The following is a 112,622-nucleotide window of genomic DNA, read 5'->3' as shown; positions in this document are numbered from 1 at the left end:
CCCTTCAGAAACTCCCTATCCCATCCCCTCTCCCCCTGCCTCTATGAGAATGCTCCCCCACATACAAGTATAATGATCCCCAAACTGGCCAGTTATTTACTGGTTTCATAGAGTTTGCCTTTGTGTTATTGTTGTTGTTAAGTGTAGCCAGTAGCAGTGAAAGCACATTGTGAGAACTGATGACATAGTTTAGTTGCTAGAGCAGTTGAAGTTGGGCATGGTAGCACATGCTTGCCATCACGGCATTCTGGAGGGAGAAGAAGCAGGATAATGACTGAAGGACAGTCTGGGATACTAGGCAAGACCTTCAAAAATAAGAGAGAGGGGAGGGGGAGCAAGAAAGAAGCACAGCCTCGACATATATATCCCAATCAGTCCTTCAAAATGAAGACTCTCATAAGAACATGGAAAACGGTAAACACAAATGAAAATGTCCCAAGAAACTTGTTATCTTATATGCTTAAAAGAAAAGATGCTCATGTGGTTTATCTTCTCTTTCCAAGTTGCTCTGCATACTGAATGGTCCTGAACATGGCAGGTCTGTTTATGCACACACGTTTGTCTGAGGGTAGGACTTCTCATATCATTCACAGACATCAGGACAGATGAGGTTAAACAAAAATGAGGAATGCAACCTCCAGAATTCAGGTCTTACAAGTGTCTATTTCACAGAACATGACCAAGGGTCAGTGGCTGCTTCCTTTCTACCTCATCCTCCTGCTGGATGCTGGAAAGTACAGCACTTCCTGTCTAGGCATCAAGTCTTATGTGAGAGAAGAGAATGTGTGGGAAGAATATGAAAAGAGACCCTATGCCACTTCATACTGCTACACTGAATGTGGAATATCCCCTTAGTGTCTTATTTGTCTGAACACTTGGTCTCTAAATAATGGGGCTCTTCTGGAAGGTTGTGGGGTCTTCATAAGATGGGGTTCATATGGAAGAAGTGAAGGGTGGAGGGACTGATTGCCCTTGAGGTTTACAGCTCAACTCTGCTTCCTGTCTAACTTGTGAGTTAAGGTTTTAGAACTGCTAACTGATTAGTGTGTACTATGGAGTGGGGCATGTACATGCATGTGTAGGTCAGAGGATAACTTTGTGCAGTTAGCTCTCTTCTCCCATCCTTCCATAGGTTCTGGGAATAGAACTCAGTCCATCAAGGTTCAGCAACAAATGCTTTCTCCACTGATCAATGTCACTGGGCCTGTGGGTGGTTTGTTAACTCTAGTTATCTAGCTTCTATTTGCTCCTTACACAAGACTTATCGCTGCTATTATTTCTACTAGTATCATTGTTTGGGTCATTTCCAGTTATTCTACTACTTTCAGAAAGACCACATTCAGGTAGAAAAAAAGAAAGGCCCAGGCTTTAAGATAAAAAGTGAAAATTTGGGTCATTTCCAGTTATTCTACTACTTTCAGAAAGACCACATTCAGGTAGAAAAAAAAAGAAAGGTCCAGGCTTTAAGATAAAAAGTGAAAATACACTACTGGATGGGAGATTCTGCCTGGGTACATGTCAAAGAATTTTTAATGGGACCAAATGTTTTCCTAACAGTTTCTCAGGTTGAAAATCACATACAATGGAAACTATGTATGAAAGAGTGTTGGCTTGGTGATGTGCGTTAGTCAATATGACAGAAGGAAAAGGTCTTCCTGTTCAATAATTACAAAGCATTTGAATTTGCAGATTCTTCTGAACGTGTGCAAAACTACAAGTGGAAACAAGTCTACATATAGGACTTAGAGGGACATCAACAGGCATGAAGAGAGAAAGCCAGAATGGCTGAGAGGACGAATGTTGATGTCCAAGTCAGAAGGGAGAGGGAGGATAATATCCTACCCATGAAGCAACAGGGCAATGGCCGTGGATTGCTGAGTTAGCAGTTGTGTTAGGATCAGTGCCAAGTCCCAAATAGAAAACAAAGTAGGTGGTAATGGAGAAAGCCCAGTACAGAGTTTTTAGCTGTGTTTAATGTAACTTGCAATAAATGTACATATTGTTTCATAAGGCATATCACTTTAAAATGGTTTTTATTCCTATGATTATGATGGAATAATTGGAGTTTTCAGGGAGTAAAGACTGTCCAGTATTTGGCTTTATAATTTTGTCACCAGATTTTTATTATTAATGTAAAAAAAAAGGTTGGTTTTGCTTTTAGGGGTGTTTGTTTGTTTGTTTGTTTGTTTTAGAAATATCAGTAGATAGACACTGGCAGTGTTGTGAGGAACAGAGATATGCAGAGTTGCTCTCGATGTCCGGCACCATGCTGTTGGGAAGTAGGCATTTTATTTTTGTGTGATAATTGGGGCTCAGTTTTTACTTTTATTTTACAGACAACTGTTATAACAATATTGTTTTCCTTGGCATTCATTGCTCAGCATAGATGATGTGTACACTATCTCTGTGCACATAATCCTATTTAATTTTTTTGCATAAAATAAATGCTTTTACATGTCTTAAAAAAAAGAAGCCAGTGCAAAACTTGATAACAACTTTGGAGAAATACATGAATAATGAATATATTTTCCCAAGAGGAAAAGGTTTCTTGATTTTATTGTACAAGTCTATGCCAATATCCTGAGCCTCTTGGACATATTTTAATTCATTTCTCTGAGTGTGAGACCAAAGACTCACTTGACATCCAAATTCCGTCTGCCAGGCTCCACATATGCCACTTTACATCATCTAGACAATCACCCCTGAGTAAGAACGTTTACAGGGCAGAATGGCTGTAGAGTTATAGGTGAGGATGCATTGCGTTGCTCTTTGTGTCATTTAGTCTCTGTACTCTCCCTGCCTTATTCCTTACACCCATGGCATATTTTCTATGATAGCCCCCCCCCCAGGTGATAGTGTTACACATAGGTCCATAAAGTTGGACCATTGGAGATCATTCGCTGATAGCACTAGATTAAGTGCTTTCTAGAGCTGAAGAGTTACATATTGAAAAGGTAGGGAAGCTGGGGAGATAGCAAAGACCTTGCTAGCAAGCGTTAGGACTTGAGTTAGATTCTCTAGAAGCTGTATAAAAAAAGATGCTGAGCATGGTAGCATGTGCTTTTATCCCCAGGGCTGGGGAGGCAGAAGCTTGTAGATCTCTGGAACTCATTGGCTGCCCAGGTTACTCTATTTTGCAGTTTCTAGAACAGTGAGAGATTTCAAAACAGAAATAAAACCAGTGGATGATTCCCCTGTAGCAACAGCTGAGGTTGTCCTTTGACCTCCACTTTGCCCAGTTTCAGAAAAGCAACTGAGCAGCAAGCCTGATGGCATAGGCTGGCCACCTTAGCATTCAGGAGAGTGAGGAAGGAGGATCATGAGTTCAAGGATAGTGTGGGCTACACAGAGAGACCTCGTGTGTCAACCCTTCTTCCTCATAAAAGCAACAAGGTTTGGCCACTCTAAAAGTGGTTTCAACAAACTAGAATAGACCAAACAAGCACACAAACAGGGGGAAAAAGAGTCAAAGAGAGAGTACAAGAAACACACAGAGATGTAATGATACACATTCATGCAAACACAGGAATTTTACTAAAATATAAAATAAAAACCATAATGTATAAGCAAAATATCTCTAAGGTAAAAAAAAAGAGCAAATGAAGCATTATGAGTCAACAGATCAAAACAAAAAACATAAGCAACCTTCAAGAATATCATTGAGTTGATTTTTGTGTTGCCCATCTACTGCTAGGCATGGGGCCCGCCTTTACGTGTAATTTGTATAACCAGTACAACTCCATTAAAGCAAACAAAGTTCAATTGGAGTCACCTTCTGGGTAGGGATGGGGGTTTGTGTCCATGTTCTTCTCAGTGCTAGTGCCCACTCTGGCTAAGACAAGTGCATACTGGGTATGCTTTCACAAAGGTTATGAGTTCACATGGACATCAGCTCTGTTGTATCTAAAAGGCCTTGTCTCCTTGGGGGGGGGGTCTTCCATCCCCAGCGGCTCTTACAATCTTTCCCCCTACTTTTCCAAAGTTCCCTGAACCCTGAGGGGAAGAATTTGATGGAGACATTCCATTTAGACTGAGGGCTCCAAGGTCTCTCGCTTTCAGCCCATTGTCCAGTTGTGGGTGTCTGTCTGTATTCTCACCTACTACGGGAAGAAGCTTCTCTGATGATGGCTGAGCAAGACACTGTAAGTACAGCAGAAGGCCATTAAGAGTCATTTTATTGCCATGTTCCTTTCACCGAATAGTAGTATTTGCCTTTCTTATAGATCTATGACCTATCTAGTCTCAGGTTATTGACCAACTGAGAATTCTTAGGCATGTTTGTTGTTGTTGTTGTTTGTTTGTTTGTTTGTTGTTTTGTTTTTTGGAGTGGACCACCTTAAATACGTCAGATAGTTAGTTACTCCCACGACTTTGTTTTGCCACTATTTACCAGCATATCGTTCAAGCAGATCGCTATTGTAGAGCCAAGGTTTTTAGCTAGGTTGGTGGTTTCCTTTCTCCACTGGTAGCACGGAGTGCCTTCTTCAACCATGAACTAGTCAGTAAGGTTCTATGTGGGCACCAGTACAACTTTTCAGTGTTCATTGAGTAATGTAGGTGTTGTTTTCAGCAATAGGGCCTAACCATCAGTTTGTGGAGAGCCACCAATGACCTTGGCAATAGCTTGGGTTATTTGTGGGTTTCCATGGGGGCATCTCCAGCCAACAACTCAATTAGATGTAAGCCATTTCTGGCACTAGAGGTTTTATTTGGTGGTAGAAGATGCCTAGTTAGAGCTTTGTCTCCCATTTCATGGTGATTTCATTTATATTGCTTTTATTTATATGCGTTTTTATATATTTAAGAAGTTTCTATGCTAGTAGATTTCTATATGACCCTTCTAATGGACCTTAGTTTTAGCTGTCTCTCCCCATATTTCCTCTTATCCACTTCTTTCTTCCCTCTCTCAATTTAACTCCCAGACTACAATCATTCTTTGAGAGCTCTCTCTCCCTTCATATATAACATACCAATTCATTATATAATATCCCTCTTTCCAGTCTTCTAGTTTCATACAGACTCCTTTGCTCTATGTATTATAAATATTTGGAAAGCAGATCCAATGAGTTATTATCTCAGCATCACTCTCAGTACCTGACACCAACTATTATCCTTACAACTTCTGGTCAAAATTACCTCTTGTTCTAACTCTAACCTAATTAGAAGGTTCTCCTCCCCTTATGAATTAATCAAAGGTTCTTGTCCTGCAGTCATTTTGAAATTCTTAATATGATTTTAAAAATACTTTTTCTAAGAAAATTGAGGCAAAAATAGAATAAGCCATCTATATGGAGGTGCCTTAGAGTTTATTGTACACATTAAAACCCCAAACCAATTACTACTGAATTTTATTTTATAATTGAATATGACTATTTGGGAGAATATGAGGGTCACATAGTCTCTACCTTAAGGATGAATGTCTCTTATGCAATTTTTCTCCAAGCATCTCTCCAGCTCATTTAACCCTTACTAATCTCTTCCCTGATGTTCACTTAAGAGTGTTTCTGTTTTCTCTTTCTAATTTCACCACATGACTAAACTATGATAGTGTTTTGAGATGTTCACTTTGCCCTTTCTGGTATCTATTCAATCTCTCTTTCTGTATTCCATTTAAACTTCATTCATTGAATCATTTTCTCATTGTTTTTTGGTCACAACCTCCAAGAAATTGGCTAAGATTCATAAATATTGTTCCATCTTTAGAAAGACTCCTACCCTACATAATTTTAATGTACTTTGTTTAATCTTAGTATGTTTATTTTAACAGCATCTAACTGTATAAACACCCATGTTTCCTGGAGTATTATAAAAGGAATAAAGTTAATTCTATGATTATAGGATTCAATTCTGTTCTTTGTTGAGTTTTATAGCTTAAAAATACAATTCTTATAGGACCTTTCCTGTGTTCCTAACAGTCTCAAAGAAGGTTTATCAAATTATTTCAGATAGATTTTTATTCATCTACTACTTTCCAAAGAGGAAAATTCAAAGGCAACTAAAATTGACTTCAAATTCCTCTACCATTATCAAACACAGTTGCATGAAAAACTTCCCAGGAGTCTAAAACTTAGTGGCACCTGGGTTCCACCACAGACTAACTCACTCTGGAGGGTAGCCTGGGATCTGCTTTTGAAGATCTTTGGAAAATGCTAGCACCCAGCCAGAATAGAGAAGCGCTGTGTCTATGGTCGTAAGTACAAAGAAAGAATGGTGATAAGCAAAGTATGTTAAGGGTCAGCACTTTGGTTGGTCTCCAACCCTACATCCTCAGAGGCGGGTGAGAGTCCTTTCTTTGGCCCAGCTCTGGATTTCTGCTTGTCCAAATATGAGATAAAAGATCAGACCAAACATGTTGACAGCAGCAGACAGGAAAAACACATTCCTCCATCCTGATTCAGAATCCTGAACACAAAAACATACAATGAATTATTAATATTATAAATTTCTTTCCTACCAATTATACAAGTCCTTTGCTTTGCATATTGCATTGCTAATCACACACAAATTAAGGGGCAAATACAGAACACACTTAGTATCCTGTTGGCCAAGAGGGTCATGAAACTGTTGGGAACCAAATGACTCTATAAAGCACACTGGGTCTTATGTTGTAGTAGCTACTTTCGCAAATGAAAACAAATTAAGCAATACTGATGCTTCTCCAGAAATCTGGATTTCAACAGTTATAAATATGAAACTTTATAATTATGCCAAAATGCATAGTGAAGGTCTGTCCTTCTTGCTTTGTTTAGTTTTTTAGGTATTGACTTCAATCAGTACAGCTCCTTACATGGACTTTTCAACATATATTGAACTACATTTGACCTGTTTGATAAACTCTCCTGTCAGGCCAATTCACTGTTGCCATTATCATCATAGAGAATTCTTATACATTTACTCATAAATTAGCCCATAATCTAGGTCATCTAGCTGTACTAAAAACAAAACAAAACTCTGCTTCTCAGGCTGACACTACAGTTCTTCCATCCTAGCCTGAGTCTTCCATTACTGCCTTCCCTCTTGCTCACTAGACCACATTTAGATGCTGAGAGCAAACCTCTCAGCTATGCTCCCTAAAGTCATACAGCTGCTCTCCTCTCTCCTCCGTCTACAGATTGATGTCCTTATTAATAAGGACCCTCAGATATTAGTTTTTCCCTTCACTGATGTACAAACTGTCTACTATTAATTTGATTGGACTCTTCATGACGCCCTCTTCCTTCTCCCATCCTTATCACTTACTAATTCTTGACATCATTCATTCACTCTCGTCACAATAAAGGCCTCTCTCTTGTCTGTTTGGTGGTGAGCCTCGTCTTAAATTCCTGAGCTATCTCTCCACCCGCTCTCGCTCCTTTTACCCCCAGAAGTCATGGAAACACTGTTCTTTGTACCCAAACAGCTCGTTTTCACAAAATGAATACTGATTCCCTTTGACAAACTCAGCTTTTCACTTTTCTTTCCCCGGGAAGCATGACATGCCACAGTGTGATTTTCATGAACTGAATGTTCAAATCCATGCTTGCTTCCCCTGGACACTTGCACAACCTTTGAGAGCACGGTATATATTTTCAATACCTAAGACAATACCTGCCACTTGCAGATGTTCAATAACATGCCCAACCTGACTGATAAGGAATCCGGTGGTAGTGGATGAGATGATCCCTGCAGTAAGACCAAATCCCCTTGAGATGCCCATGAGGAAACTTGCATATCTGTGAAGAAGATGATTTTATGTAGAAAACCATCCATAGCAGAAGTTCAACTTTCATGAAACACATTTTTAATGGCAAGGACATTTGGCCTAGTAGTTTCTGTTACCTAAAGACATCCAAAGAAATATTTATTTACCAACTTTGAAATCATCCATCTACTGAATCAATAGCTAGAAAAACCAGAGAAGTAGTTTCTGTGGGAACTTTTTTCACAACAGTGTTCAGTGCAGAGGGCAGTTTGCTTAACAGACAAGTATCAGTTTCCAACTCTGAAGCCAAACTGTATGCCTTTAGATCCTGGCTCTGCCCTTGTGTGACCACAGCCAGGTCTCATATGCCAGTGTGCTTCAGTCTCCTTTCCCTAAATCAGGGGGTCATAATAGGATCTACTTAATGTATTTGTGATGATGACAAATATTGATTTCTGAGAATGTGTTAGCATAGGTCTGGCTCGTGGTGAGTAGTCTATGTGTGGTGGCTGGCATAATAAACACCCTGGAAATTTCCAAAACAGATGTCTGTGGCCTTTTCCCAAAACACACAGTTTAATCTCTTACCAGGGAACTTGAAAAACTTTCTCTATCCAGACATGAGACACGTGGCCATGGCTGTGAACCAACATTTCTAGTTATCTGTCACTTCACCTTGGTTTAGTACATACCAGCAACAGACAGGCTTTGCACATTGGCATTGACACTGAGAACTACCATCACGTGAGTGGTCTGATAAAGGCAACAGACAGGTAAAGCCCTTACCTGGGGGCAACGTCTAGGGTGTTGATGATGAACCCTGAGTCACACAAATTGCTGGTCCCAGGAATGAGTATCAGCAAAACAATGGTTGCTATGTAACTGGAAGTCACAAAAGGCAGGGCCACAGCGCAAAGGGATGGAAGGAGGAGCCCTGGAGAATGGGGACATGTCAAGAGGCTTCTCAAAGCACACGCAGGAAGGAGAGTGGTTACCTGAATCCACACACCTATCCTTACCCAGGGATGAAAAGAGTTTTCGAACTGTGATTAAGCTGAGAAGATTCCTGGAGAGAAGGAAATCTGCCATCTGACCTCCTAAAATTGTACAGCTTGAGGCAGCAATGAAAGGCAGGGAGGACAGAACCCCACTCTGAAAGAAGGAAATGTACACAGAACATCACAGAGCAGTGTGGGGAACCAGCGTTTATCACACAGATGGAACATAGCCTAACCTCTGAGATTCCCAGTTATTTCAGGGAAACTAGCACCCTTGCCACGCGGAAGGGCACTGTCTTAGGCCAGAGAACCAACGCCCGAGAAAAGGGATGGAAGTTTCTGGGGGAAACTTCTGGACCAGTAGGTGTGGCAGAAGAACATGGCGATTAAGAACCCAGATGCACAGCAGTAGTCGCAGTAGTCACGTAACCCACAGCAAGTTATCTCACCTCTGAATGTCCCAGTTCCACTGTTGTGAAATGGGAGTCATGGCACTGCCTCTGTCACCACCATGGTGAAGGGGAAATAATTCTATACACTGGAATATAGTGGGCAGTGCAGGACTACAGCCATTATTGTCACAGCCACAGTAGAGGAGTGTACTCACGTCTCTGATGTTAACGTGCAGCACTGTGCTGATGTACGTCGGTAGGTATGTTATGATTATGGTGCAAAGCCAGAAATGACTGAAAAAACCCATGAAAATGGCCCACAGTGGCAGGCATCTGACCATCGCCTTTATGGGGACAGACCTTCTGGGAGAACTCGACTGAAAGAAATCATCAAATCGACATTGGCATTATGATAGGTTACCCTAGAAACAGAAAGTGCTCTGCAGACGTCTGCATGGTCCATGGGTGGAAGGAGAGAGTGCGGAGTACCTGCTGAGCCACTGAGGATGTGATGTGTTCCTTTTCCCTCACACTTATGCATGGGTGATGCATGGGGTCATCATAAATCACCGTGAACCACAGGACACAGCAGACACAGCCAATGCTACCTGGGAAGGAGGGATGCAGTTATACTTCAGGTTGATTCATAGAGTGGAAGAATAATGTTTTGTTTGAAATACCACAGCCTTTCTACCACACATACCAACTTGGGAGTATTCTATCATATAGAACTAAGTTTCTCTTCTCTTTTCTATGCTATAAATCTCCTTCTATTGAACCTTTTTAGATGCCAGTTCACAAACAAACAAACAAAACAAACAAACAAACAAACAAACCCTTGCTTTTTGTCAATGTCAGAATCTTGGAGATAATGTGAACATGAAAATAAATCAGTGAAGCCAAGGCTTAAGAATCCAGAGTTTATTTATAGCCATATATGGTCTTGTTATAGCCATATATATCTTTTTGGCACACAGGCTATTGTCTTGTTTTGGTTCGTGTGGTTGAAACTGAAGAAAAAGTAGTTATGCATACACGAAACCACTTGCCACAACATCAGTCACCGTGGCACAGAAATATTTCTAATATGTTTGCAAGAGGTGTCTATTTGTATTCAAACTACAGCTCTCTTGTGGAGTCAAAGCAGGAACAGTTTTCCCATGCCAGGTTAACATGTGTGAAACAAAATGACTGGGATTCCGTGTTAGTGCGAGAGTTAGTGCCTCTCTCTGCCTCAGGAATGCTGGGGTTTAAAGGCCTGCACAACTGGCATCATTTCAAAAATACTCTATGTTAAAAGATTCTGAGAACTAGTTGTTCTTTAAACCCTTTCCATACAATCTGGTTAATCTGTTGTTTTATTGGGAGCTAAATTTCAGGTACTGTGATCACCATAGCAATCTGGAAAACATTATATAATGGATCCTTTGATCTAAGCATTTCACAGTTTAGTGAAACAAGAAACATCACATGTCTTGAACAGGAAGTGCTGATAAAAGACCATAGAGGGGAGAATGGCTGGACCTGATGAATAGGCTGCAGAATGCTCATTGAAGGAAGGAAGATTTGAGTTAAGCTTTCCATGACTCCCTTGGTAGAAAACAGGCTAAAGGCATATTGGATAAATGTAATAATTATTACAAAATGTGTAGACACAGAAGGTGCTCTCAATCAGCTTTGAAGTCTTAACTGCTCAGCAGCAGGAGACCCAGCACTTGAGGAACGGTGGTGGAGTTACTGGGAGGTATGTGTGGCAGACAGGAAAGGCGTTGTAACTGATTTCTCAAAAGCTTCTCAGAAAGCTGCGGAGAGTGATCTCATCTACCCTGTGCTTGTAGACTGGCCAAACCTCTGGAAGGTGGGAGACCAAGATTCATGAACTATACTAAGGAAGCCACCAATCTTCAACATTCTCCATAATTTTCCAATTAACGAAGAACCCGGGGAAAGCCTGAGTGATGTCTACCTTAAACAAAATCCTGAGAAGTAGAAGTGTTATTTAAGAGACAGTGGCTCACCAAAGATGTAGAAGATAAAAGGCCAGCCCAGTGCCTGTGAGATTAATCCTCCCACACAGAGGATGATGAAGGACCCAAACGCTGCCCCTAAAGGGAAGACAAGGGGGAATCCTTATGGAGACAGCAGTGGCTAAAATGTGAACATTGTCCCTATGCCGGTTTGGTATTATTGGGTGATGAGAGGATTTATTCCTGTTCACTAGACTCTCCCAACATCGTGAGAAATTACGAGCACTGTACTAAACAGCAGTCTACTTCAGTAGCTCTGTAACAGCAACGTGGTCAACTCTAACTTCTCAGCTTATCATAGAAACTCTCTACTAGTACAGCTCACCATGGTGGAGTGTGAAGCTGGGTGCAGAAACAAAGACTTACCTGAATTAGAGAGGTACAGTTCCTGTGTTCAAGATTTTGCTCTAATTGGTGAGAGAACAATGAGCAAAATTTACTATCACAAATGTATTCCAACTGGATTACAATTGGACCTTGGGGTCTATAATGACAAAAGCAACAGCCAGGCACAAGGGCATGTCTCTGCAATCCCAGCACTCAGGAGTCTCAGGAAAGAGGATTGACATGAATTTGAGGCCAGTATGGACTACATCAATAGAACCAGGCCAGCTATGACTAGTAAAACCTTGCCTCAAATAAGCAACAACCAAATAAACAAAGCTGAACAAAAATTACAGCTATGCATTTTACAGATTCACAGTTGAAAATGCTTTTTACATAGCAATATTATACATATTTAGTGTACACAAACACTTGCACATACTACCATATATACAAAGCTCAGAAAGGTTTCACAAGTTCACAGTCACCTGCCCAATGTGGAAGGAGTCTAGTCTAGTCACTAGACTCGTCTATCCTATCCTATTCTCTATTCTATTCTATTCTATTCTATTCTCTCCTACCCTACCCTGTCCTCTCTGTTCTTCATGTTTTAAATACTAGATTTTGCTCCCACTGAATTAGTATCACAACACAGTTCTATTCTTCCTTTTGAGAAGTGATATTAGAATGTAAAAGCAACAATAAAATTATAATGTACAATGGGAACAGATAAAATCAAATTAACTGCAACTGGAAGACTAGACAATTGTATAAAGATACCATAAAAATCTGTGGTTTTAACAAAACCAGGGGTATAGAATATTTTAAAGACATAAACCTGTGAGCTGAGAGCCATGGGGAAGTGATGACAGCTTCCACAGGGAAGTGGACAACTCATGCTACCAGATCCTCGCCTGCAGAGGGAGCTGAGTGGTCAGCATGTTGTAACAAAATGTCTGACCATCTATCAGTATAATAAGGAAGTGAGTCTTTATTCTATATTTGTAAGGGGGCACATGGAACTGCCTCAGCAGTACAAAAAAATAAATTAGCATCGATGGAAAGAGTAAATCCAGCCAGAGAAGAAAGACTAGCAGGGAGCACTAGGGGATAGAGGAAGCCATGACAGTGGTGGCAGAGAAGCAAGCAGGAGGGTTTCTATGAGGGAACAGACTGCATTGTGTGGCTTCTGCTGGACCTGTCAGTGAGCTGTTGATAGAACCTCAGATCTGTCCTTTACATATGTGTTCTCAGGTCTACAAGTTGCTGTACAATCATCCCCGAGGGGGCCTTGGTGAGACTGCACATTATGAGGGTCCTTCTTGCATTATGACCAAGAATGTGTGCTCTGAGAACAAAGAGGCTAGGCTTAAATCTTGGTTCTACTACTTACTGTTTGTGTTTGGACCATTTTCTTAATCTCTACACACACTAACTCCCTTCTCTGTGAGATGAAAGCACGACAATAGCCTGCACCTAAGAGAGTTATGGGTGTTACTTAGCTCAGAAGAGCAGAATGATGTAGATATTTCACCTTCCAGTCGATTTTGCTCTTGGCCTTTCTGAGTCCTTATTTTGTGCTCCAATATTTTCTTGAGATGTGAGTGCAACATGGTTTTCATTTACGCATTTCTTTTCTTTCTTGAAACAAGAGTTTCAAGAAAATATAATTTTCTATAATATGAGCTGAGTTCAAACTCGAAATCCTTCTGCCTCTGCCTCCTCAGTATTAGGATGACAGACAATAGCCACTATGACTAATTCCATTTCTACCTGTCATAAAGCTCAGTATTTTTTTTTTCCCATCAGGCCTCAGCCTTTGACTGATGTAGGTCACAGTGCTTTCCTCCTAAGCCTGAGGCTCTACATCACAGATGTATGTTTCTCCTTTGTTAAGCAATTGTCACATCTTGCTCTATTTTTTTCTTGAATATTGAAATCACCTGCGTCACAGAAGAACAGAGCAAAGCACCACCCACTGACGCACTTACACGTCCTCACCTGAACCCGCAATGCTGGTGAGCTTGCTCCGTTCAAGTGGCGGAGCCCACTTTGCCCAAATTGTGAACTGACCAGTCCAGGCCATTCCCTGCAATGAAAGTGGTTGAGACCTTTGTTGTTTTGCAGATGTCGCGAATCTGTACCCGACTCGGTCTGAGAATAGTAGCGAGATACCTGTGCCATCCCCTGGACTGTGCGAATGACAATGACCAAAATCACCCCAAAGTCAGCAGCCAGTGGAGTAAACAGCGTGAGCAGGGATGAGATGAGCAACCCAGCGCCAAGGATCTGCTTTGCTCCAAATATCCCCGCTAAATATCCACTTGGTATTAACGTCAGTATGATTCCATAGCTGATGGAGCTAAAGATAATGCCCTGGGTCTCTGTGCTCCACTGATAGACAGCAGCCTGGAAAAGACAGAAAGGGTTAGGGTTCTTAGTTAGTAGGGGCACCCTCTTTGCTAAAACGTCCTGATTTGAAAACGACTTTACAACTAAAGTTGTTCTGAATTCAAGAAAATCTATTATAATTCTATTATAAATACTTAGTTTGATTTAGGGTTTTTTCCCCTCAGATTTTTATCTAACTTATTTTTATTTGTTTGTTTGTTTTTACAAATAACCAACTCTATCCCTAATTTGTTTCCCTTAACGGGAGGGAAAATTCTAAATGTAAGAGATAGAGAAAAGAGATAAAGATATGTGATTATGGAGTTCGAGAGATGTCTTGGCTCTTAAGGGTACCTGCTGCTCTTGAAGAGGACTCAGGTTTGGTTCCCAGAACCCACGTGGTGGCTCACAACTGTCTGTAACTTTAGCTTCGGTGCATCTGATGTCCTTTTGGCTTCTGAGAACATATGTGACACATATTTGGAAGGTATACATACATACATGCTGGCAATCATTCACACATAGAAACATTAATATATCTTTTTTGAAAAGATAAATGGCCACATAGATGAGAGTCTGAGAACAGCAGCAAGCCTCGGCCGGATGGCTTCCATGCTAAAGAGCTTCTTTGAAAACCGGAGTGCCACCGACTCTCATTGAGTAAAATGAACACAACTTTTCTTATTTCTTATCAAAATTAACCCCCTATTGAAAAATGAAAATCACATTTAGTTGTTATGTATGGTCTGCCTGGAAGGATCAAGTTACTAAGATATACATTATGAATGAATAACTCAGTACGTTAATAATCTCTAGAGATCTAGATCTGATCACCAAAGGATGTACCACGAGAAATACTTTATTAACTTAAAATAACTTTAGCCTCCAGGCATTGGTGGAGCATGCCGTTAAGCCCAGCACTAGGGAGGCAGAGGCAGGCAAATATCCATGAACTCAAGGCCAGCCTGATCTACATAACAAATGCTAGGACAGCACAGCCAGGGCTATCTGAGGGTCCCTGTCTCAAAATATAAACAAAGAAAAAAGATTATTATAACTCAGAGTATACGATTCATGTTAGAATTAACATTTGAGGGTAGACATAAATAGAACAGAAAACTTGAGGAAGAAAAAAACAGTTTAGGAACATCCTAGATTTTGAGGCATCTTTTGAAAAAATGTCTGGGATTTGTGTGAAGAAAGCAAGTAAGACATTCCCATTGGATAAAAAGCACATTTAGACTTGCGGCATCTGGTATATGAACTGCTCCCACACTGACAGTGACAGTTCTGACTCTGAGCAGAGAAGTTCCTCATCCACTGTGGATGGCAGTCTGTGGAGGAAGACCAGGCTCTGGTGGGATGCAGCAAGTCCAGACAAAAGTCGACTTGAAGGTGCCTTGAGTTCCCAAGCACGGGAGTATGATAGCACAGTCCTAACTCGTGGCTTATAGGGACGTCATTAGGACTGCATAGTAAATGACTGGTTAAAGGATGCCTACAAAAGTAGGGTATCTTTATGGTTCTTATACAACTATGCAATGAACCTGTGATAGAGATACTATTTAACTCATTGATTAGTGAGGGAACTGGTAAACATGGTAGCTTATGAAAAAAAAAAAAGAGAATGAAAAGAACCACTCATAGTTAAGCTAGACAGAAATGGGGGGTAGAATTTAAATAGATGACGAACTGCCTAACTCAGCCACAGTCGGGGAGCTGCTGACTAGACGAGAGGAGACAGATTCTTCACAGGACTTTCTAGTCATCCTATAGAGTTTGCCGAGCTATAAATAGCTTTAGAAATTATGAGAGCTGCAGGGACTCAAATAGAATGGGGCAACCCAGAAGGGTTCCCTAGACAGTAACTAGTTTTTTTCTGAGAAACTCAAGTAGTCTATTAGTCCTATTTTTAAATTTTTCTTTCATTTTTCTTACAACTTCTCTATAATGTTACTTCAATGAAAGATTATTATTATGACAGACTCAAGCAATGGCTTGAAAATCATTTCAGTCCTTTTCAGTTTACGATTGAATTCTATAATCTGCAGAGTCAAGACTGAAGCCTCCCTCTCCTGTTCTTGTCTGTTATTTTCTGTCAGCACAGAGCCCTCTCTCTACCTCACTCACCCGGGTACTAAAGTCCTTGATTCCTCTGCTCTGGTTGCTGAGGAGATCCATCACAGGCCCCTCCGTGGACGCATTAGCTGGGTCCTGATGCTGTGTGCTGTTCACCATGGCAATGATGGCAATGCTCAGGCTCACACGCTGCGTTATCATGGTGAAGTTGGAGAAGTGCATGATGAGAGCCAGCGCGTAGCGTAATGAGCAGAAACCTGACCCTAGGCAGGACACAGGGTTACAGAATGAACACCTGAAAGGAAACTGCTGCTTTCCATTTCTGCCCCAGTTAAATATGAAAGAACTCTAGATGACACCAATCAATACTACTATCTTGGTTTTTGGAGGAAACTCTTGTCCTTTTCTTTTTCCTTTCTTTTTTATACTGGAGATTGAATCCAGATTTTGCATGGGCTTTACCAGGCAAGCAGCCTACCACTGAGCTTGGTCTCAGCCCCTTTTAACATGCTTTTAAGACTGGTCTTGTTAAGTTGCCCCAATTGGCTTTGAATTTACTTTGTAGCCCAGGAACTTGCCATCTCTCCTGCCTCAGCCTTCCATGACAACAAAACTATAAACCAGTTGTCATCAGGCTGAGGTAATCCCAATGCCTACCTTTTACCAACATATTTCCTCTAAACAGTGTTGCTATATTATTTTTCTGGGTATAATAAGCATGATGAATTTGGAATCTTGCAAATATTCTTTAAAACTGTGGGGTCAGGTGCCAAGGAAAGGGAAAACCTTAATGCAAGGATTTTGTGCTACAATTCTCTAAAATAAGACACTGGAAAGATAATGGCAGAGCTGGCCGTGAATGGCACCCCATGAATGGCACCCCTCTGCATTGCACGGAAGCAGTCCATCTCATCTAGTACATTCATTTCTCACAGAGCTTGTGAGATTTGACATGACAGCTGCCTTTCAGAGACAACACTTCCAAGTCTGAAGATTCTCCTTCAAACTGTCACAGAAATAATATTCTTCTCCCTTTCTGTTCTGAACATGCCTGTTTTCTTCTCCTCCTTTTTATTTTGTGGCTCAAACTAGTCTGGAACTCCTAGGATCAATTGATGCTCCTACTTCTGCCTCTTGACCATCTGGGACTGCAGGTGTTCGCCACCAGGCCCAGCTGACAGCTGATACCTCACAATGCTATGAGTGCTTCATTGACTTCCCCCACCCCTGTGTATTACTAGACCCTTCCTCCATGGTTTTTCAGCTTTTCAAACAAATATGGAAAAAAAATTTTGCTAAACTTATAGGTAAAATGATACAAAATAGTATTCAACGGAGTTGCAATACACATGCATGTGTCTATGCATTCATTGTATTAGTATAATGTATGTATAATGTATGATAGTCTATATCTATTCCCAATGAAATAAAGCAATGGGTTAGTATTAGAAGGATTTCCATGTGACTGACGGGTTAGGCCTTTTTCTCCTGCATATTTGGAAGACTATGACTTGTGAGACATAAACTGGATCTGTGAAGAAAAATAAAAATAAATGGAAGAAATCTCCAAGTAGCCTCACAGGTAGAACTAGCTGCCTGCAAATGAATTATTTTGATATCAATTTAAGTTGCCAAGCTCAGAGGAAGTGGCTAGACATTTGGCAAATGTGTCCCACAGGGATCTGTAAAACAGCTAAGCTGGCTGTTTGCTTTTAAATCACTTGTTCAAAACCCATTGCATTCCTTGGCTATAGTATTTATTGATCATTTGGTTCAATTTCTGCAAGATTAATCCATGGTGTCTCCTAACAATAAAAAGCAAGTGACATCTTGGGATTGAGGTTGGGTCTGATGTTATACTAACAGCATCCAGGAGTACAATATAAAGGCAGGAAGAGGACAGCTGTCATGAATGAAGTATCTAGGGCCAAGCCCTGAGTTTTTTCTAACTACCTGCAAACAAGGACAGCATCTTACCTTTCCTGGTGGTAGGCTTCTCATCCATTTTGTTTCTCTGGTGAGTGATGTGCACTTTGTGGCAGGTTTTCCCTCTGCCCCAAATCACGTTCACCACGACAGGCTTTGACCTATGAGAAGAATATCATGTAAGAATGACAAACAGCGCCGGGCGTGGTGGTGCATGCCTTTAATCTCAGCACTCGGGAGGCAGAGGCAAGCGAATTTCTGAGTTCGAGACCAGCCTGGTGTACAAAGTGAGTTCCAGGACAGCCCGGGCTACACAGAGGAACCTTGTCTCAAAAAACCAAAAACAAAAACAAAAAAAGAATGACATACAGCTTTCTCCTGCCCGTGCTGCCTCTAGAGATCAGAAAGCATTTGCTGTTGGCTTGTTTGTTCTTCTTCATGACGTCCACATTCTGGGTCTTATACATTCTGACTATGCTTTCAGTGGACTGAGTTTTTAGGAGGAACTCTAAACTTTAGAGCAAATTCCCTAACCATCCAGTAGTGCTATGAAACTGAACGAATGACTGAGCAAAGGCTTTATCAAATCACAGAGAACCATTCAATGCTAGGAAGTACCATTATTTAGAGCAGACCAAAAAGTAGAACAGTCAAGCTCACGAGCTGAAGAAGATCATTCTAGAGCAGCCTCTGGGCAAGCACAGTGTTTGGTGGCATCTTCTTTGAAGATGCTACATGACCTTCACGCACGGTGATGCTCAGTGGTAATGGTCAACTTGATAGAATCTAGAATCACCTGGGAGGTAGGCCTATGGGTTCCCTAGTGTGAGACTAAGTTGATTATGTTAGTTAACTGAGCTGAGAATCAGCCAATCATCATTCCCTAGCAGGGGACCCTGAACTTCATAAGAGTGGGAAAAGTGTTGAGCATGCATTAGTCACTTCTGACTGAGGACAGATGGAATATGAGCAGCTGATTCAAACTCCTGAAGCCTTGACCTCTCGTTAGAATATTTTTTTTTTTACTACTCATAGAATGAGCATTTTATTGAGCTGACAATATCTTTAAAACACTTATAAAATTATACTGAATGGAGGTTTCTGCTGTAATCGTAAATTAATTTAGCGACTTTAAAAAGCAAATACAATTTATGGCTCCAAATGTGGACATGTGTAATTCAGTGTTTGCATCTCTTTGGGAGGGATATATACATTTGCTTCCTTTAGGGAAGAACACACCTTCTAAGAATCTTACAAATTATATCCATTTGAGACTGTATCTTCAACAACTGTTAAAAACACCTGTATCATATTTATATTTCATAATCGGGATCTTATACTCTCTGAAATCAGATTTAAAGAGATATTCTCACCCTCTTAAATGACCTTAGGACAGAAGGCCATCATGGAAGATATATATCTATTGTAATGCGTGCATATGTGAAGGTGCTTGTGGAAGCCAGAGGTCAGACTCACATATCATTTTTCAAGAGTTGTCCATCTTGTTTGTTGAATTAGTGTGTGTCACCAAGACCTGGGTTTTGCAGATTCGGCTGGGCTGCCTGGTCAGGAAGTCTCAGGGGTCCCTGTGCCTACTTCCCTACCACTAGGAAAACAAACACATGCCACCAAACTTTTGTTTTGTTTGTAGGTGCTGAGTTTTGAACCTATGTCTCTTGCTTGTGTAGCAAACACTTTACCAATTGAGCTATCTTCCCAGTCCAAATATATCCTTAAAGATAGCTAAGACATAGGAGCCAAATTAGTTAATAAATAACTATTAGACATCTAAGTTTTGAGATATTCTTGGGTGTTTATATATACAATAGCTAGCTTCATTTTGAAATATTCTAAGTTTTAATCATTTATTCCCCCAGGAAATTTAATGATAAACGTATAAGTTGGACTTTGATTTGAATATTAAAGAAAAGATGTGTCCCAATCACTTTGCCTCTGAGTTACATTCCACCACCACTGGGCAGAGAGCGGTGTAGGGGTGTGAAAGTGTGTGTGAGGGGGCAGGGGAGTCACACAGCTTCTACTGTGTTCAAGTATTTGAATTCTGTCTTAAATAGCCTTCCATTGTTTTGTTGTTGATGGCTTCTCCTTTTCCTAAGTATAAAAATTGGCCATTCCAAACTTTAGTCTTTCCATAATGAGATAATGAAAACCATGTTTCAAAACAGCCACCAGGGCTCATGAAATCACAAGCCATTAGAGTCACTGAAGACAGTACACTCATTGTAACTGTAAACCATCAAGACCATGGAAAATTTCAAAGACCTTCCCATTCAGGGAAGCAGACCTAGAAACACAGCTCAGGTATAGCCTCACACAGTACAGATTAAGTCGAACTTAATTTATATTTAAAAAAGGGTTGGGACAATATAGATTGTATTGGAGAAAAAGGGAACACAGACATTATGCTTAGGCATAAGGCACACGGAATAGGTTTTATTTGAGGGGAATGGTGATACAGACAGAGTTGCATAAGGGGCTTCATTCTATTCTTAGTCTAGAACTCATTACTTTATGCAATAATGTTTCTAATACTCTTTGATTTCCCCTAACAACCTGCTTATCTTGCATAATTTTGCCAGCCCAGCCTCCTGATTTAAACAAAGCAAATGTTGCATATTGTTCAAATATCAGGAGCCAGAAGTTCAGAGTCTCAATTTCCACTCTGTACAAACCATAGCAAGTTTCATAAACTCTTAGCGCCTTAATTGTTTCAGAGGAAAAGAGAGGACAATATTACTTCATGGGACTGTTTGCATGAGGAGAAGTCCGAGGTGCGCTCCTCCAAGGAGTTCTACATTGTCAAATGTCACTGCCATTAACAGCAGCAGTGACAGCCACCATGCCCCCACTCACTCCATGTTAGAACTTCTCAGATTCATGAGCAAATGCAGGCACAGAGCAAATAAAAATATTTTAATAAAATGTTCTGTTTTAAACTTCTATTTTAAAGTGTGTTCTGCCTTGGACGAGAAAGCGCTCATCTCGCCACAGACTGAAAAGAACATGAGGGTAAAAATATCCCTTGAGTGCTAGGCAACTCATTACCTCTCTACTTTTCTGAGGAACTGAGAGGTCCCTCAACCAATGTATTTATAAGTTAAATCACAGTCTAAAAAAATGTTTAAAGACCCCAAGGGGAAAATTCTTGACAGAGTTATGCCAAAAAGCCAATTGCACAGGTGTAGCTTTCTGCAATTCCGCTAGGACAAGAGAGAAACCCATCCTCACTAAATCCTGTCCTCTATGGCTACCAGTCATTACAGGCACCTACCATGGTCTCCTCTTAACTGTACAAAGGCAGAAAGCCTTCCAGAAATAGTCAGTTGTCTTGATTTTCATCTTAATCTGGCTTCTGCCAGTCTCCTCATCTTGAGAGGCAAGATCGAGTATATTGAAACTGGAAAAGACTCATTAAGCCCATTCACGAAGCTCAACCTTGTCTGTTCTGGTTCAGTGTTTCATCCAAAGCCAGTTGTACACATCTACATACCACAGCCAATACTCACCGATAGTGTGATACTCCTCCGGCTAGTGACCACGATCCACAGTGGCCCTTGACACCAGTGGCCTCGCAAACCTTAGAGTCTTGATTGGATTGTTATTTTGTAAGAAAGCCTCTTCTCCAGAGCCAGACACCATTCCCAATGGAGGTCCTCACACAGCAGTTGGTGTGTTTTTGAGTTCTCTTAACATTACTTCCTCCCTTGAAGGCATCTCTGATAGCTTCATAATTAACATCCTATTTACAAGAAGAAAAACACTTACCATCACCATTAAAGTAGTATTTAAAGCTCTAGACTAGAAAGCTACCTTGAAAAAAGGTGTTCCTGTATCTTCCTCTCTTTGCAGAGAAACGTAATGAGTCACGTGGGAACAAACACCGCCAGGTTTGACCCTGTGCTCTTGGGACAGAGAATCTGCATTTGGCGTGGCTGCTTAATTTTTAACTTCACTTTCAAGTTCTCACCGACCTAGTGAGTATCTCAACGGTGTCACTATGTTTTTCTGCTTTGAACTATGCACACAGACATTCAGTCAACAAGCCACTTCGCTGAAAGTGGAAAGAGGTGTGGAATGCAAGCAGCAGTGGGGCTCCTTAGCCTGAATCTCTGAAGTCATCCCCACCTTTGCTCCTAGAGCTTTCTTCGTCTGCAGACAAAGCACCCCGCCTGCTAGAACTGGCTTCTACATGAAGAAACAGGGTTGAAATGGGCGCAATGCCCAGAGATTGATGGGACGAATGAAATGACGTCTATCTGCTAACATCTATATGCCTGAACGAGATGGTCCTGCAGAGGGATCCAGTCAATCAGCTAGACTGCCTTCCGTCCTCTGGTGTCCACAGTGAACAGATGTGAACTGTGACTGAGAATTCCCCTGTTCCCGACCTCCATTTTCTCTGGGTCCTCCTGATGTGGTTTTGCTTGACTCCTGACTCTTGGGTTTGTTTTGTGGCTTTTAGGTTTTGGAATGTGGCTGGTGATAGATCTTTCTAGTTAGTCTCTTGGCCTTCTTAAAACAAGGTGAAGACCTGCCTTCTCTGCGTTTCAGCACCAGCTGAGCCTCTGACCCCAGTCCTATCATCATGGTCCCCCAAAGAGCCTATACTGCCCAGCTCCTTAGCCAGTCTTACTGGTCCCTACTCATTTTCTTTTTATTATTATTATTTAAAAAATCCAAACTATATTAGTTTTCTTATTTTTATTTATGTGTCTGTTTGTGTGATTGTATGGCATGCATGTGGGTACCTAAGGAGCCCCCCAAACCCTGGAACTGGAGTTACAGGTACCTGTGACTCCTCTCTTGAGAAGGTTCAGGAAACTAACCTCAGTACTCCAGAACAGAATGCCCTTTAAACCACTGAGCCATCTATTGTGTGACATTTTCTGGGGGAGACATGAACAAAAAGCTGTTCACTCAGATTGGGAACACGTGATTGGCCAAAGTAAGGATACCATCAAAATACAACATGGAAAACCCCTGAGTTTTATTTCGGTTACCTACAAGGAGTAGAGGTTAGGGGTTGCTTATAAGAGCTGCAACTCCAAAAGCCAAGCCCAGGATGGGTGACAGCGCAGAGAATTCAGAAACCTGGAGAGTACTACACAGATACCTAAGCTTCCCTGAGCCTCTTTTAGGCTGCTTAGCTTGTCTCTATATATTTATACTTAGACTGGATGGGGCCTAATGTGTCTGATAAATTTCAGGGATTTCCTGAAACCTTTGAATTGTTTAAGAAGGCTCCCTGCAGTATGTAATGTTTTACCTCTCTTGGAACATCTTGTGTCTTAAGGAACTTCCCTCAAGATGAATGTTCATCTGGCAGGACATTGCCATGCAACACCATCTCTCTAGCTCCCATAATTAGTGCTATATTAAATCAGTAACAAGCTTGGAATGTTTAAAGCAATATATGCTTATTCTTACAGTTCTAGAAGACACCAGACCAAAATGCGTTACACTGGATCAAAGTCAAAGTGTCTGATGAATTGAGTTCCCTCCAGAGGCATTCTGTGGTAGTTCACAGAAGCCTGAATAGAAGAAGACAGTAAGCTCTAAGTAAACAATAGCTTATAGAGTGAATGAATTCCTGAGTTACACACACAATGAAAAAAGTCAAAGTTTTTGGAGCTAGCTCAAACTCCTTACCATGCTGTGGTTTTTATATAACACTTTACTGATAAGCAAACTCAGTACAGGGCACACTTAGACTGTTTATATTTTGGGAGGCTTAGGTGGGACAATTATGAGTTCATTGAGCTACATAATAAATACCTAGAGATATATTTCAGTAGTAGACTGCTTTTCTAGTTTGCAGGATACCTCCAGTTTAGTCCCCAGTACTAGAAAAAAAGTTGAATATCTTACATCTGTAACATTCATAAACATCAAGAATAATAGAAAAATAGGTGAAGTCTTAAAAATGTAGGTTTTTCTAGATTGTTAACAACTGTCCCTAATTAACAGCAATACTTTTTAACTCTTTTTAATTTGGTATTTTTCCACACATGATGCTTCTTTTCTGAGAATGTCAATTTGTTTGATTTAATGCCTGGCCCACGATCTACAGAGCTCAAAGTCCACTGAGTGAGGCTGTACACAGACACACACCTAGGATGAAGGGTAATGAACTCAGGCCACACAATCTTGCACAAGGCAGTAGGAAAGAGCAAACAACACCCCCTGCCAACTCTGAAGTGTCAGAGGAAGGCTTCTCGGAGGAGGAGGAGCTGTGGCTGGTTTCATAGGCTGCATGGGAAAAAGACCATCCATGTTTCCCCATCATTGAGGATTACAGCAAAACCATCAGGGGAATTTGGTAAGCTGACTCCAAACACGATAATTCCTTTCAAGAAATCGATTGCTTTTTCCCAGTAGTAGAAATAGAATTTCCGGAATAAAAATAGAAAAACATCGTAACATTTCCTGCAACAAAAACAATAGAATTTTCAAGACTTACTTGAACAAGAACAGTATGAGTCAAGAGGAAAATACAGCAACAGATTATTAAAGGACACAAGACTGTCTACATAGAACTGTGATGGTTTGAATGATCAGTGCCCACTGTGTGATCAGAAATTTGAATGTTTGGTCTCCAGTTTGGTGGTGCTGTTTGAGGAGGTGTAGGAAGTGTAGCCTTATTGGAGAAAGTGTGTCAGCGGGGGCCTTGTCAAAGCCTTGAGTCATTCCTAGTGAGCTCTCTGTTGGGAGCTTGAGTTTGAGATGGGGGGGTCTCAGCTCTTAGTATCCAACTCCAGCTAGGTATATCTGCAACCTACTGCCATGCTGTCTCCATCATTACAGACTCTAAATCCTCAGGGGCTGTAAGAACAACAAAAAAAACCTATTCTATATTTGCTTTGGTTGTGTGTTTTATCACACTATAGAAAAGTAACCGAGACAGGAATCAAATACTGTATTCTTAGATAGAAAAACTTAATATTATAAAATATTAACTCTCTCTAGATGAGTAAAACACCAAATAGACAATTCAGTGGCTACGGAGTAAAAGAAAGAAAAACAGAAGGGCATAATAGAGCTGGGATAGCCTAATGTCCTCAAAGGAGATGGAACGAGTGGCACATGTCAGAGAGACACTGTGAGGGACTCGCCACAACGGAGGAGGAAGGAGCCATGCCTATCACGTGGACGACGTGCTTTTAAAAAGAGTGTAATACTCTGGTTTCTCTTCAGATCGTATAAATCTTTCGCCTTTTACTAAAGATGGTGTGGTGGATTTTGTTTTGTTTTGTTTGTTTGTTTAAGTCTTGTTGGCTATGTAGCTCTTGTTTTCAAAGTGGTGATCCTCTTGCCTCAGTATCTGGAGGGCTAGAATTACAAGCATGAGCCACTATGCCCAGCTAATACAATGTAGTTATAAATAAGTAAATAGAAAAGTAGAGTGTGCATGTAAAGGGTTTATTTTTTTCTAAACGCTTTCCTCCCTGAATACTGACTCTCTCTCTCTCTCTCTCTCTCTCTCTCTCTCTCTGTACATGGTTACATGGGCATATTAACTGACCACTTTTGTAACTAGTAATTTTTTTTCTTCAGTTAGAACACTAAGCAATAAAGTTGAGTATAGGGGCTGGGGAGACAGCTTAGTAGTTAGCAAGCTGCCTTAGGGCCATGGAGGCACAACTGGAAGAACACACTCAGGATAGAATCAGAGACAGAAGGGAAAGGTGAATTGAGGGTCAGAGGGCTCTGTGCACCACTGATGGGTGTGTCCACAGCGGAGAAGTGGAGCAGTTGAAAAGATAACAGCCAAATATTATGTGGAACTAAGCACACTTCTTAAATCACGAGTGAATCATGTGTCCCGGGTGGGAGACATAGGCGACTCTGGTTTCTCTTCTGTCCCATTTCACTTTGCTGTGCTGTCCCTTCATTCCTCTTTCCCTTGTCTGGACAAAGAGCTTTTTCCTTGTGTTATTTCTCTATGACAGCTTTTAGCTGTCTCTCATTATCATGGCATTCTGGTCAGAGAGCTGTTTTTTCCTTAGTGGACCTCACCTTGGGTTGTCTTTCTCTGGATATTGACATTTGGAAATTAGAAGGTTAAGAGCAGTGCTGGAGACATGAGTCTAGGGGAAGCTGAAGGAGGGTGTGCCTGAATGATCAGATACGTCACTTGTGGCTTTTCCCATGATGTGCAGGCCACGTCACAGGGATGGAAGCTCCATCCAAAGTTCTCGTGGCCTAAACTTTTAGAAACAGTCAATGCTTTCTTGCTAAAAGAATCCCACTGGAATATCTTTGTGATTGGAGATGGTTGTTTTGGTGATTTCTTAAAACCTCAGAAATTGTGGTCTATAGTTATGTCAATTCATTCCCCTCCTCTGACAGTTGGTAAACAAGTAACAAAAACTTTTCCTCACTCACAGAAAGAAATGCCGTATGAGGAGCCTCTGTAACGGCTTCTTTGCTTTGCTCTCATCCTTACTTGTGTGCAGTTGTCCTTGTTCAGATGCAAGGGTCCGGCTTAATTCTGGGACTCTCATGGCTAGTTCTCAGTCCTGCTTCGGCTTCAGTTTGAGATGTGCTCAACTGTGTCTGTAAGTCATTGTTACAGAATTAATAAGCCTTCCCACTGAGAAATCAATCACTCCAGTCACAGATTAATAAAGGAAAAAGGCTCTTTAATAATGCATGCATTGAAAAAAACAACAACAACAACAACAATAATGCATGCAACTGTTTCTGGCTAATGCAGAAAAAGGAACCAAGCTCAAACTGAAAATGTTACAGCTTATATAGACCTTGGGCTTAGACACTCCACATACGCTGTCATCCTTAAATCTCCCTGTGGTTTTGGTCCCAGGTTATACTTTGTACAATTTAAAAAGATACAGGAGACCACAAGCCTGGTACTTGGACAGAAATGAGATTTACACAACAAAGATATTGCCAGAGTAATTTCTTAACTACATCAGCCTTGCTCTTCTCTGCATAGCTGTCGCCCAGGTCCACCTTGCCCACTTGGCAGAATTATGCTTCTCCTGATAAAGCATAATTCATAAAGAACTTAGCAGTAGACCAGGACTTAATGGTTCTGTGAACTTGAGGTGTCCACTAGAGGCACTTCTTGGATATGGGGGTGGGTCTAGTGACTGCTTGTAAGTTAGGCTTTTCTCCTTTTGTTAAAGGGAATAGAACCTAAGTGCAGGCCAATCTTGATTAGCAGAAATATTTTCTCAGCAACCCTAGACTTCAGTTATGACACAAAATATTCTTTCCTGTAGTTTCTAACAGGCCTGGTTAGTATACTGCTTGTCCCAGTCACCGTGGAGGCAGTGTCCACTAGCTAAAATCTACTTTATGCGACTTAATATATTCTAAGAGAATTTATTGGTAAGTCTTTCATAGCATCAATTCTACATCAAGTTTCTACTGCATCATTCATTACGTTTGGAGCTATGTAACTACAACTCCAGTTTAAAATTCTGTGTTGCAAGTGGCTGAGGAAAATAGACAACATCCTTCATCATCAGGGAAATGCACATCAAAGAACTTCTCCTCTTATACCAGGCATAATGGCCAAGATCAGTAAAGCAAATGACAGTTTGAGCTGACAGGGATGTGCCTGAAGGGGAACTGACTGCCGGTGGGAGTGCAGACTTGTGCAGGCCTTAGAGAAGAAGGCTTACTTACTAGTTTAGTATGGGTTCTGAGTTTGTATTTTAATAGTATGTGTGTGTGTGTGTGTGTGTGTGTGTGTGATGTTGTGTGTATTGTGCTCTTTCTTTTTTTAAATTCTGGCTTGTTTATTTATTTTTATTTGCTTGTTTATTTTTGAAAGAGGAAAAAAGCATGGGAGGAAATGTTGGAGGGGAATTATTATCAGAATATACTATAAAAATTTTCAATTAATTTTTTTTAAATCCACCAGTAACAAAAGAGAGTCAAAATGGCGTTATAGCCTAGAAATGTTGTAACTGTAGATCAGAACCCAGTCTCTGGAGTTCACTGGGTCTGATGGCTGGGCCAGTGAGCATACTAAAGATGAGTTATCCAACTCTCCAAAAAATAAATAAATAAAATAAAATAAAATAAAAACCTGTGTAGGTAAGTGAACATTCAGCATCCTCTTGTTTCACCTCTTAACAATTTGGCTCCAAGGTCACACACACACACACACACACACACACACGTCCTTTCACAAGTTTCTCTCTTCTCCCTTTCAAAATTTACTTCAAATTCCTGTAGAGAGGTGAAATTTACATTTGAACAACCCTACTTAATTGTTAAAAAATCCTCAGACTATTAAGTGTCCATGGTACTTGAAAAAAAAGTCTTATATTTGTTTATGACATCAGCACAATGGCATGTGTCTCCATTCAGTGAGTACACACTTGTATTCAGCAACTACTGAAAGAACATTATAAAGGTTTTGCTCCTGAATAATCTACAAACAAATAGCTCTTGTGATCTGGAATACTCTTCTCTCCCCCCCCTCCCCGTGTGTGTGTGTGTGTGTGTGTGTGTGTGTGTGTGTGTCTACAGGTATAGGTGCACTGGCAATAGCCAAGCCTCTTCTGGGAATGGTGCCTGAGTGTAATGCCGATGGTTCTCCTTATGGCAAGGACCTGTGAGGGTATTTGTGCAGAATCTTGTGGCCTTTCCTGAGGGAATGCTTGATTCATTTTTGCCTCCAATTTGTATTCTTGGCCTTGTTATTGGAACTCTTTATTTTCACTCCATCTGTGACAGATGTTTCCCCAGAATCAGAAAAAGAAAGCTTGGGCTATGATTTATTCTTATTTTTCTCCGAGGATCATGAGAGAGTAGATAGATCATGACTCCTCTGTTTGTTAATGATGGTAATGCGGTTGAGTCAACACAAGGCCTGTCTGGGTACATCAGCTAACGTCCGGATGTTTTCTTCCAGTGGGAACTTAGCTCCGACAATAATCTGCCCACTGACCTGTTCCAAACCACAGCTATATGATTATGAAAAGGTTGGAAAGGTCTTGCTGGATTGTTGGTTCCAAGACCTAAGATGAAGAACTGACTCACGTTACTAATTTGCTGACAGCTCTTGGCATTAAAAGAGATCCCCTGATTAGGATTTGGGGAGATGCTAGATGCAAATAATTAAATCAGAATGTCCTGGGTATGCCGTCTGTCATTTCTACACTGTAACCGCAACTGCTACCAACCACGGTCACTCGGTTATGTAGCAGTGTGCTGGGTTAGACGTTAACTACTTGCTGAAGCTGTTTCCTCTTTCTTGAGACAGTCCTTGGGTCAGCAGGAAACCACAGAGATTGAGGGGGAAAGGAAGGGACAAAACTGCAGTCTTCACATTAGTGTTAAATGTAGGCAGTCCTTAGAAGAGACTGAACCTGAGAAAATGAGGAAATGCATATAAATCTTTTCAGTTGTGAAAAAACAGATGTATAAATAAATAAAGGTGGCCTGAGCTGTCTCAGTGCCAGAGAGTGTGAGCTGCACTTCCTAGTCCAAGTCGTCTTTCACCTACTATACACATCTTCCTTCCAGTTTTGAACCCTGTAGTGCAGGCCTTTACAAATGAGCAAAAGCAGGAAGGCCAGAGATCAACCTCAGGTGGTGTTCTTCAGGAACTCATCCATCTTGGTTTTCTTTTCTTTTCTTTTATTTTATTTTATTAAGATTTACCTACTTATTTAGTGTATAATTAATTGTGTGCCATTATGAGTGTATGTGTGCCACATGTGTGCAGGAGGTCAGGAGAGAGCATTGGATCCCCTAAAACTGGAGTTGCTGACAGTTGTGAGCTCCCACATAGCTGCAAGAGCACTGTGGTGGCTAATCTTGGGCCTCCAGTTGATTGCATCTGAAATCAATTAAAAACCCAAGCAGCTGGCCACACCTGGGAAGGATTTTCTTGACTGCATAATTTGGGGTGGGAAGACAGACCCTAAACCTTGGATAAACTTTCTGGTTGCTTGCTCTGGTGTGAGACGCACTCCCCACAGCCTTAAAATTTGTGCTCCCTCCTGTTGTAGACCTAATCTTCTGCCTCTGCCATGTTGCCCAGAGAAACCCAAAAACGCCTCCATCTGTCCTGTCCCACTCTGGGAGCAGGAACACTTGTTTGTTTTCTTGCTTGACTCCTTCTCACAGTAAGGGTTGGTCCCTAAGTAGAGGTGAGGAGGGACTGGGCCTCTTATTTAGGCGCCTCTGCTACCTCAGAGGAATGCACATGGGGAGGAGGAAATAGTTCCCCAGGTGAGCATTTCCTCCACTCTCACCTACTCTAAGCAACCCAAGGGAAGGAAAGAAGATCCCCTGGGCTAATTCCAAAGGAAAAGAGAAAGTTTCACTGCTTTCTCTTTTATGATTTATGTCACTTTTAAAAATCAATGATCCGTATAATTGGAAACCTCAAAGCCCACCATTCTCTTAAAAAAAAAATCATGAAGTAAAAAAGCTGCCCATGGGATGGGCACAGAGATCACTGTCAAGCAATGCAGCCTGGACAGAAACGATTTTCCCTTCTGTCCTACACTGACTGAGAAGACCCTTTGCCTAGATTAAAGAGACAGGCATCCTAGTACCCTGTCAATCAACCTGGAATATGCCTCTCTTGCCTATGAAGAAACAGGGGATACCTAATTCTTATGAGTCTGGTTTCAGAGAAAGAGGTACACAATGTCTTGGACCTGGAAGATATATTCTTCAGTCTCCTATTGTCAGAGGTGAGTCAGCCTGACTCGAGGCTTTAAAAACTGCTGATTGCAGCTCCGGCCCCAGAACTTCCAGATGTTTCAGCTCCGGCCCCAGAACTTCCAGATGTTTCAAAAACCTTTTCATCTGTTTGCCTGTGAAACAAAAGACACACGGGGTTTCAGTCCAAAGTGTGGGGCACTGAAAATACCCTAGGACACACCTGTCTAAACAATTGGTTCCTAAGAGCTGTGGCAGATATTGCTAGTTTAATGAACGAAAGAAAGTTAAATCTGGGTCAAGATATACTCACACAACCCCATGACACAGTTGAGGCCCTCCACTAAAGAACATGAGAATTCTGAATGTCTAATGACTATGTGAACCCATACCAGGCTCCTGGCTCATCCTTGAGTCTGATTTGAGAAACCTGCCACCATCAATTAAGCTACCCTCTTGCTTAATGACATAGGTGCTTGTCCATGACTGTCACTAGATGAAAGATGAAAAAAATCAGGTACATGAGAGCTGCAATAGCTGCAATATTATTTGGGCACAAGCCAGGTACCTCAGCCTTGAGACTAGAACCAAGTGATCTGACCCAGACTCTGAGATGGGGAAAAGGAAAGTCCACCGCCGTAGACATGGACAGTCAATTGGTGTGCTTTTACTACAGCGTATGCCATGGTATTATCTATAGAGAAAGAGGAATTCTCATTCTTGGGGAAAAGGACATTTAAAAAATCTTGGTTCTCCTAGAGACTATTTGACTTCCTCTTCAAATTGCTGTTCTCCATTGCTGAACTGCTAACCTGGCCTGTTGATACTCTGATGATGTGTCTGATCTAGGGTTGTAGCGTTGCCTGAGACTCCATGGTAAAGAAACCCTACAGGTTGATGGAGGAAACAACTAACAGGACTCTGGTAACTGACCTTCACCAGGATACTCATCTGGGGTCCACAAAACTTTCTGAGTGGCTCAGACCAAGGTATGTTATACTTAGACTAGACAGCCTAATGTGAGATATCTCAGCCAGATGCCATGTTGTGCTCAAATGAACTCAAAATAGGGAGTCCTTTCCCAGGAAGGAGGCCAAATGAGGAACCAACATCCTAGCAAACCCCAGGAACACTGACCTGCCCTGCTAGAAGAGGATAAAAGTACTTGCTAGTTTTTATAGTAGCTTTCCCCACCCAGACTAAACCTGCTCAAACAGTAGCTTAAAAATCTCTTCCAGGACCTGGTCCCCTGATTTGGCCTCCTAACAAGCAATCAGGTTTGAAAATGGCCTGGCTTTCATAGTCAAAAATCTCTCAATTAAAAGCTAAAGCTTTAGACATAAATAAAAAACGTCATTGTACATACAGATTTCAGAACCAGGTCAAAAGAACAAACAGGAAAAAACCAAAAAACTGCCAGCAAAGGATGATTGATATGTAGGGAGGCCTCCCATTTCTTTTTCTTTCTTTTTTATCTTGAATTTTATGTATTTATTTTTTATTTTGCTTCAGCCTATTGCACCCCATATAGGGAAGGCTTTACCCTCCTATAAGATTATGTTTGGAAGACTTCTCTCATGCTGCCCAGACTCAGAGGCCAGCAGTTGGTAGGACATTCTAACTATTCCTTTCCCAAGTCACTCCAGTGACTGGGCACTCCAGTCCTCCATAAAGTCTATGAGTTGGATTCTCTGAGACACGTAGTGACCTCCGATTCTACCACCAGTTTCCCCTTGTCCAATGGTACTGTCTGTGTAAAGCAGGTAGCCAATGGGGCACTGAAACCAAGTTAAAAATGGTTCTACATGTGGATTCTCTCCATACCTGTGGCTGTGGGTATAGCTGGCTTTGTACCACAGATTCACTACACCCAGGTCCAAAAAAAAAAAAAAAAAAAAAAAAAAAAAAAAAAAAAAAAAAAAATGGATGTTGCCAAAAGGATTGTCTCTGGACACTCCCTGATCTTCTACCCCATCCAAGACTTGTGTTCACTATGGATAGAGGCTTATGGTCCAATGTCAATGGCCCTCAGGCAGGAACCCAGGAAATGATTAGCATGACTACAGACCAGTAGCCCATACTCTCCTTGACTGTTCCTCACTGATGCCCACTTTAAATATCTGGTTGGATTGGAGAAAGGAAAGGTATGGGAATTTAACTTTCGAGATAGAAGTACAGAGTGCACAATTCTAAGCATGCCCTGTAGCTGGGTTCCCTGGTTGCCAGAAATCAGGGAGTTTTCATTCTAACAACTGAGGTTATGAAACTGAGGCTTCCTGAAAAATTCCTTTAAAAGAAAATTCTGGCCTTTGAAAAACGGGAATAACCTGGGGCATCAAACTCTAGGCCACAGAAAGGGACCCTGGGGATAAGATTAATCAATCCTAGCAAAAAATATGCCAAGATTGCTGTTTCTACTTAGACATCCAACCCCCATACTACATAGGGATAGGAGAAACCAAACTGCCAGCCCATTGACTGACAAAACTCACTATGACCGAAGGCAGCACAAATTAGTGTTAAAGGACTACAAGGGGATGGCGCTTGTCTAATATCCAACACTTTTAACCTAGGCAACTTCTCCTTGTTCTACTGCCTGCTATCTTATGGGTTAATTCATGTAGATAACGAGCCCCTGGGACTGCTTGGTGGGCACGTGCTAATGGTTTGACTAAATATGCCTCTTCTGATGCTTCCTAAACTAAGTACACAGATTGATCAAGACCTAGATTAAAAGATTTAGATGTACTTCTTATGAGATAAAATACCTGTTTTTTTAAAACCCGTTGTTTCTATGCTAATTGATCAAAAGTAATTTAAAAATTCCTGCTATGGTTAAAAAATAGCACAAAGAGAAAAAAAAAAAAAGAAAAAGACAAAGACATAAATCAGGTAAGTGACACTAGCTTTTGTCCTCTTAGTCACCCTGGCTAACTACTATGCCCTCAGCACTGACTTAGCCCTTAATTCTCATTCTTATTGAATTAACAGTGGGTCCCTGCACCTTAAACTATATGTATGTATCAGGCCAGTAAAATTAATGGTCCTTAGGACCAACGACACCTCTTTAGGGCAGAATGAGTCCACAATTTGACTTATTCACTAAGACCAGTGGTGAATGTAACAGAGCCCCCAGGCCTTAGCACATCTGACTCCATAATAAAAGTACCATTCAGGTTATAAAACTCAACACATAGACAGCACCAACTGCCAAAAGGAACACAAAGGCCTAATCCATCAATGTCCATAGTTGTAGGAAAAAACCCTTTAAATGTACTAACCTTGCTTTTTGGCCTCTGCAGTTCCACTTCTGGCTAACTGTTCTTGTCAACTGAAGTATGTCAACCCAGGACATGTTTTTTGTGCTTACAAGCCCACCTTGGAGAAGGCTCAGGTCTATACTGGAATCCCAAACATCTAATGTAGTTGCTGGCTGGCTAATAAAGGACTTTCTGTTGGCTCACCCCATGTCTGAGCAGTCTTCTCTTATGAAGACCTCCATAAAACTAAGAGTCCTGGTAAGGAAAGAGCAGCACATGGCCTGTGAAGCCCCATTGACTTCTGCCACCAATACACCTTGGAGATGAAGCAGAGTGTCTGCTGGGGACTAAATATGGTGTTAGGAAGACAGTGGGAGAAGAGCCGGATCTGAAGAACTACCTGGATTGGAGTAAGGGACCATTCATTCTTTTTTGGTTTCATTATTCCCTCTTCTGGACTTAAGGAAGCTCACCATCCACAGATGAGCACAGAAGTATGTGGGTGTGTTTTCTTTTTCTCTTTGGTGGTTTGAATGATAATGGTCCTTATAGGCTCATATGTTTGAATGCTTGGTGAAACTATTTTAGAAGGATTAGGAGGTGTGGTATTATTGGAGGAGGTGTGTCACCGGGGGTGGGCTTTGAGGTTTTAAAAGCCCAAGCTCTTCCAGTTGGCTCTCTTTCTGCTACTTGGTTATTGTCTCAATATGCAAGCTCACAGCTACTGCTCCAGGCTGAAGCGAAATAAAAAATAAATACATAATACTACCTGTCTGTTAAAATGTTCCCAGGATACCAAATATGGATTCCAACCCTCTAGGACCATGAGCCCCAAATTAAACACCTTTTTTTATGAGTTGCCTTGGTCATGGATTTAATTAACTTCATGCTGCTACAGCTTCCCAGGCCTATGTGTTTGACCAAAGCCGAGCAGAAGAGCACAGAGACCAAACACACACACACACACACACACACACACACACACACACACACACAAAACCCAACATTCAACACACATCTTGAAATCACAGTTTCCCTGACTTTAGATGTCTTATCACTAAAATACTAAAATTTTAGGGATGTGGTTGCTTGAGAATTAGAATGAAAGAGAAAAAGAAAAAGAGAAAAAAATTACAGCCATCTCTCTCTGTCTCTCTGTGTGTTTCTGCCTCTGTCTTTCTACACACACACACATACCCCAAGCCTATCTGTATTTCTCTGCCTACTTGGAGATAGAGGGCTGTCTGGCTCCCAACTCTCACCCTAAACAGCCACAGTCCTTAAGAAATGAACTATGGGTAGAATGCCACTAAGGACCCAAAATAGTTATAGAAGAAATCTGAATGATAGTTCAAAACAGTTAAGAGCTGACCTGCCAAGGAGTCTTGATGGGGTGATAAAACCTGACTCTAATGAGGTTGATGACTTGCTAAAGCAAATGAAATTCATAGGAATTAAATAAGAAGCAAGGCTCCCATGAGGTGACATTTAAACCCACCAAGGGAGCCAGGGATATATTATAACTTAGTTGGTAGAATGTCTGCTGAGCATGTATGAGCCTCCCTACTTGACCACCAGAATCACAAACATTGGATGTAGTGATGCCCCCTGTATTTCCAGCACGCAAGAGGTGGATGCAAACAATCAAAAGTTCAAGGTTATTATCTGCTACATAGTGAGTGTCAACTTGGACAACCTGAGATACTGTCTCTAAAAACTAAAATCGATCAACCAGTCAATAAAGTCATAATTATGCATGGTAGTTCATACCTATAATCTCAACACTCAGCACTTGAGATGCTGAGGCAGGAGGATTTCCATAAGTTTGCAGCCAGCCTGGGCTACATAGTGAACTCCAAGATAGCTTATCTAATCAGATCTTATCTAAGTTGGGGGGCTTTGGAGGGGGGGAGAAAGAATTTTGTTGTTCTGAATGAAAATTAATATTATTGCCAAGTGTGTTGTTGCATGCCTTTAATCCCAGCACTCGGGGTGGAGTCAGGTCCATGGAGCTCTATGAGTTCACACAGCCAGCTTGGTCTACAAAGCTAGTTCCAGGCCAGAGTGAGACCCTATCTCGAAGAAAACCAAAAAGCAACAACAAAGAAAAACACCAAAAACATCGCTGGCTTAAATTGTTTAAAATCTTTTGTAAGAACAAGATGACTTTTACCTTTATTTGATCTTGGACCAAGAAGTATTTACATTTTATTAAAGCCAAAGCTGTGTTATCACAGCCACCAAAAATACAAGACTGCCACCTACTGGTCAGCATGTTAGCTAACAGCATGGTGAACCACACAAAGCTTGCTTTCTCTTATGTGCCTCTGGTGTAGATTATGAAAACTATGAAAGAAAGATGGAATAAAAATGGAGAAACATGGTTATTGAATTCTCTAGGAAACTGAAAAATAGATTCTAAAAATTCATCCAAAGTGTATTTTTAATTGTACAAGAAAATGGTATAAAATTCTTTTTCAATCTCCATGCCTCTTTTCCAAAATAGGAATAAAGCATGGATATCAACAACCACTATGTATGTACATACATACGTATGTATGTATGTATGTATGTATGTACATATGTACGTATGTATGTATGATGTATGTATGTATGTGTACACACACACACACACACACACACACAACACACACGTATGATTTCTTTATTAGTATGGCTTATAGGCTGTGGCCCAGCTAGTCAACTATGATTGCCAACCAAAAGAAAGTCCAAAAATCCAGAATTGTTCAATACACGAAGCTGAATATCTCAGTTGTTCTTCAGTATACATTGAAATCTAGAAGAAGTAGGCTCAACTGCCAGGGAAAGAATGGACATGCCAGAGAGACCTGAGACAAGCAGGGAGAGAGAGAGAGAGAGAGAGAGAGAGAGAGAGAGAGAGAGAGAGAGAACTTTCCCTACCATGTCCTTTATATAGGCTTCCAGCAGATGTGGCCCAAAGTGGATCTTCTTCTGGAGAGATGGCTCAGTGGTTAAAAGCAATGGCTGCTCTTCCAGAGGTCCCGAGTTCAATTCCTAGCACCCACATGGTGGCTCACAAACATTTGTAATGGGATCTGATGCCCTCTTCTGGTGTGTCTGAAGACAGTGACAGTGTATTCAAATATATAAAAATAAATAAATCTTTTTTAAAAGTTTGCAAAAGAGATAAAAGTGGTCTTTCAACTTTTAATGATTTAATTTAGAAAAACATCCCTCACAGCTGTGCCCACTATAAACAGAAAACAATAATTACCTTCAAACACAGGGATCGTGCAATATGTTTTGAGTCATTCAATATTCAACACATTTGAAAGGGTTATTAATTCAATGCATATTTATTGAAAGTTCACTAAAAGAATTGGGATAGCAGTGAAGATAAAGTTTCTGCCTTGTGATATTTATGGGTTTTCTATGAGGCTACTTAAGGCATAGGGACTTACTTCTTTCATTGATTATTTATGGCAGGCAGGAACAAAGGAGAATATTGATAAACCTGGAAAAAGGGCCTCAGAGTATCCTGGAAGGAAGCCTTAGGGAAGGTGAAGATATGAGAGCCAGTAGTTACACTGTAAAACGATACAGCTCCAGCCTCATAGTCTAGGAAAACTCCCAGAATCTGGGGCTTTTCAATCAGATGAAGGGGAGGAGTAGGGGTAGAAGTAAGAGCTTCAAGGCCGTCCTCTTCAGACATCTTGATGGTCCAGAATCCAGACTCAGGCTCCTTCTTCATGTTAAAGCCCCTGTGCACATTCTCTACACAGACTCCCAAATCCCAACTGGTTGCATTCTCAACAGAGACTTCAAAGTAATATCTCCCCGAAGTAAAGCCCTCACAGCCCAGGACACAGGGTAAACCATAAAACCTCTTGGCTGAAGATCTTGCCTGAAGATCCCTGGGGCATCTTTTGTAAGTCACTAATCTTCCACCTTTAGTCAGAGCTAGGTCAAGGTGGGCTGTGCTGGGGTCCAGGATCACGCTGACTGTAAAAACAACCATAACCAGTCTTTTAAGAGTTACAAACGTAATACTTTACAAAGACAAAACTCTGATCAAATATGACTTAAGCATGTAAGTCTGTGCAAACCATATATAAAGTACCTATAAAAAGAAAATCACCATGCCTATTGTAAGCCATGAGGAGAGTTGAGTTAATGTTTGTCTGAGATATGGTACATATATGTCTAACAAACAGTGGCAATAATACCATCAATTCCCTTATCTCTATCACTGGCATCATGGTTCATTCAGACACGCCAAGGATTAGAACTCTTTAGAATTACTCTGGTTCCTGTTCTGCCCCAAATCATTCTGATTCAGAACTTTTATGACTGCTGACATTGATCATGGAGCATAAAGGAGTCCTTCCCCTCTTTGTTTATAATTACATTCTACCCAAACACTATCTCAAAAAAAAATCTCCACAAATAAACAGAAAGCACAAACAAAAACTATCACTAATGGAAAAGAGAAACAAAACAATTTCTCCAATATTGACTAGAGGTTTTTGAATTTAGTAATCATGGGCCAGAAGCTATAGGATATACCAGGCACTGAGTAACAGACAGAGCATGAAGCTTATTCACTGGGATAATAATGTCCCTTCATTATTGAGAAAAGTCCCTAAAATTATTTCCAGTATACTACATGCTGCTCAACTACTGTGGTACTTTGAGCGAGAATGGCCCCCATATACTCAGATATTTGAACGGTTTGCCCCCAGTTGGTGAGACTCTTTGGGAAGGATTAGGAGGAGTGGCCTTGTTGGAGCAGTTATGCCACTTGGGACAGAAGCCCTCTTTGAGCTGTTCAGGGTTGCCCAAGAGATTCCCAAAACTCACAGCTCATTGCTATTGTCCTCTGTTATCCCTAGATATGGAAGATAAGTCCCTATTGCTGAAGGCACCATTACTTCAGACACAGGGCTCAGAGTCACCTGGTCTGGAACTGACCTGACTGCCATCTCTCTAAGAACTAGACTACCCAGCTATGAAACCAGTGAACCAAAACACCAACCAATAAGGTGTGATAACCATATGTGTGTAGTAGTGGCACACATACCTTTGGGGGTAACCAACAGTGTTCTAATTGGACTTAAGACCTATTCAACACCAGGGAAACTATTCCTGGTACTGGAAATCTAGTCAACTAGTCAATGCCAATGACATCATGAGTCTTGGGGAAGGACACACATCCACCGCCTTACTAAACTGGCATAAACCATAACCACAGTCTAAGCATTTGCACTGATGCCAACAGACAACTGTAAAAAAGTAATAAGTGAATAAGTGTTGCAGCTGGAGACGAGCCTGGTTCCCGCTTAAGGTTCTTCCAGCTGTAGCAGGTAGGGACCCCTGCATTCACATCCCTACCTTGGTGACGTCGTAATATCGTCTTCACATCGAAGTACAGCTCAGACACATTACATTTAGTGTGAACCTTCAGGGGATCAGCCTTCAGTGGGTTTCGCTTCATGGCCTCACACCTAGGAGAAGCAGAAGGCGGGGCTTTTCTCAATGTCACGCTCCAGTCGGCTCTACATACAGACCCTGAATCCTTCTTTTGGGTGTACATGCAGGACTTACCTGCTCAAAGTGTTTTTCACGTCCTATGGGGAAAAAACAAAAACCAAAAAGGTGATTGTGTTTACATCAGTCATTCATGGACTTTTCCATGTCCAGCCACTCTCTGAATATACTCCTCTCAGAAGAAGTAAGAATCAAGTACCCTTCCATGTAATGGACATTGAGGAATGTTTTCCTCCCTGGTCTGCCATAAAGGGGGAGCCTGTAGTTCATGATTGAAGCCTGTGGATCTGTGAACCCTACAATGTGGGCTGCTTAAGATAAAAACCAAGAACTGCTTCCAGTGATTAAACTTCCTCTACAGAGAATCCTTGGTAGAGATAACTTGTAACACAAATCCCTAGTGGTAAATCTGCCCATAGCTCCTTAGACTGAGCTAAGCAGGTACCACAGAGAAGTGCAGCATATAAGCCGCATTCTCAACCTTAAGCTGTAACCAGCAGCACTAGCCGAGGAGGAAGTCAGAGCTCCAGTTATTTATCCTGATGGGATGGATATATCAGACACGCAGCTGTAAGTTAGTTCTGGATTGGGGACCCTATAAACAAACCACTGAGTAGTCATTATTCTCTTACATCTTTATGCTGTCACCATCTGTCACTTGAAAGCATATTTGAATAAGTCTGACAGATACCTCAGCGAATGAGCTAATGCGAGCATGATAGCAGGGATCAACCCGATTTTTCTAATTCCATGTTCACCCAGAGTAAGTTACTTCTTCTAATTAACTTCAAGAGTCCTGTAGCCTAGTGGAGATCATCCTGATGCTACTCGAACATGACCCCAAATTCCCCAGACCAATATTACTGCCATTCTGAGTGGAGACAGGCCTTGTCAATCTCCATGCTTCTGTACCAGCCCCCTTCTGCTATCAGAATCACCTGCCTTCTCTCCCTGCTTCAGCACACAGCCTCACCTGTAGCAATTTCTGGGCTGAGCCCTGACATTTTGCCTCCAGTTCCTGAATTTGGCATTGAGCTCTCTCAAACGTCTGCTGTAGATTGGCCTCGCTGCCTTCCAGCTGCACCAGCATCTCCTTTTCCTCATTTTCCAACCTCCAAAGATAAAACTTCTCTTCTTCCTGTAGAAAACTCTGGAGATTCTTGAAGTTTGACTTGATTGTTTGCCGACGATCCTCTACAGCATCCTGGAGTCAACAACAACAACAAAATGCTCAAAGCATGGGAACACGCCTGTCTTTGAATTTACAAACAAATAGATAAACAAAAGACAAGGAGGAAGCTTGATGACATCCTGCTAATTGAAATAAGCTCAAAACTTGGGAACTGATACGCCTATTTACACAAAGCACTAGCAGGGTAAATTTTGGAGACACGGAAATCCCAGTGATTACCAGGCTCTGGGAGACAGAAGGAATGGACAATTAATTCCTGCTTCAGTTTGAAGAGTATGAAAGTGTCCTGAAGGTGAATATGATGATGGTTACATAACAGCAACAATGTCACTAGTCCTCACCTGTAGTCAGTTGTGGTTGCCAATGGCTAAAAACAAGTTTTATGCTCTATGTATAATATCTCCCCCCACCCGTACCCCGCAACGCAGGATCAGCTACACTGATGTAAGCTCACAATGAGTCACCCAAGCAGGATGAGTGCCTTAAGTTCTTACCTGGCACTTAGAGGTGTGGGGAGAGAGTGTCCCTAACTTCTTATTTAATTTAACTACCAATTAATTTTCTTCTGGTTCAACTAAGATATGGGAGAACGGTGGGATAGGAACCTGGGAAACTTGAATTATAGAAGGAGAGCATTGTTCAAATACTTTATCCGTTATAAAAGGAAACAATTTCTTTTTTAAATGTTCTGGAAGTTGAAGTTAAACATCCATATGCCAAGGAGGCAGAAGGAAGAATGGCCCTAGCTGTGCAAGCTGACTGTGTCGTAATTGGCCCCAAACCCAGGATGGCTGGCTAAGGTGCTTATTTAATATATCAAGGTAGACTTGGCTGCAAAGATCTCCCAGGATCCCTTGGTCCCTACCAGTTACAGGGTATGGCTGGTATACCCATCCCTATGCTAGACTTCTCCAGCCCAGGGGTTAGGCTGCCCTCTGTACAATCAAGCCATTTTGGTTGCCTGATTATTTTTTTGTCTTCCCTTTACTTTCCCGATTCTCCCCTTTCCCATCTTCTCACATGGCCTGGCTCAGGGTCATGGTCACGCTGGACTCTCGCAGGTGTCTTTGGCTATGTTCTTCCTCATATCTACAATAAACCTCCTTTACCATGCCTAGGAGCAAAGTCGTGCTTGATAAACTTTCTCCAAGGTTGGTTTCTCACCTGGTGAGGCTAAGAGCTGGATTCAGACAAACACAACAAGGTCAGAATGTTGGTGTCTGAAGGTTGGAACATGACCCATGACTGAAGCTGTGTTATAACAATTCTGTGGGCTTGTGAGAAAACTCCAAGAAAACTGGACTCTGGTGAACTCAGCCCTGAAAAGTACACGGTTATTCTCGGACTGTACATTCATGCCCCTCCTGGGTGTAAACAGGAGTGGTTTACACCAGATTATCCATTATCTTACTGTTGTTTTTCAGATAATGTTTCCAGGTACATAGTCCTTGTGATTGTATACAGCTTGAATGCAAGTGAACTCTGCTCATAAGAGCATGGTTAACCCTCAGAATATAAACTGTCTGATGCTCTAAATAAAGTCCACCTCATTTCTAAGCTCCATTCTCCCACGTTCCACTACCTCTAGAGCGATGACACCAGAGTACCAGACTACTGCATTCAATATGTGAAGCAAAATGTGTCACAGAATAAATAAGTAGCATGCAGTATTAAAGATGAAAGTCTTAGGACTGGAAAGATGGCACAATGGTTAAGAGTAACAACTGCTCTTAAAGAGGACCTATCAGGTGAGCTCCAGATCTGATGCCCTCTTCTGGCATCCCTGGATACCTGGACTCACTTCCCAAACCCATATACATACATAATTAATTTTTTGGATAATTTTTTTAAAGGAAGAATGAAAGTCTGCGCCTCAAAGCAAAGATGGAAGTTTTCATGCATCCTAGTATGTAAAATAAGCATGAGACAAAAGGATGGGTGTACATTACACCCAAGTATAATGGTAGCAAGTTGACTTCATAAAGATGAGTCCAAGTCCAAAGAACCTGAGAAGCCAAATTTAGCTTTTGATGAAACATCAGAAATCCCAGCCAGTTACTATTGGCAGATGGAAGACCTTGGTGTCAAAGCTTCGCAGATGTAAACATCTAGGATATGAAAGCAGTGCTCTCTTCTTTAGGGTTTCTATGTATTGGCAGGAGACAGCCATCCCTGTATTTGTCCCGGTCTTCCTCTATGCCTAGACTCACTACAGAAAATCACTCGACACCAATGAACTCAGACTCTTACCTTCCAGGCATTTATTTGGTGTGTTATGAAATGTATCTGAACTTCGTGATTCTCTTGGAGTTCACGCAATTTTGTCATGGTGTTCTGGAGTTTTTCCTGAAGGAAAAATTTGAGTGAGTAAAATAAATTCTTATCAACCTTGATTTCATTTCCATTTCATATCAAACAGGGTCTGATATGGCCCAAGGTGATCTTGAACTCACTAAGTAGCCAAAGATGACCTTGAACTCCCTGCTTTTATCTTCGGAGTTACAAGAAACAGACATACACTACTGTCCCCTGTTTTGTGCAGTACTGACAAACATTGAACCTAGGGCAAGTTAAGCAAGCACACAACCAACTGAGCTACATCCCTTACCCTTAATTTGATTCTCCATTAGGCACTTAATATGAATCTCAGCACTCCGAAATGTGGTAAAATCACAATGAATAACTATTGAGCTCTTCATACATCTCTCTGAGTGCATGCTGAGGGTTTTGTATGTGGTGAGTTACTAATTGCCTTAGCAATCCTGGGCAGTTGGTAGGATGCTTAATATCTTTGCTGTGCTATAGAAAATGAGGCTTAGGAAGGGGTCAAATAACTCACCTCAGGAGGCATAATTGGGAGTCTCAAGAGTAAAACTGGACTCCTGTGTCATTTGCCAAACCATGTCACTTGGGGAAGGTTGTTATAGACTGCTACAGCCATTTGCAGGGAGAGTTTATAAATAGTGTGCTGAACCAATCGTAGCCAATACTGAGATGTTTGACATATCTGGAACTCTGTATGTGTCTTAGTTAGGGTTGCTATTGCTGTGAAGTGACACCATGACCAAGGCAACTCTTATAAAGGGCAACATTAATTGGGGCTGGTTTACAGGTTCAGAGGTTCAGTTCATTGTCATCAAAGTAGGAGAATGACAGTATCCAGGCAAGCATGGTGATGGAGGAAATGAGAGTTCTACATCTTGTTTCCAAGGTACACAGAAGACTGGCTTCCAGGCAGCTAGATCGAGGGTCTTAAAGCCCACACCCACAAAGACACACTCCCTCCATCAAGGCCACACTTCCTCCAACAAGGCCACACTTCCTGATAGTGCCATTTCCTGGACCACACATATTCACATCATCACAGTACTTATTACGGTAAGGTACAAAGAAAAGGCCAGGATACTAATTGAAGTTATCAGAGCTTGGAAAGAAGAGGGGTCTTGAGGATGACATCAAGAAACCAACTTAAAGGAATTCGTGTCCTTGTCAAACTACTCCCCCAAACCCCCACCCCCGAATAATCCTTAACATGGTTTCTTGTATTTTCACTTAGAACAGTTTGAGGCTACCAGAAATTGCTTGTAATGATAAAAGGTTAAAAAATTGACTTCTGTCCTCTGTAACTCCAGAGTTATGTGTATGCATTAGTGTCCAAGAGATCCTCCAAAAGATCCTGTGACTGATTGAGAAAAACAACATATTGCCATTGCTATGTGTCACATGCTGTCCTAAACTTTACATGCTATAATATCCATAAAGCAAACACAGCTCCCAGCTTATGTTCTGAGGACTCAGATGCTATCATGTCTGTGTACTGATAGGGATAACAAGATGGGAAAACTTGAAGCAAATTAGCACAGTTATCCATCTGCTGAGCACCAGGGCTAATGTTTCGCCCAAGCAGTCTGACTCTGTGGCAGGTAGCTGTCATCCTACCTTGCTCCTTTTTTTTTTAAAGTCATTCGAATAGGAATTTCTGCATCGCAGCTGTTGGAGGGTGGATGAAGGAGAACCGAGTGTGCTGAGTGGCAGCGGTCACTGATTCATCCTTATGGAAGTCGTGAGGCCTTTATGTGAGGCCATGTCTGCTTCACCGACTAGAGCATGAGGAGCCCACTTAGTAAGTTCTCCTGCACGCCAGAAGAATAGACAAGAATCAAGACAGCAGCCAACTGTGGTGGTGCATGCCTTTGAACACAGCTCTTGGGGGCAGAGGCAGGCAGCTCTCTGTGAGTTCAAGGCTAGCATGAACTTCATAGTGAGTATCAGGACAGCCAGGGATATGTAGAGAGATCCCGTCTTAAAAATCACATCACATTAAAACAAAACAAAACAAAACAAAACAAAACAAAACAAAACAAAACCATCCAAAACCAGCAAGACTGACCATTTCTCTCACTGTGTCAGACAGAAGGCTCTGTGCTCTCAAGGGAGAGCCTATGAATCATGGCAAATCTCCCACTGCACAACTCACCATGAGCATTTGCTTTCAGATCGTTGACTCTTCTGGAATCTTGTTTGAGTCTGCCCTCTCACACTCTTTGAAACTTCCCTTGATGTTTTTATTTTACAGTACTAGATCTTCTCAGTGCTTCTGGCCCTTTACTTTTCAAATAAACTTTCTAAATGAACATAGTAGGTACTACTTGGTCTAGGATTAAGAATTGGAAGTGATGAGAAGAGTCTGGGTTCAGCTATGTTTCTCCCTTACCTTTACAGTGCTGCTTGCCTTGGCAATGATGAGGAAGTTCCTATGGCATGACTTTGCATGTGGACTCTCTCCTACAACCTTGGTAGGTGGTGTTGGTGTTGTTGTTGGTGGTGGTGATAACGGTGTGGTGTGGCATGTGTGTGTATGTGTGTGTGTGCATATGAAAAAGAGAGGTGTGCAGGAAGGAGAGATATAGTTGTATGCATGCACATGTATGGGAGAGCCAATGCCTGTGCACACACAGAGGCCAGAAGAAGACAGTGGTTTTCCTGTTCTGCTTCTCAGCCTTATTCTTTTGAGGCAGGGTCTCACACTGAACTTGGAGCTAAGCTGGTGGCCATCAAGTCCCATTGATCCTTCTGTCTTGTTCCTTCCAACACTAAGGTTTCAGATGAAGGGTAGCCATGCTTTTTATGTGGGTGCTGGGATCTGAACATGGGTCTTTATTACACAGCAATTCTCATACTTATAGAGCTCATTAGATTGGACACTTGTAGAGGCTCCCAACCATAATTTTTACCTTGTAGTTCTGGTACACATCTTTCACATGAGCCAAGGTATGACCTTTGTGCCGATCTTCCCAATAACAGCGCCAGCAGAGGAGTTGACCGTCATCTTCACAAAAGCGATTGAACTTCTCTTCATGTTCCTCACACACCATGTCTTGATCCTGCTCTTCCATCCCCTTGATCATATCAATTATGGTTTCTAGCTCCTTGTTGGGCCTGAGGTTCTCTAAGCTAAATGGACTACTACACAAAGGACAGCCCAACATCTTCCACCCTGTTTTTGGGCTGACATTGCAATAATAGCTCTGTATGCAGGATTTGCAGTAGCTGTGTCCACAGTTGATGCTCACTGGGTGAGACATCATGGCCTTGCAGATGGAGCAAGAAGTGACCTTTCTTATCTTCACCGTGCTAAAGTCTGAGCCCATGGCTTTTTCTGAGAAGTTTCCAAATGTGGCAATCAGAAGTAGAGAAATGTTTCCCACAGTGGTAGATGTACACCTCACCTAAACTTAAATACAATCAACTGACGGCTACTGGGTTTAGAGGTTTGTAGTCTCTAGAAAAGAGAAACAGATTAGAATTGAGAAGATACATAAATATCTATTGTATTTACATAATAGCCACTATCCCATGTAGCCACTTACATTCAACCTAATAAAAATTTAATCATTTAAAAGTATATTTTCTGTTTTATTGCTCACATTCCATTTTTCTAATTGCCAGATGCAGCTGGTGACTACATGATAGCCCAGATATAGAACAGTCCATTTTTGTCCAGTGTTCTCTTGGGCCAAGTGCTAAGAATGGCAGAGGTAAGATAGCTTCCTCTCAGAAGTTGAACTCAGCTAGAGAGTATGAAAATTTTCCTATTCTTATGAATCAAGTAGAAGATAGAATACCATGACTTGAAGAGAAGGCAAAGGATCAAGAATAAGCATATAAAATAAAAACACAGAAAAGGAACATACAGGAAATGTAGGCCACCAAGAAATGACCAACCCTTCTAATTACAGGAATAAATGAGGGAGGAGAATCCACAAAAGATGGCATCGATCAGATGTATCTTCAGTATGATCATAGAATAAAGCTTTCCCAAACTAAGGAAAGACATACTCATATAGATGCAAGAAACACATAGAATACCAAAAAGACAAGATCAGAAAAGAAAATCCCCACAGTGTTCAATAGTTAAAACAAAAAAGATGTATTGAAAGCTACAAAAAAGGAGGCATAATTTCTCAGTGAAAACTCTGTTCTTAGGCAAATGGATGGATCTGGAGGGTATCATCCTGAGTGAGGTAACCCAATTACAAAAGAACACACATGAAATGCACTCACTGATAAGCAGATATTAGCCCAGAAACTTAGAATACCCAAGATACAATTTGCAAAACACATGAAACTCAAGAAGAAGGAAGACCAAAGTGTGGATACTTCACTCCTTCTTAGAATGGGGAACAAAATACCCATGGAAGGAGTTACAGAGACAAAGTTCAGAGCTCAAATGGAAAGAAGGACCATCCAGAGACTGCCCCACCCGGGGATCCATCCCATATACAACCACCAAACCCAGACACTATTGCATATGCCAGAAAGATTTTGCTGACAGGACCCTGATATAGCTCTCTCTTGTGAGACTATGCCAGTACCTGGCAAATGCAGAAGTTGATGCTCACAGTCATCTATTGGATAGAACATAGGGTCCCTATTGAAGGAGCTAGAGAAAGTACTCAAGGAGCTAAAGGGGTCTGCAATTCTATAGGAGGAAAAACAATATAAACTAATCAGTACCCCCCAGAGCTGTGTCTCTAGTTGCATATGTAGCAGAGGATAGCCTAGTCGGCCATTAATGGGAGGAGAGGCCCTTGGTCTTGCGAAGATCATATGCCCCAGTACAGGGGAATGTCAGGGCCAGGAAGCAGGAGTGGGTGGGTTGGGGAGCAGGGTCGGGGGAGGGTATAGGGGTCTTTGGGGATAGCATTTGAAATGGAAATGAAGAAAATATCTAATAACAAATTTTTAAAAATAAGGTATAAAATGAACACGTTAAAAATAAAAACAAAAACAAAAACAAAAAAACCCCCCAAAACTCTGAAAGCCAGCAAAGCATGGAGCAGTGTGTTCCAAGTCCTAAAAGACCATGCCAGACAACCTAGATTAATATACACAACATACCTGCCTGCCATAGTTGAAGGGGGGAAAAGACCTTCCATGATATAAACAGCCTAAAATGTATCTAGCCAACACATTAAACCTAAAGAAAATATAGGAAGTAATATTTGGGGTTGAATAGAGGAATGAGACTGTACAAAGAAGTACAAAGTTAGAATTACTCAAACCCAAAGTAACACTAGGAACATAACATCAAAATCAGCAGAATGACTGCAATCAAGGCATATATTTTGATAACTTTAAATATTAATGTCTTCAATTCTCTAAAGAAATGATATAGGCTGGCTGAATGGATGAAGACACAAATCTCATTTGTCTTTTGTCTACAAGAAAACATCACAGTTTGAAAGATAGGCTTTGCCTTAGAGTACTCCAATCAAATGGGACCAGGAAGGAAGCAGGTGTCTTAATATCTGACAAAATAGATTGCAAACTTCATGACTATTTGGAACTTTCAGGTGGTTGGTGGAAGATTCCAATCAGACTATCAGATTTAAATCTTTCTTAAACCTCTACCCCTAAAGATCACAAGATATCTTGACAATAAAATATCAGTAGAGACACAAATAGGAGGATGGCAAATATAACTGAGGCAAACAAAATTGATCTACTGGTAGAATTTCTTGTCTGTTATTTGAGACATGGCTTACCTACATAGCCCTGACTGGCAAAACAAACAAACAAACAAACAAACAAAACCCAAACCAAACCAAAACCCTTCTATGCCTATCAATCTGATTTGGCATATGAACTAATCTGTTTATCTTTGCCTTCTGGCATTACACAAGTTTGTACCACCATGCCTGGCCAAAGATTGGTTTATTCTGGTGCCAAGAGAACTGGAAAAAAGGCTCAAAGAGGGCAGAGGGGAGTAACATTCCTTAAGACCCAGGGGATTCATGTCTCTTCTCTAGGCCGAAGCCTGCTTCCAGAAGTTCAGGTGATGTGAACTCAGGGAGTGTCATGTCAGAGCCTAGGCTATAGAGAAAGTGGGAAGGAGGCCAGACTTTAATGAGAACTGTAATTCTGATATGTCCCAGGAGGACACTGACAACCAAAGGGCTAAGAGCAGCTATGATGGCAATGATGACAGCTGCTTCTGAGACACATCGTGATTACACACACACACACACACACACACACACACACACACACACACACACACACAGAGAGAGAGAGAGAGAGAGAGAGAGAGAGAGAGAGAGAGAGAGAGAGAAATTAAAACAGAAGTTCAACTGAATTTGCCAAAAAGGTTGCCTTCCTCTTAAACGAGACACAGAGCCACAAAGAATTTCTTCTCAAGGGAGGATACTGACCCCATATAGTTGGGGCTTCTTGCAAGGGGCATCACATTCCTGGCAAATGGGCTCCCCTGACCACTTCAAAGGCTCCAGCAGCCTGGCCTGACCTAAGCTTCACTCACCTATATTCTGGATTATCTGAGATTGCTTGTGCCATTCGAGAAGCAAAAGCAGATGCCAATGTGAGAGCTGCCCCAGTCCTGAGTCTTTCCAGAGCTGTAGGGGAGAGGACTCTGTTATCTGGAGACACTTTCCACGGAGGTCCCACCCTGTGGATTGCGGTCTATGAGCAGGTGAGGGCAGGGCACAAGATAAGGCTAGAGCCTGTAACTGGGCAGTGGAAAAAGAAGGTGGGCGGAGAGTTAGAGAGTACAGAGATGAGGAGACAAGATGGTGGAAACTTGTAGGAGAGGAAGTGGAGCCAGAACCACACAGTCCTGGGAGCCATAACTATTGGGGATTTCCTAGATAGATGATTAAATAATAAGTAGGGTGCATTTGCCCCATCTCCGTGTACAGCTTGTATTTATATCAATTGAGTGTTAAGTTCTTTCGGCATTTTGTGTGTTGAGAATTTGCTTATTAAATCTGAGTGATAAATTACAAGCTGCTAGAGTTTTGATTTTGCCAGGTTATGAGGATTTGTGACAGTTAATCACAGGGGGCAGAGTACTGGGAATGACAACAGGATCCGCAGCAAGAGAACGAGTTGGGCGGCCGCCGCTTGGGGACGATGGAGACCACGGAGAGCCTGGTGGCGGGAAACCGCGTGACTAGTACGTAGCCGGAGCTAGTGTGGGTGCCTATATATATTTCACGCACCAACCCACATATTAGTCACACATGTAACAACCTTCCCTCCAGTGTGCACAGGCCCACACCTCTGGAGACAATCGTGGATCCAGTTGTGCTCTGCTGAGCACTTGCCACTTCCGGAAACCTAGAAGACTCTGCTGAGTCATCTGGGTGAGAGCACTGCAGGAGGCCAATCCATAGCCAATGAAGTCGCTCTGGTCTTTTGAAACTTTTTATCTAAAAAAAAAAAAAAAAAAAAAAGAGGGAAGGACAAACTCAAGAAACAAAGTTCAAAACTCTTGTGACACAGCCAGAAGAGTGTTCTGATGTGAGATCTATCTGCTTTTACGTCCAACGCTCTTGAGACTCCAAAGGTTTCTAAAGCTGTGTTGTGTCATTGGCATTTTGAGGTGGCTTATCCGTTCTTAACTGCTTTGGAGGTGCAAAGGGGAGGTTGTCACAGCGGATCACTGACATCAACAGCCACTGCTGTTGAGTTAGTCAGGACACTCACCCTAAGATCCTACATGCCAGTGTGCCCAGTGCTCTATGGAGAAAGGCTGGAGGTGAGGATGTCAGACTCAGCCTCTCTATTCCAAAAAATCAAGTCAAGATAGTTTCACTGAGTAAGATATCAAAAGAGAATTATCAAAAGGAGGGAAATGAATCCCTCCTTTATATAAAAACAAGGCGCCTGACTATATTTGTAGCTGCAGGTTAATAGGGCAAGTATGCAAATACCTTTCCTGCTTGCTTAAGGAGCTGGGAAAGGGGGCTGAGGGCATCGGATGGAGTATGTGTTACTTGGACTCTGGAGTCCCCAAGGCCATAATTGTGATAGTTACTCAGTGCTGGGTCCTCAGGTTGCAAAGGGTGCACAGAGTTCATCCCAACCACTGTCTCAACTCAGGCTACAAGCAAATGTTAGACATGTTTCTACCTTCCCACCTCAAATAGTAGACTCTTCACCACTGTGAAATCCTGAGACCATAACAGTGCTGAGGCACCGTGAGAAAGAAGGAGCCCCTGTGTCCTGGATTCCAAGATGACCCCTTCAGATACCCATAGCTTTTGTTGTGTATTTGTGAGACTATATTCAAGTATAGTTCATCTCAATGGGAGAGACGGAAGTTTGTGAGTGCCCAAACCAACTACCATTACCCCACCAAACACTAGTGACACAAAAGCAAATTGGAGTCTGTCTCGTGACAGATGACCCTCATATCTGTGTCTTGACTCATGAGTGGGTATGAGTAACAGAGTGTAGAAGGAGGGAGACGTTTTTTCAGATGAGACTTCAGCGATATGCTCCCAAAGATAAACCCCAGAAACACTCCTGTGTCAGTTTGACACAAGCCAGTCATTTGAAAGAAGAGAATCTTGAGAAAATGCCTCCATAAAATCTAGCTGTAGGGCATTTTCTTAGTGATTGATGGGGGAGGGAGGGCCCAGCCCATTGTGGGTGGTGCCGTCCCTGGGCTTAACAGGCTGAACAAACCAGATAAAGCAAACCAGTAAGCAGCTAGCCTTCTTGGCTTCTGTATCAGCTCCTGCCTCCAGGTTCCTGTCCTGTTTTCCTGTCCTGATGTCCTTCAATGAACTACGATGTAGTAGAAGTAGTCACCCAAATAAACGCTTTCCTCCCCAAGTTGCTTTGATCATGGTGCTTCATCATAGCAATGGTAACTTTAACTTAGACAAATACCAATGGGAGCGTCTCCAATAGGGGAAATCAAGATATTCAGCAGGGAAAGCTGTTTGTGGTCCTCGGAGCTCCAGTGCAGTAGTACAGACACTAGGAATGGAGAAGGGTCAGTAGGAGCTCTTTAACAAAAGTCCCACTTGGGACTGAGTGTGTGATCTCTGAGGAAGGGTCAGCCCCATATAGCCTTGATAAATTTGCCCTTGCCTGCTTGAAGACTCCCTTCTCCTTCTAACTGTTTAAAACTGTAACCCTCTGTTATTCTCAATCCTTCTCATTTCCCTCCCCCACCTTTTTTTTTTTTAAATCTGTGGCACTTTTTATTGACATTTTATTATGCCAGATCCACATGGGTATGATTCTTTTTATCAATAATAGCCACCCATGAATCACAAATGTCTATAACAGTTTCTAGCATATGTTAAGTGAAAGTAACTTTCAGACTAGCACTAACCACATACCTGAAAAGATGTGTGTGTGCCCTTCCCTCAGCCTTGAACTGGCTAAACAGACCTTAATTGTTTTCCTAGCCCACATAGGGTAAAGTCTTCTGCCTCGCTGTTTCCTGCAGGAGCAGACCGCCAGCTGAGCTTCCTTTGCAACACTGTCCAGCTGAAACAAAGCAACTTAATCCAGCAGAAACAAAGGATGGGTCTGTGGGTTTTTTCCTATATAAACGCAGATCTGAAAATTAAACTTTGAGCCTTGATCAGAAACCTTTGGTGGACCTGATGCTTGTGTGCTGTGGTGTGGCTAGTGTGCTCTGTGAGGTGATGTATGCTGGGTACAGCACGTTATGGGTGATGTATTAGCTGCTACTCTCATTGCCTTGACAAAATACCAGACAGAAACCACTTCAGGAGAGGACTTATTTCAGCTCATAGTTTAAGGCAGGTGTAGTCAGTCCACACTTGAGGGGAAAGTACTGTTGTGTATAGCAGGAAAAAGCTCATTTTTCTCATTTCGTTCAGTCTTGAGACTCCAGCCCAAGGAACAGTGCCACCCAAACTCAGGATGAGTCTTCCTTCCTCAGTTAAACTCCGGAGAAACACTCTCTTAGTAGTTTCCATAGTGATTCTAAAGCCAGTCAGGTTGACAATAAAGATTAATAAAGATAATAACGTGTAGATCACAGCTCAATAGGGCAAAGAGTAGCAGAAAATGCTAGAATCAATGTTGTCTCCTGGCTGCCGCACATGTGTCATGGGCACATGTGCCCATACATGTAATAATAATATATAGTTAATAATAACGTAATAATAACATTGCATATTAATAATAACACATTAAAATCAATAACTTTTAAAAATTGAAATGATATATAAGAAATATCTATTGGACAAAGTAAACCAGTAATGAAAGAAAACAAGAATAAATAACTATATATAAATAATCAACACATCAATATATACTTACCAATATAGCAATTTATCTACATGTATAAATGAATAGCAAACTGGAAGATGCAAATCTCACTTTATCAGCAACTATACTAAATGCTAATGTATTTTAAAGGTTATATGACTGAATACCTAAGATAATGTGATTTTATACTGCCCAGCAGTGACATGGATCAGGCTAGGGAAGAGAAATAGGATGAATTAGTGGATGGGAAAGGCATAGCACAAACAGCACCCCAAAAAGAGCTGAAATAGCTGTCAAAACCAGTCAAAATAAACCACAAGACAAGCATGGTCACAAGAGATTATGCATATCATTTATCATTGTGTAATAAGAAGAACATTAATTCATTAAGAAAGCATACCATTATATCCATACACATATATATGTCCCTAACAGCAGAGCCAAACATTCATGAACAAAAGTGAAAGGACCGATGTTAATAATGGGAAGTTAGACAGTAGAAGTGAGAGACTTCAATCCTCTACTTTCAATAATGGATTCAATAAGTAGATGGAAGATCAGTAATGAAATCTAAGGCACCACAGGACTCTAAGAACCAGAAGCCCTATCTATGGAACAATCCATCCCTTTTTCATCAAGGGTACCCAAACCACTCCTCAGAATAGACCATTTGGATGACCAGTGAGCAAATATCCATCGGTATAAAAATATTAATGTTATTCATTGTATATTCCCTGGCCACGGTAGAGTGGAAAATTAATAACAAGAGAGAAGAATTGAAAGTCTACAGACAGACATGGTAATTAAATTATATATTCCTGAATAGTAAATAGCCTAAATAGTAAAATCACTAAGAAAAATTAGAAAATATTTTATGATGAAAACAATATATAAAAATCTACAAGGTGCAAAGATACCAGTAATAAGAAAACGTTTACCAGTAAATAACTACAGGAACAAAGAAAAGACTCTCAGGTATGTCTAAGATGCCAACAAATAAAAAAGGAAAGATAAAAAGGAAAACTAAAATCCAAAAACAAGAAAGGAGAAAAAATGCATAAATGCATCTAAGAACAACAACTGTATTTTACACACAACAATTACACGGGTCACATCTCTCACAGGCACAAAGCAAACATGAAAGGTCTTTAATAGCTGGCCATGATGAGACACACCTTTACTCCCTCTTAGAGGCAGAGGCAGGCAGATCTCTGTTGGTTCCAGGCCAGCCTGGTCTACATAGTGAGTTCCAGGACAGCCACAGCTACATAGGGAGCCCCGTCTAGGAAAACAAAAAAGATCTTTAAGCACTAGTAATGTTAACAGTAGAAACCCACTGTAAACAAGGTTAGTATTTATGTTCTTAAATCAAGTTAAGGTGTCCATTCCAGATGATTTGACTCTCTAATTGATAGTTCTTAGCTAGTTTCTGAGTGTCCCTGCTGTTTAAGAGGCACTCCTGCCACCTGCATTAGTGCACTGTACATTCTGAGCCTATTAAAGATAAAACGTGAAAGAGAAACACTACCATTAACCCTTTCTGTGGAAGAGCTAGATCTCTGACTATGATTTCTGACTATGAACAGACGGGTGAAAATGGATTAGAGAACCCTTCTCTCTGTCCCCTGTTTCCTCAAGTGGTGTGCTGGAGCTGTGACCCTGGGCTCCTAGGAAGTTCAGGAACGAAGTGCTAGGGATTTTAATGAAATTACCGAACTTTATCATCAAATTATTAAGTTATTGAAAAGCATCTATCCTCTCCCGCTCTCTTACGCACCCCTCCCCACACCAACTAAGTAGTTGAGGATGACCTTAAACATTGATCCTTCTGCGTCCACCCCCCAAATGCTGGGATTACAGCTGCATGCCCACCACCATGCCCAGCTAAAAATAAAGCCACTCCCAAACGATCAGGAAAAGATTTGAGCCCCTGCCTTCTCATAATAAATCCATCTCACTGTCTCTCTTCTGATTTTGTTCCAAGGCTTTGTGGTCAACCTCCTATAGAGGGCAGTACCAGATGGGAGGCAGAGACCTCACAGGCCCTGGCCTGTGAGGCACCCTGAATCAATGTCTTCCCCATCAGCTGGATCAGCAGTAGGGAACCAAGTCCGATTATCCAGAGAACCTTCAACTCCAGAGCTGTCCAATGAGCTGCAAGGGAATTTAACACACACACACACACACACACACACACACACACACACACACACACACACAGCTCTCTCTCTCTCACACACACAGCTGTGTGTGTGTGTTTAGACTTGTCAACTCAATATTTAAAACAATAGGTTCTGTAAGGAAAGAATCATGAGTTTATTTCTTGTGAAAATGTTTGGAGCCAGAAATCATGCTAACCTAAAGAAAAATAAAACAAACCCAGAAACAAATAGTGTATGTTTTCTCATATATGAAAACTAGATTTAAGTTTGTTTGTGTTGGGGTGGGGGTGGGGCGGTTGATTAAACTAGAAACGGGACTGGAAAGGGAAGGAGAGGTTGTAAGAATAGATATGGGAGAATGAGAGGGCACCGAGAGCTGACCGGAAGGCAGAGGAGTCTTCTTTGGGCGCAGAAGAACCAGTGAGCAGCAACCAGGAAAGATGTATAATATCCACAAGTGTAAAGAAACCCATTGCTCTGTTAACTTAAATACTGTGTAAATAACTAAAAAAGAAGTTTGCCATATTTTGTCCTGAAAAAGAAAAAGGAAAATCGTCATGTGAGATTTCACGGTATTATTTCGGCTATTAATGAGATGTGCTCTGAACTGCAGGCGGAGACGCCTCCTGGGAGAACCGCCTGGGGTGGTAAGCTTAACTCCTCAGGACCCCGCGCTGCCACAAGGCTTGATTTCCGACGCTTCTGATTGGTCTGCTCAGACCCAGCGTCCAATCATCTGGTAGGTCACTGTGAGCCAAGCGCCTGAGGCTGGGCGGATAGGCTGTGGTTCTCTACACTGCAAGGTCGGGGTTGGAATGGATGTCTGGGAGTGAAGATGGCAATAGAATGAGACAAGACCTGTGAGCTCCCAAGATTGAGGAAAGTGGAGGATGGGCAGAGCCTAAATGTGATCCGCTCTTTCTGGCGTGGTAGACCTAACTGACCTTCCTTGTGCAAGACTTGAGTGGAATTCCTATTTTACCTCCCAAATAATGTAATGAACGCTTACACTTTTAGATATGTCTGTGTAGTAGACTTGGTTTCTTTAAAAACTTGTTATGATATGTAAACATGCTTTTATTTTTCTTGATTTTTCGAGACAAGGTTTCTCTGTATAGCCCTGGCTGTCCTGGAACTCACTCTGTAGACCAGGCTGGCCTCAGAAATCCGCCTGCCTCTGCCTCCCAAGTGCTGGGATTAAAGGCGAGCGTCACCACTGCACAGCCAGGCTTTTGTTTTAATTCCAGGTGTGCGACATGGGGCTGTCCAGATTATCCACAGCTGCAGACTTTTGACTTGTGCGTTTTCTGGCAGGGGTTTGATTCTGCCCGATGCAGATAGTTTAATTCTGGGGACTGTGAAGAGGGTATAAATGCCAGAGGCCAGCGAGTGCTCTGGAGAATAGAAGGGGTGCTTGCTCTGAAGAAGACAGCGTCATTCCGCCTGATGGTTCCTGCTCCTGCCCCTGCTCTTGCTAATGGTCGAGAGAAAAGAAACTAGAAGTTGGAGATGACCTGACTAGACAAAGATTGGACTTGACCCCCCCCCCCCCCAATTCAGCAGGAAGTAGTTTAAAGAGACCTATGGCTTCTTTCCCTCTAACCTTCTTTTTTTCCTACCTGGTGCTGCTGGAAGGAATAAGAATCTGAAGAGAGGTATAGAAAAACGCAAATAAAATAGCTAAACCAAATATGCCAACGTGAAGCGATATAAAAGGAAGAAGTCGCCCTTATGCCCAAGGCTGAGTCTCTTTGTGCCTGTTTGTATTAAGATGTTTAAAACTTGGGCTGGGAAGTGCAGGCCTTCTTGTTGCTATGGAGACTGGGGGCAGCAGGCTCATAATAAGTTCACAGACTACTCAAGCAATTTAGGGGAGCCTGTCTCAAAATGAAATACAGACACGAATACAATTTTACTGCTGCTGTCTTTGGAGTGAACAAAAGAAAAATAAATAAAACTGGGACTGTAGCTCAGCAGTGAGCTCCAAGTTCAATGTCCAATTCTGTAAAGAAAGTACCATATATTAAAGTTTTCTAAGTGTCAGAGTTCATACTACATTTTGTTGTTGTTGTTGTTTGAGACAGGGTTTCTCTGTATAGCCCTTGCTGTCCTAGAACTCACTCTCTAGACCAGGCTGGCCTCGAACTCGAACTCAGAAATCCGCCTGCCTCTGCCTCCCAGGTGCTGGGATTAAAGGTGTGCACCACCACCGCTTCATACTACATTTTCAAATGACTTTTTAAGGAAAGGCAAATTAGTATCTATCAAATGCTCTCTCCTGCCAACCTTCCTGTTTTTAACTTTGATCCCATGCCTTTCCATGGCATTGGTTGCATTTCAGCTATGTAGGTCCCATACATTTGAGTCCAAAGGCTAACGCAATACCATGTTCTTTTGTTCCACCACTGGGCTGGACACTTCTGTGTGTATAACTGCAGTATGGAGTTGGGAGTTTCTCAGTCTCTGTCACTGTGTTATTATGCTGTTTCACATTCCTCTGACCCAGAACGTTCTTTAGACAGGCAGGGTAGCTGCATAGGAGACTGAAGTGATCTTGAGAAGGAAAGGGCCCCCTTGTGATTTTTCAGACTCTCTGGTTGACATCCAGGAATTTCAACGTAATTTACTTGACCACCTGCAGAAAACTGTACTGCTTCTCTGAGAGAACAGCTTAGAAGAGATTGTTAAAGAGTAGCCGATGCTTTTCCTTGCCTAAGCCCTCCCTTTCAACCTGCAAGCTGCACAATATACCTACGCAGTCTCCTCTTCCAGGACAGAGGTCTTTGGATAAACTCAAGCATACCAGCGCGTACAACCTTCCTACCATCTAAACTTAGTCCTGGATGAGGTAGCTTCAAGCCCCTCCCCCATCACACTGATTGACATTGCTAGGGTACTTGGCGAGCTTCCTCAGCCAATGCTGTCACCTCAGTCTCTTCAAGCCTGCCTTGTCTTTTTGTTTAAAAAATAAACTCAATTTTTTTTTCCTCACCCTGCTGTACAGAGATCCTTTCTTGGGAATGCCAAGGGTCTGGGTGCCACTGAGTGCTGGAAGAAGAGTCCCCAGGCTGTACTGCCCAGGGCCACACTGACTTGCCTTCCTTACGTCTGCTAACCAGGTCCTTCACTGCTGCCGCGTTTCTCTTAGTCTTGTAACCAGACTGGGTGTCTCTAAGCTATGCAGCCAACCCTTTCCACCCTTTCAGTGATGACCTTAATTCAAACAAGTCCTGGGGACTGCCAGGTGTTCCTGTATCTGCCCCTAGAGTATTCTGAAGTTATGTCTTCCCACTCCCAGACAATCCATGACCCTTTCGAACACGTTACTTCATACTACCCTAGTAGGAATAAAGTGACATCTGTGTTAACAGTGTAAATCTTTAACAGAAACCCCTCATTTTACCACTGTCTTAGTCAGGGTTTCTATTCCTGCACAAACATCATGACCAAGAAACAAGTTGGGGAGGAAAGGGTTTATTCAGCTTACACTTCCATATTGCTGTTCATCACCAAGGAAGTCAGGACTGGAACTCACGCAGGTCAGAAAGCAGGAGCTGATGCAGAGGACATGGAGAGATGTTCTTTACTGGCTTGCTTCTCCTGGTTTGCTCAGCCTGCTCTCTTATAGAACCCAAGACTATCAGTCAAGAGGTGGCACCACCCACAAGGGGCCTTTCCCCCTTGATCACTAATTGAGAAAATGCCTTACAGTTGGATCTCATGGAGGCATTTCCTCAACTGAAGCTCCTTTCTCTGTGATAACTCCAGCTGTGTCAAGTTGACACAAAACTAGCCAGTACAACCACAGTCAAAATGATTGCAATTTGCCTCGTAACTTAGGCTTTGAGAAATTCTTCCCTACCCCTTGTTTGCTGGATGACAGCTTTATGTTACAAATCTTAGAATTTGCTTTGTTCTTCTAAGCATTTAACATACTGGATTGCAGCTTTTAGAATCCAGTGATGTAGTTTTCCTGACTCAGCTTGCAGTCTGGCCTTTCCCGTTATAGGTACTGCTTTCTTTTTTTTCTTTTTCTTTTTCTCTTTTCTTCCTTTTCTTTCCTTTCTTTTCTTTCTTTCTTTCTTTCTTTCTTTCTTTCTTTCTTTCTTTCTTTCTTTCTTTCTTTCTTCCTTCCTTCCTTCCTTCCTTCCTTTCTTTCTTTCTTTCTTTTTTTTTTTCAAATTCAGGCCCCAGAGAGTCTGTCTCTGAGCTCTCATTGTTCCTGTTTTCTTTGTTTTTATTACTGTGCCACTGCCATCTGGAGGGTTAATCTTAAGTATTCTAAAGTGAGCTTAATCATCTTTGGTTCCTCTTTTAATCTGTATACGTTTTAGAAAGTTTATTAAAAAAAAAAAAGAGTCTATCAGGCAGGGCAGTACCTCCTTTGATTCCAGCACGTGAGAGGGAACGGTAGGAAGATTGGGAGCTCAAGTCGTTCTAGGGCAGGCACATAGCAAGTTTAGTGCCACACTGGGCTCCATGAAACGCTGTCTTCAGCCAAAGCAAACCACACTGTTCTGCTGAAGCTTTGTCCTGGGCAGCAACAAATCTATTTTTGTCTCAGTGTTTGAATTTCATCCTTCTCCTCTTGTATTTAAATCTCTTGGTCTCTGGTGGGACAGAGGGGGCAAACTCCTTACAACACAGGCTGGCCTTGAATTTGTGTCCCAGCTGTTTCCAGAGTTCTTGGGGCAATATCTGGGCTCCCAAAAATCTCAACAAACTAAGCTCAGCCACCTGTACTCATTATATCCATTAATGAAATCGTGAAAAGCAGAGAAAAGAGGATTCATTCACTGCTACCACATTGGGAAGAGGAACAAATACAGGGATCTAGAAGCCTTCCAAGTCTGTCTTCATGAGTACTGACATATATATATATATATATATATATATATATATATATATATATATAGCTAAACTATACCGGTCAAGGTATGGTTCTACCATGGTTTAATCTCTGATCTGTGTGGTCCAGCAAGTTCTCAGAACCGTTTGAAGTTTCCTGGAAGGCAGTTTTTGACTCTGGTGTGCACTGTGGGCTGCAGCCTTTTCCTAGCTTGGGACTTCTAAAAGAAACTTTATTCTTTGGTATCCATCATTTCAATAGTCTGATAGACTAAGGAGATGCGCAGTCTCCCCTTAGAGCATCTCCACTCCTGTCTAGCATTTACACACAGTTACTTCAATCTACAGAGTGCTAGATTACAGGTATTTTCTACTTATCAGGCTTAATTTCTTTGACAATGATCTATCTTGCTGATTTCAAAAGAAGTAGGTTTTGTTTTGTCTTAATATTTCAGCTCTTCCAGATAAGTGATTTGTCTTATTACTGGTTTGTACCTTAAACTTGATCCATTCCTTCCTCCTTTTCCTGCTTTCTGCATCAGCTTAAATTGAATCATTAGCTACTTAACCCTCTTGTCTCAGTGACAAGTGTCTATTGCTGTGAAGACACCACAACAAAGGCAGCTTGTAGAAGAAAGTGTTTATTGGGGGCTTACAGTTTTAAAGGGTTCTTAGAAACCATGAGCATCCGTGACAGGAAGCATTCCAGCAGGGCATGCATGACACTGCAACAATAGTCGACACCTGTATCCTTAGGGGCAAGTAGGAGGTCGGGGCCGGGGAGGAGTGGGGAATCACATTCACTAGGAAAGGTGAACGTTCAAAACCTCAGAGGCTGTCCCCAGTGATACACCTCCAATAAGGCCATACACTCTAATTTTTCTCAAATAGTTCCATCAATTGGGGACCAAGTGTTCAAGTTTGTAAACCTATGTGGACCATTTCCATCCAAACCATCAAACCTTCCACATCTCCAGAATAATCTATTGGCTTTCTCACAGGTATCATTTCTGATTTAATAGGTTAATATATATATATATATATATATATATATATATATATAAGCTTTTGCTGTAATTTAATATTTATATATAAATATATATATAATTGCACACACACACACACACATACACCTGTATATATACACCTGTATATATATACACCTGCTTATAGAAAGCAAGTTTTATACTTATTTTGTAACTATTTTCTGATGTAGGAAAGCATAGACTTCCTGATTGGGCCTAAGAACATTGGACAGAAGTTTTTAAGAGAAACACATGGGAAACATCTGGGCCTCTACCCTCTGAGGGTTCCATAACTCAGTCTATGAAATAAGCTGACATCAGGCATATTAAAGGGAACAGTTACTTAAAGTTGGCTTATACGTAGACTATTATGTAGACTATTACAAGAAAGAAAAGAGAATATCCTAAAACTCAGATTTGCAAGCTTATACCCTCAAGGGAAGGAAGAGGCAGGGGATACAGGTAACTACTTTCAGGGAAAGAAGAGGAGATGATTACAAGTGTGGCCAGAGACCTTTTTGTGCCTGAGTATTGGGAATTGAACTTGTCTCCTCACCCTTTCAAGTGAAACACTTTACAAACTGAGCTATCTCACCAGATCCCTCATACACCATTATTGGCATGATTATCTCAGTATGTCAAGGTCCCACTTCAGAGATAGATGCTGGACTTTGTATCATGGCAGGAAAGGACAACAGCATTTGCCAGGCAAAGTGACAGCAATATATTTGTTTCCAATGTCATTGCCTGCTTGGTTGGCACAGCTTCTTTCCTCTTCCTTTGTGTCCTAATTAGAGCTGCTATTCCTGCAATGAAACACCATGACCAAAATGCAAGTTGGGGAGAAAGGGTTTATTTTGCTTACACCTCCATATTGCTGTTCTTCATTGAAAGAAGTCTGGACAGGATCTCAAACAGGTCAGAAACCTGGAGGCAGGAAGGAGCTGTGCAGCAGCCATGGAGGAATGCTACTTACTGTCTTTCTCATCATATTTTGCTGGCCCTGCTTTATTACAGAACCAGGACCACAGTGGTAGTGATGGCACCACCTACCTCCCCTATCAATCACTAATTAGAAAAATGCCTTACAACCAGATCTTATGGGGTCCTTTTTTCTATTGGATACCTAGAAGTCATTAAAGACATTTGCATATTTAACACATTAAAACATTTACATAGAATATTCAAACCATTAAACAAAATATGCATCACACATGAAAATAAAGTATGCCACATAGACAATAAAGAGAACATCAAAATGAGAACACTGTGCAGCAGGGTAGTAGTGGTGCACAGCTTTAATCCTGGCACTCAGGAGGCAGAGGAAGGTGGATCTCTGGGTTCAAGGCTGCCTGGTCCACAAAATGAGTTCCAGGACAGCCAAGGCTACGCAGAGAAACCCTGTCTCAAACAACTAAAAGAAAAGGAAAAAACAACAAACAAACAAACAAACAAACAACCCCCCCCCAAAAAAAAACCTGTGTGCAATGCTGCTGGTTAAAAAAAATAAATAAATAAAATTCATTTTTCTACTATATTAAAAACCACAATAGACGCAATGGGAGAAAAAGCTTAGTGGTTAAGAACACTTGTTCTTGCAGAGACCCCTGGGTGGTTGTTCCTTGCGCCCACACTTCCAGGACATGCACACAGTACACATACTGAGATGTGGGAAAACTGCTAACACAGAAAAATAAACATATCTAAAACAAACAAACAAAACCTAGAATTGAACAAAAAGACAGACCACTTTGAAAAAAAACAAATGATACAAGCAATCTATTCCCAGGAATATTAAAATAGCCAACAATCATAAAGCCAACAAATATAAAATCTGAGTTAAAAATAACTGACATTATTCTACATCCTTCAGACTCAATAAAAATGAATGAGCCCACACGCTAAGCAGGGGAAGCTGAAACTGACACTTCTGGAAGTTGAGCTGTTCTTAGAATAAATATGTCATTTAGTAAATGCAAAATATACTTTATAGTTAGCAGTATGAGATCCTACTTGTTGCATCATATTAACAAATGGATGAGCACAATACTTTATGTGAAATACTAAAAAAAAGTTAACTAAAAAAAAAAAAAAAAACATTAAAACAAGCAATACCCAACTTTTTTTTAAAAAACAAAACAAAACACCCACAACCAACCAAATAATTGTTTAAGACAGCCTCTGACTCTATAGCCCAGACTAGCCTGAATTCAGGATCCAAACTACTTTGGCCTCCTGTGTACTTGAGATAACAGGCCAATGCCTCAGACACTTGGTTTTCTAATTTTTTGTTGAAAGAGGACAACAAAGTTAAATTCAGGGCCAGAAGACACTCAGAGTAAGAGGAACTTGCCGCCAAGCCTGATGACTTTAACTAGTCTCCTGGACTCAAGTAGTGGAAGAGAACCAATTTCAAGTTGCCCCTCAACTTCCAGACAATCCCCCCACCCCCAATAATTTAAAAACTGAGCTCAGAATAAGGGAGCCCAGCAAATCACGGTGTGGGGCGTTAACTCTAGCTCTTTGGAGGAAGGAGGATCAATGCAGGGACAAAAGTGGCTACTTAGCAAAAATCAATAAAGGCTTCAAGAGCTGCCTGTGAACATTGCAGTACATGGGAGATAACCACTTCCTCACAAAACCAAGCCTCCAAGCACCTAGCATTCCTGTAAGGAACAGTCTTGGTGGGCTTGAATTAAAAAAACTCTATTGCAGCCGGGCGTGGTGGCGTTCGCCTTTAATTCCAGCACTGCAGAGGCAGGCGGATTTCTTAGTTCAAGGCCAGCCTGGTCTAGAGTGAGTTCAAGGACAGTCAGGGCTACACTGAGAAACCGGTCTCGGGCCCCCCCCCCCCCCCTAAAAAAACAAAACAAAAAAAACTCTATTGCATGTGAACCCTTGCTGCAGCCCACTCTTACTGATCAAGCACCTGAGTTCTCATCCTCATTGGCAAAATAGGACCTTATCTGGTTGAGGCACCCAGGCCATTGCACTACCATACCATAGAGAGCTTATCCACCACACCTGGAGAGGGTAGCGCCTCCCAGGGCTAACAAGGCTGTTTTCCCAGAATCTCAGGGAAATAAAACTAGAAACTAGACTGACCCAAATTGTCAGTTTACTGGGGGAAATTAATAATGCCTAAATCCCACCAGGCTTGTACCCAAATGCAGTTGTTATAGTGTGAAACAAGTGTCAGGCTCTTTGAGTTATGTTGGTGGCTCTGAAAAGAGCCGTTGGGTTATTTATAGAAGAAGCCTCCAACTGTTCACTTTTTCTTGGGCGCTGCCTTCTTGGGCTTAGCTGGGGTCTTTGGCTTTGTCACTTTCGCCTTGGAAGCCTTAGGCTTCACTGCCTTCGCCTTGGCAGGGCTTTTGGCTACCTTCTTGGCCTTCACCACCTTCGGCTTCTTGGGGCTCTTGGAAGTCTTCTTGGAAACTGCAGGCTTCTTGGGCTTCTTCGGAGTCTTGACAGTCTTCTTAGCTGCAGCCCCAGCAGTCTTCTTAGGTTTCTTAGCAGCCCCGGATGCTTTCGCCTTCACTGACACCTTGGTGGTGATGGCCTTGGACTCAGCCTTCTTGTTCAGCTTAAAAGAGCCAGCAGCGCCGGTGCCCTTGGTCTGCACCAGTGTGCCTTTATTCACCAGGCTTTTCAGCCCCAGTTTGATGCGGCTGTTGTTCTTCTCCACATCGTATCCCGCCGCAGCCAGCGACTTCTTGAGCGCGGCCAAGGACACGCCACTGCGCTCTTTGGAAGAAGAAACTGCCTGCACGATGAGCTCCGACACCGAAGGTCCCGCGGGCTTCTTCCGAGGAGCGGCAGCTTTTGCCGGCTTCTTGGTCTTCTTTGCAGCAGCAGGTTTCTCCGTGGCAGTAGAAGCAGCCTGAGCGACTGGCGCCGTCTCCGACATGGTTGCTGATGAATAAACAACAGCTATACCCAAGACGAAGAAAAGAAGTAGAAAGACAAGGCCCCTGCACGGAGTATTTATAGAGCAGTGCTGTGCTGTGATTGGTGAATGCTAACGCCCGCCCCCTGGACCCTAAGGCCCCGCCTCCCGTGCGCCTGTCTGCCTGCAAGATTTCAGAAACTAACTCCTTTGCGATTCCACCGACCTAGCTTCGTGTTTTTGCAGGTAGAGGAGGCGGCCTCAAAACTTCTCCGGCTGGCTGCTTGAGGTGGAATTTCAACCACAGCAGATTCTCCTTGTACTCTCCTGTTTTATCATCAGAAAGTGGTAGATGCCTATCAAAAAGGAGCTCAACTAGTGAAAGGTGGCTGTAAATTAGTCAATTAAAACCCAGAAAGCCAGCTTGTGGGCCTTCTCTGCGGGTTTCAGTATTGATTCTTGGCAGTAATGGGAGCAATGTATCGTTACTTTATATTTTAGTTATGCAAGAGGCTTAGTGTTCTTTTAAGGAGTGTCAGCTTGCGACAGTGATTTCATATTGTGAGCCAGTAGTGGCTCAAATAAAAAGAGAAAAGGCAGGACACGACTTTTCCCAGGATATGCAAGTACACAATAGCTCTGGGAAAGTCTTGCCCATTTTTTTTTTTAAAGAATTTAAAAGTGCAATCCTAACATGGTATGACGATTTCTATAGTTTATAGTTAAAAAATTGTTTTCGAACGTATCAGTGATATCTGGCCAAAAATGCGTGAAAGTATTTTGAAAATTCAAGCTCCAAATGCAAGAACTCAAAGCATCCATACAAGTACAGCCATTTAATGAAGAAATGCTCAGAATAACCCGAGTCAGACGTCTGTACTTTTACTCCCATGTTTCTCTCCATTTCTTTACAGTGTGGGTTGCAACAAAATGGAGACTTTCCACGCAAATGAAGAGTTCTAAATCTGCTGTTTTAGTGGCTATTTACGAAAGGCAGTAAACCAATCAAAAGGTAGAATCTGGCCTACTCTCCTTCAATGTAGAAGTCACATTGTTACATTTCAATAATGAAGATAACAAGATTGTTCTCTATTCTTCAATGCCACTAAGTCCAAGCTGCAATGTGTTTGGAAGCAGATGTGCTGTAGAAGATAACAGTCACTGGAATTTTATTCCATTTACTTTAAAACACACACATACAAAAATAAGTACCGCGGCAGACTACCTTAGCCTCAACTGCAGTTCTTAAACATAAACCAATCAGAGTCTTAAACGTCACAGATAACCAGTATTTTCATCCAATCACTATCCTTTGCATACTATAAATAGTAGTTCTGAACTCACCATCTCCAAGTGCTCACCAGCTTGCTTTCTAGTTTTTGCTATGGCTCGTACTAAGCAGACCGCTCGCAAGTCCACCGGCGGCAAGGCCCCGCGCAAGCAGCTAGCCACCAAAGCCGCCCGCAAGAGCGCCCCGGCCACCGGCGGCGTGAAGAAGCCTCACCGCTACCGTCCCGGCACCGTGGCGCTGCGCGAGATCCGGCGCTACCAGAAGTCGACCGAGCTGCTGATCCGCAAGCTGCCGTTCCAGCGCCTGGTGCGCGAGATCGCGCAGGACTTCAAGACCGACCTGCGCTTCCAGAGCTCGGCCGTCATGGCTCTGCAGGAGGCCTGTGAGGCCTACCTTGTGGGTCTGTTTGAGGACACCAACCTGTGCGCCATCCACGCCAAGCGTGTCACCATCATGCCCAAGGACATCCAACTGGCCCGCCGCATCCGCGGGGAGAGGGCGTAATTGTACAGTTCCGTACAGTTCTACGGAATTAACCAAAGGCTCTTTTCAGAGCCACACACGATTTCAAGTAAAATGGCTGTAATTTACTCCATCCTTAAACGAACCTATATATTCCCTAGTGTCTATAACGGTGGATATTCCCCAAAACTTGAGTTTATAACAGCCCAAAGTTGATATCAAGTACAAAATAGGTCAACTGATTGTCTGGTTTTACCCGTGGAATATGCGTAAAGTGTACAGGTCGGATCTCTGACGTGACCTACTCGCAGGCTTTCGGTCCTTATAGGGCTCCGATCCAGAGAGGGGTCTGTGATGTCACTTTTCCCGCCGTCCGGCTTTCGGGGCGGGGCTGATGGGCGAGATATGTGACATCACTTTCCCGCCGGCGCGCTTTCTGGTCGTGACTGAGGGGCGGAATTTGTGAAGTCACTTTCCCGCCGGCGGGCTTTTGCGTCTTTCCCGGCATGGCTGAGAGGAGGGATCAGTGATGTCGCTTTCCCGCCGGCGCGCTTTCGGGTCTTGGCTGAGGGGCGGGGTTTGTGATGTCATTTTCCCGCCGGCGCGCTTTCGGGGCATGGTTGATGGGAGGGATTTGTGACGTCACTTTCCCGCCCGGGCGCTTTCGGTTCTTTCCCGCCAGGTCTTATTGGCGGGGTTTATGACGTCACCGTCCGGCGGGCGGGTTTTCGTTTGTGTGATTCTGTTGGGGGTGGGAGATCAAGGCCAAGCAGCTATATAAAGGACCGACTCTCAGCTCTGACTCCATTTTCCATTCTTCCTAAGACATGTCGGGTCGCGGCAAGGGAGGAAAAGGCCTGGGCAAAGGCGGCGCTAAGCGCCACCGTAAGGTTCTCCGCGATAACATCCAGGGCATCACCAAGCCCGCCATCCGCCGCCTGGCCCGGCGCGGGGGAGTGAAGCGCATCTCCGGCCTCATCTACGAGGAGACCCGCGGTGTGCTGAAGGTGTTCCTGGAGAACGTGATCCGCGACGCCGTCACCTACACGGAGCACGCCAAGCGCAAGACCGTCACCGCCATGGACGTGGTCTACGCGCTCAAGCGCCAGGGCCGCACCCTCTACGGATTCGGCGGCTAAGACTTTTTTAATTTGTATTTTCTAACCAAAGGCCCTTCTCAGGGCCGCCCACATTCCCTGAAAAAGCGCTGTAATACTGAACCACCTAACAGCTTGGGCATCTCAGAATATAGAGAAATTGAGTAAATAAACCTTGAGTGCCTTTGGAGAATTGTAAGGTCAAGTTTGCACCATTTTCTTGGAAAAGAAATACTGCCTTATTAAGTGTGCGCAGCTAAACTCTGTTCCTTGAGGAAAGCCTGAGTGAGGGATAGGAAAGCAGTTAAGCATGGTTCTCATCTAACCACATTAAAAACGTCTGTAAGTCCGGGCGGGGTTCAAGTAAAGTCCATGTAAGGCAGAACTAAACATTCCTCATAATTCTCAACCATTTGCCCTGAGATGTGGCCTTTTTGCCAACAATGCAATGGCAAAAATTGTTTTTTGTTTTGTTTTGTTTCTCTTTCTCAGAACAGGCAGAGTCCCAGCGGATTCATGTCTTAACATGGTGATTACACAACTAAGATAAATGGCATTGTATTTGAGAACTCTAATGCCGTGTAAGTATAGTAGCTTCCATTTCATGACCCCCTTTACAGCTTCACCCCGTGGCCAAGGTTGGTAAAGGCAGGGGTGTTCTTGGAATAGCTTCCTGTAGTCTGATTTTTGTTAATGTGATTGGCCAGTGTAGGCAGATTGAGGAAAGCTGCTACAATTTTGGGGTGAAGCAGTGACAGTTTGAGAGCACAGGTGAAGGGGATGTGAGCTCACTTTGTGACTGAAAATAGGAAAATAACTTTTCCTGCAATGAATGGCCTAGACAACTTGATCCTTCACCCAAGTTCTAGCATTACTGTTTACCACCACACCCAGCTTGCTGGCACTTTTTTGCCTTCCTCCTCCATCTTCATCTTCTTGTGGTTTTGTTGTCTATGTATTTTTTCTTTCGATTGTCTTTATTTTAGTCATCATTTAAAAAGGAGAGTTTTGAACCTCATCCTGTCGCTATTAGCTAGGTCTAAGTATCTCTCCTTGATTTGGGAATTCCTGTTTTCCAACCGTGAATTTCTGGTAGAAAAATGAACTATTCAGCATAGCTTCATCTTAAACTAATGCATATAATTCATGGATAATACATCCTGGAAAGTTTCAGGAGGAGAGCAGACAGAAGAACAAGAAAATGTGATCTCTCTTGATGGTGATTGATCATTTTATCCCTCCTCTAAATTCCTTTGGGAGGTATTTCTTTGCTATTAGGTAATGTGCCAGCCGCTCCCTGAGGCCAGCAGAAAACAATGGATTCTCATGAGCAGTAAATGTCATGTAGATGCAGATCTTGGATCGCAGTAATCACGTGGGCCTTTAAGGTGGCTTGGCCTTTTTCCAAAATATTCCTAACATATATATCTCCTTGGTGGACCTCTACTGTGGATAGGAACCTCTCACTTTTCCTTACATTACCAATTGTCATTCCTAATTGAGGAATTAATTATGGCAGCACCATAGTGTGGCTTTTGCCTGGGGATGTGCATAAAATGATTCATGATGTATATTCACTTTAAAAACCCTTCATATAGGTCATGAATTTAAGATGAGACTGGGCTACATAGTAAGTTCCAGGCTAACATGATTTATATACCAAGACAAAAGAACTCAGTGACATGATTTATCTGATAAAGTTGCTGCCAAGCTTGAAGACCTGAATTTAAGCTCTTGGAGCTAGAAGGAGAGACTCAATTTTCCTAAGTTATCCTCTGATACCCACACGTATGCTTTCGTATGTGTACACTAACACACACACAAGATCACAAAATAATTTTTTAAATGTAAAATTTAAAAGATAAAAGAAGAGTGAACAGATGGTTCGGTGGTTAAGAGCACTGGCTGCTCTTCCAGAGGACCTACATTTGATTCCTAGCACCCGCACCCGCACCCGCACCCACATGGTGTCTCAAAATCTCTTGTAACTGCAGTCCCAGGAGTCCCAGTTCCCACTGCTGGTCTCTGAGTACCAATCATAAAAGAGGCACAGAAATACATGTAGGCAAACCATCTAAAACAATAATATTAAAAAAAGTCAAGTATAACTAGTAAAATGTCATGGAACACTCCCAAAGCAAACTACAGTACTTGGAAGAATCTGAATTTGTGTTCCTAGGCCATGAGCATTCATATTTAGCTCTCAAGTAAAACATCTCTTAATTCTATTTGAAATGAGAACTGTGTTTTTTAAGGCAGCACTATTTATTGTGACTAGTATGGTAACTCAGAATTACTTGAGCAAAATTCTAATTCTGCTGGGATGTTGAGTGGCAAGAAGCAGACACTGTTATAGATTTTGACACTGCAGCAAGATGGTTGGTTCTAGCATCTCAAGCAGGCCATGGAGTTATATTTGAACATAAACTATTTTACAGTACCTATGCGTTATAGCAGGAAGAAAAGTGTTTTAACAAAGAGGCTACAGAAAAGAGAGTTAATCACAAATGCCTGAATAGTTCTACCCTGTGCTATTAACAACAATTGTGTATTTTTTTTAGTGTTCCATTGTTAACAAGATGCAGTTCTAGGGCTGATGAAAGGGTCCAAGAACTAAGAGTATATAACACATACTGGCATATACTATCATTTCTGAGTCTCTGAATGGCACAGAACATATGCTGACTTCTGCATCCATTTCTGGAGTACTGGGATGACAGCTGTTGGTCAGTGTGTAGTGTGTTGGCTAAAACTTCGTTTTGGATGTAAATCAGTTTGTTTCTTCACGCTACAAATGTTACACTACATTGTGTTTTATGCCATTAATCTCATTTAGTTTCACTATTTAGTCGACTGTCAAAATTCATGGGAACAGAATTAAAGACCCATACCACTATATGAAAATGTTGAAGCCCTGTACATGGTGTCAGTGGTATATACAAAATAACCTGTATTACACATCCTTACATTTTATATTATCCTGGCATTACCTGTAGTAATTAATACGATGTAGATTTTATGTCAATATTTGTTTTAATGAACTGTTTGAAAGGGCTGGTCAAGAAAACATCATGTGTATCAAAGCTTCACTCTTTACTCAATTGTTTTTACCTCCAGGACCCGATGAGCCTGTTTCTTTAGTAAATTCTCATCTGGATGGTTACCTTTGTTCACCTACCCAAGGTTATTTTCAGGCGGTGGTAATGAGTCGTTGAACCTAGAGGTTCTAACACCTTTCCCCAAAATTCCAGGTTTTCAAGACTGTTTAACCGTCCTTGAACCAATCCTGAGAAAAGAGCCTTGAAGTGTCCTACTTTTAACAATTTGTACAAGGTGAGGCTGTACTTTGTGCACAAATTCAGCCTGGAGGGGTGGGGGTGGGGAATCTCAACTATGCTGACTATCCACAGCCTGAGTTAAAGCTGAAGCTATTAGTGAGGGCCGCTGCCAGTGTGGGGGAAGGGTGAGGGAGCAAAATGCACAGCTTTTTAAGGAATTCAGTGAGTGGTCCTGAAAAGGACCTTTTGTAACAGTTAAGAAAATCGCTTTAGTCCCTTAACCCCCGAATCCGTAGAGGGTGCGGCCCTGGCGCTTGAGCGCGTAGACCACGTCCATGGCGGTGACGGTCTTGCGCTTGGCGTGCTCCGTGTAGGTGACGGCGTCGCGGATCACGTTCTCCAGGAACACCTTCAGCACACCGCGGGTCTCCTCGTAGATGAGGCCGGAGATGCGCTTCACTCCCCCGCGCCGGGCCAGGCGGCGGATGGCGGGCTTGGTGATGCCCTGGATGTTGTCGCGCAGCACTTTGCGATGGCGCTTAGCGCCACCTTTGCCCAGGCCTTTTCCTCCCTTGCCGCGACCAGACATAGTTAAATTCTTACAAGCTTTCAGTAGGAAGCTGGTGAACTAAGAATTCGCTGTGTTATTATAGGCTCTTATCGGACCTGGTTGAGAACTTCAAGTGGGCGGGGACCAAAGGCTTCTTTTGCTCAGCCCATTTCAGGGCGGTGACTCTGGAGTACTGTATAGGGCACATGCAGACATGGAGTCTCTCAGGTTTCCCCAGATTTGAGTATACTGCTTTTATTATATGTTATATTGTTCTATAAGGATTTTAGCAAGGAGTTACATTTTTATGGACCAGTACCTGGAGGATTAAAACAAATACCCCTGTAAAGTATTTAGGTTTAAAACATCTTTTTAAAAAATTCAACAGGTGCCAAAAGACCATGTGATTATTGTTTCTTAAAACCTAAAAATTCAAATGTGAAAGATACTTTTAAAAATAAATTACAAGAGAATTTTTTTAATAGAAATTGAAATAGAATCGGTATAAGTAGAATTTATTAAAATTCTACTTGTCAACATAGGTCAAGCCCCTTTGCCTAGTCATATAGATGCACTTGGCTATTCCCTGTCTGGAATCCATTCATTGCTGGTTTGGATTGCTATATTTTTTATTAGAGCGGGAAAACTGCATGATGCTTGTATTCTATTTTGCCACCCCTACACAGTGTATGCTCTCGTTCAAAGTAATGAATTCAGAGATATTGGAACTGGTCATTTTCCTGTTCCCCCTTTATACTTATAAAACTTGTCTGATAATGGTGCCCACAGTTTGTTTGCTTGGGTACTACATTAGAAGAGATTGTTTCAAAGAAGTACTACATAAATATTTTTACCTGTTACTATTTGTGCTGGATAGTTTTATTCCAACTTGACACAAACTAGAGCCATCATACAGGAGGAACCTCATTTGAAAAAATTCCTCCATAAAATGAATCTGTAGACAAATCAGTAGAGGATTTCTTAATTAGTGCCTTATGAGGGAAGGGTCCTGCACATTGTAGGTGGTGCGGTTCCTGGGCTGGTGGGCCTGTGTTCTACAGGAAAACAGGCTGGGGGGAGGGTCAACATAGAGCAAGTCTGTAAGCAGCACCTTTCCATGGCCTTTGCAACCAGCTCCTGCCTCCAGGTTCCTTCCCTGATTGATTTCCTATTCCTCACCTCCTTCAGTGATGAACAGTGATGCAGAACTGTAAGCCTAATAAACCCTTTCCTGCCTGAGTTGCTTTTGATAGTAGTGTTTTATCACAGCAATAGAAACCCCAAATAAACACTATTTTAATACTCTTCCTAGAAGTATTTCCTTATCAGGTTATTATTTCCAACACACTATCAGTATCACCAAATGTGTATAAGGATTACATTTTATTACAGCATGTAATGAAGTATAGTGACAGATCTTGTTTTGTATTTCATGGGTGAAGATTTAAGAACTGTTGGTCCATTTCCCAAGGTGAATTAACAATCACAATGCAGCCATGCTACAGCTCAGTTTATGAATTTCCATTCACTTATTTTGCATATGTTTAATTTTACTAAGACACTCTGAATACTCGGAAGTTGCCTCTCCCAGTCAACACTGTAAGGCCCACTGCTAACTTCTGTCTTTCTGTGCTCTTTTTCTTTCCATTTTCTATTTCTAGTCCATCTTCTCCTTCTTCCTCCTCCTCCTCCCCCCACTTCTTTTCCTCCTCCTCCCACTTCTCTTCCCCTTCTTCCTTTTTCCCTGAAAGATCCTTGCTATGTAACCCTAGATGGAAGTTGCAATTCTCTGGCCTCAGTCTCCTCAGCTAAGTAGCAGGTTTGTGCCACTGTGTATGATTTTTATTGTTAAAACTTGTAATCTAAACAGCAGATCTTAAAACTTGACTTCCAAGTTGTCTTTAAGAGCCTTGAACTTTCATACAAATATCCATAACAAAACTGTTTTCTTCAAGAGTACTAGCTGTAAACATTATCATGTGCCTGATATCATTCTGTGTGCAGTTCCTGGAGGATAGAAATCATGTTTACTATAGATCTCAAATGCATACTATCTGTTTAATTACATATATATAGCAAGGTAAAACTTCACAGTTAGACCCTCCACCTGGGCTTTAGGATGGATTTGGCAAAAACATATTTTTTTTTATATAACTTACAAGTTATATAATACAAAGCTATAAGTTACCATAAAGAAAGACCCAATTTTTTAAAAAAGTGTTTTTATTCCAAGTGGAGTGCAGAGAGGAAGGTATAGTAGAACACTAAAGGAAGATCAATATTATTTTAGCAAAATTTGAAAATCAGTTTATTTGTGTTTTGTTTTTGTTTTTCCTGCTCTATAGAGAGAATAGGGGGATATTAGACCATACTACTTCCTAAGAACAAAAACAACAACAAATCCTTAAAAGATTTTTAAGTACATGGTGATAATTTATAAACTGAGCAGAGTCTATGCAATTAAGTGATGCTAAGTAAGATGTAATTTCAGAAGCTTGTTTGAGTTATTTAAAATTTTTATTAAAAAACAATATATAGCTCAGAAAAATTGAAACTATGCATTGGAATATATTCTAATGATAATCATAAAAGATAGATGGTGTAGATTCCAATTTCAAATGGAAAAAAAGATTCATCTGAGATGGCCTAGTAGGCACTTATGATAGAATCTGAGCCTGTGCAAGCTTCCCACACAGTGACTACTATCTGCTGCTGCAGACTATCCACTACTGAGGTCTCTCAAAGAAGATGCACGATTTTATTATTTATTAAGATATTATTATATTTGTTATATTATGAAATTCTATTAAATCTTCAAATAAATGACTGAATGTAGAATCCAGGTTTTAAATGCATGCTTCTAGTAAGGACAATGAGGCAAGAAGAGCCAGACCCTTGAAGACTGCTCATCTGATTCTTACAGAAAAATAGCAAGTTTGCTGCCTTTCAGCAAACTGTACCTAAAACACTACTTTGTTACAGAGGAGAGTAATATATATATAATTTATTCATAACAGCTAAGCAGGGGACATGAATGCCAGCACAGCAAAAACCAAATGTTTAGATATTGGGCATTCAAGGGACATCATGACCATAAGACACCATATGTGGATGACATATCGTTGCCAGGCAGAGCTATCTACAGCAGCCTCTAGGAAATCAAATACCTAGACATATACCTTTTCTTCCTTTTTGTTTGGTTTGGTTTGTTTAATAGGTAAGCTAAGCAAGTGTGATACCTTTTGACCTGGACCCCAGTCTCTTCTAATATCAAGACAAGGTCTTACTAAACTACCAAGGCTGTCTTTGAACTCATTCTGTAACAAAGGGGACTTCAAACTTGTGATCCTGCTGCCCCACTTAATCTATGGAAGAGTATCAGGGAGTGCAGATGTGATTTAAAATAAATTATCATTTTGTAAGCCAGGTTTTAATGTCATTGTTGTATTTGCTATTATTATCCCTGGAAAATATATCCACACGAATCACCCACAAGTTAAATCTTGGTAGTTTGTTGTCTATTCACATTCCCGATATAGGCAGTGTTACATGTAAGAAAGTAGTGGGAAAGGGATGGGAGCCAATGTCTGGAGTGAGAGGTTGTGTAGAGAGGCCTCTGTAGTTTAAAGTTCAGAAATATAGTGAAAAAATTTACAAAAACTAAAAATTTCTGACGATTGCTTGAAATATCCCAGCATAATGTAAATTGTATTTAACTTGAAATACTACTTTTCAGCATCTATTAAAACATAGAAAACAAAATTTTTTAAGTTTTGTACTAGATTTCAATGAGTAACAGCAAAAACAGTAAACATTGCACAAGCTTCAGGACAGACAAGTGTTGGAACCAGAAATATGTGAACAAAAGACACCTGGATATGACCTGTAGTGGAAATTACACAAGAGAGCACAAATATATAGCACGAAAACAAAAACAAAAAAAGACAAAACCCAAGAACAGACCAAAAAGGAATCAAGACAGGCAATGCTTATGACATAAAGCCTGACAGTCCATTACTTTTGGCCACTTATTGTAATATGTAAATTACTGTTTAATTTAAAGGCAGTTTCCAGGACATGAGCTCAAATACCAGCAACAACTGAAGTGAGAACTGATGCCTACTGAAGAAAGCAACAGTATACTTTGTAACTAGATAAATCTTTGAAAAACAAAGTTTCCAAGACAGTAGAAAAGTAACAGCTGCTTTTACAGAAACTGTGGGTGGCTCTGAAAAGAGCCTTTGGGTTCCAGTTTGCACTTTGTTTCGTTTAAGCCCTCTCCCCACGAATGCGGCGGGCGAGCTGGATGTCCTTGGGCATGATGGTGACACGCTTGGCGTGGATGGCGCACAGGTTGGTGTCCTCAAACAGACCCACAAGGTAGGCCTCGCTCGCCTCCTGCAGAGCCATGACGGCCGAGCTCTGGAAGCGCAGGTCGGTCTTGAAGTCCTGCGCGATCTCGCGCACCAGGCGCTGGAACGGCAGCTTGCGGATCAGCAGCTCGGTCGACTTCTGGTAGCGCCGGATCTCGCGCAGCGCCACGGTGCCGGGACGGTAGCGGTGAGGCTTCTTCACGCCGCCGGTGGCCGGGGCGCTCTTGCGGGCGGCCTTGGTGGCCAGCTGCTTGCGCGGGGCCTTGCCGCCGGTGGACTTGCGAGCGGTCTGCTTAGTACGAGCCATGACTTTAACAAGGGAAAATAGACTGACACTATAGTGAGCTGCAAGGCGCTGTCCACCTTTTATACAATCAGACTATCCGCTATTGGACCGAAGAACATTCAAAGGGCCCGCGCTTTGTTGGGATTGGTCAGCCTCTGCTTCTAAATCCTGGTTAAAAAGCTTTCAGAACATGCACACTCTCCGCCTCTCTTCCCCTCCATCTTTGCTATCACTTTAATTTTACACTGTAGTGTATATAACTCCTGTGAACAGAAATTTTACATAAGAAAGTTTTACATAATTTTACTTACATACATACATCAAATTGTCTCAAGCTTTGAAAACTCAATTCAGGTAATCAAACAAGTGAACATAGAAATTTAAAGTAGGTTTTGTGAGCTTTGCAAGACCTAGTTTAAATAAATGTAGTTTATCAATTCTAAAATCAAATATTTGCAAACCGATACACACAGGCAGATCATGTTAGTTAAAATACTGCCGAAACTATGGAAGTGGGATTTAATGGCCCTTAGCCCTTACTACCATTATGCTCTAGACAATCGTGACGTGAATGACAAACCTGGGTGCCAAATTTCTACTAAAAATTTATATAGTATGTTCTAAAGGTTTCATCTCTTACACACTTTTGACTCAAACTAAGGAAGGTCGTAAGATTTATCGCAGGGACTAACAGTATTAAAATCAATTTACTAAGATTGAAAGCTACTTCGTAACTTTTTCATATGTAGTATAAAAACTGTAGTGGAAGAACGTTTCACGAGGTGGCAGCTCATTTTATGGAAAGATGTGGGTGGCTCTGAAAAGAGCCTTTGTTTTGGTTAACTTTCAACTGGGCAGTACAGACAATCGCCAGATTACTTCCCCTTGGCCTTGTGGTGGCTCTCGGTCTTCTTGGGCAGCAGCACGGCCTGGATGTTGGGCAGGACGCCGCCCTGCGCGATGGTCACGCGGCCCAGCAGCTTGTTGAGCTCCTCGTCGTTGCGGATGGCCAGCTGCAGGTGGCGCGGGATGATGCGCGTCTTCTTGTTGTCGCGGGCCGCGTTGCCCGCCAGCTCCAGGATCTCGGCCGTCAGGTACTCCAGCACGGCCGCCAGGTACACCGGGGCGCCGGCGCCCACGCGCTCCGAGTAGTTGCCCTTGCGGAGCAGCCGATGCACGCGGCCTACGGGGAACTGCAGGCCGGCCCGGGAGGAGCGGGTCTTGGCCTTAGCGCGGGCCTTGCCACCCTGCTTTCCGCGTCCAGACATGTATGCGTTTAAGTATCAGTAAAGGCAAAGCAGAGAAAGGAAAAGAATATATAGTAAATTCTGCAACTGAACAGCAAGCATTTATACTAACTGGAGGTATTCTGTTTGTGTTTCTCCCATTGGTTAATATATCGTACCCAATAGAAAGCCAGAATTTGAGCTCCTCATTTGCATAAAGGCCTGCATTTTATTTTTCGCATCCAGTCCTTTTTCATATCGTTCTTTAAAAAATAAAAACCACGTAGATTCTGGGATTTAAACTCTGGTTTTCATGATTAATAGTTAAGAACTTTTTTTTACTTTCTTTTCCAGTTTTTACTTAAATGGAAATAAGTAACTGACTGATTTTCTTGTTGTTTTCATCAAGGTCTTTGTAGTTTTAGAAACTCTGAAATATAGAGTAGGAGTGTTTCTGAGTTGTTAAGCTACTGTCCTGTTTTCAGGGTTTAGAATTGTGTTTTTATGACAAGGAAAGTCAGTGTGGCACTTCCTCCATCTTGTATTCCTGGTAAGGCCATTTCAGGTTTAACTACTTCTTGATCTTGACGTAGAATCTTATAGAATATTACCCAACTGTTTTATGAACCAGAGTTCAAGATTCCCTAGCTAATGTAGCTTCTTTTAAACTGCTTGTTACAAACAAACAACAACAACAACAGAAAAAAATTCTCCCTCTAGCAGCAGAGTGAGATACCAGGATGTGATCCTCAATACAAGGAATAAATCATTTCAATCAGCTACAAACTGTTTCTGAATGGTCATCCTTGGTGGGCTTCTCATAACGGATTAGGTACATAATTTTAGGTTCTATGGCAGGCTTTCTTTTAGCTCCACCAATATCAAAGACAGTATAAGCATGCCAAATTATTCTTTATCGTGGTTGAATTATCCTTAAACTACCTGGAAAATAGAGACTGGGGAAAAGGAGACCCTGCCCCGTCACTGACCCAGGAGAACCTGGAATATATGAGGCCAAGGAGGTCCTGAAGAGTTTGCACTGAAAGGCGTTGCTGTCTTGGTGACTGGAGACAACATAGATGAAAGATCTATGTTCAAGGAGAAAACACCATTTCTTCAGTCCAGGGCCAGCCTAAAAGAACGAGACTAAGGACTCTCCTGTTCCAGGAAACCTCGCCTAGCTCCTGTTGAGCTGTTTCCATCATGTTCTTGGTCTTTTTTCCACTTGACATGACAAAGCATTTTAACTATTTCCTACATTCCCTGCTACCTTGCCTTCTACTCCTTGTGCCTAGCCAGACGATAAGTGTAAAAGCCGGGGCACGTCTCATGACTCAGTGTCTGATAATGTAGGTGTATCACATAGAGGTATAGAAGAATGAAAAGAGAACCACACAGATGCATGAGTCATGTGGGAACATCACAAGAAAGATTGTGTAAACTATTCTTAAACTATGCCAAAATCCAGTGTAGCTGAGGTGGTGCTGTGGTGTTTTCATCATAGACCTTAGCAATATAAATCAAAGAAAAGTTTATTACATAGGTGCCCAGGTGTAGTAAACAAATAACAGATAACAGTTAACAATGTCTTTAGGTGACAAAGGGGATATCAAAAAAATATCCCTTGTGTCAAGCACTGCTATTTTCAGAATTACTTAAGAAGCCTGGATTATTTTGTCCAATGGAGAAGAAAAACAGAAGATATGAATCATGGAAACATAATGGAAGAAATGTCACAAAAATGTCTTGGTTTCAAATAGCAGTGAGTAGACTGTGTTACCATTTACAGTTTCCCAGCGGAAAGTATCTAGAAGACTAACAGTACATGCCTTCTGGGAAGCAAGATGGTATTTTGGTGAATGAAAATAGCCATTCTCGAAGGCAGCTAGGGAACAAGTATGGAAAATATCCTATGTTTATCATTCAATCTATAAATCCCACCTCTTAATGTTTCCCATAAGGTTTTTCAAAACTGCATAGAGAGGTATCACTCTGCATTTTTATGATTAAAAAATTTGAAGTTACTGGTAAGTCTCCAATACTTTAACTAATGGTCAGGTAGTAGATTTTAAGGACATTACAATGAAAAACCCAACAACAAGAGTCACTGACATATAATTTAAGTCGTAAGAACAAAACAAAGCAAGAAACAAAACCAAGACAAAAAGAAACATAAAACAAGCAAGCAAAAAAACCAAAAACAGGAACAAATATAAAAACAAAGGAACCACCACTGTTGGAAATGTAAAGGAGTAGGAAAGAAGGCGTGAAAAGCAAGCTTTAAGTCCTATGGCCCACACTACTCAAGGTCAGGGAGGACGGGAGACTCCTGTAATCTTAGTACTTGAAGGTAAAAGGAAGAAGACCCAAAGCTTCATGTCAAGCTCAGCCACATAGAGATTTCAATTTCTTCATTAAATTAAAAATGTGTTGAATGACGCTAAGGCAGACTTGAGAAGCCTGCATCTTCTGCCTTACAATTAAGCCAGAATACGGCATTCTCGTCTCTTGTTCATACTCCCTCAGATAATGAGCAGGCTGGACTTCCCGCTACCTGTTTCTTTGAAGACCTTGCTAATTTTTCCAACATTTGTCACTGTTTCTTCCAATATGGCATGGTCAAGTAAAACATCAAGTATTCATGTCTTTTTGTGTAAAAGAAACAGTAAATAAAAAGGGAAAGGCATAAAGACAACAGAGAAAAGAATCCCTAACTGGAGAGATCCACTTACAGTAAGAATATTAACATCTTACTCCAAAGGGAGTAAGCTCAAGGTAAGCAAGCTTCAGGAACCGTCGTCTATGTTCCTTTCTTGCTGTTAAGGTGGGCTGTGTATTCTCTCTCACACACAGAAATGTTTCTAAGACAAGTATTTTAGCCATGGTATTTTGTGTGTATGAGAGTTCTGTCTCTCTACTTCTGTGTCTGTCTCTCTACCCCACCCCCACCCCCACCCCCACCCCACCCCGCCCAATCGCACTGTGTGTGTGGGTGTGGGTGTGTGTTTTGTAGTCCAGGTTTCTCTGTGTAGCCCTCAACTGTCCTGGAATTCTCTCTGAAGGACTGGCTTGCCTCAGATTCAAATCCTCCTGCCTCTGTCTCCCAAGATTAAAGGAAGGTATATCACCACTACCCAGCATTCTAAGAGCTCTTGAAGTCTTTGCCTAGCCTTTTCAGGAGCCTGCCTTTCATATTCAAGGATTCGATAAACCAATGAGAAAGCAGGGGTGAAGTCCCGAATCATGGATAAAATATTTTAAAATATTTTCCATGAACTACTCATTCTGAGCAACTTTATTTTCTCCTGTCACCACATATTCTCAGACAGTTTAAAAATGAAAAAAAAAGAAAAAAGAAATTTAAAACTTAACACCCGTTAAGCCATTTGCCCCATCTGATTCCTAGTTTTCCTGCCCTAGCACAAATGCTCGAGGCACTGACTTTTTCCCAGTCAAAGCCTTTACCAGTTTTTTAACAATTACTTTGTAAGTCATGGAAATCCAATTGTCAACATGGTGGTTTTTCAAAAAAGCTAAGTTGCTTCAAGTATTTATAACTCCTCTGGTTCCATCTATTGTCAATATCCTACCCTGAATGTAAATGTCCCAAGACATAAGAAACAAACAAAAAAAATTAGAAAGCTGTGGTTGCTTTTCACTGAAGCGCAATTGGCTGTAATGTTTTAATACTCAATCTCACAGTAGGAAGCTAATTTGAAAGACTAAATACATTAAAGGCCAACTCCTACAGATAGCACTGCTACAAAGCACTGAGTAAAATACCTAGACTCAATATGTACAACATCGAAACTCATGACACAAAGTGGGAAAATGGCAATGATTGTGACCTCAGCCTTTAAACTCAGAGCAAATGCTCAATTCCACTTTTCATAAAGACATATTTGGCTAACAAAGTTAGGTCATATATTACAACTTCTTTTCTGAAAAGTGTGGGTGGCTCTTAAAAGAGCCTTTGGGTTTGTTGTGAGCCCTACGAGCTCACTTGGAGCTGGTGTACTTGGTGACGGCCTTAGTGCCCTCCGACACGGCGTGCTTGGCCAGCTCCCCGGGCAGCAGCAGGCGCACGGCCGTCTGGATCTCCCGGGACGTGATGGTCGAGCGCTTGTTGTAATGCGCCAGGCGGGACGCCTCGCTCGCGATGCGCTCGAAGATGTCGTTCACGAACGAGTTCATGATGCCCATGGCCTTGGAGGAGATGCCGGTGTCGGGGTGCACTTGCTTCAGCACCTTGTACACGTACACCGAATAGCTCTCCTTGCGGCTGCGCTTGCGCTTCTTGCCATCCTTCTTCTGCGCCTTAGAGATGGCTTTCTTAGATCCCTTCTTAGGGGCTGGTGCAGACTTAGAAGGCTCTGGCATTCTGTTCAAAAGAAGACACACAAAATGGTCAGAAACTGGTAGGCAGTGAGGGCGCACTTATTTTATTTATACTCCTGAAATTCAAATGAAGGAGCAAGTGCTTTTACTTTTGATTGGTTAAGAATAATGGCCTCAAAGGCTTTATGCAAATAAGAGACTCAAAATCCCATCTACAATTGGGCAAGAGAAGAAGACCATTTTGACCAATAGGACAGCGATATTTCGTGACACTACACAATCTATGTGGTATGTTAACAGTAGGTTACAGTGTTTCCTTATTTGGGAACTTTTAGTAATGTCTGGACACTGCAAGCAGTGCGACAAGGCTCCCGCCAAAGCCAAGACCGGCTCCTCCCGGGCCGGCCTACAGTTAGTTCCTCGTGAGCCGTGGGCGCCGGCGCTCCGGTGTACCTGGCGGCCGAGATCATGGAGCTGGCGGGCAACGCGGCCCGCGACAACAAGAAGACGCGCATCATCCCGCGCCACCTGCAGCTGGCCATCCGCAACGACGAGGAGCTCAACAAGCTGCTGGGCCGCGTGACCATCGCGCAGGGCGGCGTCCTGCCCAACATCCAGGCCGTGCTGCTGCCCAAGAAGACCGAGAGCCACCACAAGGCCAAGGGAAATAGATTCAAGTCAAGAAATTCTACTATTGACGTATCTAACGGCTCTTAAGAGCTATGCACTTTTTCCCAAGATCAGCTTGTGATGCAGTACCTATAGTGCCTTCCCCTTCTGTAGAAAATACACAAATACTTCTTTGAGTAGTGAGTGTTCATATTTAAAAGCCCAGTTTTCTACGAAGTAAAGATTGGTAACCTTTAAAATAACTCACCCACAGCGCTTGACATACTAGTTGCCCCCTTTAAGACCAAGAATGTGAGTTAAGATTGTTGGATCATGATTTTACTTTACCCAACTCCAAAGTAGTTACAAGTTATTACGCTTTGTACCTTGTAACACAAAATTACAAAGGAATGGAGCAACGTCTAGGCACTCAGACTTGCAATCACCGCATCTCGAAAACAAGATTGTGATTCCATCTGGAGATAAAAACTCCATTAAAATACCAATTTTAATTTTTTCTTTTTTTTGTAAGAACAAAACGTAACTAGAGTGTCAGAACAAGGTAGCCAATCAGATACTCTTAAAACTACCAATCACACGGGCTATTTCCCAGCCAATGAATTTGTAGCGCGCGACTTTCAAAAAGTTGCAAGGCCAATCAAAATGTTTCTTAGTATATTTAAGGGCAAGATTTCTTTCGTCCTGCACTTTTGTGTATCTCCTCCCAAGAATGGCTCGTACTAAGCAGACCGCTCGCAAGTCCACCGGCGGCAAGGCCCCGCGCAAGCAGCTGGCCACCAAAGCCGCCCGCAAGAGCGCCCCGGCCACCGGCGGCGTGAAGAAGCCTCACCGCTACCGTCCCGGCACCGTGGCGCTGCGCGAGATCCGGCGCTACCAGAAGTCGACCGAGCTGCTGATCCGCAAGCTGCCGTTCCAGCGCCTGGTGCGCGAGATCGCGCAGGACTTCAAGACCGACCTGCGCTTCCAGAGCTCGGCTGTCATGGCTCTGCAGGAGGCGAGCGAGGCCTACCTTGTGGGTCTGTTTGAGGACACCAACCTGTGCGCCATCCACGCCAAGCGTGTCACCATCATGCCCAAGGACATCCAGCTCGCCCGCCGCATCCGCGGAGAGAGGGCATAATGGTTTTTATGCTATTTAAAAAAAGGCTCTTTTAAGAGCCACCTAAGATGTCATGTAAAGTTGCTGTATACTTCTGATTTTTACTTAGTACCGCAGTTACAGTTTATGTTGCAACAAAAGCTAGTAGTTCTTTACATTTGTTTCTTTGAAAATTTTTAGAGTTACTTAAGTGATTTTATATTAATCCCATATGAATTATAAGCTTTCGTAGTGATAGTGTTGCGACTAAAAGTGTAGGCATGAAGGTGGATTGTAATTAAGGTGACAAAGTGGAGGAGAAAGCATGTGATGGGCATTACAGAGTCAGCTGTAAGCAATCTGAACACTTGATCCTCAGGAAAAATTCCTGGTACAACTTTAGAACACCATATAGATTCAGCACTGAATTGCATCTTCCTAGAAACAAAGACGTCCTCAGGGAAGAAAGTAAAAATTAGAACTGAATCATAAGAGAGACCCCCAACAGATATCTGGTACAAATCAAATGAACCAAGTATTACTTAATCGCATCAGGAACTTTGAAGCAAGATGATAAAGAATTTGAGGCCTGTCTGTCCCAATACAGTGAGTAACAGGTAGGCTTAGGCAACAAAGTAACTTCTTGTTTCAAGAGAGAGTGGAGGGGAGGGGAGAGGGAAAGGGAGTGAGAGAGAGAGAAAGAACAGGAGCTTAGACTGAATTATTACTTATAATTTTTTACTAATTTTCAAAGCATTTTTCCCCATTAAGGGATTTTGGGAAGTTAACTACTAGCAAATATTTCCAGCCACTCTCACAGCAAACAAACGCAATTATCCTGCTAAATAGGTTTTTACCAAAATGGATAATCAAATGTAAATTTGTCTTCATCATCTTCAAAGGTGACCGTGTTTCAGGTATTAAGCTGTGCCAAGATAGGCCGGAGAAGCTGTGAGAGCCCAGCCTTCCTTAGACCCTAAACTCTGTCAGCACTGGTATGAGGAGGCATGGGTAGGACGATGCATGAAAAGATCAGGATTCTCTCTAAACTTCAGGACCACATCATTATTATTGTTTCCTTAGAAACTGCTAGATACTACCCCAGAGCATGTATTTTTGTTTTTCCTACACTATTAATATGAGAGCTGTTACTGACAAGCATTTTAAATTTAGCTAGTCTAGTCCAAATTATACTTCAATTCCAGATTACAAAGACATCACATGAGGAAAAAAAAATTGACAGAATAGTTTCACATTATTTATTGAAAGTCTATTTGTTTATCCTGGTTGATGGAATTAAGATAGGTTTCAGTTGTTTTGGTTTTTAATTAGAAAAATTTAATTAAACATATGATCATATAGTTTTGTGGAAAATTATTACTGTATAGAAGATATGATACTGATTCATAGAGCAGAAACTAAATGAATCCTTGATGATCCCAAGCCTCCATTCTCAATCTCTAAAACTGGAAAAACAATAATAGTACCCTCCTCTATTTGCTATGCCAAGACTGTGTCAGGAAATGAATGTATTCATTCACAGCTACTATGTTTGGCTTGCTACAAAATAGTGCACATGAAATACTAGCTCTTAGTAAGTGTTGTGACCACAAGCCCTGAATCCCTGCTCTCTTCCAAATGTTTCTAAAGGTGTGAGCCTGCATACCTAGCTTCTGTTCATCTCTAGCTAGGACTGCAAACACAAGGAAAGCTATCGGGAGGAAGTCTTGTAAAGAAACGAGAATGTCACCTCAATGTCTGTTATGTTGGCATGAGGTTCTCTAACCTAAAATCAGAATAAATTGTCCTTATGGAAGCATCTCCATTCCTACACCTGGAAAAGGAGCAATCCGGACCACTACGGATGTCGAGATGGCAGTGCCCTGAGGCCTTACTCAGACAACAAGGCTGTCAATGCAGTTTGAACCTCTGTCTGGACCAGTTTTCACCAACTGAAAGTTTTCATCTTTTGAAGCTTGAGCCCCACTTTCCTGGGCTACCATCATTCATTCTAAGTTCCCCTCTCTAACTTTATCCTTGAGTTTTATTCTGTTCTGTGAACTCTGAACTAAAGACTGTGGGTGGGTTATAATGTTTAGCTCTCGAATAAAAGGAGATGTTTCTTATAAAAGTACAGATGGAGACTGAAGATATAGCTTAATGGAAGATCATTTGCCTGGTATACACAAGACCCTTAGTTTCCCCTCTAGTACCAAAATGAAGGAAAAGTATTAAAAATAAATCTAAAAGGTATATTTATGCAACATTTCCTATATTCAGATTTATATAAATATCCAAATCCAATAAATTGAAACCCAAAGAAGCACTGAATGAAAACTAGAAAATCAATTCTCTTTTCTTGGAATGATTCTTTACATGTCTAACTCTTGGAGTGCTGAAAGCCAATCAATGTGTAGAACTGGAAAATATCTGAAGGTGCACTGTAGTGGATAGTTTGAATACTATCATTAATCTGAGCTTTGTTATTATTATCATTTTATTGTTGTGATGGTTATGGTTAATTATTTACTGGTGATGTAACTCAAGGCATCTCCCACGACAGACAAGCAGTCTACCCCTGAGCTACATACCCACATTCTCAGTCTTACTTTAAAAACTGTGGTTTTATTTGAAGTAACATGTTTGTTGGCTGGGTGGTTGATTATTTTGGTTTTTGTTGTTGTTGTATGTGTTTGTTGTTTTTGTTTTCTTTTGACAGTCTCTCTACATAGCATTGGCTGCCTTGGAACTTATTACATACACAAGGCTGAACTTGAACTCTCAGAGATACCCTCCTGTCCTGCAGAGTGCTAGGATTAAAGGCCACCACACTCAACAGGTTTTCTTTTGGTTTTTGTTTTTTCTGACAAGACTTTGCTCTGTCTACAACCCAGGATCCTCCTACTTGACCTTCCTAAGAGTCAGCTTTACAAACCTGCCACCACACCCTGAGCTATATTTAGCATCACAATTAGATCTCCCAGTAGCTACTAAGTGATTCAATTCTGGTCAGTGAGGTATTTCCAGAAACTAGAGTTCATTTCACCAGGACCCAGGAGGAAATGAGAAACTCAGAAGAGGGGAGGGGGGATAAGAATATGAAATTCTGCCCATCTTTTATCCAGGCCCTTCCCTGCAATTTTGCTCAGTTCTATTCTTACTTTTCTTGTAAGACTTTCTGGTGGCTTAGAAGACAAACTCCAGTCATCTAACATCAGGTGACCACTGTTCCACCTTTTAATTTTTAATTATTTTTCATTTAGGGTCTCAACTACGTAGCCCTACCTAGTTTAGAACTAATTAGACCAGCCTCACCAAGAGTTCTCAGAGATTCCAATAATCAGACACACTGTCTTCGTTATTTCATTATATGACTTATTAACAATACACATTTTCAAATACTCTCATCATAAACAAAGATGTAGAGGAAAGGTCTGAGGTCATTCTAAAGTTGTATTGATCTATATTGTTTCCACAGTCATGGGTAGCTAGTAGAACATTAGAAATAACATACATTCTGGACTGAGATGTATGTTATTTAAAATGGATTTTAAATAGATTTAAAATGGATTTTCCCTATGAATACTGCTTTTCGATTTTAAAGTTACATATGTGCATGGATCTGTTCTCACCTTATGTATCAATGAACAGACCTGGTCTAAAATTCTTAATTCATTTGTGCAGCGATGGCTTCAATAACTAAGTGGTTTTAATGTCCACTTTCTTTGTTCCTACAGAAATAAAATTTCATAAATTATTATTGCGAACAACATAAAGATGCTTCTAGGGTTAAAAATATTGGAACATATTTGGAGAAAATTCAAAGATCTATAGATAGATAACATGTTTGTTTTTACATAAGAAAACTGCTAGTTCCACAAATGTGCTTTAACACAATCTCAATAAAAATACCAAGAAGCTTTTCTCTGAGTGTTGGGATACTAACAATATCTTCAAATACATTGTCAGGGACACATTTCAGTGGTAGAATAACTGCTAGCACGTTCAGTCCCCTTAACAACGAATATAGACGGAAAGACTTGAAAGATTTTGAGAAGAGGCCTAGAGGTGGCGAGGGTTTAATGTCAACCTAGTCTTCCAAGACAGCCATAACTATTCAGAGAAACCCTATCTCAGAGATGGGGTTGGGAGAGGGCGGGGGTGAGGTGGGGTGGGGTGGAGTGGGGTGGGGTGGGGGTGGTCTGACAGCAACAAAAATAACAAAAAGGTTGTGAGAATTAGTTATTTCCTATTATAAGTTTACCAAACAATATTTGAATCATTGCTACGTACCAAGTATCCTCCACATTGACGATAGCACCGAGAAGAGTTTGTCTAATTCTACCTTAGAAACTACAAAAAAAGACGCAGAAAGTTGAGATTCAGGTTATTCGAGGAATTTAACCTATGACAAACATGAAATAAAAGCTGGGAAGAATCGAGAGAGTCGGTCCCGAGGGCATGGAATTGGGAAGATGGGTCTATTTATCATGCTCTGTACTAAAACAGCTGTTCGCTCATTTAAAGTGAGGGCTCAAAACACTGGGAGAAAACGGATTTTTACTTTCTGATCTGGCTTTCCCACGTTAAACACTTAGGTCACTGAAATCAACACTGGATCCACTGAACAAATTTCTGGTTTAGGTCTCCAAAAAGCACGTTTCACATCTCACTATAGGGTACACCAGAAATATGATCCAGGCTGCAACAAATCAGCAATCTGAATCTCTCAAAGACTGTGGGTATGAAAGAGTCCAACAGTGAATGAAAACTAAACGCTTTTTATTAGAAGCATACACTTTCAACAGATAGCCAATTTAACATTTTGGATTGTACAAAGCATTACCAAGAAACCTCAGTATTCATACAAGGTCAATCTTCAGTGACGACACACACGTATAAAGCAAGCGCTTCGGGAAGCTGAGGCAAAACAAAGTTAATCTACAACTATGCTGATCAAAATAAGGCAAAGCAAGTGTAATTGGTAATGGTAAAAAACTTGAAAAAAAAATGGCTGACAAAAGGTTGTGACGCAGTTCAACCCACAACTCCATCGCTGTGGCAAACAAACCGAAAGTACGAGAAGCAATCGTCTCAGTCCCGAGTCCAACTTAACTGTGCAGGCTAGTCGTTCCGGCAGCTACCCCATGTCTTTAATATTAAGGAAGGCAGTTCGTTGGCGCCAGCACCCCACCTTCTCCCAAACTTCCAGGCTAACCCCCACAAGAGGCTGAGCATAGAAGCCACCTACAAGCCCCGGATGCGTTTCTCCAGGCAGGAAGCTCAAACTTCGGGATGGCGCCCAATCAAACGAAGAACTAGAGTCCTGGGCCGGAGTGAGCCAACCCACAAGCAGGGCGGAACTTTCAAATCACCTTGCAGTCCAATACGAACTAGCGCCGAGGGTTGCTTTCTGCTGCTGACAGCCGTGGGAGGGTGTTCCAGCCCATAGCACTTCCTGAGCAGCCCAGCACAAACAAGTCTAGGTGGGACACGCAACCCCACCCATCCCACCGGGGGAGCGAGTGCTGCCGGGATCGAGTCCCTTGCAACCTTGCTTCATTAATCACACAAATGTCACAGCTCTTAAGTGGGAGTGGTGGCTCTGAAAAGAGCCTTTTGGATTGTTAGGGGAGGCAGCCTACTTTTTCTTGGCTGCAACCTTCTTGGCCTTGGCAACCTTGGGCTTGGCAGCCTTTGGCTTTACGGCTTTAGACGCGCTCTTGACCTTCTTGGGCTTGGTGACCTTCGCCTTCTTTGGGCTCTTGGCCACTTTCTTGGTCACAGCCGCCGCCGCGGGCTTCTTCGCCTTCTTCGGGGTCTTCTTGGCCGCCTTTTTGGGTGTGGCAGCACCAGTCGCCTTCTTAGGCTTCTTGGCTGCTCCCGCGGGCTTCTTCGCCTTGGCCGCGCCTGCCTTCTTAGCCTGGGGTTTGGCCTCGCCAGAAGCCGCCTTCTTGTTGAGTTTGAAGGAGCCGGAGGCACCGGTGCCCTTGGTTTGCACCAGGATGCCCTTGCTCACCAGGCTCTTCAGGCCGAGCTTGATGCGGCTGTTGTTCTTCTCCACATCGTACCCCGCGGCCGCCAGCGCCTTCTTGAGCGCAGCCAGGGACACGCCGCTGCGCTCCTTGGAGGCGGCCACAGCCTTGGTGATGAGCTCGGACACCGGGGGTCCGGACGCCTTACGGCGCACCCCGGCGGGCTTCTTGGCGGCCTTCTTTTTGGCAGGCGCCTTCTCCGCAGGGGGCGCGGCAGCGGGGGCAGCAGGAGCAGCCTCAGACATGATGAGTCTCTGGAAGTCAGGAACTAGTGGCAGTACGCCGATAGAGTAGCGCGGGCCCGGCGCTGTATATATAGAGCGCAGGCGCGCGCTGATTGGTGCTCCAGCGGCCTGCCTGGCAAGCTCTGAGCAGCCGCGCTGCGCCCAACTTGTGTTTGTTACACTTCACAAAAAGGAGAAAATATTAAAATATCTTGCACCAAATCTCTCGAGTTTGGTCGGTAAAGGATCCGAGAAGTCTCAGGCTTCAGGATATATGTTTATTTTTTCCTCATCCCTAAAGACAACGCGCCTAGGAGTCCCTAATTCCCCCAACTCCAAAGGAAGTCCGGGGTAGATAGAGACCACTTTCTGTTTTTCTTCTAAATTACCTGGTCGCTCCTTTGCCCTTGAAAGTTCTTTTTCTCAGGGATTATAGAGCACATCCTTCCCTTAATTTAGGGACAAAAATGAAACGATTTCCGCCTAAATTTTCACAATTATTCTGTTTCTTCGCAAGGGAAGTAACACAAGTCCTTAGTGACTTCTGATTACAGACCCACCACAACTATGGACTAGGACTGGGATTTCCAGTATAAAACACTTGGGGTAAATTGAGAGGGGGTTCATAGGCCTTGGGGGTGTATAATGTGGTGGGGGGGGTTAGGACTTAAATATCTGATTTAAAGACACTGACTTTAAAATGCTTTACATTGGTGGGGGCGGGGCACCCCATTGACTTCTATAAAGGGAGACCTTGGGCTATATTTTTAAAGCTCCTGGTTCCCCTCTGAGTTTTGCAAGGTAGGGGTCTAGCTCTGAAGAATAAAGATAATAAGAAGGGAAAGGAACCCTAAAAGTCTATATGAGCCCTCCTCTCCCCCAAATGCCAAATTAGAGTCTTTGAAAGATCTGTTTTTAAAGTGATGAGGATTTAGTTGCTTATTTGGCAGCAATACAGATATAAGTTTCAGTGCACGGGAATTCTAATCTAGAAAATAGTTTGTCTTAGTACAGGAGGACCTTCTAGACTTGGAGACTATGAGATGCAGATGTCAGTAAACTTACTGGCTTTCCAAAGGTTACCTTTGGCATAGATTTGAACAAGCTAAATATTTGAAATAGAAAATGTAACCAATTTTACCAATAAGATAAGAGACAAGATAAGTACAAATTATCATGTCATCTATAGTGGACAGCTGTATGTCATCTCTTCTCAGTTCCTCGGAATATGGCAATCTGCATTCTAGTCAACTTTGCTTTGTTAGCTTAAGGTTTTCAGCTTCATATTTCAATAACTACAACATGGTTTTGTTGTTAGAGAAAATACAAGATAAACTCTCTGCTAGTATAATTAATACATGGGGCAAAGGAAGTTCCCCTAATTTTATCAGAAATCTCTGTTTAAGTATATGTCTACATAAAAACATGTGATGAGTTTGTCAGCACTAAAGCGTGGTAAAGTCCCAAGGTTATACAAATTGAGTTCAGGGATGTTTGTGAAACAAAGCATATTTTATAAGACTGAGAATGGCCGCGTGGTTTCACGTAATAACCTTAGTTTAGCACTTGCAAGCAGCATCTCCTAGGCTTGTGTCCTCTGGGAATTAACAGCCTAATGGGATTAGGGATGGACTAATTGCTAGCAATAGAACCACTTTAAGAGTTGCCTTCCTGTGTGGACTTTGAAATGGGAATTGCAAGGCATTATTGAAAGTACACAACTCAAGCACCTTCGTCATACCAATATGCTTCAATGAAAGAAATGAGAACATGTCACCTTGCTCTGATTACGTGGGAAATGAACGAATGTCCTCCTCATCTGATAGTTGTCCATCTCCCCCAGGAAAATAGCTGTGTGTGATCTAGCTCTCCAGTTTGCTCACTTTCCTGTCACTGTAAATTGTCAAATTATTTGTAAAATCCTAGATTTGTTCATTTGATTGTTGTAATTTTTTAACTTATAGCCTTTCAAGCCGAATCAATCAAATCATAGCTCTTTAATGCAATTAACTAATAAAGCTTGCCTGGTGTAGATGCAAATTCATTGCTTCCAATAGAAAAGATAACCCTGAAAGTTATGTTTGTATTGTACAATAATAAATTATATCTCTAATTTTTGAGGATTCATTCAGCTCTCATTCTTTCTCTGAGTAAATGCACAGTTTATTTTCCTGTATTCTTCACTGAACTAAAAAGTCATCCAGCTTGCTTACTCACTAATGACTTCCATCATTCTTTGACATATACATGAGCTTACTACATATAATATTTATATATGAGTCATATTTTTTAATAGTTCGAAAAATTACATGCTGAAGCTTATTAGTCAGACTGTCCTAAGGGCATCCAATCAGAACCTTCAGATGTCACCCTCTAAAATGGAAACTATAAAATGTGGAACTTGAAAGCAACCTGAGACTTAATGATGGAGTCTGAAATTTTAAAGTAAGTTGAATAAGATCATGGGCAAGAAAACTTCTATTCATATGTGCTCCAAGCAAAAGGTTAGATTGGAGATATGACCTTTAGACTCAGTATCACTGGATAGCTACCAATGAAATGAGGACACTGATGAAACATGATGATGTCATGTGATCTCGTACATTTGTTTGTTTGATGAAGATTGCATGAGGGTTTTGTCATGCCATGTCTTCAGGCTGTGTGGCCCTGGTGGGCAGAATTAAATATGTAGAGAATGTGCAGAAGAGCTAGAGGCAGAAAAGTTTAACAACAAGAAACACTCACAGGAGGGTGAGAGTATTTAGGACAAGTTTAAGGGATGGGCTTCCACCTTTTCTTCTCCATTTCCTCCCTCTCACATGCCAGAGAGGGGTTAGCTGGAGAAGCTTTTTGAGGTTGTTAGTATAGATTCCAACTTGAAGCGATTGAAACCTGTGCTTTTCTAACTCACCAAGGGATGATGGTAAAAGCCACAACCGCGTTATTTCCAATTCCTTCCTCATAATGATAAACGATAACTGGTCCATTGTGAGACACACAATGTTGGCAGCACAAGTAAAAACTATATAAGTGATGTCAGGAGGTTTAGAGCCTTCTTAGTCTGTTGTCTCACCTCAGTCTCACAAATAATTTCTACAAATAACCTTGAGCAGTGCTTCTCTTATTTTCTCAGTCTCTCCAGACAGACGGCCACCAATTACAAGATCAAACCTTTGCTACAATGTTTTCCCTGTTGATACCTGAGTACATGAAAGGTCAAGATCTCTTGCACCTTTCTGCCCCAGTGCACCCTCAAATGCAATGGGGAAACCAACATACACCATAACAGTAAAGCATAGAGGAGGGACATAATGAAAATAGAAAATTGCAAAAAAGAGACACAGTACAAAATGGTCCCCAGACACTTTGGAATTGCCAACAGAGTCCTGGGATACACCTCCCCCGACACCCCCCCCCCCCAACTTATTTCCAAAAGACTTTAAAATGTTTTCAAAACTTTAAGCTCGCCTTCCAAATATACAAAATTGACAATGATGACAATATACACTTTTTATACCTTCTCAGTCTAAGCTTATAATGAAGGCACAAAAGGAAACGTAAGTTAGATAGTTACCTTGATGAGAGCCCAGGAATCATCTCACACATGGTTGTTTTGTGGGAAATATACAGCTAAATGTGCTAAGAAAGTATTTTGTCATCCCTAAGCACACGCTTGCTGTGGACACCCTGCACCAGACAGCCTCCTAGCACTTATTTAAGCACAGAACACCTGCAGTGAACATAAACAACAACCATCCAAGGAGAGAATTTCCTCTCAAGGCCAGGTGCCTGCTAGGACAGACACAAACAAGCATTACAGGGAAAGTACAACTCACAGGAAAACAAAAATCTGAAAGACAACGAACGGTAAGAGGCTAGTGTATGGGCTAAACCTTTTCCTTAAGTAATTAGTGATGCAGCAGTGAAATTGTAAGATAAGAGAATTGCTTAAGTCCAGGGGATAGGGAGGCAGGAGGTATTGAAGCTAGGTATTAAATTGATTTGTTTAATAATCTTTTAAGATACAAACTTAAATGCATTTATAATTATATGTTATTCATATGTAAGGTATATATGCTACACTACAGATTTCTATCTCATATACAAAGAAACCATATATAACATCAGATGGGAAGTTCTTATGCTTCAGCTCATTCAAAAGACCATACCACACTGATCCAAAACATGCAAGGTTGTGCGTGGGTGGAGATTACAATTTACTGGCGATGACAGTGATCTAGAGACATAGCTTTGATGCACACAGGCTTGGTTTTATTTCCACTTCTTTCATTCACGTGCTGGGGACGATGCCCAGTTCCTGAGCAACAACTTACACTTTGATGATAGTGAGGATTAGTAGCGAGGGTTCCCCTTCAAAGTTTGGGGTGTGCTCACTCAGTCACTGCTCATGTAACAGTTATTCCCACCAGACCCTTAAGATGTGAGAACCCTCTGCTGTGGGCATGATTCTGAGAAAGGTTGTCCCTTCCTTACTTTGAAGAGATTGATGAGAATAGATCAAGTCTGACAGATGGATGAGAGTAGAGCAAGTCCAACCAGCTGTTTCCAACTTTTGGATTACTTGTATTTCTCAGATGCATCACAAAGGCCCAAGGACCCGGGTGTTACCCTAATAAGAGGAGATGTTGCTGGGCCGTCCCAGATGGGAAGGAGTGGCGTGTGTTTGTGTGTGTTTGTGTGTGTGTGTGTGTGTGTGTGTGTGTGTGTGTGTGTGTGTGTGTGTGTGTGTAAACAAATATGATTATGCGCTGGAGGACCAGGAGATGAGTAAATGATGCAAGTCTATGACTCTGCACATAAGGGTCTATCCCAACAGTCACCCAGAACCCCATTCCATGTCCACTTTGCAAGCTTGTGAAGACCCTCACATAACACCTCTGTCCCTGCTTCCTCCATTCCAGGCAGATCATACTTTTGATGACAAGAGGCTATGGCTGGTTAATTCATAAGAAAGGCCATGATGTTTCGACCTTGCATGCACTCCCACATTATCTCAATCTTCTTATATTACACAGAACTTCTAATGTGACCAAATTCTTATCAAGTTAACTGACCTAAGATTTGTAGCAGTCAAATATATGAAATATACTTGCATGGCTAATAAGAGTAGTTGTGTTTTCTTTCTTATTTTACAAAACAAAGCAGGGTTGTATATTACTCAAGGGCCTGTCTACCCTGGCTCATAGATGGATTATCTGAGTTAAATTCAGCTTTGCTGTTTTCCAGCTGCTTAACCTTGGATGAGTTAATTAATGTGCCCATGCTACTCTCATCATTTGAAAGATGCCAATAATAATAAACCACATGTTTTATAGGTTGTTGTGGGATTTATGGATCCATACATATTTATGATATACAATAAATTTCAGATGAACATACAAAGAATAAAAACTAGTTTAGAATACTGCACATAAACACCTATGTACAAACTAGTGCCCATCCCTGACTGTGCTGATGTGAGTGTCCTTAAGGCTCATAAACAGCTTAGTGAGTACTAGTCAAGAGGCCTTTCCAGCACCGTGATCATCCCAGCGAATAGCAAGCATCCTACCCAGCCTTAACATTTCAGCAAAGGAAAACCCCAAACCCAGACTTCCCCAGCACAGAGCAGCAGTCTTAGCATTTCATGCCTCTAGCACAACATACAGTTCGAGGAGGCATAAAGTTTTCAACTAAAGCCATGAGAGGTGCCACACCCCTTTCATGGCAGCACTCAGGAAACAGAGACAGCCAGACCTCTGTGAGTTCTAGGCCAACATGTTCCACATGGAGAGTCCAGGCCAGCCAATACTTACATGGAGATTTTCTCGAAACATAGATGATAGATGATAGAAAGATGGGTAGATAGATAATAATTAGTTGTAAGTGTGATGGCTCATGTCTGTAATCCCAGGATTCTGGAGACTAAAGCAAGAGGATTCTCCAAAGTTGGAGAACAATTTGGACTACATAATGAGATAGGTCATCAATTGAACCAAGCTTGAATAACATAAGACTTTCAAATTTCATATATATAAAGTATACAAAGCAAAAACACATCCCTACCAATTAACTACTTACCACTCTATTTAGTTTTAGATAGGTTTTCACCCCTACATGACATGTGTGAAATTTGTATCTTCTAGGAATCACAACCATTTTCAACACGTGCTGCTGTTTGCCTTAGCAGACACTAGATGGCAGGCCAAAACAAGACTGCTACCTTAAATGCCATTCAAATTTCTCTTGACCTAGATAAGCATTAATCCTCGGCTATGTTTATATTTTTCTATCCCTTTCAGAAGTTATTAACACCGTTTGTCATATAATCATGATTAAAAAACCGGAAATTCATGATATGTAGTCTGTCCACTGGCAGGGAACATAAGAAGAAGAAATTAAGTGAACTGGACTCTTCTCTTAAGTGACTGAAGAATCCATGTTGGCTCATTCCCTCTACAATGAGTTCATCAGCAACTACAATAAGCCTCGCAAACGCTGGGCTTAGGGAGTGACAGAGCAATCCAGGCAGTCTGTCCTCCTGTAAGAACTGGAGAACTGAGCTCTCCTCAGAAGAGTTAAGTGATGCTGGCTGTGAGAAAGAGCTCACAGCAGGATGATCAGGAACGATGGTCACTTTATACGGTGGTAGATTTTAATGATAGAGCCTTGATTTAAGTTATTAAATCAGTTCTTAGTTGTTGGGGGGGGGTTGTTTGTTTGTTTGTTTGCTTTTAAGTAAAATGGCCACAATAAATAGGCTAACAAGGCACTGCCCTGCAAAACAGGGGAAACAGAAAGACAGGCAGTTGAAGGGATACACAAAGCAAAGGAATCCCTCACTGGGCGTCTAGTTGAAGTCCGAGAGCTAAAAGTCAACAATTGCAGCTCAATTAGCAATATTTGCTGTGAAGGTTGCCTATGTAGAGACAATATTCCTTTTATAGCAAGTTCTTTCAAGTAAGCAATGAACCATGCTCAAGACTTGAATACATATGGCCTTCCCATAGGCCTTGCCTGTTTATGAACCTGCAACTCTCTTAGAATCTAACAAAGAATATAAACTTTATTTATAGGTTAAAAAAAAAAAACCCTTGTGTAGCCTTTGTGCCCCAAGGTTTTACCTTATCAACTATAATCCCACCCAATGTGTTGAATTATGCACACAAATTAGGAGTTGCCCTATGATGTCATGTAAGTCCCTGAGCACTCATCTTAACTACAGTCACTAAAGTCATGTATGTGACCACTGTAAAGTCACTTAAGCACTACTCTGTTGAGAATCCTATATATACAGTTGGTGTAACTATCTTCCTATGTGTCTCTATCTGCTAACAGTATGTAAATATGTGTTGAAATATATTTTAGTTAAACTCTAACTCTGCTTCCAACTTCTACTGAAGTTCCTGTTGGTAGTGTACCCTGGCTCCATCTCAGTAGTATCTTTAAGGACCCAGAACTTTGTCTTGGCCCTGACCAGCCCTGCTGGTGATCATAAGGCAAGAGCAGCTTTTGTCTTATAGTGAGAAAATTATGAAGTTCATAATTAAGTTTTATCAGTACTCATGATAATAAATATGGCGATCATGGAGATACAAAGGGTTCATAACTGTACAGTGGGCTCAAGATTAGCCCAGCACCTGATTCCAACACACACCCTTAGTCATACTCCCAATAAACTCAAGGGGACTCAGGCTGCACTCACGCATGATCATATGAAAGTCCAACTGAACGGGCACCCCAGGACTATTTTCTCATTGCTGAAAGGAACAACACAAATTATGTAAAGCATTAGTGGAGGGGAGAGGAAAAAAAGAACATTCAACATTCATTCAGGCATGATCCCTGTAAATCTCAGTATTCAGGAGGCCAGCTAAGAATACACAAGAATAAATTAATAAGAAACAATTTTTAAAACACATGCAAAAACAAAACCCACCCATCTCACATTGCTAACTAATCATTTTAAATAGTTTCAGACACTGAGTTAGTTGAACAAGAAGGGTTCTGCTTGAAGCTGTCCAGGGGCAGGAGAGCCGCTGAGGTGTAGACAGAGAACAGGTCGCCTGCAGAAGCTGTCCAGGGGCAGGAGAGCCACTGAGGTGTAGACAGAGAGCATGTCACCTGCAGCTTGCTTCTTTCCTCACAGTCGGCTTTTGCAATTGCGGGTGTTTGTACTGGCAGACGGTCCGTGGAATTCCAGGCTAAAGCGTCAGCTGGCTAATCATTCACTAACTATTACTCAGCAGATTTTAAAGCCCTTCCACATACAGAGAGTTTTGATGACAAGACTGATGACCTAGAACTGTGACAGGGTAAGAAGCTGAGGCCGAATCAAAAGTTCCATTGTGAATATTTGTTTTACTTTTTGTTGTTTGTTTGTCTTTGAAACTGAGCGTCCTGTCAGAAAGAAAACTACAACAGCCATTTATTTCTCTTTCTTTCTCTCTTTTCTCTTTCTTTTTTCTTTTTTCCTTTTGTGTGTGTGTGTATATGAGAGAGAGAGAGAGAGAGAGATTCATTTTATAGCTAAAGCTGGCCTAGAATTATTTAATTCATTCAGGATGTCTTCATACTTTCTCTCTCTCTCTTTTTTCTTTTTTCTTTTTCTTTTTTTTTTTTTTTTTTTTTTTTTTTTTTTTTTTGTCCTTCAATGCTTTTATTGATATCAGCAATGGACAAGAACATCCCGGCCCAACTGCTAGGTTATCAGGCAGATGCTCCAGCATCATTGCCATCTCTAGACCCAACCTAAGATCCTGCCTATCCAGGCCATGTTCCCAAATGGGCATGCCCCCGTCTGTCCTGTTTATATGTGTGGATCAGTCTGTCTGAATGTCTAAGTCGATGCCTGCATGGGTCCCCGATCCATGGTACATGGTAGAGGTTGTTCAGAACACAACATGGCTTGCTTCAGTGGACCACTGGGCCCCGGTGTTGAGCATGGGAGACAGGGCCAGAGATTGATGGTGGCAGGAGACCAGGCACAAAGTCCATTCCAGGGCCATATCCTGGCATTGAGAAGCCCTCCATTACATTGTATTTGATTTCACAGGGTGGAAAGGGCTGGCCTTGATAAAAGGGGGTATTCCGGGGCAGGGGTGGGAACATGGGAGGTGGTGAGGGCTAAAGTGGGTAAGGAAGACATGAGGGAAGGCAAATGAAAAGATGGGAGCAGGGGCAAGGCCAGCTTCTCTCTGAAGTCTGGGGGCTGTTTAATGGCTTCCCTGGAATGAATGATCCATCTCTGGCCAGACCTCAACCCACAGGTCTGGGAGATGGCCATGTTTAGGTGGCTCCACAGCCCAGTGGGTCAGAAGTAAGTGTGAGAGGTGGCGGTGTGCATGCTGGTCCCAATGGACACAATCTCGATGACGGTGGTGTACAACAATGCTGGAAACGGAATTGGAGATCTAGGACAACGAAACAGTAGTTCCCTGCTAGTGTAGCTTTGTAGAAGTTCCTCTCAACCACATCCTGTAGCAGAGAGACGGCCAAGGGCTGGAGCCTGGCAGAAAGAAACCTCCAGTGACAAGTTTCCCCAAAAGATATTGCCAAGTTCCACACCAGCAAACAAGAGTCTGGCAAAACATGGTCCATTCGTACAAACGCTCGTTCCAAGTTCTCTCTGAAGCTCTCTATTGAGCAGCGGCCATATCTGGAGAGATCCCAAAGTCAGGAGTTGATGATCACTAGGTCAGGGGAAGGTCCATATCACAGCTCCTCCAAGAAGTCCTCAAGGTACTCGGAGTAACACGAGTGAGGAAGTAGAAGCACACAAAGTAGTGGTCAGAACCAGAGCAGAACTGGCGGACCTGGCAATACTATTTCCCATTGCGCCGCTCTCCCAGCTGGCCCCCAGCCACCAGCTGATCCTGTGCAAAGCTCAGCTCCCCCTGCCCACCCACCCACACGCCGACGGTCAGATCCATGCCAGGTAGGTGGTCCTTTTCAGGCCAGAGTCAGCCCCCACCCAATACTAGCATGGCAGCCAAGCTTCTCTCATCTTGGCTTTTAACTGGGAAGCTGTGAGCAGTGTGTGCTTCTGGAGCAAAGCACCAGGTCCTTTTACACCGCTCTTTGGATGGAGTCTCCCAAAATGACCGCGAATTTGTTGTGTAGCAGCTGCTGGACTTGAGAAGCAGTCTTTTCCTTATCTACTTTAGCCCTCACCACTTCCCATGTTCCCACCCCTGCCGCGGAACACTCCCTTTTATCAAGGCTAGCCTTTTCCACCCTGTGAAATCAAACACAATGCAACTGAGGGCTTCTCAATGCCAGGCTTGGAAGTAGACCATGGCGCTTCCCAGCAGGAAGTGCGGCATCGCGTTTTGTAGCCATAGCTGACCTAGAATTATTTCATTCAAGACGGCTTCAAACTTCAGCTTCTCAAATGTTGGGACTGCAGGTGTTAGTCACCATATATGACTCAAATGTTTTTAGAGGGACAAGTTAATATAGGGAGAAGAACCTCACTTCAGCGAAAGAGTCATTTTGCTTCTTCAAACAGCTGTTTTGCAGGAAGGCTAACTTCCTGTATAGCATCTTGGGTTGCATTTCAAGACTGGTTATATTTATTTCTCCAAAGAGAAAGTATCCAAGGAGCTGAAGGGATCTGAAGTCCTATAGGTGGAACAACAATATGAACTAACCAATACCCTCCTGGAGCTCGTGTCTCTAGCTGCATATGAATCAGAAGATGGCCTAATCAGCCATCAGTGGAAAGAGAGGCCCATTGGTCATGCAAACTTTATATGCCTCAGTACAGGGGAACGCCAGGGCCAAGAAGTGGGATTATTTCCTAATGGAAAGCAGACAATCTCTTATAAACAATACCATAAGCCAGGCCCAGGGACACAGGCCTCCCTGTCATTCCTGCTCTTCAAGAGACTAGGGAAGTAGAGTTTCAATTTCAAAGCCTGTCTGGGCAACTTAGCAAGACCCTTGTCAAAATCAAAATTAAGAAATAGCCTAGAGGACTGGCTCAGTTGTGGAGTAGTTGCCTAACACATTCATGGCCACTGGGTTTAATCTCCAATTCTAGAAGAAGAAATAAGGATAAGTATTTGATTGAAGCAGTGGGAGCATAGCAGGGTATATAGTCATAGCGACCCAGAGTTGCCATGAATTGGAGTACCAGGCACTGTGCTGATGGCTTCGTATATTATTTCGAGAGAGTAGGAGTTAGACAGATCCCCTGATATTCAGACAGATAGGGAGAGTGGTCATAGCTAGGTAATAAAGGTAGCAAATTTCCAAGACGACAGCTTCTTCCTCACCCTCCTGACCTGAGACAAACGCATAGTAGCTAAACAACAATAACTTGGCAGGCCTTTTTCTCTCTCCGGTAAGCCTTTTCTGATGGTTTAGCTCAAGAAGTTTGAGGACTGATCAGGGAAAGTTATACAGTAGTTATGGGCGAATCAACCACCCTACCTTTCCTTGAGCTAGGTAGACTAGGGCGTTGGGGGGGGGGGGGGCGGGGGAGTGTAGGGAGGATTGGACCGTTTGGTTTGTAGAGGGTCTTTTGCTCTATGTCAACTTCATGTGTGTTTCTTTCCTCACCCTCAGTGACTGCTTTTCTTCAACAGCTGATTCTGCTGCTCTCTGCAGTGTTTGAGAAGTCTCTGCTCTTACACTCAAAGACTTTTGTTTGCTTTTTAATTCTAAATATAACTGGAAGAGAAAATGGACCCAATCAAGATCCCTACACCATATCGTTTTACAACAGCTTTTCTAGTTTTAAATATCTATGAATATTTAAATATTATTAAATGTATTCATTATATTAAATAGGAAATATTGAAGTCTACTTTTAAATATCCTATGAAGTAACTGTTGTTTCTTTTTTGCTTTACAAAGGAGCCTTAGTGAGCTTCATAGTTTTCAGTTGGTTTATAATGCAACTGACTGCATGCAAACTGATTTTACTTCAGCGATCCCAGAAGCTTGGGTTGTGGAGGAGGGAGGGGTCTCCAGATCTATGCATATAACACGAACTTAGTAGTTGTACTGAAAGGCTCTGACTTTTCCCTTGGCCTGCAGGTGCCCAGTGAGTAAGGAAAACAGGCCATGTAGTCTCTTCACAGCAATAGAATAGTGACTAAGACACTGATGCCAAAAACCGAAGTTGACCTCCTACACACAGGTAGTCACTTTATAGTGGGCATAACTTCTGAGGCTCTGTAAAACCAGATTTGAGATAGTGACCTACTAGGCCACAGTGTGACAAAGGCTTATCTCCTGCCCAATTCTCCCCCTATTTAAAGTTAAAGCTCACGTCAGTAACTCTCAGAACAGGGCTGCGTGTTCTGCCCCATATCCCCATATGGCTGTAACAAAGAACGAAATACCCATTCTTCCACGTCATAACTTTTTTCATATTTTCTATGGGGAAAGTACTATGCCTGGTTTGCCTCTCCAAGATGGAGCTGCTGCCTGGACTCTGATCCCAGCAACATATATGCATTGGAACTGACATAAATGAGAGTGCACAGTGGGTGCTCAGAGCCCCAGAATTGCAACAGCACTTCCAAGACCCTCCAGGCTTGAGGCTGATAAATCTCTTAGGCAGCCTTGTTTTCACAGTAGCTATTACTTGCTCTTCTGCAAGGTGCCTTCACTCCCTTATAAACTGTATAATAAATAGCACAGAGTGATAAACAAAAGCCCTGAACTCTTTACCAACCCCCACCCCCTTTTGTTTTCATGTCCATGTGTACAGGCTTAGCCTGTAACCATGATAGGGCCAGTGTCTCTGAAGAAGATCGGGAGAAGGTAAAGGGGGAGGAGGAGGTGGGATCAGAGGAGAAGGCCTTGCCTTGTGTAAGTGGGTCAGAGGGAAGGGGTTGGAGTGCAGAAATATTCCAGATCACAAGAAATATCTGCTTTGGGGAGGAGGGAGAGTTGTGTCTGAGGTCTGAAAGAAATCAGCAAGTGTGTGTGTGAGAGAGACATCCTGACAGTGATCCCAAATCCATTTTCTATTGTCAATGAACAGAAGAAAAACCATTTTGGAACATTAGTGCCTTATATTTTACAAAGGTTCTGTGTTGTGACTTTGTTGTGCCTGTTTTCATGAACCCCAAATGACCACCAAGGAGCTGATTCTAATGCAATCACGTTAAGGACTTTATTTCAAGCTCGAACTTGGGACACACCAGGCTCTCTCTCTCTGATACAGCAGAATGGGAGAGTGAAGCCCTGAGCTCTCAGCAGGACAAGGTTTTATAGGAAGCAAGTAAAGGAGACTTTAGCCTGATATACATCTGATGGGGCGGGGGGGGGGGGGGGAGGGGGCATTACAGAACTTTGTTGCCCTTTAACAGAATTGGCTGGTGCTGGGAGCCAAACCATAAACTTAGCTTCTGCTTTCCTCCTGATTGGTAGTTGTTAGGAAGTAGGATGCCAGGGGCAGGCTAGTAACCTAGAAACTAGTGCCAGGCTCCAACCTGTTGGCAAGTAACCTGGAAAGTGGTGTTAGGTGCTGGCTTGTTGGTTAACTGGAGTTCAACCTTAGGTCAGGTTCTCTAAGTGTAGTATGAACCCAATATCTGGTCTCAACTTCAAAGGGGGTGACAATGACCAAAGTCTGGTTATAGGGAGCAGGACTAAGCCCTGTTAGAACCTGGGTCATTCTGCTGCTAACATTCCTAAAGTCAAAATGGTATTGCAGTCGGGGGGGGGGGGGGTGGTAATAGGGGAAGAGGAGGGAGGGAGAGAGCCCAGTCAGGCCAGAGTTCCTGTGCTCTGGGCAGGCAGACAATGGAGGACTGCGAGATGCTTTCCATAAGGCCCCAGGTGGGCATCTGGCTGTGTGAAGCCACTGACCCTGCACAGCATGGAGTAGGGCAGGGGGAGGGAAGGGGCAACCCCCCCCCCCCCCGTACCAGGTTCTCAATCTCTGGCATCCCACACTGGATACAGCAGAGATAAGAAGAGAATAGGGAACCCAGGGCGGCACTAGGCCCTGGAGATACAGGAAGAGAGGACAGGCAGAAAGAAGGGGCGCTGGGTGGTTCCCACGCAGGCAAGAGTCTTTAGTCGGGTCCATGGCTGGAGCACAGGAAGGCCTTCTGACAGGAGGTTAGAAGCGGCTCATTAGGAGAAAGCCTATTCCATCGTCCAAACACGGAAGGCCTCGATGAACAGAGACAGTCTAGGGTTTTAGAGCTTTAGAAAGGCAGGGGGAAAGAGAGAAGATAAAAGGAGAGAGAGAGAGAGAGACCAGCCATGGCCAAGAGGAGAGAGGGGAGAAGGGAAAGAGAGAAAAGGAGCTAGAGAGTAAGAAAGTTGAAAGCTCAAGAGAGAGAGGGGGGGGGGTAAAAGCTTAAAGACTAAGAGAGTGAGGAGAGTAAGAGAGAGAGAGAGAGAGAGAGCGATAAGTGGGCTGCTTATCTTGTTGTTGCTAAGTAACTTTGTGGAGGAGTCTAGCCTGAAGTTCAGAAGCTTGGGACATTGTATATATGACTGCTAGTCACATGCTTCTCCTGTGGGGACTGTGGGGACGGTGACTGCAACAGGAGCCAGGGGTCCAGGAGACATGAGAGAATGCCTTCCGTCCCATGTAGATGGAAATTACCACCTATTGGGCCCCACAGGGTTCAAGACCTCAGTTCGACTGGAGACCAGGCCGTCTGTGCATAGCCCATTGCCCCACATTGCAGAGTTTAAAAAAGCTGGGCACCACACCATGCCTTTGTCAATGGTGACTAAGTGCTGTCTTCAAAAGTGCAAGACATCTATCTGAGAAGAAGCCTCTGTGTAACTAAGGTCTCGACTCACCAAGACCAATTCCAGCCTCCTGCCCTGCCCTCTACCCCAGTCTCACATCCATTAGAACCTCACTAGGGCTCATAGACACACAGTCCAATGGTGGCTGGGACCTAATTCTGCCAGAGCAGGGATCATCCTGGAAGCCTGGGGCAAAGAAAGGACCACTCACCCCTTATGATCTTAATGGAGGAATGAAGACTCAAGAGACACTAAGGTCCTCTGTTGGCTCAAGGAATTGTAATCTCCCAAGAATCTTGTCCTGGGAAAGGAAAAGGCAGAATCCTTGTGCTAGCCATAGGAGGAACTTGTCTCCCAGGAAGAGATTTCATACAAACTGCCAAGTTGTTAGGCCACCTTTGCCAGAGAGACTGTAGCCAAAGAGAGCAGGACCACACCCTGGACAGGGATGCCTAGTTGTGTGTATGCCTTGCCCTCTATTTATTTGTCCCGTCCAGCAGGACTTAGTTATTCCGTGGGTCCAGGAGGACCGGGGCCTGCAAGAGAAATGAGCGGAGAAAGGGAAGCGAGACCAAGCAAAGAGTTGTCAAGGTCTGTTTAATGGAGGCTAAGAGCCTGGTTATAAGCACACAGTGAGAAAAAATAGGGAGGGATCGAGGGGGTATAATAAAATACAGAGAAAAGGGATGGGCATCTGGGGCAGATGCTGATTGCAGGCTTCTTGCAGCTTATCTTGGAATGTCGGCCCTAAAACAGTCCCGGGTGGCCTTCAAACGTTCTGCAGTTTATCTTGGAGTGCCACAAACAGTCCCAGGAATGAAATGGAGACATGGAGGAGGAGGTGAAGCTGGCTTTATCTAAGCAGTTCTAGGCACCAACTGAAGGAGGGACTGAAGCTGGCAGTCCCAGGCACCAGGTGGAGACAATGAAGGAAGGGGTGACATAATTCCCATCCAAGAGTCAGCTGGATCTTCAGGGTGAGAGTTGCTGTGGGTCTAGTTTCTCACAATTTGGTCGCTTACATCTCCCCCTTTTTTCTTTATTAAAGTTGGGGGGTGTCAATGAAAAGAGGGTCGGTTAAGCACCTGTCTTAGGCCTTTGTCTTGGCAAGCACCCACGTCCAGTACCGCAATAACTAGACATTTTCAGGTCCTAGGTTGGCAAGGGCCCTGTCTTAGGCAAAGGCAGGTTGCAACCACTCCCGGCATCACGTCTTATTCCTATGGCTTAATCAGGCCACTGATAGTCGTGATGGGCACCCAGGCAGTGGACCCACAATAATCCCACCATTGGGTCACCTTGCAGCCAATAGGCAGTGTGCATCTGGCTCATGGCACCACAAGATCCTGTCATTGGTAACTCCACAGTTTATGGCCCTCAGCCACTATAAGATCCAGAGGTCACCCCATCCATCATTGCCGTTTCCATAGCGCATGGAACCAAGAAGGGTTTGTTTCTGTATCGAGGGTGGAAAACTGAAGGCCAACGGCTGCCCTCTCTGCATTGTTGAAAGAGAGGTCTTCAGCCAAGTCTCGGATGTCTAGTCAATGGTAGTGAACTGCAACTGTTTTGTTTAAGGCAGAGTCAATCTGTAACTTAACAAAACTGGTTAATCTGTTAAAAGCCCAAGGGCCAAATGACAAAAGCAACAGAATGCCCATGAAGGATCCCAAAAGGCTGGGAAGCAAGGTGGAGAGCCAGGATTTGATTACACATGTCAAATAGGGGTGAGGGGGGAAGCATCTGGGGTCCCAAAAGACAGAGACCAATACCAGATATTTGGCCAAGCGTCAGCCCTTCTTTAGACTCCAGATGCCATCTCAGAAAGCAAGTATCATTGGTGGCAACCACCTCTCCTAAAAGGGCTATTCCTTCATAAAAAGGAGGCTGGGACGAATAACAATCCCTAGCAAGGGTAGAATTAGCCTCAAGAATGGCTTGTAGTGAGGCATTAATCATGGTAACAATAAGTTCTGCCGAGGAGGATGGGCCTGCAGGGAGTGTGGGTTGAAAGAAGGTAATAGGGACATCAGTATAGTCTTAGAAGCCAGGTGTGAGGTCTTTACACTCCTAGGACAAGGGCTTTCACACCCAAGTCATGGTTCTAATTAGGGAGTTCCGCTCTAGCTAACCATCTCACAAATAATGCAATACTCTAAAACCACTCTAAACCCGATCTACTTCCTAAACCATTGTAAATTCCTGTATATGGGAGCGACTTGGCTTTTATTCTAAGTGATAGTGTGGTGGGACTTTCTGCTAATAAGAAACGTAGTCTGCCATACATAAATATAATAAGAATTCTAAACTTCCGTTGCTAAGCTTGCCCTGAGATTTCTAACACTAAGTAGTAGACAGTAAAGCCTGATTCCTTCCATATCTCTCTTAAAATACTAGAGGCAATTCTGAAGGTCACTGAATAGGCAGCATTCTTCTAATATCTGAAATTTCTGCCTTTGTAGCCTTAATATTTGCTATATCCTGCCCTATTGCTGAGACTACTACTTTTAAGGCATTAACCTTTGCCTCCAATTTTTTATCTATAATAAGTTGCTCTGACAAAGCTATGGAAATATTCTTATGCATAGCATTAACAAAATGAGCAGTATGCAACTGCTGATCTAAAGTTGTGGTAGATATTGAAGTTAAAATTGCAATTAAAGCAGTAAATCCTAAAATTGCTCATTTGACCTTTTCCAAGTTTGCATTCCCAGATTTTTAAACCAACGATCATTTCCTAACTCTAACAGGCAGCAAAACATAAGCAGGTCTCTTTAACAAAATCGTAACAGCAGACTCCTTATCTAAATTAGGATCTACACAATTAGTTAATTGACAAGAATTACAATGAATATGAAAAGACTTGTCAAGATCAGTGATCTTAACTCTTAAAATTATCTAACAATATAGCATATAGGTAAGGTACACAAGCTTTCACAGCTATAGGGGAGTTGGCCTGAATGGCCAAAAACAGTGTCTCTGATGAAATCTTGTCAAATACACTGTAGCAGTCCCTCTGCCTCACGAGTCATCATTTTTAGTTGCCCCCAAGTTGACACCAGGTCGGCTCTCCTTGCTGTAGCCCATGGCGAAGATAGGAAGAGTTTCTTCATTTTGTTTGCAAGTGGCTGCTCTTCCTGATTCCTCTTTCTGTGCACTCAACACAGCTTTCCTGTCACCACTGGCAGGGCATTCAGGAACTCACAGGTCAGACTGTCACACGAATCATTCTGGAAGCTAGCATGCTTCTGCAGCATTCTGTGGGAAAAACAGAAACACCCCCTCTCTCCCCCATATTAACTTTCTGTTCAGGATCATGCCATGGGCCAATAAGTGGATCCTTTTGATCTCACCTAGACATAATTATGTCTAGTTTTAAGATACTATGAGACATTTAGTAAGTTCTTAGACATCCAAATTTCAAAATTCTTAAAAATAAAAGTATGATTTAGATAATGAGCATGGGGGTATAATCATTCTTGGTTTTTTAAGAAGATAGAGTTTTTAAAGTTCCACAATACCCTGTCTTTGAGAATTAATAAATTGCTGACAAAACATTTCAAATGCTTGACTGTTATAATCAGTATTAATATAACATGGGCAATGACTAATTACACTTTCAATTGTTTCTCTTGAAGAGCAGTTGTAACTAGAATGCTTGAAAATAGTCACATGTGCATAATTTATTTATTTATTAATCAGAAATAAGAGCATTCATTTGCAGCAATTGATTAAGTATAGGTCCTCAAGAATTAACACCATTATGTGGAAACAGGGAGGAACTGAGGACACCAAGAGCAATTTTTTTTTACAATTTGACATGCACATTCTCCAAAATAACAAAATATTATCTTAAACCATTACTATTTTGAATATATAAAGAATGAGATTATATAGCCAATTTTTTTAAAGTACGATGAGCACGTTCAACTATTCCTTATCCCATGGGGTTATAAGGAATTCCAGTTTTATGTTTGATGCCAAATTCTTTACAAAATGAAGTAAAATTCTTGCTAGAATAGGATGCCCCATTATCTGTCTTAATAAGTTTAGGCAATCCTATGGCACTAAAGGCTTGTAGGCAATGATCAATTACATTTGTAGAGGCCTCTCCTGTACGCAGAGAAGCAAAAGGAGATCCTGAACAAGTGTCAATACAAACATGCATATATTTTAATTTTCCAGATTCCACATAATGAGTTACATCCATTTGCCAAATATGATTAGGCATAAGACCTCATGGATTAACTCCTAAATGTGGCACTGGAGATAATGTAATACATTTAGGACAATGTTTTACAGTATCTGTCTCTTTGCCAAAATAAGTTAGTGCATGCTTCTTTCCAAAGATAATCATCTGAGGTACTGATTCATAATATGTCAAGATATTACATTTAGGAGAAATCCTCGAATGCATCCACATTAGAGGAGACTTTTGCCATAACAATCCTGTAGGCATGTAAAGGCAAAGAGTAATCTATATAAGTGACAAATTGCTCTTCAATAACTTTCTCCACTTGTTGTAAGGCCAGCAATCCTTCTGAGGTTAAAGATCTAGGGTAGGTTGGATCAGAACTCCCTTTAAGAATATCAAACAAAGGTTTCAACTCCCTTGTAGTATGCTTTAAATAGGGGCGAAGCCAATTAATATCACCTAAAATTTTTTGAAAATCATTCAAAGTCCTTAAGTTGTCTCTGCGAATAACTGTCTTCTAGGGAAAAACAGCTTGATTAGTAAGTCTAAAACACAAATAATTATAAGCATCCTGAGTTTGTATCTTTTCAGGAGCTATCTGTAATCCTTAACAGTTAAAGCTTTATGTAAACCTCTAAGACACAAAAGCAAATCCTGGGGGGGGGGGTAGGGGGGTCTTTTCCAAGCAACCCAGGACAATTTCTTAACTGTCCAAAAACAGTATTCTTAAAGGAACAGTATTTTTACTTATTGGTAATATATGCATAAGCAATTGCAAATTTGAGAATTAATAGCATCTGAGGGGGCGAACAATCTTAAGCAATTGTAAGCTCTGAGATATAATATTGACTATTAATATACAAATTAAAGTTTGATTGTTCAACATTTTAAAACACCATCTACAGCACACAATTTAATTATCTGTGCTGAAGCAGGAGAAAACTCAAAAGAATAAACGTGTGATCTAATTCACATATACTTTTCTCCCATAGAAAGGCTGTTGTTAAACACAGTAAATGGGATGCATGCATGCATGCATGAATTTATAGAAGATATAGAAGCATGCATTAAAAACAATTTTTAACTTATCTTTAGGATAGTGATTATCAATTTTATTTAAAATGATGGTATGTAATAGGTCAAATATTAATATTCTGTAATAACCAAATTAATGGCTGTTTGGAACAAGGGACAGACACTTAGTCAGGTTCTTAAGACACAATTTTTGTTATAGTTTTTCTAAAATATATGAATTTATCTTACAATTCTTTATTAGCACCACAGTGGCCTTAATAGGGTATCAAATCTTTGCTTTGAGGTGAAGAAGGATGATTTTACAACAAATTTTCTCTTGCCAAAGATTTGTTGTGGGCACATAAATAAAATGAGCAGGTGATTATAATTGATAACAATTATAAAATCTTTCTTTATTTTCTGCAAAGCCTAATATCTAAAACCCTAAGTGTTAAAAAGATATTGCCTCTGAATCTTTTCTGGAGCAACAGCTACACCAGAACTTAAAAACTCCTTGGGTGAGAGCAAGGATTTAAAGTAAACTTCCCTTGAGAGGCATTAGCTAATAAAAAAATACTTTCCACTTAGAAAACAATATACACTGAAAGATTCAAACTCTTAGCTTCTTGTATTGAAGCAGAGACTCTAAAGATTTAAAGTAGGCAAGTCAAATCAAAACGTCCTGATAAATTCCACAGCCTGATTGACCTTTTATAAACTTTGAATTTAAACTTTACTAGAACAACATCTGGCTAGGTCTGCAACAAGGCTCTTTTAACTAAAAGGGATCCCCACCCCCACCCCGAAGGCAGGGAGAGGTGAGGTCCCAAGAACTTCCCTAGTCACATTTGAGGAAACAAATGAAATGCCACACAAGCCTAGCTGAGGCTGCTCCAAGCTGAGCTCCATGTTGACCCAAACGCAAACATTTCTCAATCTGAGCACTCTGCTGGAGTCCTGGCCCAAAGATTATCCCTATTTTGAAGTATCTTTAAAGACCTGTTTTCCTGGGTTCACTCATGCCACATGTTGTTTAGAATGACTCCAACTCTGAGTTACCAATTTTAAGCTAACTTTCTGATACAAGCAAAAGGCTGCCTGCCCCTTTAAGAGCTGCCTTTGCAATTGGCTCCCAGCAGAGCTTCTCCAGCCACACTAGCACTTCTCTAGATTTTCACATGGGCTTCTCCAACCACACTAGCACTTCTCTAAATTTTCACAAAGCTCTAAACACATACACAAAACACACAAAACAAAAACTAACAGATCCAGACACATGCAACCCTTTCTTGTCCTCCACAAGGCAAAAGAATTAGAAGGGTAAGCTTCCATTTCATAAACAAAACTTGGTCCTTCTGACTGATCTCCAGAGACTACCAGACATCTCTGGCTCTCCCCACTTCCCAGGGCGTCCCGTCCCCGAGGGTGGCAGTCTGTGATGACCACAGTCCTTCGGCGTAAGCCCCCGAAAGGACAGCTGCAAATACCAAGTGCACATTTCAGAAAACCCTATCATCTAAAAACACCAGAGAAACCAAACTCAGGTGGATCCAAACTCAGACTGCGCCGTGCTTCAGAAACAAAGGACAAGACACAGACAAACAAACAAACAAACACAACAAACACATGTCACCGGCAGGCACGCATACATTCTAGAGGGGATCCCCATGCCTCCAATTTGGTTCTCCAGGTGGAGACAATGAAAGAGTGGGTGACATAATTCCCTTCAAAAGGTCAGCCGGATCTTCAGGGTGAGAATTGCTGTGGGTCTAGTTTCCCACAGTTTGGTCTCTCACACTTATTCCTAAATTTCATGTCAGTACCCCATAATCAGACTGAGTGAAGTGAGGGTATCACTGTGTTTCTTTTTAATATGGTCTTGATGAATAAAATCCCTTCTGCTTCTTTCCATTACTTGTTTTGTTTTGTTTTTTAATTGCCCCAGCTGGGATGCCCTAGCATATCAGGGTTTCCAGTGCCCAGGCCTTGACACTAATAACACTGATGACATCCTGACCAAAATTACAAGAACCTTGAATAGGAACTTCAATGACATTTAATTTAATACTCACCAGTGGGTTGGATTCATATTTCAACTCAAAAAGGTCACCTACTTCCTGACCAAATTTACAATGAGAGAAAGCAAGTTATTTTGGTGTTTCCCATTAATGAGGTCAAGAATCAGAGCCAGACACATGTTACAGTTTCAATTGTGTATCACCTTGCCTAAGATAAGCTGTCCTTCAACCTCTTCATGGAACTTGGATAGTGTTCCTTTTAGAGACCAGGGCATCTATTCTTATTTGTAGTTGTTTAATGCTTCTCTTAACTCTCTGAGTACTCGCTGGTCCATTAGTCTGGTTCCAGTAAGAGATAAGTTCCTGGTTTGAGGCAGCTTGCTTCTCCCTTTGTGGCTATGTGATGACCTTTCAATTTTGAAGCGAGATAACTACAAGTTGCTGGAGGTTATAAACTCTCAACACCCACCCGCAGTGATGCACTTCCTCCAGACTGGCTGTATCAATTCCCCAAATAGTACCATCAACATGGAACTACATGTTCAAATACCAGAGCCTATGGAGGACTATTTTCGTTCAAACTACCACAGCATGATCAGCGTGCAGAAGGAAGTTTTAGCTGAAAATAAAGGAATAGACACTTTAGGAGTACATTCCTATAAGAATCCATTCTCAGAAGTACCTGTCTTGCTCAGTGTCTCACAGTCAGGCTTCCTGGAGTATGGTACCCTATGACACAGAAACCTATGATTCTTCCCTTGTTTCTATGGTGATAGGCAAGGAAGGAAGGCAGTAAGTCATTATAGGGTTGGAATGTATGAGAATTGAGTGAATG

The 112,622-nt window shown here is 42.1% G+C and overlaps 11 protein-coding genes, 1 long non-coding RNA gene and 2 pseudogenes across 26 annotated transcripts, besides 1 other annotated feature; 5 read left to right on the top strand and 9 right to left on the bottom strand.

The window, feature by feature from the left end:
- Positions 1-3,505: 3,505 nt before the first annotated feature.
- On the bottom strand, positions 3,506-21,756 carry Slc17a2 (solute carrier family 17 (sodium phosphate), member 2). Of its 13 annotated transcripts, none has more exons than XM_006516651.2 (13): positions 21,650-21,756; positions 21,346-21,578; positions 17,870-17,979; positions 15,944-16,155; positions 13,598-13,831; positions 13,414-13,511; positions 11,090-11,176; positions 9,561-9,675; positions 9,287-9,448; positions 8,701-8,833; positions 8,468-8,615; positions 7,588-7,712; positions 3,506-6,402 (listed from the first exon to the last, which is right to left on the bottom strand). In XM_006516651.2, exons 3-13 carry the CDS (start codon positions 17,895-17,897, stop codon positions 6,395-6,397), a joined length of 1,350 nt encoding a protein of 449 aa, XP_006516714.1. In that variant the 5' UTR covers positions 17,898-17,979; positions 21,346-21,578; positions 21,650-21,756; the 3' UTR covers positions 3,506-6,394. The 13 variants fall into 13 exon arrangements, 10 of the variants coding, with proteins under 10 accessions (XP_006516714.1, XP_006516709.1, XP_006516715.1 ...); XM_006516646.2 differs by having other exon boundaries at positions 7,622-7,712; XM_006516652.2 differs by having other exon boundaries at positions 9,561-9,679; positions 13,424-13,511; positions 21,650-21,755.
- Positions 21,757-24,056: 2,300 nt separating this feature from the next.
- Gm11337 lies at positions 24,057-34,295 on the top strand. Its single transcript, XR_873174.1, has 3 exons — positions 24,057-24,158; positions 31,343-31,482; positions 33,796-34,295. It is a non-coding gene; the product is annotated as a predicted gene 11337 (long non-coding RNA).
- A 2,670-nt stretch (positions 34,296-36,965) lies between these two features.
- Positions 36,966-50,197, bottom strand: Trim38 (tripartite motif-containing 38). 3 transcript variants are annotated; one of them, XM_006516637.2, is made up of 8 exons: positions 50,055-50,197; positions 49,296-49,389; positions 45,709-46,256; positions 42,725-42,820; positions 40,256-40,486; positions 39,340-39,362; positions 39,127-39,239; positions 36,966-37,737 (listed from the first exon to the last, which is right to left on the bottom strand). In XM_006516637.2, exons 3-8 carry the CDS (start codon positions 46,123-46,125, stop codon positions 37,202-37,204), a joined length of 1,416 nt encoding a protein of 471 aa, XP_006516700.1. In that variant the 5' UTR covers positions 46,126-46,256; positions 49,296-49,389; positions 50,055-50,197; the 3' UTR covers positions 36,966-37,201. The 3 variants fall into 3 exon arrangements, with proteins under 3 accessions (XP_006516700.1, XP_011242605.1, NP_001025106.1); XM_011244303.1 differs by lacking the exon at positions 50,055-50,197 and having other exon boundaries at positions 49,296-49,642; NM_001029935.2 differs by lacking the exons at positions 49,296-49,389; positions 50,055-50,197 and having other exon boundaries at positions 37,169-37,737; positions 45,709-46,156.
- A 14,087-nt stretch (positions 50,198-64,284) lies between these two features.
- Positions 64,285-65,029, bottom strand: H1f1 (H1.1 linker histone, cluster member). Its single transcript, NM_030609.3, has one exon. The coding sequence runs from the start codon at positions 64,978-64,980 to the stop codon at positions 64,339-64,341; it is 642 nt and encodes a 213-aa protein (NP_085112.1). The 5' UTR covers positions 64,981-65,029; the 3' UTR covers positions 64,285-64,338.
- A 1,281-nt stretch (positions 65,030-66,310) lies between these two features.
- Positions 66,311-66,812, top strand: H3c1 (H3 clustered histone 1). Its single transcript, NM_013550.5, has one exon. The coding sequence runs from the start codon at positions 66,344-66,346 to the stop codon at positions 66,752-66,754; it is 411 nt and encodes a 136-aa protein (NP_038578.2). The 5' UTR covers positions 66,311-66,343; the 3' UTR covers positions 66,755-66,812.
- Positions 66,813-67,447: 635 nt separating this feature from the next.
- On the top strand, positions 67,448-67,902 carry H4c1 (H4 clustered histone 1). The gene has a single exon (NM_178192.2). The coding sequence runs from the start codon at positions 67,540-67,542 to the stop codon at positions 67,849-67,851; it is 312 nt and encodes a 103-aa protein (NP_835499.1). The 5' UTR covers positions 67,448-67,539; the 3' UTR covers positions 67,852-67,902.
- A 3,408-nt stretch (positions 67,903-71,310) lies between these two features.
- Positions 71,311-71,760, bottom strand: H4c2 (H4 clustered histone 2). The gene has a single exon (NM_178193.2). It carries the CDS (start codon positions 71,674-71,676, stop codon positions 71,365-71,367), a length of 312 nt encoding a protein of 103 aa, NP_835500.1. The 5' UTR covers positions 71,677-71,760; the 3' UTR covers positions 71,311-71,364.
- Positions 71,761-75,856: 4,096 nt separating this feature from the next.
- Positions 75,857-76,352, bottom strand: H3c2 (H3 clustered histone 2). The gene has a single exon (NM_178203.3). The coding sequence runs from the start codon at positions 76,315-76,317 to the stop codon at positions 75,907-75,909; it is 411 nt and encodes a 136-aa protein (NP_835510.1). The 5' UTR covers positions 76,318-76,352; the 3' UTR covers positions 75,857-75,906.
- Positions 76,353-77,104: 752 nt separating this feature from the next.
- On the bottom strand, positions 77,105-77,609 carry H2ac4 (H2A clustered histone 4). Its single transcript, NM_175660.3, has one exon. It carries the CDS (start codon positions 77,562-77,564, stop codon positions 77,172-77,174), a length of 393 nt encoding a protein of 130 aa, NP_783591.2. The 5' UTR covers positions 77,565-77,609; the 3' UTR covers positions 77,105-77,171.
- Positions 77,610-81,473: 3,864 nt separating this feature from the next.
- On the bottom strand, positions 81,474-81,963 carry H2bc3 (H2B clustered histone 3). The gene has a single exon (NM_175664.3). It carries the CDS (start codon positions 81,900-81,902, stop codon positions 81,522-81,524), a length of 381 nt encoding a protein of 126 aa, NP_783595.1. The 5' UTR covers positions 81,903-81,963; the 3' UTR covers positions 81,474-81,521.
- Positions 81,964-82,182: 219 nt separating this feature from the next.
- H2ac5-ps lies at positions 82,183-82,592 on the top strand (annotated as a pseudogene).
- A 583-nt stretch (positions 82,593-83,175) lies between these two features.
- H3c3 (H3 clustered histone 3) lies at positions 83,176-83,655 on the top strand. Its single transcript, NM_175653.2, has one exon. It carries the CDS (start codon positions 83,200-83,202, stop codon positions 83,608-83,610), a length of 411 nt encoding a protein of 136 aa, NP_783584.1. The 5' UTR covers positions 83,176-83,199; the 3' UTR covers positions 83,611-83,655.
- A 5,510-nt stretch (positions 83,656-89,165) lies between these two features.
- Positions 89,166-89,890, bottom strand: H1f2 (H1.2 linker histone, cluster member). Its single transcript, NM_015786.3, has one exon. The coding sequence runs from the start codon at positions 89,846-89,848 to the stop codon at positions 89,210-89,212; it is 639 nt and encodes a 212-aa protein (NP_056601.1). The 5' UTR covers positions 89,849-89,890; the 3' UTR covers positions 89,166-89,209.
- Gm11338 (predicted gene 11338) lies at positions 98,472-99,971 on the bottom strand (annotated as a pseudogene).
- Positions 99,433-99,541: an enhancer, noted in NCBI's record as "Hist1h1cR1 preCRMcnc fragment; positive regulatory potential score and conserved non-consensus GATA1 site". NCBI's record gives its function as "erythroid enhancer when transiently transfected in human K562 cells" and the evidence as "EXISTENCE:reporter gene assay evidence [ECO:0000049][PMID:17038566]".

This window comes from Mus musculus, chromosome 13 (genome assembly GCF_000001635.26).
Source record: "Mus musculus strain C57BL/6J chromosome 13, GRCm38.p6 C57BL/6J".
Classification (NCBI taxonomy): Eukaryota; Metazoa; Chordata; class Mammalia; order Rodentia; family Muridae; genus Mus; species Mus musculus.
The sequence above is the reverse complement of the archived record's forward strand: the minus strand, read 5'-3'. Positions and strand labels throughout refer to the sequence as shown.

Coding starts and splice junctions, on each gene's coding strand:
- H2ac4 (NM_175660.3), bottom strand. CDS start 77,564: ATGTCTGGACGCGGAAAGCAGGGTGGCAAGGCCCGCGCTAAGGCCAAG.
- H3c2 (NM_178203.3), bottom strand. CDS start 76,317: ATGGCTCGTACTAAGCAGACCGCTCGCAAGTCCACCGGCGGCAAGGCC.
- H1f1 (NM_030609.3), bottom strand. CDS start 64,980: ATGTCGGAGACGGCGCCAGTCGCTCAGGCTGCTTCTACTGCCACGGAG.
- H3c1 (NM_013550.5), top strand. CDS start 66,344: ATGGCTCGTACTAAGCAGACCGCTCGCAAGTCCACCGGCGGCAAGGCC.
- Slc17a2 (XM_006516646.2), bottom strand. CDS start 17,897: ATGGATGAGAAGCCTACCACCAGGAAAG. Junction 9,676..11,089: donor TTTTATCTTCTACATCTTTG/GTGAGCCACTGT, acceptor CTTCCCAGGTAG/CATTGGCTGTGTCTGCTGTG. Junction 8,616..8,700: donor AAAACTCTTTTCATCCCTGG/GTAAGGATAGGT, acceptor CCCATTCTCCAG/GGCTCCTCCTTCCATCCCTT.
- H3c3 (NM_175653.2), top strand. CDS start 83,200: ATGGCTCGTACTAAGCAGACCGCTCGCAAGTCCACCGGCGGCAAGGCC.
- H1f2 (NM_015786.3), bottom strand. CDS start 89,848: ATGTCTGAGGCTGCTCCTGCTGCCCCCGCTGCCGCGCCCCCTGCGGAG.
- H4c1 (NM_178192.2), top strand. CDS start 67,540: ATGTCGGGTCGCGGCAAGGGAGGAAAAGGCCTGGGCAAAGGCGGCGCT.
- H4c2 (NM_178193.2), bottom strand. CDS start 71,676: ATGTCTGGTCGCGGCAAGGGAGGAAAAGGCCTGGGCAAAGGTGGCGCT.
- Trim38 (XM_006516637.2), bottom strand. CDS start 46,125: ATGGGCTCAGACTTTAGCACGGTGAAGATAAGAAAGGTCACTTCTTGC. Junction 39,363..40,255: donor CAGCCCAGAAATTGCTACAG/GTGAGGCTGTGT, acceptor TTTTCCCCATAG/GACGTGAAAAACACTTTGAG. Junction 37,738..39,126: donor GATATTACGACGTCACCAAG/GTAGGGATGTGA, acceptor TTGTTTTTACAG/TCAGCGTGATCCTGGACCCC.
- H2bc3 (NM_175664.3), bottom strand. CDS start 81,902: ATGCCAGAGCCTTCTAAGTCTGCACCAGCCCCTAAGAAGGGATCTAAG.